The 144,179-nt window shown below is 44.6% G+C and overlaps 1 protein-coding gene across 1 annotated transcript; it reads left to right on the forward strand.

Moving 5' to 3' along the window:
- The first annotated feature begins 11,386 nt into the window (after positions 1-11,386).
- LOC140218564 (uncharacterized) lies at positions 11,387-107,528 on the forward strand. Its single transcript, XM_072288351.1, has 3 exons — positions 11,387-12,502; positions 12,590-12,787; positions 107,301-107,528. The coding sequence occupies exons 1-3, from the start codon at positions 11,387-11,389 to the stop codon at positions 107,526-107,528; spliced, it is 1,542 nt and encodes a 513-aa protein (XP_072144452.1).
- Positions 107,529-144,179: the final 36,651 nt, after the last annotated feature.

A 144,179-nucleotide genomic window follows, 5' to 3' on the forward strand; every position in this document is an offset into this window, starting at 1 on the left:
ATCGCTTTCATGGTTCTACCCTTGCATTCAGTAAATAATTCCTTCCTATAGCAAATGAAGAATGCTGTAGGATTTCCATAGCTGCCGTTTTCTAGAGTGATACAGTAAAATTTAGGAAGTTTTAACAGCAATGTCGGTTTGATTCTTGGGCAACGAAGCTTCTGTCCCTGTCAAGTTTTCTCTTTAGCTGTTGTATACTTATACATTTTAAATTACTCGATAAAATAGCGATCGCACTTTTTTATTGTTGTTCCTGTGGCGTCCATGTATGGACTGCACATGCGCAAGCTTTTTACCGTTTCTAATAGGCATCCCGAAGAAGTATTTGCCTGTGCCTATAATTTCCATCTGCGCCCTTTACGTTCCGATGGGCGCGTCTAGGCATTCTTGTGTTGATGTCCCACCACTCCCCGAAGCGCTCTCACTACTTCTTCCTTTATTTGCCATTAACCTCGTCGTTTACCGTTGCCACGTTACTCCTCTTGGCTTCCCAGACTCTCGGCAGGGGGTCTGTCGTTTATTTTCATTTCTACTTGCCCATTGTCTTTCCTGCTTGAGCTGGTCGGGCGCGCTTCGTTTATCCAACTGCACTTATCGCGGTTTCCGGATGGCGTTGCTGACCTTTTCTTGGCTGTGCCTCTGCGAAGTTTTTCCAACACAAAAAACCGCCTTTCCGTATCCTTTGAACTTGTGTGGCGTATCTTTTTTTCAGTGGAAGCATATATTGTGGATGTACTTGTGGTATTTGGAGGGGGAGAGGGTGAATTGTGCCAGTCACGTGGTAAACAAAGCGATTTTTAGTCTGCTAGGTCTTCTTGGTGCTATATCAGTAAACACACGTCTTTTGTTTGCGCTCCTTTCTTGCCTTTTGTCATGCCGTAATGTTGCCACCAAGTTAGGCAAGTTCTTAAAATTCACTACTCTGCTGTTTCGGGGGGCGTGTACTTATTGAGAAAAAGTAATTTTCATAAGCTAGGCTCGAATATAGACGAACCCCTTTTATAGTCGGACTACTTCCATTTTGTGTAGCTTGCCCTCGTATCAGTTTTTGAACAACACATGCGGCGAGGTATCTAGTGAGGAAAGTGTTTTCTCATTCCTGCTAAAAATTATGACGTCAACGTAACGTCTATCGTTACATTTCTTTTATTTCCGTTCTATTCGAAGGATGAAATGTTCTTGGTGAGAACAAAGCATGCTTAATTCCGGAAAGTCATTTGAAATATTTTATTCAGAAGCGTTTTTTTAATGTCACGCTTTAAAACTGAAACATCCTTACCATGGGAAAACCAGAAACAAACAGCGCCTGTTTGAACATCGTGACAAGTATAGTGTTAAAAAGGCCGCCATGCATAGATTGTAGTCTCGTCGTGCCCCTGTTCATCCAAAAGCCTTTTACCATTTTGGTTTCTGCAGTGGAACGTAGTGAAACCTGCAATAAGTATGCTTTCTTGCTTGGTACACACGCATTCTGCTAACGCATCTATTCTTTCAACCTTGATCCAGACTTTCTGCTCCCCATAACTTTCGCAACATCATATTAATTAACGTTTCTCTTGAGCCCTCCATTTGCATTATTTGCTGCTTTCAAAAATGCGTTCCGTATCGTTTCTGAAACCAACTACTTTAATTTAAACAACGCAGTCATTTGAATAAATATTGTGTGTTGGGCTGTCTTACACTGCGATGTAAAAATAGCGATTTGATGTGCAATCGAAGATATGTTGAAGTATCTCATATTAGTTTTAGGATTTAGGTAAGATGAATTACTGAAATAGTAAGCATAAGAAGGAGCAACCTTTATTGATTCTATTGTTGCAGAGAGCGTCAAAAAATGCTCGATGCACTTTTCTCCAGGAAGTTACTTTTTGTCGGATATTCGTTCTTTATTCTCACTCCCACAATTAAAAAAATAGCGATTTTTTTTACGATGCGGCAAGGCGCTTTTGTGTTTAAATTGTTACGTCCAGAAAGTCAACTGTATATCTAATAACACGCAATGAGAAGCAAAATTGGACATATAAGTGGTCGACATCACTGCATTCTTTCCCACACTGATGCTTATTCCTTAATATTACACTGCAATGAATCTTGAATGAACCAATTTACACATATCATCCAAAGAATATTTCCTTAGAATTACTCCGTCAAGAACTGAAGCCGTATTAAGAGGTGAGATAAATAAATTATTTATGTTTGTAAATAATTTTTATTTCTGCGACAAGAAAAAATGAGTTTGTAATGAGCCCAATGCTTTTGGGCGGCACGTTGTTGTGACATTTGATCTGGGATAGCCACGATAATGAAATACGTAAAAAGCTGTATGAGAATACATATGTAGTTTGTCACTGCAGATCAGCACTTCCATTGAAACCAAAACTCAAAAGAGACTTTGCTCTGTTTAACTCGCAGCTCAATTCTTGTTCGCTAGTCTGGGGCACTAGAAGTAAAGCAAATATTTCCATATTGTTAGTGTCCAAAGGGCAATCATTCGTCATATTGCAAATGTTCGGCGCATGTTCACTATGACAGGTACATTGCGACGGGTACATTACGAGAATACGACGACGAAAGACGACCTGACGATGTCACATACCAGCCACAGGTCAACGCGACACAGCCGTGATCCGACGCCAAGACCGAACTGTAATGCGAGAGAAAAAACTACCAACCTCGACGTGCTTCTCGACGGACACGCAGCCACCGCCTTAGTCGACACAGGGACCGATTACTCCGTCAAGAGTGGATACATCGCCGCCCAGTTGAGGAAAGCTAAGACTACATGGGAAGGCCCTCAAATTCGAACCGCTGGAGGACACCTCATAACGCCGACTGGAATGTGCACGGCAAGAATTACTATTCACGACCGGACTTACCCCGCACCTCCACCAGATGTCACGTGGTGGTGACGGTGAAGAAGGCAGCAAAACTTCGATTTAAGAAACTAGCGTTTTATTCGGCGAACTTGTGCCCTCAAAAGCAGGGTACAATCAAAGAACGATAACGGAGAATACATTCGGTGATCGTCGAAAATCTGATGAGTGGGTCAAGCGCATCGGCTTTTATACATCAGTCGTCGAATGTTCCAGAGTAATCGCTGGGACCCGCGTGCCTTCCACAAAGTTCTACATTATTCGCGTCGCGCACACATGCAATCATATTACACAAGGTTCGCTCGCAGTCAGCGGATGGAACCATCGATAACATTCCAGAAACTTCCGATACATACAGGCGCGTCCTGCGCTGTGCGATAACATTTGTTAGGCGGTGAAACGTGTCGCCCGATAAAGACAAGTACACGTGTCACTATTTAGCGTATCTCCTTATGTAAAAATGTGAGTTGTTAGTTATTTCTTTATTGCACTTCTTTATTTCTTAGAGCTGCATTTTGTTAATAGCTTGCTCATTTGAGTTGGTTTTTAAATCTTAAAAATAGGAGCCTCAAACAGTTCGCTACAGGACGCAGCTACCTTGATGGTGTTTTGTGTACGTAACTGTGTGTTTTTGCACATACGTTTATTTCTGTTGTAAGAATTTCTATATCATACGTTACGTTGCCATATGCTCTTATGTCAACAAATCTGCCGAGGGCTGCTGTATAAATGAGTATGTAGAAATTTCCTTGTTATTTTTCGTCCGAATGACGCTGTTCTAACATCAGTGTTTACCTGCGAGTGCTGCGTCCACAGTTACGAGCAAGTTGTCAGATAAATGCAGCGCGGTAACAATAGCCATCGCGCATGACAACCCCATCAATGCGTATATTCAAGTCGACGCTTTAAGGATGCATATTAGACACTTCGCCCGACTTCCATCGCATCATCTCGCCTCCCTTCCCGCCGCCCGACCTCTTTCAGCGCGTAGCAGGAGTATTGCCGCCAACCGTGAAACTCTGCCATCAAACTTCACGCTTGCAGCACGGCCATTTTTACCGCTATGGTGCCTGCCTCCACTCCAGGCCTTACTTGTCGTTCCCAGCATCAAAAAGAAAACGAAGATGTCATCTTTCGCCCTCAAACAAACCGTGCTTTTATTCCTGCATGACAAGCACAAAGATCGCATCCACGTTTACCTGGGCGGTTCTGTTTCCTTCAAAGGTTCAACTGGAGCAGTGGCGATTCCCGTAAAATATGTCACCATCAAATTCACGACGTATCACATTACATCATCGACCACTGCAGAACTCGCAGCTATCCGTGCTGTTCTGTAGTTTATTGGTCAGAACTCATCACAGTCATGGTGCATCTTTTGTGACTCGAAGGCAGCTTTCCAGTGTCAGCTGTCCCCTTTGAATAATGTACCTAACGTGCAATGACTCGCAAACATCCGACTACTCCACCACCACGCAATCGACAAGGGGCAGATCCTCATACCAGTGGATACCGGGTCACGGCGGAATTTCGGGAAATCACAGTGCGGACTACGCTGCCTCATCGGCCCCCGATAGTGCCCATAATATTCCAATACCACTGTCAAAAACAGATACAGCCACAAGTCGTCGCTTCCTCGCACACGAGCTTACGCAGACTCTGTGGAACACCAGTGAATTCACGAACGCACGTCTCCACCAGATTCAATCCACGTCTGCAACTCCGTATTCCACCAGGGTTACCCCGAGCGGAAGCAACACTTCTTTGCCGCCTGTGGCTCGGCGTGGCATGCACGGACTCCTATTCCTTCCGCATTGGAATGGGCGACAGCCATACTTGCGACACCTGCGGCTGCGAGTAGACAATCGAGCAACTGCTCTGTGATTGTCCCCGTTACAATGTGCCAAGAAACGTCGTCGTGACCACGCTCGAAAAACAGGACACTCGCGCCTTCACAGAAGAAAAAGTTCTACGACACTGGACCAAGCGGGTTTCGGCAATCAAAGCCTTAATCGCTTTGCTGATGTATTTAAGCGATTGTGATTGTGCGACTGGCTTTGAATCTTGTGATATTGGCAGAAGCTTCCGTGGTCCTTGCCGACATATAGCTTAATTGCTGCCACCAGCGTCCTTATCTGTCATGCATCAAGGTAGAAATGGCTGCCTGGCATGTATGCATTAGACAGCGAGGGGACGCGCTTTCCCTTCCTTGTAAGCTATAGCTGGACTTCGCACTTTGAAGACGTGCTAGAGAGTATTTTGGCGGTCTGTGAAGGCGCACAAATGTATTAAAAGATCCACTTCCTATATTTTACAAGTATATTTAATGATTTTGAGTGCGCCGCAAGGTTTGAACAAATATTTGCTGTTGTTTTTCATAAACTTTAGTCGCCAGCTTTTACTCTCCCAGCTTTCATTGTTTATCTTTTAATTATCGCTGACCTTCACAAAACAAGAAATGAAATTCAGATTCTTGTCAGATTACGAAGCGCGACAGCGATACCCTTTTAAGTTCTGCAGAGCACCACTGTGAATTTACCGCGTTAATTTACTAGTTAAAATTTCCACATGAAGAGGGCTCAAAATGCGAACTCACAGAGACTGTAGCGTATAGCATAAAACTCTCAAGCATGAAGGCTAATTATTGCGCGTACAGTCAGCATGTTGAATATCATGTTCTTAGGGGTGGGCAGCGCAACCCGGACGAAAGACAAAAGGAAGTACACGATACGAGCGTAGTATCGTGTACTTCCTTTTGTCTTTCTTTCAGGTTGCGCTGCCCACCCCTAGGAACATGTTCAATCACCAACTAGCCCAGCTTGCCGTTTTAATTGAGTTTATGTTCAACAATTTAGAGAGATTGCCCAAGCGGGACACTGTTAATGATGATTAGTGGTTATTGCACGCATTTCACACACAAACGGGTATTTGTGGCGCACATCTCATGCGCAACTTAGGCTTCAAAAGAATTTGGTGAGATATATTCATCTTACATTTCAAATGCGCCTGAAAATCAGCTTGCTCTCCAGAAGAGGTAGCTTACCAACACAAGGTGTAATTATGTACACTGCGATGAGCTAAATGTGGCATGAGAGACATCGACGAAAATGGCGACGCCTTTCGAACAAGTGAAAGCGAACCAGAAACCTTTAAAGTTAGTATTGTGAAGCAAGTAGTCACCATAACAGTGTGGCGTCTAAGTCTTCCCGTGTTAGTACGCCTTTCCTTTTGCAAGCTAGTACTAACAGCAATTAAATATAGTATGATCTTAACAGTTAGCCGTGCCACTCAGCAGACTAGGACTTTCCGCTAGTGTTTCACGGTTAATGGCATTCACGGGAGGTGTACAAATGTGTTGTTACCCGAGGCATAAGAGGAATGCGGGCAGGCCTGCAACACACCTGTTTCCCTTGCCAGTACTTCATTTTTTCCCTTTCAGCTGCCTGCCAACGAGAGTCGATGATCACTTTGGCGGCGCCATCGCGCATAACATCAGTCCTCCTTTCCTCGCGCCCACACCAAGCCTGAGGCACGAAAGCCCCCTGCATTCAAAATAGGCTCAGTGGCACCAAGTGTGCCTGATGGATCGGCTCATAATTTTTATGCATAATCTGATGAGCTTCAAGGTGAATGCTCTTGCTCGGTAGCGGCCCCGTTCGCCGAGGCGGAGAAGGACTTTGCAGCAGGTCAAAAGAATCGAATGTTTTATTTATTGATTTGTTTGTTTATTTATTTACTTAACACCCTCAGCACCTCATGGCACCATGGGGTAGTAGAGAAACGTGCAGGGTTATAGCAATAATGACATAACAAATAATGACATAACAAATGCACGAAAAAACAGTTATATAATGAAACGCTCATAAAAAAAAGACCAAGATTAGCGAATTCACTGAGCAGTTTGAATATGTAAATGAAGGGGAGTATACGCAAGAATGGACAAATTTGCCGTAAATTCGACATATTCAATAAAAAGCGCATCTTCAACACCAGGTCGCTAACATAAAGGAGTTGCAAACTTAAAATACAATACCTATGAAAAAAAACTGATAGAATGAACCTTCTAAATATGTATATGCAACAAAGAATTTCTAGCTGAACCAAAAAAGATGTCATTAAGACATATGCCTTTGACAGTATATGACCCGATTGCTCCACTTCCCGGATTGTTCTACAAAAACAAAGGACACTCGGAAAGAATCTCTTTTGCAAGCGAATCATAATATATATTTGTGATCTGTTCTGTGAGAATAGTAATGCGTTTTTTTATTTAATTGTGCATTTCAATGCGAAGTTTCCCACGATATATATTAAAAAAAATTTTTAACCGCAACCTTATTTGACGAAACTCTAGTGTGTCTGCGCGCAGTTGCTCATTCATGCAATCCTGACTGAAATTTTTGTCATAACGTCTGGAAGCAAAGCGAGAGCATAAATTTTTCGCCCTGTCAAGTTTTATCGCGCCACACACTGTAGGGAGATGCCAAAGCACACAAGAGATATTGAGGATAGGTCTAACGTATGCTTTATACGGCAATTCTACAGTAGTCATAATAAATTTCCTTGTGTTACCGCCAAGGAACGCTTATGTCTGTCAAGCTTTACTTGTTATACTCGTATAATCTACATGTCATTGCCAAATTAAGTTACACAAAAAGTAAATTCCTAAATATTTATGTTCTCTAACCTTGGTTATGGCGACGATGCTAATCGTAAAAGAGCTTTTAAAAGGTAGTTATGTTTTCGAGTGAATTCCACATAAAGTACCCTATTTAAGTTCAATTGTGTGTGCCTTCATGTGTACCAATCGTTAATTTCATAGTTTGTACCAGCGACATTGCTCGAAGTGCAGTTATCTGCATAGAGTCACATGTGAGATACAATATGTTCAGTTATATCATTGATATATAGAAAAAATAAAAGTGGTCTAGCACACAGCCTTGAAGAAGGCACGACGCTACCTCTGCTGAACAGGACCCGGCTGCTGAACAGGACCCGGAACAGTTGAGAACAACGAACTGCCGGCGCAATGCCCAATAATCAGCTCCCCATGAAATGACGGTAGGATTCAGTCCAGAAGCGGTAAGCTTTTTGAGAAGTAAACAGTGTCTTCCCTTGTCGAATGCCTGCTTAAACTCTAAAAAGATGCATTATACTGATATTTATTTTTATCTAACACCTATGCTTTATTGCGAGTAAATTCGGTTAATCGAGTAGGAATGAACAGGCTTTGCGAAACACATGCTGTTGTTACTTATAGGTAATGAATGCTTAGTAATGTTATCTGCTATACTTATCTGCTAATAGCATTTCTTGAGCAGGACTTCCTGAGGCGAGTAACCTTTGATGCCTTCATTCCAATTATTATTTCGTAAATTCTAATTCCCTCCAATAACCTTGAAACCCAATTGCACTGACTCGATGGTGCAGAGTATGATGCAGAGAGGAAGAGTACGTGTAGAAGGAATGACAAATGCGAAGTTAACCGCCTTGGTGCCGCGAATCTGTGAACAAAAGGAGAAAAGAGCGGGAAGGAGTGCTCAGGGAAAGCAAAATAAAGTAAGCAAACGTTGGAGCGATATAGCGGATGAACAAGCAACAGAAACACGCCAAAAAGGGCACAGAAAGGAAAACATCAAATGTGGTCTTCACCACCGCTGTCATAAATCAAAGACCCGTTAATATCCACGGTTCCTTGTTGTCTTATTTAGACTGGTTTGTAGGTGAACAGTGATCGTGTGTTCAATTTGTGCTCATGACTCGTTCGCGCACGTGACCCGCTGCGTCGCTGGCTGCATCTACTTTTCTTCTTTCTTTTTTACTCCGAAAGCATTGTTCGGCATCCGTAGGTCGTCGTCATCACTCTTTTTCGGGGGCATGGGATAGATGGATGGAGGTGCTTCTGCATCTAGTGCTCCCATCTTTGAGGCAACGCGACATGTTTCCGGGTTTATTCCTTAGTGTGTCCGCCCTACGACATGGTCGTTCCTCCGTACATGTGTCGTAATATGTTCTTTTCTGATCATTCTTCGTCCCCCTAAATTCTTTTTTTCTCCTTAATTCTCTCTTTTTTAACTTTTTTATTCCATAATGTGTCATTTCTGTTAATAATGGCTCTAGCTGATAATGTGTGTACAAGTGCGTGCAACACAGGCGTGTGTGTGCGAGTTTACTCGTTTCGTCAAGGCTAGATGTTTCTCAGATTTCTCGCTTTTGTTTCCATGGGTCGGCCTTTTCCCCGTTTGTGCGCTTGATTAATCGCGAAGGAAAAAAAGTATCCGTCTCAAGGTAAAACACGGAGAATGCGGACGAGGATTAAAACGAGAAGAAGATCACAGTAGGACCTGAAGTTTTGACAAATGGACTTGTCTTTTTAAAGGCTCCTTTTTCTTGAAAGACGAATGGACTTGTCGAAACATCGGCTCCTGCTTTCAGCTTGTTCTAGATTTGCTCACAATACCTAGGTAGTGTTTTGATTAGAGATTCACAGTTCTTTTGCTCCTTTTGCTCCGTGAAGTTTCTCTGTTTTGTTAGTGGATGGCGAGTCATAGGAACAAACTGGAGATAGCGGAAGTAAGCAGAGGAAAGGTGGTTTAAAAAAGGTTATAACAGAAAAATAGTTTATAATTAGTTACTCCCCGGCCACACTAGCACCCATTATTACTTAATAACGGATGTTATATACATAGCGCTAATGTACGAGAGGTTAAAAGAATACAGTGCCCGAACGCCTCTACAACTAACGCCTCTAGAGTGAAATTACCTGTGTAAGAATGAGCTGATTCCGTCTTGCTCGAATTCTTACCTTTTATATCCATTGTGAACGCCTGTACAATGACGACCAGTATGACAAATTTTCCTGTCCAACAAACCAATTTAGGAATCTCGGATGACTGCCTTGTTGTTTTACAGCCAGCGCCATATAGCAGTGCCGCCGCTGCCCGCCGAAGACGTCATGATGGTTGACTGTGCGCTAGTGTTAGTGGCCGCGTACTTGAAGAGGAGGCCGACATCGCTAGGCCTGCTGCACTCCTCCATGAATCGCTCAACGCGTACGCTACTTGTTGTAAGGCATCAGCGGGTGCGATGGCTGGCCAATACGTCGCAGTTAATGACGACACGGGGATGTAACGGCAACTAAGTACCGATGACGTTTTGAATGCCGTCTAAGGTGGAAAGGAGGCGAATCTCAACGAACTCGAGAATGATGAATAACCTGTAAGCGAACCGACAACCTTAATATCGACAGAGGGGATAGCGACACGGAGTGATCTGCAACATTTCTTTACGTAGCTCCTACTTGTTGTTGGAGGGCATGCTGGGAACCTAGATGCAGTAATGTTAGCTGCAGTCACACATTCTTTCCTAGAAATAGTGCACAGAAGAGTTAGAGACCCATTTCATTAACTCTTCTTGAATTCATGCCTAATAAAGCTTTCCTTTTGTTGAACGTGCTTATCCTGCTCTATAGGGAGCGGCATGGTGTCCGAAGTTTACAAGGAATTGACTTGTATAACGAAGCATTTCGTAGTTGCCGAGAACTTTGCTATTACAGCCTTCGACTGTACATCATACTAATTCCGGTGCAGAATGGAGCTCTCTTAGTGAAGGCAGAAATACTGATTCACCCAGGAATGGCACCGCGCATTCAGTAGCGTGACATGCACATCTAACCGACCACGAACAACACGCTCCCTATAACTCAAATGCATTTTATTTTACGCACATATATGCCCGTTACAGTAGAAGTACATGGTTCAACGAAACTAATAAGACTTCCCATATATTTTATATATTGATCTCCTCGCTGAATTCGGTAACTCGAATAGATTACCAGGCATCACGAATCACTTATTCACCGTCTGTCTCTTAGCATCACCTACACGAAGAATTTGTTATATCATTTATTTCTGAAAGCGCCCAAGCTCGACGCCCTAGTATTGTTGCGCTTGTGCTACACATTGAACAGACAATAGTTCGTATATTGCATTGGCCATGCAAGAAACCTCCACGGCGAACGGCGAATGTGGCAGCGCATATGAGGATGGGGAACATTTTATTTTAGAATGCTGTGAGACTTTTGAACCAATAATTAAACGTGTCCAAATTATGAAACTTGACCGCAAAACAGTGAGTCCAAAGAAGCTGTGGGTACATGGCCAAGAGATCCTTTTCAGCTCGTAGACTTGCTGCTCCTAAAAAGTTTGAAACTGGACGACCCTGATGTAATTGCCCTACAGGAAACCAATACCCGCAACGTCCGACTTCAAGGATACACCGCTCATGCACAAACTCAACGCACAGCCATCCTTACCAAGAAAACTCTCACAACGCAGGAACACGAAATAGAAGGCATCCCCATCGAGCACACCCTAGTGGAGATTATACCAGACAGAAAAACGCAGCAAAGTCTCTTTATCGCCAGCATATACAGCCCTCCTCGTGATCAACTTCCGGAATTCGACCACTTTGTCCGTGAACTCAGGAAACGCACGAAAGGCCATCAAGTTGTCATAATGGGAGATTTCAACGCCCCACATACAGCGTGGGCTTATCCAAACACCACCAAGAAGGGAGCGCGAGTGCACGACACTGCTCAACAACACAGGCTGACACTCTGGAACGACCCACTGCAGGCCACGAGAGTCGGGAACAGTGTCTCCAGGGATACCAACCCGGACCTTACGTTCACAGCTAACGTCCACTGGGCCGAGTGGAGTCGACTCTCGGAGACGCTCGGAAGCGACCACCACATTATCCAACTTGACATCGCGCATAACCGGAAACCAACCAAGACTGGAGTTGCTCGACTAACAGACTGGAAGTCCTTCAGAGACAACCTCAGCGGCAACACAACAATCGACGACATCGACCATTGGCTCAAGGGCCTTCTCATCACTGCAGAAAACCACACCAAGAACATCCAGCTAAGCACCAACACACCCGCAGTCGACCCGCATCTCCTTCATCACTGGGAGGCCAAAAGAAGTCTCCTGAAGAGGTGGAAGAGACAAAAGCTCAATCGAAAACTCAAGCAACGAATCGCCCTTCTCACCATACAGGACCAAGATTACGCGGAGCAATTTACCAGGCAAAATTGGCGCACATTTTGTGACCGCATACAAGGGACACTCAGCACCAAGAAAACCTGGCATCTCCTACGCGCTCTCTTAGCGACCGATCGCACCAAAACTCAACAGAGGCAAGATCTGCGCAGACTGATCCACAATCATGCTGGATCGGAGCACGATCTCCTTCGTGAGCTTCAGCAAAAACTTAGCAGCAACAAGCCCACTTCATCAGCGAGCGGAAAGACGTACGACGGTGCACCAAACCCAGATCTCGACCGACCATTCACCCAGGCAGAGCTCCACGCAGCATTAGCCAAACTCACTAGAAACACCAGTCCCGGCAAGGACAGAATAACTAATAAGCTCCTACGCAACCTCCCACAATATGCCACTACAGCACTGCTACAGTATTACAACGACTGCTGGGAAAAGGGGGACCTACCAGCAGCCTGGAAGCATTCGGAGGTCACCATGATCCCCAAACCCAACAAACCCCTTCTCATCGAAAATCTACGTCCAATTTCCCTCACATCTTGCGTGGGCAAACTCCTCGAGCACATGGTGCACGACCGGTTAACAACATACCTCGAGGACAACGGACACTTGCCGCACACCATGTTCGGATTCCGACAGCATCTGTCCACGCAGGACGTACTCCTGCTCCTCAAAGAAGACTTACTTGATTACCTCGATCACAGACGCAAGTCATCAATCTTGGCAATCGACGTAAAGGGCGCATTCGACAACGTGAGCCACGAAGCCATTCTCCGCAACCTCGAAGATACAGGCTGCGGAACCCGGATCTATAACTACATCAGCAGCTTTTTGACACACCGAACAGCAACAGTAGGCGTCTGCAACCTCCGCAGTGATGAATTTCGGCTACCCAACAAAGGAACCCCACAAGGATCAGTTATTTCACCCCTCCTTTTCAATATCGCAATGATGAAGCTACCAACACAACTGAACGCCATCCCAAACCTATGCCATGCCCTTTACGCCGACGACGTCACGCTCTGGACCAAAGCACCTACTACTGGACAGCAAGAACGCAATCTACAAGAAGCCGTCGATACTATCGAAAGATATCTCCGACACTGCGGTCTGCAATGCGCACCCGAAAAGTCGGAGCTTCTCGTCCTGAGAGTACGGACACGAGGAAGACCACCTAACTATATCGAACCCGATCCTAGCGTCTCGCTCAACGGAACCAAGATCCCTGTAGTAGACTCTCTTCGCGTACTCGGACTTCACATCCACAAGGACGGATCAGGGGCGGCCACTCTCCCGCGTGTCCAACGCACACTGTCACAAGTTACGCACCTCGTCAAGAGGATCACAAACCAAAGAAGCGGACTTAAGGAGCACGACACACTAAACATAATTCAAGCTCTCCTAACTAGCCGTATCACCTACGGAACTCCCTACTTGACGCTCAAGCCGGCAGAAATCAAGAAACTCAATGTTGTCATTCGAAAGGCAATCAAAGTAGCCTTGACCCTCCCACCCATGGCATCAACGGAGAAACTCCTCAAGCTCGGCGTCCACAATACGTGGGAAGAGCTTGTCGAGGCTCATAAGATCAGCCAACTAAAGCGGCTCAAGCTCACACCCACCGGACGTGCAGTTTTGCGTTACCTCAACTACAGTGAAAGTTTCATTGCAGACACAGACCAGAAAGCAAGAATCCCACCTGCAGTCCTTGACTGTATCAGCGTTGCAAGTATACCGCGCAATATGCATCCAACTTATCATAAGGAGCGGCGGCAAAGCAGAATCCGCGCACTCAGCAAGAAATACGGGAGAGACCCTGATACAAGGTACACCGATGCTGCCCGGAATATTAAACGAAACGCCTTTGCCCTAAGCGTCACGGATCACCAAGGCAAAGAACTTGCAGCTGTCACCATCCGAGCAAGAGCCCCCGAGACTGCAGAGGAAGCGGCCATAGCTCTGGCAATGACAACATGCCCTGAAGTAGCAGTAATACTAACTGACTCCCACGCAGCAGCGCGCAACTATCAAAAAGGACGCGTATCAGAAATCGCGCTCAAGATACTAAGAAATCACATCGCACGCGCCCCGCTCCCCGACACCCACATCAACTGGGTCCCAGGCCATCAGGGCATGACAGGAAATGAGGCGGCACACGCCGCTGCCCGCGAGCATACCAGCCGGGCTTTCCTGCCATCCCACACTAGGCCGGCCACCAACGTTGATGACATCCCCCTGAAGTACTCGGAGCTTCTGCAACACCACCGACTCAGCAGAAGAACATACGCTTCACCACACAAGAATCTGAGCAAAGAGGAAGAAGTCATCCTGCGCCGCCTACAGACCAACACCTACGAGCACGGAATAATCATGCACAGACTACGTGCTACACGTGCCCCCATTGCGACGTTCCAGACACCCTGCAACATATGGTCCAGGATTGCCCACTGCGTGACAAAGCCGCAGACCCTACCTCACAAGCTCCACAAGACGACTTCAAAGAAAGCCGCCCCATAGAAGCAATAAATGAGCGCCCCAACTCACCGCAGATCCATACGATAACTGAAACGTGGGAGGCCAAGCTTTCCTCCGATGACCTGGACGACCAACGCAGTCTCGTCGCCCGGGCCAAGGAGGCATCCCAAGCCAGAGGGTTCTTGGAATAAGGAATCCTCCCACCTAGGGTGAACCGGGTTCTGACTCGGTTTACCGTTTCGGAAAATAAAAGTTTAGTTCTCTCTCTCTCTGCTATATTGTCCATAAATATAAGGATAAACGTTTATGTAGAATTTTTTCGCTGAAAATGCTATTGTATGTATGTATGTATGTATGTATGTATGTATGTATGTATGTATGTATGTATGTGTATGTATGTATGTATGTATGTATGTATGTATGTATGTATGTATGTATGTATGTATGTATGTATGTATGTATGTATCATGCTGCTGCAACATTGATTTGTGCGGCTTTTTCAGTCTTTACGTATAGTGCATCTATAGCGTATCTGTAGCGTTTGCAACGTGTTAGGCTGTATTCTTGTGGGAACATTTTGTACTTCGAATATATTTATGTTTATGTGATAATATAGCGTACTTCTTTTCTTTCGTGATGAGTGACTCGTAAAGTATTCGTATGTTTCGCAAAACAAAGAAATTAGCGGGCGCCACCACTTAGCTAAAGTTATTTTTCCTTTTCTGCTCAATTAGGGAGAAGAAAAAGGAATGAGAAGGGGAGAAAGGAGAGTGAGAGAGTGCTTGGCGCACACGGCCACACTTTACGCTCGTTATCATTTTTGTGGTCGCAGCCATCATAGTCTTAGGCAACATTGTGAATATAATGTTATTTTTTATTGATACTGCGGTCCCGCTTTCTGGATTTTGGCAGGAGGGTACAAATGTTGAAAACATCACAAAAAGGCAACCAACAAATACGTATATACATAAGAGTAAATAAACTATTATGTAAACTAAACTAGAAGGCATACGGTAAGTACTAAGTTAAACCCGATGTAAACAAGGTGTGTGAAGGCTGTTGACCTTGGTGGTTAGTAAGCTGGTTCCATTCAGTTATTGTCCGCAAAAAGAAAGAGTATTTAAAGGAGTTGTTACGTGTGCGAAACGGAGCAATTGTTAATAGGTGTCTTTGTCTAGTGACATACCCGGATGAAAAGGTTATTACGTGATATGTCTCTAATTTACAGTGCCCCCTCACAATTTGATACATAAATTTTAGCCTAGATGACCGGTTTTTTTGGGGTTATTTGTGGCAAGTTGGCTCTGGTTAAAAGGGTAGAAACAGAAGAACGTCCAAAGCTCTCATATATGAATCGCACACCCATTTTCTCTAAGCTTTCAATCGTGTTAACATTGGTCCGAGTGAAGGGGTCCCAGATTATGGCTGCATAATCTAATGATTGGAGAATAAGCGCTTTATATGCGGTCATGCGGACATCAGGAGCAGTAAATTTTAAAGCTCTTCGTAAAAAGAACAACTTACAGTTTGCATTTCTTACGGCACAATCAATGACTTTAGTCCAGTCTAAGTAATTTGTTATCCAGAGGCCCAGGTATTTGTAGTGAGGTACTTCGTGAAGAAGACTGCTGTTGATAGAATAGACAAAAGTTAATGGACTTTTTTTGTGAGTAACTCTCATGAACACTTTTTTCATAGTTAATAGACATTTTCCACATATCACACCACTAAACAATTTTATTGAGTGTATGATTTAAAAGAATTTGGTCAGCTCTACTGTTCACTTCCGTGTAAATCACACAGTCAACGGCATACAATTGTATTTTGTCAGGAATGTTGCAGACAATATCATTAATAAATAAAAGAAGAAGAAGGGGTCCATGTACCGACTCCTGGGGAACGCCCGAGTCCACACCAACAACTTCTGAAGTTTCTCCATTAAAGGGAACACACTGTTTTTGATTGTTAATATATGCGGCAATCCAGTTTAAAAGTTGGTGGTTATTTATTATTTCCCCAATTTGTGCAATATCTTCTTATGAGAGACATTATCAAACGCTTTTTTACAGTCAATAAAAATTACATCGGTTTGTTTTCCGTTGTTAATTGAAAGTACAAAGTCATGTATAGTTTCTGCTAGCTGGGTTCACGTAGAATAATCTTGTCGAAATCTATGTTGATACTTGGTTAAAATATTATGTTGCTCAAGAAACTGCGTTGTGTGGTTATGTATGCTTTGTTCTAAATGTTTACATGCAGTAGAGGTTAAAGAAATTTGGACGTCAGTTCTTTATACAGTCTTTCCTCAAATTGTTATGGATAGGTTTTACTGTGACGATTCCCCAGTCGTCCGGAACTTGCCCCTCAGATAGTCATCTATAGAGCAGAACGCACAAGTATTTTGAGACCCATTCTGCGTATCTCTTAAAAATGCGTTTGGCATGTCATCTGGCCTTGGGGACTTCTTTACATCGAGTTTTAAGAGCATATTCAAAAGTCCATCTTCACTAATTAGAACATCAGGTATGGGTGGGAAATTTGCGTCGAAGTCTGGTAATACATCGTTTTCAACAGTGAAAATTCTCTTAAATTGGTCATTGAAGGCATTTGACTTTTTTTGCGTAATCTACTTGTACACCTTCGATGTCAAATACATCACAATCGCTAGAAGTCGGGCGTATGTGCCACCCGAATCTCTCGGGGGAAGTGCGTATAAAATTTGGTACGGACTCTCCGAAATACCGTTGTTTGTCAGTTCTTACTTGTGGTTCTAGCTGTTATGCAATATCCGCTATTTTCTGCGCAGTACAGAAAGAGTTTGCAGATTTTTGTTTTTTCTTTAGTATCTTGAATTGTCTGCGTAACCGCAGTGAGTCCCGACTGATGCCGGCGTTTTTGCACTTCGACTTCTTCAAAATCCGGGGAACATATTTATCGATGCATTCTTTTACAATTATTTTGAATTGTAATGAATAGAATCGATAGGCTCTTTTAGCGAGTAATCTGCAGTGGAACGCACTGCGGACAAGTGATCAAGTATATTCTTCTGAGCAAAACGACGCTCACTGGGCTATATATTTTCACCAGCTAGAGGCTCTATTGACGGACGACTGGTCTAAGTCGACTAATTAAACCTGCAGCTGGGTGCTACACTGCCAAATAAAGTGTTTTACAGTTGACGTATGTGATGATTGGGCTTTATAAAAAGCCCTCCAAATCAGTGTTATAGGTGATGAGAACAGCAAATGAAAATTTTCTTTTAACGTGAAGCTTTCTTTGTCTCTTTTTGTTATCTTATGGGCGCTCGTTTCTTGACGAGTAGACAATAACACGGGCATTCTTTATTTGCCACTGAACATGTGACCGAATAGACAACTTGCTACAGGCTGTGTATTTCTGAGCATGCAGGTTACTGATTTTGAAAAAAAAAAAGCCACGCAGAACCCGCGAATTGTTCCATTCTAGTTGACTTGAAGCTTGTTTGCGTCAGCAAGGCCGCAGCTGCAGCGGATGGCACAAGCATAGATAGCCTAGTAGCCTGCAGCTGTTAGCTATCTGCCTCACGCGGACGAAGGCGATGTGTGATACTTGTCGAGGAAAGATTGTTCATGAGAAAATTATGCCACTTTTGTCAAAGTGGCGCATCTATTCTGGGCGACTGTCCATCAATGGGTACATACCGAAGTGCACAAATCCAGTTGTACGTATACCCAGCGCCAAAGTTGTCTAATCCCAATCACCTAGTCACCCAAGTAGTCTATATGCCGAACGTTTGGCAAAGAATGGGTACATGCCCCAGGGAGACATAATAACTTGTACATATACCCAGTGCCAAAATTTTCTAATCAGGCACGTGTCCAGCTGTCCAAGTTGTCTATATACCGACTGTTTCACGCAACATGAGGGAAAAATTTAAAAAAAGGTGATAAAGCACAGGTGGGTTAAAGCAACGACATATTGTTGGCCGTCATGTTGCGCACCGCAGAGTATATTTATATACCGCCTAAATAGGTAATCAACCAAGATGGATACTGAAAGAAAAATTATATTCATTTTATCGGCAAGGGTGCTTCGTTACGTTGTAGAGAGGATTCAGAACCTACCTATCCGGTTTATCGTGGTAACGTACCTCTTTAGTTGGGTTTCTCGTGTCATTTAAAGAGAAGCCAAGAAATATATTAAAGAAACACACAAAAACAGCACATAACCACGCTCATGCGCTGTCTGACTGCAGCGCTCTCAACCATGTTTCTAACGAGCTAATCGCGCGATGGCCTGGCTATCGCTTAACAAAGACGGAGGCACTTTCTTTCTTGACAACCACATAGAGGTTTGTGTCACTACGTAGGTCTTCACGTCAACCCAAGTTGATGTGAAATAAGTTCATTGAAGAATGAAATTGGTACACACCTAGTAGCCACTGGGGCACATATCCTGCGGCACATACTTAAGTCGGCCTCCGACAGGTCCATTGAAAAGTGAAACATAACCAAGGGCACATACCTACGGCAATGGACCGCATTTTAAGAATGCGCCACCTTGGGTATTGGCGCACTTACTTAGACTGCGTCATCTTCTTGATCCGCCCACGAAAACGGCCAAATACCTATCAGAAAAAAACTAAACTAGCCTCGTAAAGAATGCTTCGCACTAAGAAAGATTGCTCACTCGCACTCGCAAATCTTCACTAACTCAAATGCAGCATGAAACAGTCTGAGGCTTACTGCGCGTGATATTTCAGCCCCGTAGCGTCACTGGGTGATGCGTTATGGGTGAAACTGTAAAGTCTTTGTCATTGCAACTCATCGCGAGAAGATGCTTAGGCGTCAGCACTATCAAAGAAATTAGCAATAATCTCATTCGCTGCGATATATGCAGATAATGATGCGATATCGATAACAGCTAAAATCGAGCACTGAAAGCAAAACAAGGTCCCTTTTGGTAATAGGCTTTTTGCATGTTCCGAGTCGACAAGCGCTGTACTCTAGCGGCCAGCGCCGAAAATGTTTCGAACAGCTTCGGTGTATCGTGCAGCAAAAGGCCCACGCGTACCCAAGAGCGCGGGCAGTATATACAGTTACAACGAATATAAAAAAAAAATGTTGCTGAATCTTCTGAAGGTGCTTGCTAAAGCTTTCAGACTTTATAAGTGGGAAAACGTCCTTTCACTTGTTCTGTTTACGAATGAAATTAAGAGGTATTGTGTTCAACTGACATTCCGTGAAGCTTGTCTTAGTTTTTTCACAGCGAGAATTTCCTAATTTTCGGCACAATTAATGTTTCACGGAGCTTCTTAGAACAGCCGACATGAGACAAATTTCATAATTCCGTTCGTTTCTTACAGTGTTCTCTCGTTTGGTTGTTTGCTTGTTTTTTTTTTTTTTCTTCTCTCTCTGTTAGCAATGCCGGCTACAGATGCGTCGGCTCAAAAAGTTCCTTGATTGTTCTTTTTTTGGCCCAGTCATTTGTCCTTGTTCCGCGGAGGAACCCACAGTGCCACGTGCTCCCTTCTACCTGTTGTTTGTTCTCGTTGGTTCTTTCCTGGCTAAAATAAGGACCAGAAACGTTGAGGTGCCAATATTCGAGAGCCTGAAACTCAAGAAAACGACATTATTGCGCTTTCGCGTTTGAAACCACACAAATATAAAAACAGATGTTTTTCAGTTGCAAAAGATCACAGATTTAATGCCCATAGCTCGGTCACTAGTTAAATATATTTAGGGGCCGGCTGTTCAAAATTCCTCTTTGTGTTGAAAAAAGGAAGAACAAGAGAACAGAATGTCATTTCGAACCTGCCAGACGGCAACGGCAGTAAAAGCGAAGATATTGACACCCCTGAAGCAATGTTGGCGGCAGATATAGTCGCGAACATCGCGATTATTTCACTATGCAGTCCCTAAAAAGAAAACACATGCCTTGAAATGACAGTATTTCCATCTAAATGGCTGAATTTCACAAACAGAAGGTTCAAACTACGGTCTCCCTCCCGAAAATATTCAGTCAGACACGTTTGTACACCTGCACACAGAAATTGCCCCATTTTGTATACCTGGCAGGACGTTGTGCAAAGTGCTCGCTAACGTGCGTTTATTAAAAACCCGCCGGGGCAGAAATGATTGCTCCAGTCGGCAAAGGGGAACAACAAAACGAGACCCTCCTTGTGGAGAAAAACGATGTGGTGTAAAAGCAAAAATTAAAAGCAAAAGTAAAGTGTAAAAGCCACGGAAAGTACTCGAAACGCACTTGGTAGCAAACAGTTATAGTATGGCCAGGTGGGGGCACTGCGAATTGTTGCGTAAACGCGTGCTCGCAGCCATACTAAACTTAATATTTAACTAGCACACATATACCTCAGTGTAAGGGTCAAATTAAGAATCGAAGCTACAAAAATTAAAGTTCTTGCATAAGGCTAAAAGAATTGAATTATTCAGCGCAGTATATCTCTACAGATCTGTCCCTGTAACATATTGTGTGCTGCGTCGTACGAATCTCACCGATGATGAAAAAGGAATGCACGACTCCAACGCAAAATATCGATTTGTGTTCTTATTGAAGGAACTCTAATTTAAGCACCTCTTAAAGTCATTACCTGGTAGCGACACCTACGCCCCAATGAACAAGAAATTGTCGTCGAAGTCACAACAGGCTGTAAGCGGCTTTTAGTTAGAACAACAGCAGGAGACCACAAATTACGAGATAGCAGGTAGATGTTCTTCTCCCATGTGTGTTCGTTGCTTGTGCTCTTCCTCTGTTTGTCACCTGACTGTATCACAATGTTAGAAGTTTGATATCAATTAACAACTCGCCCAAGGCCACACCCTGTTACTAGGCTAACCACGCCTTTACCGGCTATTTGAAGGACAGCCTTTTGCAATGCTCCAGTGCTCGCTGGCGACTGAACGAACCACACCTGAGATTTCGACAGCGGAGGAAGGCGAGTAAGAGCAGTAAGCAATGACGAAACGCCGTGACAAGTTTGCAGAACACCGCGCACTTATCAAGTATCGCTCTCTACAAGCACGTGAGCACTGCGGACTCCTGTCACTTGCTTTATTTTTGTTACTTTTTTCGTGAACTGCTCCTTTGGACTCGTGGGAGACGACCCATAAACATACACCTCATGGAGAAGGTATAGCAGCAAGTAACAGACGGCATATAGGCAAATTACGAGGAGAAGGAAAGAAAGGGATTTGAAGGAGGCTTTGCTTGAAAAGTTATGGAGGACAGATTTGATTCATGCATGCTCTCTTGAAAATCGTGCTCCTCTCGGAGCGGTCTTGCGCACTGTATGCGTAGGACCGGACTCTTCCCCAAATATCGCGTGCGGCTGACGCACCTTATCGTAGCCAGTGGCGTGCTTTGCGTGCATATAGAAAAGGTGGGATGGATACCTTTATTGAAGCGAAATGTCAGCTACCACCATCGCTGCAGTATATTGCTCATTTTTCGCAGGGTGTTCCCGAAGGATGGCGCGTACTCGATGCAGGATACGGGACCATCCGGCCAGCTCGGTTATAAGGATACAATTTTGGGAGAGGGCATGTTGTTTGTTTGCGTCTCTACCTCCATGGAGCCTATTGCATATTCTGTCCACACAAGACTGTACCTGTCTGGCGATGCCGCTTTGTTCTATAGGCTCATCAGAACGTGGAACTGTTGTTTGTGAGAAAGCTCAAGAGCGGAGAAAATGAGGAAGGTAAGAGAAAACGATGGGTGGCGGAGAATTATGCTGACATTCCGATTTTGTAAAAAAATTGACGACAAGCTTGGGATCGCCATGTAACACGTGGCTGCTTCCTTTATTTTAGTATGACGTATCCACTCGCTGAGTACCATTGCACTAAGCAATTTTGAACGTATTTTCGAATTTCTACTCGTATAAACGAGCCCTTTGTTTTTCTTCTTAGTCGCAATTACTATGTTGCTTTGCCCGGAGTGCTATTTTTCTTTGGCTTCCTCATCCTACCTGAGCTGTGGTACTGTGTGTAATTTCTTAACTTACTACGCTTTTTTCCCCACTTCAACTTGATTTTTTAAAATTATACCCGCCTTCCTCTTCCCCCTTATTGGGTACAGTAGTATCAAAGTAGTGCTGGAGTTACAAATAACCTGCATATATGAAATTAAATTTTTTATTGTTATATTCACTCACGAAATTATGCTACTACATCTTATAACCTTCAAGCATTTCGAACAGGAGCATGTCCCTCACAAAATTCAACATATATTGCAGACGTCATGGTGTCAGAGAGGCCAGAGTATTGAGGCTCACCATATGTAAAGCCTACTTGCATGATGTAGCAGACGATGAAGATGAATTGGCAAGTGGTTTATTATCAGTGCATGGTTAGCACATTTTGTGGCAAGCATGCTATTAGCAGGCGCGCAAACAACGAAATCAAGAGTGTATAGGAAACGAATGGGGTCTTTGCCAGTGCATTCAAAGTCGATGTTATTTATTGCCGGCAGTTACTCCTGGCGGGCGGTGGTACGGGCTGTTAATGTTCAGATCCGCTGTGCTATCTGTATGGGTTCTTAGGATTTCTGTATATGTCTTAAGGGTGACATTCGCAATTAATTGCTGGCCAGCTGAAAATCATATGGCTCTTATGAGCTCTTAACCTGCGGATTAAGCGTGTTGAAATCTGCTGCTATCCGTGCATGTCCGCGCATAATCTGAACTGCGCTCCTCCACAGCTTTCATTCCCTGTTCACCCCAGCGCAAGGCTGCCAATTGAATCCAGCTTGGTTAATTTGTCCGGCCTTTCCCTTAACACTTGTATCTCTTTTTTTATTTATCTTTATTTTTTACACGCTGCCGCCATTTCTGTGCACAATAGCCAAGCTTGCTTCATTATGGCTAATAGCCTTATATTTCCCTTATCTATCTTCTTTCATTTTCCGAGCAAACCCCAATATTTCTTTTTCCACAATAACATCCATTGAAAGAAAGGTGCATGGAGAACGGGGCTGTTTGTGCTATTTTAGTACTTAGTGGTTATCCTTTTCATTTCAGCGGCAAATCATGAATGCAGGTATAAGCAGGTATCATTCCTTCAAAGACATGTGCGCCTTCGGGAGGGTGAGCAGTCATTGTGATGTCATCACCCTCCGCTGATAATTCAGGAGACGAACGTTAAACACTGAGTGCAGTAATCCTACGAAAAGAGAAGGGAGAAGGGACAGCAGAAGGGAAAAAAAGTAAGGTTTTCATTATAACGCCTTAAAGTGAGGGAACAAATAATATTTAACTAGGCCTGGCATCATGTAGGCTAAAGATTTATACAGCCCACAGAATTCTTAGTTTGGCTCACAATTTCTGCGCTGAACAACCACAATAGTTGTGTTCAAACAAATAGAGCCTTATGCCGCCATGTGTAGGCCTATATAATTCCTGGATCAACTGTAATGTAATAACGATAAAGCATAGCTCCAATTAATCTTTTTTTTTTTTGCTTCTATAAAGAACGCCTAAAGCAGCTATTACATGATGTTTATTAGCATGTCGTTATGGATTTACTGCCGCTATTTTATTCAAATACAAAAGAAAGGCATACGTGAAATCTGTCGCATTACGCAAATATTATACACGCCTTTATTTCACAATTTATTCCGCGTATTCTTTTTAAAGCCGAAACAAGTCTTGAAAGAACTCCTTCTCTCTCCTATACAAGAATTTCAAGAAACATTTAGACGACCGCAACGGCCTTCTAATTCGCGTTACGTTAGTCCTAGCGCCACGTTTGTCACGTCCGATTTGTTTTCAATGTTGACTGATATGGTAGCGCACTCGACAAGTGGTAAAACAGAGGCACAGCATCAAAATTCCCATCATGAGCGCTCTGTTTGAGTTCACGTAAATTGACAGGAAGACTCTATTGCATGCTTTTTTTATGGGGGGGAGGGGTAGCGTTTATAAGACCAAATCAAGAAACAAGAAAGCTTCTGCAGCTTTTCCGTCGCCAGTTCCCAAGGCTTTGGAGTCACATGTTCTTCACGTTGGTCGCTTGCTCAACTACCCGTTGTAGGGGCTCAGTGGCAACTGAATTCTGGTTCTGGGCTCAACGGTGCGCATCATTGATTCCTGGCTCAAGCAGCTGCATTTCGATGACCAAGTGAGTGAGTGACTAAAAACTGTATTTGAAAACAAGGTATTGACGGATGACCTTGTTGTTAGGCAGCCACGAGACCCTGGGCCCGGGCGGCTTCTACAGCTTTTTTTATGACCTTAAAATTTCAAGAATACTCACTCACCATTCTTCGGTGTACAGTAAGAGAGATAAAAGAAAGGCTGGGGCGTTAACCAGTCAATAGTCCGGTTGGCTGCGCTAGGCAGAGTGAAGAGAAAAGATGTATAAAAAGAGAGAGAGAAAGGAATGCAGTGAATCTGAGCACGCGCACGGACAGCACTACGCAGTAGATGGCGCTCGCACAAGCCAGTCATTAAGTAAATCTAGGGGAAACTAAAGCTAAAACTTGACTAAAACTAAAACTAGGGAAACTATGGAGCATGTTTTATTAGAATGTGAAGACGTCTATGAAGCGGTCAATTTAGGCACCACTGACCTCCTTGAAGCCCTTGAGTTCATCGGGAGCAATGGTAAAGTAAACATGTCCGCAATAGGCATTAGGAAGAGGCAATTGGAGGATTGGTGAAAGAAAATAGGGAAACGACAGAAGACCGAGACGTACAAAAGCACAGTTCGTAATAAGGGATCAGAAAATTTGGGTGTGGTAGTTAATAGCGTTTTTTTATTGTTTAACCTAGGTAGGACATTAGACAGTATATTAGCAAGAGCTTGGTGGCGCAACCCGCCACCCCTTTCCAAATGGGACCCTCATAACGTCCGTCCGTCCGTCCGTCCGTCCGTCCATCCATCCATCCATCCATCCATCCATCCATCCATCCATCCATCCATCCATCCATCCATCCATCCATCCATCCATCCATCCATCCATTCTCAGAAAGCACAAAAGTGCCTTCCCTGCCCTTTGAGACGATGATTGGCGCGGACGTTGTTCTAGTAATGCTCACTCAGTTGACATACTCTACTCTCCCACTTGTGTTTCGCATTTACGGTTCTTGTGTTTAAAATTGAGAACAGTGGTACAATGGGTGGTCAGTGTTCTCCTCGCAGCCCAAGGCATCACGTGTGCGATTGTCAGCAATTCCACTTATTGCTGAATTACCTTTAGTGAAGGCGACACCTAACCACAACCAACACAGAAGAGACACTTCGCGTCGATGCAGTCCGGCTGGAGGGCTGTGCGGCTGGTGCGCCTTGTACGTGCGGCGTTCCGCTCAGCTAAAGAGAGCGTGCGTGCTAAAAGGAGAAGTTGTCTCGTAGCGTCGGTCCTTGAGAGATGAATGGGGGCCCAGTGGCCTTCGTGGTTTGATGTCCGAGGTGCCTTATCTGTGTCAATATTTCCTCTGATACCTCAATGGCCTAATATCTATTAAAAAGTGTTATCGTGGCCTTTTTCTCTCAAGTGGCGGCTGAGTTCCATGATTTCGCAGATCAGTTGATCGTGAATTCCATGTCGGAGAAATGACTGTATATATTGCATGGCGAGCCTTGAATTGCAGAAGACGGCCCATTTTTAGGACTCTCTGTGTTGATGACATCAAGCGCACCGCAGAGCGTCGCGAGCTCTGTAGCTGTAGACGTAGTGATATGGCAAATCTTGAACCGTTGCGTTATTCTCTTTGTTGGTATAACTACAAGGCCACCAGAACTGGCTGATGTAGTTGAGCCATCAGTGTAGGTTTGAGTGGAGACGCTGTATTTCTCATACAAGAGGAGTAGACGAAGTTGCTTGAGTGCTGATGACAGTAAATCCACCTTTCCCTTAAGTGCTGGGATTGTAAGGTTTACTCGAGAATGGCTGATACACCAAAGATGAATAGACGGCCTTGCCATAGGTGTGTACCATGACGTGATATAGGCGCGGCGCGCGAAGACAATAGCACTGCATGTCCTTCAAGGTCTTTCGAATGGGAGACTGGTGACGTGGTGTGTAGGGGTCCAGGCGGACTCTGGTGTGCACGCACATTGTTTCAATGGTAAGGTGCGTTCTGATTCTACAATATTGAACGATTACAATAGCTTCTATCATAGACGCGCTCCACGTTAGACGAAGGCATATCCTGAGGACTTGTGTTGAATACATTGGATTGTCTTCAGGTTTGTTCTGCAGGTGTTAGAGATGCCTGATAGGCAGTATATTTAGGAATTCAATAAAGAGGACCCCGCGCAGTTGCAGCACAAAGTGTATAGACACTCTCCAGGTCTCTCCAGCTGGGAACCTAAGCATATGGCGAATTCACGTAAGACGTTTCTTTTTTTTTCAAAAGACCAAATGAGTGCTCCAGGAGAGGTATCTGTCAATACCCACCCCAAAAATCTGTGCGTTGTGCTGTATTAGATCAGCTGCCCGTCGACGAATATCATGTTTAATACATCGATTTTCAGACTCGCCGTCATTGATTAGTGCTATGCTGTCGGGCTGCTAAGCATAACGTCGCGTGAATGAGTCCCGGCTACGGCGGCCGCATTTTGATGGGGGCGAAATGTGAAAACACCCATGTACATATATTTAGGTGCACGTTACTGAACTCCAGATGGTTGAAATTATTCCGGAGTTCTTCACTGTGGCCTGCCTTATAATCAGATCGTAGTTTTGGCGCCTAAAATCAAATATTTGTTGTTTGTGTACACTCTTGGACTCTTTTCACATGATACCTGAAGTCATTGTTCACAAAGATAGGGTAATGTTAAAGTGGCTGTTTTTTAAAGCTGTGCGCGAAGCTGAAATCGCGTCACATTCCACCTCCAAATACGAATGCCGCCAGCTAAATGCCGCCAGCTAAAAGGTTGTCGGCGAGTCCAATGAGAGTTGGATTGTAGAGCGTTTCGCTCAGTACTCCACCCTTAAGGACTCCACGGTAACTTTGATATAATATTTCAGCGCAAGTACGGTTACTGTTATGCGGGAAAGTTGAGCCATTCTCGGTAAATATCAAGAACGGTGGCATTTGTAGGTAACTACTTATTCAGAAATCGATCTTACAGCGAAACTCTACTGCTTCTAATATACTAAATATCACTTCGGGGGTGACGTTACCATAAACCCTTTGACATTCAGAAAGAGGGCAGCACATAATCATTTGCTGGACTTCTAGGACTCTACGTACGTCAGCAAATCGACAACGTTGTCTATAGAACGGCCACACCTGAATCTGGCCCTTGCTTATCAATATATCTCGCAGTTTTTAAGGTATCATTCGCATCATCCTAGAACTATCCTCTCCATTAGCTTTCCCACACTGCTCGGAAGTGCAATCGATCGGTATGATGCAATGTCTACAGGAGCCTTACCAGGGTCGAGTTGCGGAATCAGGCGATGTAGTCTTGTATTCCTAGGGAGCCAGATTGTCTGCCAGGAGCTGTTGAACAATAGCAGGATCACTTTCCGAGCCTCTTCGCCACGATTACATAGGGAGCGGTAGGTTATCCCGTCAGGTTCTGAGGATGATAAACGTTTACAGAAGAACATTCGATGTTGCGCAGAATAATGTGAGCAGCATTCATATAAGACCGCAAAATGTTGATGACCTGGGACTAACAGCCAATGTCGCTGCAACTATTGCTGCAGGCATCGAGTTCGGTGCGTTTCAAGGTAACTCAGCAACACATTGTAATATTGCTAGCTCAGGCTGTTCTTCAGGACGGGCAAGTCTTTCCACTATGTTTTCCTCGTATACGTCTTGGTGGTGGTGTTCGTTGATCCCGCAACTGCTCTGATGGAAGATAGCGTGTCGCTATCTGCAGCTCTAGTTTTTTGCGAACGTTTTCGTTGTGGATGCCACCGATGAACAGTGGCAGCCTGTCAATGCGTTGAATTGTCCCGCGCCCTATGTTTCACAATGGACAATTCTCTCCGCATCCGCAGACAATATTTTGATGTGGCCTTGCAAGCACCCATTCATTTAGGAAACTTCAGAAAATGCGTGAGGCAGGCGTGGGCACAAAACAATGCCCGCGACGCAGTGCATCGGGGCCACAAAACATTGTTCACACGACGTGGTTTACACAAACACCTTTTATGTGGGCAATATTGCAACACGTGAAACACTGGAGAGGCTTCGGTACTAAACGTCGTACTGGATGGCGGATATGTCCTACGTTAACGTGAGAAGGCAGGCGGTCTCCTTCAAACAAAACCTTCACACAGCTTGTGTTTCAAAGTGTAGAAATATTCATATTGAAAGTGTCATCTATTGTCCGTTTGATTAGCATGGGCAAGTCGTCATTCGTGATGGCAACGCTAGCATCATGAATGATGCCCCCAGGATCATCACCATGCGTAGCGATTATTGATCGTACTTTTACATTGTCGTACTCGGTAATATTACACAGGCCTTGTACGTCGCTACGGTGTAACATTTGAGCTGCTATGACATTCATCCGCGAGATTATTCTTACTTCTTTAATCTTAGTTGCTGTAATTTACTCAAGCAACAAAGAGGGGACTTGCCTATTTCAGAGCCTCAAGATGGTCATAACGTCCACGGGCAGAAACACTTCCCGACGATGACGACTGCAACAATCTTCTTTTTGAAGTTCTACTCATAACGAGCCTGAAGTCATGGATCGAGGCATGACAGCTTCCCAAGCATAACTCAGTGAACTCGTTGTCTGCATTGCTTCACACACTTACACGTTTTCTGGGCATATCCTACCTGACGGCTCCGCACCAGAAAGGTCGTAGGACGTCTCTTCATCCATTTCCTCAAGAAGGGAGCTGCAGCTCTCGGAATGACAGGGAAACAAAACAAAAAGGTACAGAGAAAGGTATAAGTGTTCTAATAAAGAATCACTTCGTTTTTCTGTCTATATGATGATTTGGTTGTTGTCAAAGAACCTTAGGTGGCGGAAATCAATCCCGGGTTCCCAGTGTAGCATGTCTCATCGCCAGTGTGTCGCTTTTTAAAGATAAACTCAACGAATACCATGTTAAACTGCAATTTGTCAAGTCTCGCACTGCGTACTTTCGCATTTCCGTTAACTTAGCCCTAACACCAAAGACGCAGCGAAATGAGCGACAGAGTGCTACACTGTATCTGCACTGAAAGGACAGGCCTTCAGAAAAAATGTCTGGATGATGTCTACAACAATATATCTCTGGGGAGGCACTCCAGTTTACAGCCCGGTCCCGTTGCAGCATGATTCCTTCTGCCCTCCGAGGTAACGCTGTGTGGGGTTCCCAGCGATGATACCAACATGTTCCTTTCTCGTTCCCTCTTTCCTTCCCAGGCACTTTCGTCCTGCCTTCACTCGACGGCTCAACCGTTTTACGAGGGCGCTCGCTGCAAGCGGAAAGGACGATAAAGGCACCGTAGCGTGGCATCACCCACGACAAGCCTCTCCTCTCCATTTTAATCGACTTTAGTGGCGGCAACAGTGTTCTCTTACGTAATTTTTGTTTTTTATTCATAAGAGAGGAGCTCGCACGAAAATGACGACATTGTTTTACGATGCTGTAAAGAGGTCTTATATGACGTAATCCTCTTACCGGACGAGTTTGCCACCTCACCCGTTGCGTAAGTGTGGTGCTGTGAATCTATCAAATTTTCGAATTGACGGTTTTACCAGTCTGCGCAAAGTCTGCCTATTGTCCTGCCACCTCACTCCCACCACGCAACGAGTACCTTATTTGTCCCAGCATGTCCACTATTCCGTTTATGTAAGAAGGTTGGATAATATGACTGGGTGGCTGCTAAAAGGAGATTGCAGAAAGCATATCGCTTAAACATGAAAGCGGACATGCCTTTCGGCAAAAGGCAACGAAAACCTGGAAAGAGGGTTTATGGTGCCTGTCCTATTCTTAATGTCGGAATAGTCACGCCGTTGTCGCATTTATAGTGTCTTTTTGTCGTCACCATACCGTCATCGCCATCTAGTAACCTATCCCATCTAAAGCACCACACTTGTTATACGATATAACAAAAAAGAACTAAACATTGTCGACACCACCATCATTATCATCACTCAGGATTGAACTCATAGCCAGGAGGCAAAGTGCAAAAGTGAGCTAGGCACTCTGGCCACTGAGCAAGCAGTTGTGCTTGACAATGCACAGTTGAGTGCCGGATGCGCAACCACCGAGTTATTGCACAGATATTAACGCCTGGTAATGTGTGCTGCGTTTTTCGAGCAACGGTGACTTTGCGAGCATTGGCGTTCTCGCGTATATTATGCTGAGTACAGCGTGTAGTGGTGTTCAGAAGGCAAATAACCTGCGCATAACAAAAAAATTTGGCTTTCAAAAGATAGTGCCAACACTTGAGGAGCCAGAATGCAAGATTGCAGTGTATGGCTGTGACAGCCTGCTGCTGTCGAATATGACAAGTTCACAGCACCAACCCGTTGAGGTCCCATACGTCGCCATTTGCAGTTTTAGTGCATACCGAGATGGTTCACAAAGCCCTTCAGGGACAAAATACTAATTACTTGAAATGCAACGTAATCTTTAAACAAGGTCTGCTTATAGACAAGCCCAATCTCACACCCATCGCACGCCCATAAAATCAATCTGTTTTTACACTTTAGTTAAAACTTTCAGCAGCTTTTTAACTTCAGGAAACTTAATGAATGGTACACTGTTGAAGGCGATATGCCAATCAAATGCATTTGAACCCAGGTCATGTTTTCTATAGCTCGTCTGCTGCATATGGAACTGCATATTTGAGAACAAGTATGGCAGGTGCTATTAATTTGGCTGCAGGTGTGACACAATACGCTTCCCGCTTTCGCAACCAGAAAAGTCTAGGGACTTCTGTTGACAGGGGTTCGATGTCTGCTTTTGTGGTTTCAGCGCCTATGTGCGTGATGGTTTATTGCGCCGGCTTTGTTTAAAGAAGAATTCGCGCCTAAATGTTTCCGCAACATTTTTTTCATCTGTAATTGTTTCCTTGCGAGGCCATGGTTGCTTAGTGTCTATTGTGTTGGCCTTCTGAGCGCGAGGTCGCGGGATGAAATACCGGCCATGGCGACCGCATTTCGATGGGGTGACGTGAAAACACCCGTGTACTTAGATTAAGGCGCCCGTTAAAAACCCTAGGTAGTCCAAATTATTCCGGAGCTCTCCAGTACAGCGTGCCTGATAATCGAATCATCGTTTTGTACGTAAAACACCATGTTTTCTTTAAAGAAAGATATCTGCATAGGTACATATTGCAGTTTGGTACCTAATTCCCCTAATTGGGGAAGACGACGAAGTGTCTTCTTGGCAGAACACTTGTTTCTGTGCTCGGTGAATTTTTGGTAAAATCTTCGGCTTTCGAGGTGCCTCGCCTCCCCGTCTTGCAGCCATGGACGCGGAGCATGCTAGAGGCCCGCCTGGCCAGACGTCATCACAGCCGTCAACCGCAAGGAAGCGAGTTGGCTCCCCCAGTGACACCGAAGACACCGAGCTGTACTCCATGTCGGACGACTCATCCGACGACGGCTTCATACCCGTCCGGAGTAAGAGGGCGAGAAGAAAAATCGTCAACACAGCGCCGTCAACTCCTGCGAGCACAACGACTATGAAGTCAAGGCCTGCGCGCTGGCCACACGTCATCATCTATATGCCGGAAGAGCCATCAAGCAACCTACGATTGCTGAACAGGCAAGCCCTATCCATTTTTCTGGAACGTGCGGTGCCGGATCAAATTAAAGATATAAGAATAAATCCACGCAAGAATATACTCGCCATAGATGTGTTCAACGCGACTGCGCTTGGAAAACTTCAAGCGATCACGGAGCTAGGCGGAATCAAAATGCGCCCCTTTATCCCGATCGACGACACATCCATAGCCGGTGTGATTTACGACATCGACATAGCCATTCCTAATGATGACTTACCTAGCCTCATCAAGCCGGCATACGAAGGCACGATCATTACGCAAGTGCGCCGCCTTGGGAATACGCGCTGCGTAAAAGTAATATTCAAGGGGGATTGTATCCCATCCCACGTTAAAGTCGGACATTTTCGACATCCGGTTCGACCATTCATCCAGAAGCCGCTTCAATGCCATCAGTGTTTCAGGCTAGGACACGTTAAGGGCGTGTGTCCCAACTCGCTACTGTGTCCCCGTTGCGCTGAACCTCATGCAGAACAGACCTGCGGTGCCACGGTCCTGAAGTGTGCCAACTGTAGCGGCCCTCACGCGGCCTCGTCGAAAGACTGTCCCCGCATCAAGAGGGAACGCGCGGTTCTCAAGCAAATGGCCAGAGACAATTCGGCCCACAGGGAGGCAGCCAAGGTAGTCCGGCGTCGGCGTCGACGTCGGCACCATCGTACGTCTTCGAAGAAGACGCATGCGCGAAGTGACAGTACCCACTCCTCTGCGGTGCCAGTTAGCCGCGCCGCGAAAGGGCCCACCACTTCCACGAAGGAAGCAGAAAAGACTCTATCTTTAGAGGAATGGCCTACGCTACCGAGCCGCTCCCTTGCGAAAGAACCTCAGAAGGTCGGGGCCCCACCTGATCCTTCTCCGGCCATGGATGATTCACCCAAAACAAACCGTCAAGTCATCTCGGTGCTACGTTCTCTCATGGAGGCCATTCGAGCGCTTTTAGTGGACATGAGGACACCATCTGCTCGAAGCGCACTTAAAGTGTTGGACGCCTTAAGCCCAGTGCTTGCATCCCTCAACTAGAAAGATGGCTACTCATACCCCATCCTTCCGGAAAGAAGTCAAAGCAGCGTCCGTCATCCAGTGGAACGCCAGAGGGCTAAAATCACGAATTTCAGATTTTCGTCAGTTTGTCTACACCAATGGGTTTCCACTCATCGTCATTTGTGAGCCCAACTTGTCGAAACCAATAAGACTGTCAGGATACGAGTTTATCATGTCATCAACAAACGGTGCATGCAGCAAAATCGTCGTTTTTGTTCGTCGTGAACTCACCTATGTTTTGCAACCAATTGCGCCCCACGACGACAATCAATATATATGCATCACAGTTAAAAAGAACAAACTCTTGTTTACTCTCATAGGCGTGTATATATCGCCTTCCAGCAATTTCAATACCAAAAGATTTGAGGATATCTTGAGTGTTTGTCCCGCCCCATGGGTCATCATAGGAGATTTCAATGCGCACCATCCAGCATGGGGAAGTACAAGGACAAATGCAAGAGGACGAAGATTGGCAAGTATCGCCCACAACTATGGCCTTACTCTCCTGAACGATGGTAGCCCCACCTTTCTTCGAGGCGTGACATACGGCAGCTGCCTCGACCTTGCTTTCGTCTCCAACTCTCTCGCCAGATGTGTGAAGTGGTTTCCAGACATTGAGACACATGGGAGTGACCACATTCCCACCTATCTGAACATCAAAGGCTTGTCGTCTACATCAGGCTCACGAAATACCATTCGGACGATTCAATGGGCCAACTTCAAATCTGAGATGGAAGATGCCTGCCGCGAGGGCCTACCCTCTGGGTTAGAGCAAACGATTAAAATGACGATGCAAAACGCCACTCGCATGATGACGATCTCTTCCACGCGAAATGACTTCGACATAGAATTAGAGCGACTTCGAGCGCTTCGTCGCCGGGCGGAACGTCGATATCGACGTACAAAATCAATCCATGACCTTAGGGCAGCCAGGAGGATGCAAAAGAAGATTCAGCGTCGTATGGATAGATTAGCGTCGGAACGGTGGGCAACGTTTTGCCAGACACTCGACCCTCGCAAGCCACTGTCTCACATTTGGAAAACGGTGCAAGGTCTGCGTTGCCTTCCGGAACGGCGTTTTCCATTCAAGGCGCTAGCGCTTTTCCAAGGGCGGCAAGACATCGATGTCGCAGAAGACTTTTGTGCGCGGATCGCAGACCAAGCGACTCGTCCAGATCCTCCAGCCCGAGCTGACGTCCCCCATTCCCGTGATTGCCGCATGGACCTTCCTTTTACAATGGAGGAGCTCGAAGCGGCACTAGCTCTCTGCAGGCGCTCATCATCTCCGGGTCCAGATGGTATATCATACCGGGCCTTGTGCTATCTCGGAGAGTCCGCACGGATAGAATTGTTGAGCCTTTACAACTCCTCATGGCAGGAGGGAAATGTTCCTGACGAATGGAAAGTAAGCCGCCTGGTGCCACTCTTAAAGCAGGGCAAATCCCCATTAGAACTCACCTCTTACCGCCCAATAGCACTGGCCAGCTGTGTAGGAAAGATAATGGAACGGATGATCCTTGGCCGCCTGGAATGGTACCTTGAATTTTACAAGATTTATCCGCTTTCCATGGCTGGTTTCCGACGTGACCGCTCTTCCATCGACAGTGTGGTTGATCTCGTTTCATATGTCCAGCACGAAAGGTCCCGTAAGCGTTTATCTGCAGCTTTATTCTTAGATGTGAAAGGGGCATATGATAACGTATTACATGAGGCCATTCTCGACGCTCTTGCGACGGTTGGCCTAGGTGGTCGAGTTTTCTTGTGGATTGCAAGTTACCTGTCTGCAAGATCATTCTATGTGTTAACTGACGATGGCCCAACTACGCGACGCTATACCAGCAGGGGCGTTCCTCAAGGCGGTGCTCTCAGCCCGACGCTATTCAACCTCGCTCTTGTTGGACTTGCTGAATGCTTGCCAACTACCATCAAGATTTCAACATACGCTGACGACATCTGTGTCTGGACTTCGGCAGTCACACGTCCTCAGATACGTGCGCGACTTCAAAGAGCGGCCACTTTGACAGCGAACTACTTGTGTAAACAGGGTCTCAGCATTTCACCTGAAAAATGCGCACTAGTCGCATTTACTCGGAAACCGATGACGCCTTATGTCATCTCAATCAATGGGCGGACCATTTCCTATGTCCGAAACCACAGATTCCTTGGCGTCATTATTGACCGAGACCTCTGTTGGAGCCCACACGTGGCCTACATGAAACGGCGCCTGACAGCTACTTCCCAGTTGTTCAAATACTTGACAGGGAAGACGTGGGGGATGTCAGTAGACGCAATGCTTAAACTCTACAGAGCTCTCTTTCTCGGTTTTTTAAGATACAGTCTACCTGTACTGAACAACACCTGCAAGACAAATATTCGTGTACTGCAGGCAGTACAAGCTCAAGCACTCAGAGTCTGCCTTGGTTTGCCCAGATGTACGTCAACAGAGGCGACTCTTGCGATTGCTCGGGACCATCCAATGCGAACTCACATTACGGTGGAAGCCCTGAGAACGCACATCAGACATTTTGCACGTGCCCCCTATCACCACCTTGCAGCACTACCTTCAGACAGGCACCAATCATCATTCTCTAAAACTATCAACAAGTACAACGACAAACTTCCCTCGGGCTTCACCGCTGCATCTAAACCATCGATACCCCCTTGGTGTCTTATCAGCCCCACAGTACATCTCAGTGTACCAGGAATCGGAAAAAAGTCTGAACTGTCGTCGCCTGTCCTCAAACAACTGTCTCTGCTTCTTCTGCACGAGAGGTACGCGGACAGTGAACACATTTACACTGATGGTTCCACAAACACCCAGTGTTCGTCCGGTGCTGTGGTTGTCCCAGCAAAAGCTATTACCATCAGCTTCAGGACTGACCACCCGACAACGTCGACATCTGCTGAACTAGCTGCTCTTCGCGCTGCACTCCGTTTCGTAAGTCGGGAGCCACCTCGACAATGGTCCATCTTCAGCGACTCAAAGGCAGCCCTACAATCTATACTATCAGCTCTGCGTCGCGGGCCATTCGAACAGCTCGTATTCGATATTAGATGCCTACTCCATACATCACAGGAGAAAGGACACCACGTGACGTTTCAGTGGCTGCCAAGTCACTGCGGCGTCATTGGAAACGAAGACGCCGATAATGCCGCTCGGGCAGCTCTTGAAGACGCACAAGAAGAGGCCATACCGCTTTCACGATCCGACGCAGCTAGCAGACTTCGAGTGCTTGCACAGGAGATGACGCTCTCTTCATGGTGCACACCAAACAGCCAGACCAACCAGAGCAACCGTCAATACCACCTGCCCTCTTTGATGCATCTCTATATGCCAACTGGACTCCGCCGAAGCGAGGCGACTCTGCTTTATCGCTTATGGTTAGGGGTGGCTTTCACGAAATCTTACTCATTCCGCATTGGAATGGCCGACAACGCTCTCTGCAATGCCTGTCTTTGCGAGGAGACGCTGCAACACATTCTGTGCGACTGTCCTGAATATAATGTTCAGCGACAGTCCCTAGCATCCGTTCTCGCGCACCTTGACACTAGACCATTGTCCCTCGACACGATTTTCACATGCCGCCGACAGAAGACATCGCAGGTGAAGGCGACGAAGGGACTACTTCAGTTTTTGAAAGAGACGGGATTGGACAAGCGGCTCTGACAGTGTTATCACGTACAATGCCAGATTGATGGACTCTACCGGACGATGTTTGTGTGTTGTGCTATGTGCTCTCTCTCTCTCTCTCCCCCTTCCCCATCTTTCATCGCCCCCATCCCTCTCCCATGTGTAGGGTAGCAAGCCGGTTACGCTAAACTGGTTAACCTCCCTGCCTTTCCTTCTCTACTTTTTCCTTCCTTTCCTTGGTACCTAATTCAACTATATTAATCTTTTGAGATTGTAACTCGTTTTGATGAAACTAAATGGCCGTTTCTCAATGTCTCAGTCCTCGCTTTGAGAGAATAGCAATAGGGGCCACGGTATTGTCATTTTTTTTTTCTTTGCGAAGCCTTGGCTTTCGGGAAGAGTGAAGCGAGCCGTTCCACTGAGTATACAAGCATCTCGCGTATCTTCAATCCGACGCTGACACCTCATCGAACTACCTCTGGCGTCTCGGTCTCGTCGAGCTGGTAGAAGTATCGGAAAACACAATTTTACGTCGCATGAAATGACCAACACTGGCGTACCACTGCGTTTTGTAAAATCGTCGCTGAAATACTCGTCCCAACCCCGTAAGGCGCGCGCTCAGTCTCTTAGCTTGCTCGGCTAAGGAACGGCTCGCCTACTCCACATCCTTTTTGGTGGAGAAAGATCGCGGAGGTCAGAAAATTGAATAGCCCGAGCAAAGTTAATCGCAAATTCGCGTGCTATCTGTAGACCGAGCAGAACATTCTCGGCATCGGCCATCAATGTCCCAATCGATGCAAAGTCTCTGAAAGAGCTATTCTCGTCATCCAGGCAGTACAGAATACGCCGCCAGTTTTTGTTGCTTCTGCATTGAGAAGGAAATGCGTCCAATGTACCCATACCTTCCCATAGCATAGACAGCTCGCTCTTTTTGTTGACTTAAGATGACCTTATCTCTTTTTTTTTGCTAGAGCGCCAAATCACCCATTGAGCTAAATATCCGGCGTATGTCGTCTGTAGCAGCGACATAACACCTAAACTCACATTGCCATTGGCTACGGCGCCATGTCAGGAGTGCGCCTTGACGGAGTTCTGATTGGTTTGAATGCCACGTCACGAGCTGTGTCTCGACGAAGTATAGAGGGTGAAATGGAACACCTGCTGCCTCGTTAGTGCGTCAGGGATTGCGTGAGGGAAGAGGGCATCGCCCCCACGCCACGTTACCTTCTCTCTCGCTTTCGGCAAGAGCGCTCCTTAACGTAGCAGAGCCAAAGCTCTCTAGATAGCAGGCCTGTGCATTCCGCCTTATGGCTTCACGCTACTTGGACCGAAAGTTCCACTGTCCAGCCCGCGGGACGAAAGCGGCCACGTCAAAATCACCGCGGCCAATTCGAGAGCATTCCCATTAGATTCAATGCAAGCCGGATAAGGTAGCATGATGTCATGGATCGAAATGCACAGGTCTTGTGCTGTATCTAGGAGATTTTGACCGAGCAAGTGAAAGGGCACGCCTGCTGCGTCGTTAGCGCGACATTGTGGAGGGACAGGAGAGCACATCCCGGCAACGCGTCGCCCGATGGGCATCGCCTATTACTAAAGCGACCCAGTTGAACCTGCACACTCACATTATCTAATAGATTTCACAATTTCTTACTAAGCGTTCTCAGTTCGCCTCTATCAAAAATAACCAGTCTAGCTCCCTCTCAGTAACATTGGGGGTACCCCAAGGGTCTGTCCTCGCACCCATTCACTTCCTAAAAACCAGAATCTGTTCCTAATCTAGAATCTCGACGTCACATGCCCATACTGTCTTTTTCACAAACTATATCATTCGCCACTTCAAATTTCAGCTATATTACCAGCTCATCGCCAGTCCAGCCGCATTAACTACAGAAAAACCGTGTATGCACCCCCTGCGCAGACTACCTCCCATCTACGCTCATTTTGTTTTTTTTTTTTTTGTTTTTTGTGAAAACCACAAGGAACTGGAGCAGTCTGCCTGCCAAAGCCACGCACCACTCCGACGCACATCAATTCAAGGCTGTTCTGGAATCAGTGTTTTGTTAAACTCAGCCCATTCCTCATTTAATACCCCATCTCTGGGCCCTTCTAGGTATAACAAATAAATAGATTAATAAATAAATAAATAAATAAATAAATAAATAAATAAATAAATAAATAAATAAATAATATATAATAACGACCTACCCAACTATGTATGTTCTCATATGCGTTTGTTTGGCGGCGGTTGCGTCATCTATCGTACAATTACGAACCTTTCTGATCAAAATGTGCTCCAAAATGACCTTAACCGGATACAGGAATGGTGCGATCGTTGACGAACGAAGCTCAATCCCACTATATGTAAACTCCTTTCATTTCAACGCCAGCGCAATCCTTTGCTTTTTTTCTTACCTAATCTGTAACTCTACTGTTGAACAAGTTCACTCCGATATGTACCTTGGCGTCACCCTATCCTACGATCGTTCCTGGCGTACACATGCGACGCAGGTCATATCATCAGCGAACACATCTCTCGGTGTTTTAAAGCGTCATCTGCGTCCCGCCCTACAGGTCATAAATCTTCTCGCTTATAAATCTCTAATCAGATCTAAACTAGAATAAGCGGCGCCCATCTGGTGTCCGCACCAAGTATACTTAATCAACGAATTATAATCCATGCAAAATCGTGCCACTATATAGGTTCATTCATTCTTCATGCTCATATGACATAAGCATATCATCCCTCATACGCGAAACTGGTCTTCCAAACCTTCCTGCGCGTCACCACATCGCCAGCATATGTTTCCTTCGCAAGTTTTTCCACAGCTTCCTCAATCGTGCGACATCATCCCACCGTCGCGCATTTCCCACAGCACCACCCGTCCGTATAAGATTGCACGCTCACGTGCTCGCACTACCCCTTTCGCTGCCTCATTTTTACTTCGCATAGCAGTGGACTGGAATGGTCTTCCCCGAGACATTGCAGCCATCACACGTCCATCAATTTTCGCAGAAAACGTGACAGCACACTGTTCTGCATAAAGACATTTATTTGCAACCTTCATTTGTGAGCCCGTCCCTTATGTAATACCCTTTAAACAGGGGTTTTTAAAGCAATAAAGTGATGTGATGATGTTACCGCCACGTCGGTGACAGGTGGTGTTGGCACCGCAGGCAGCTGCTGCTGCTTGCTAGCTCGAGCAGCACGTGTAGCTATGGTACATTACTCGCAGCACAAAACTTGAAGGATCTCTCGGTGCTATTCAAATGGACATTAATGATTTCGCATTCATAACTCATAAGAAGTGCTTAGGTGCCCTAGTATTTTTTTTTCTCCGTGTAACACAACATCGATAGGCTACACTCTTGTTAACCCCCTTGTCTAATGATGGCCGCATAACAATGCCAGAAGGTTCTAATGACTCGAAAACACACTGACATTCTAATGACTTTGTTTTGTTGTGAAAGAGCTAGAACTTGTATTTGAGAGAGAAAGAGTTACCTTTTTTTAGTATGTGTGTGTCTTGATTCAATATCATCCAGAGGCATGACTCCGAGCAGAAAAAAGTAAATATCAATGAATACATGAATAAAAGTCATACTACTGCACTCAATATGAGAAAGAAAGAAGTTATCCTTCGGTTCTTTTAAGAAACCACAAAAGCAGATGAACCACCATACAAACTCATCAGTATACGCACCGGTGATTAAAACTTTCAGTGAGGTAAGCAAGCTCCTACATCATGGCCAAACATTAATTTACCTTTACAATCTTGTTGAGTGCTGTCGTGCAAATAAACTATCCTGAAAACTCGAAATACGTCCTCTATATTATGAACAGTTCCATTATACAAGTTTGTTTTCGGATTAAAAGATTACTGAATCTCGTTACCGGTTGTACCTATATGAATTTATATTCGTTTGTGTTAAAAAAAAAACAATTTTCTGCCGTCTGATTAATGTATGGTGCCTTCCGTGGGAAAAGGCTAATAAACTTGAAAGCAATCTGTTTCCCGAGTACGCTGCTAACGCTGTTAAAAAGTGGGACGCCACGCTAGCTGTGATAATTGGAATTTCTTTTTTGGTGAGTGCGGAAGGAAACAAGAAAGGAAGCGGTTTCCTCTTCGTCCTAGTTCTTCCGCTTCGTTAATGCGAAAACATACGGAATCCATGGGATGGAGCAGCGTTAGAGTATTCCGTACATCCTATTCATTTGGTTCTTACAGAACAAACTGTCCTTTGAAACTGGGTCACGACACCTCGAAGAAAGTCGTTGCTTTGTTTACAGAAAAGAGAGAACACCCTTTCATTTTTCCCCCACGAAATCTCCATGCTCAAACTCAATGACACCTTCTTCAAAGGTCTCACATGTTAATGTGCTTTAAAAGAAAGGAATATGGTAGTAAGGCAAACATGCAAGGACATCTGTGTGAAGGCTGGAAAATCTTTCGCGGAGAAGAACGGCTCATTCTAATGTAGATTCTTTTCTGTTCGCCTTCAAACTAACATAGCAATGATCAATTCGCTGAAAGTATTCTACGATATAGTAATTCATTTGGCCTCAGCGGCTTAACTTCCTTTAGCGTATCAGTGACGACAGTTCCGGACTGGAAGTCATATGCCCATTACAATGGGCTATTGCGCGGGTTCTGAAAGGACGTGCGTTGCTTACAAGTGAGTAAGTGCCATGAAAAATACATATTCTAGAGTATACCCTGCCGCCCTTGCATGTTGCTTTTGTTTAGTTCCGTTGGGGAACATCAGCGGTAGGCCCTTATCGGATAACCATCTGCTGCGCATTCGCTTGCTTTGATTCTCACTCCCTCTTAACCAAATTTATGCGATTGCACTTTTCTTAACTATTCAACGAGAATTGACCGTACTAAAACTCTTCAAAGGGTTGAATTTCTCTTTTTCTTAACAAATGGCCCCAAAAAAAAAAACTAATTGCAGGAAACGATTGTCGCATACTTTATTCGCTTTCTTTTTTCATCTTCTTGCTCGAGCACCATCTTTATTTTTTCGTTGTTGGCAATAAATTCTCTTGCATTTTTCACCCTTCTCACACCATAGCAAGTATGTGCAAAGCTACCACCATCACTACGAACGCGCGTATGATAGGTTTTGTTTTTGGGAGCGCGTGCGTAAGCTTATAACACCAACGTGCCCAGAAGACGCTCACAAGCCGCGCTTTATCACTAATGCAATTTAGTTAGGTTAAAAAAAAATTGTTCTACCCATGTTTAAATAATTTATTTTTCAGTGCTGCTCATAGCTCGTCTAGTGTTCTTTTGTTCTTTGTTTTGTGGAGCGCATAAAATTGGGTAAAGGAGACAGAGAGTTGCACTATGTAGAGATCGTAAGGTGACACTTCAGGCAACGATACTTTGTATTAAAGGGAAGCTGAAGAGTCTGTCGAATTCAATAAGACGCTCATATACGGATGCGGGAACCTTATAAACCATGTAGGTAAAATTTGGGGGTTTTTTTTCAATTAGGAGCGACGTAATCCTCGGTTGAAATTGCGCTGTAGCTCCGCCCCCCTTTGAGTGAGCGAGCGGGGCGGAGACCGGAAACCGCGGTGTTGTGACGTCAACTCTTCTTCGTTCCTTCGCAGCGTCCGCGACCGTGCCTGACCGCGCTTGTTTCTAGAAGCGTGCGTGCCATCGTAATCTGCTTCGATCGACCCTGCATTCCTTTGTTGGTGCGTCTGCGTGTATGTAGAGTGGTAGTCAACGTGCGTGGTAGTCAACGTGAGTGGTAATCAACGTGAGTGGTAGTCAACGTGAGTGGTAGTCAACGTGAGTGGTAGTCAACAGATGAAGGTCACTACACGTACTGCATGAACCGGGAAGCTTTTCACGCGTTTAAACCGTCTTTGTAGTTTGCCGACAGCTTTGGACAGCGCACAAATGCCGACGATCGCATCCCCGCTTACACTACAGTTGTTTGACCGGAAACTAGCTCACTTGATCGGCGAAAGATCGGCGAGATCACTAGATCGCTTTGCAAAAAACATACTCACCAAAGAGCATTTCCAACACGAGGAGATCCCAAGACTTTGCTTTCGTTCGCGTCGAAAGCACTTCTCGCACCAGCATCGTTTGCTTCTTCGAGAGGCCGGCTCTTCGCAATCGGCTCGTACATGTAGGGAGTAACGCCGAACTCCTCAGAAAAACGCAGTCTCTCTCAATTTTCCATTACCGTCTCATAAAAACAGCACCAAATTACCTGGCATCGCGCTTCATGTGTAGCGGCAGCGGTCGGCAGCGGCAGAGTTGACGTCATGAGGCGCACCGACCAATCACAGGCGGAAACGAGACGCGCGAGCTGGGCGTGTCCGCTGCTGCACTTTTCGTCGAAATAAAATATATTTGCGCTTTCTTTTGCTCAATTTCGATACGATATTCGAATTCGGAGGGTTGAAAACCATTATGTACAGATGTTCACTCATTTTTTCTGGAAAACCTTTCAGCTTCCCTTTAAGTTGATTCGCCAGTAGCTCTCATTCCATGCTGTTCATGCGAATTCATCGTAATTAATCTGCCCTGTGCGACTGGAGTTCTTTTTCTGCTGTTTTCAATGGCGTTAAACACAAACTTAACTCGTTTCTTGTTTTTACATTTGTTGGGTGCCTTTATTGTTACGTTCTGAAGTTATGTATGTATACGACACTTCATACTTAAATGTATGTATACTATGGCTCTAACAAGACTAGCCAATGTATTATTACCAATTTTTTTAACACCACTCTTTTTTATTTATGTGTACTCTATTTGGGAAGAAATCAGAGCATCCAGTCACACGCTGAGCAAATAGAACGTTGTCGGACCCTGAGTCACATAATTGAAAGTTACTGAGGCAGTCTCGAAACAACGCGGATAGCTCTACTGCTTTAAACTGCAGAGTCTGTTTATATTTGTGATTTTTTGTTGTCGCATGTACGTATACTGCAGTCTGCCTGAGCAGCACTTCTACTCGCTCACACAACCAAGATAATCTTGGAGCTAATGTGATAGGTCTGCATAATGAATAAAGTTATCTGTATAATTGTGATATTGCGAGAAAGCATCGCTTATTATGTGTATCGCGCCCAACTTGCAGGATAGAAATTTCCCACACTCCAGAATCAGCGAAAAGGTAGCAATTTGGTCGCAGCTTCACTTGGGTGACACAACGCGCGATCGCGTGCAATATCAGCTGCAACACTGTGCCTGTGTACAAAAGGGGTGTTAGACTGCAAGGCGGTGGCGCCGACATACGAGCAATTGGAGCACTAAACACTGCTACAATTACTATTACTCATTACACAATTTTGAATTCTGGGCGCTGCCGCGTAGTCTTGCGGCCTTTCTTGACACGTGTGCAATGTTGCAATTCATATTGCACGCTAACATAACAATCCGTAACCCACACTAAGGCAGATGATACGGCCTAAAACATTTCTTATGTGGTTTTATGCATCGGGTCATTCACGGCATGCTTGCTCGATATCTTGAGGTTCGTCTGCTCGCATCCCAGTCGCTATTTAGGAATATCATTCCTTCAAATTCACAACACGGCAATTTGAGTCATAATCTCCAGGTGATATCATTATAAGTTGGGTAATACGATTAATACAGTAAAGTGGTTGAAACAATAAAGTTTGTTAATACAATCTTGATTCTGTACGTAAGGTGCATAAAGCGCTCAAATTACACACTTGGCATTGTACTAACAGACAAATTGGAAGGACAGATGATATTTTCTATAAATATAGCTGATGAACTGTAAACGATATTCATAAAAGATCAATGTCGCTAAGTAATCCAAATAGTCGTGATATCGTGCAATAAAACAAAGACTTAGGTAGCATTGTCCTAGTGAGGGGCGGTGATTCACAGCGCTTCTTCAGTGCAGCAGTCATTCCAAGCATTCATCTCGGACAGAGGGCTTCTTTCTCTTAAATCACACAAAAAATGATATTCCTCATGGCGATGTTGTAATCATCGTCATAATAATGCTGTCGTAACCTTTCTGATCACTCTCCAATTGTTGTCATAACACCGTTGTCATTGAAACCTCGTCATCAGGTCGCCGTAGTTGCCATTGTTGTTACCACTGCCCAGCCATTGTAGTACTCATGTTTCCACTTTTGTCGTTGTCATCGCGTCGTTGTTGGCCTAGCTTCAGCTGCTCTTTCAATGTGAATGTTTTAGTTATTCTTCAGTGACCTACGTTTTTCCTCACGTGGTACCAAAATAAGTCGGGAATATTCTTTGGTGGGTGGATCAATGATGTCCTTCCGACTCTAACTACGCAAGCTTATTTGCATTTCCGTCTTTAGACAGGGCCTATGCGGCTAATAATTGAACAGCGAACTCCTCGTAACGTGCAGATCGTCATAGCTCCAGTCGCACAGCAGCGGGGCCCCTCCCTTCTGAGCAGAGATGAACGACCCGTTGGTCTTGTTTATGGACGCTCCGACGCGTCGCGTTGCTGGGCCAACACGGCTCGCAGAGTTCCTCCTATCGGCTGGACCCATCGGTCCGAGCCACGCAGGGTGCTCTGCGCATATCTTCACTGACGTTGTTACGGTAGGCTCCGTGCAGTGAGGCCCGCTGTCTTTGCGCCAGCTACGCTGAAATAGCGGCCCTGGTATTATTACTGCACGCTGTTAGGCGCCATAGCTATCCATCAGCGTAATTGCGCAGTTTTTTTATGGCTGTCCAGTAATGGATCGCCGTGGGATCCGAACGAGTGGGTTTCGGGTAAGGGCTTTCGCTCCCAACGCAAACACAACCGCAGTGAGACGGCTGTACTGCACGTGGAGCGAGAATACTATATATAGCTTTCTGATTATTTCATTGCTGGAGGTTATATAATGAAGAAAGAAGAAACAAGGATGCGACAGTCAGAGGACGTGAGCAATTTTAGAAAAGAACGAACACTCAGGTCGTGTTGCAGTCAGAGATGAGCTGGTTTGCTGGGCAGATCGATCACAGGTTCGTGTGCTTGGTGCCACTCCTGTACTTTTGAAAGACAAGACAACGAAAAGAACCAGCAGCAATAGGAGCGTCTTACATGTTGAGTGCCCTTATTACCACTTGTAAATGAGGAAATCAGGAATGAGAACCCTGTGAGTTGAAGAAAGAATATATTAGATACCTCGTGCGCACAAATTACAACAAATAAAACCTTTTTACGTTGTGAAGGCTTTTAAAATGGTCCTGGACATATGAAACGTTTTAGATTTGTTATTGCTTGTAAGGAACGTATTTAATCCTCCCGCAACTGCTGTTAACGTTTTTTGTATGAGGTCGACATATTTGAATGCGTAAATGCAGGCCATATATTATTGGAATGTTGACGCTTATTTTCGGACATGTGGAAACGGCGACACGCCAGTGCCAGCAAGTTATCCGTAGCCATAGTCAATGACAGGGGAGAACTCCTCTCGGCAGCCTCGCTGACGACCTCCTCGCTCGATGTGGCGGATCAGGCTGCCATAGCTCTCGCATTACTGGACTTAAAACGCACTACGGTGTACACGGACGCCCGAGCATCCGTTAGAGCATTCGCATCGGGATTAACAGCGAAAAAAGCAGCCACGATTCTGAACGGCAAACACCCTCTGACATTGTTCACCACATAGCCTGGTTCCCAGCTCACATGGGACCAGACGTATTATCGGGTCACCTGAACCCCAATGAGATAGCCCACGACCGTGCGCGAGGTTTCATATGCCGCGACGGGATGGTGTCTCGGGTGAGTTCGGGAGAGCTCGAGCAAAGTGATCCTCTAGTTACTTTTCATGAAGTCACATCTCATTACAGAGGGAATAGGCAGAGTTTTCCTTTCCCCCATCATAAGCTCAACAGGCCACAAGCTAGCACGCTCCGCATGCTCTAGACTGGGTCCTGCCCCTCTAGGGCCTTTCTGAACATACTCGACCCGGTCATTGATCCACTCTGCCCAGATTGTGGCACTGAATTTAGCTCATTAAGTCACATGCTTTGGCAGTGCCCTGCGTTACAGAATTTTAACGGAGAAGAAGGCTGGACGAAGCAACGTTACTAGACTAGCTTCAGTTGTAAAACTCCCCGCCCGCGCACTTACAGCCGCTGTCGCCACTTCTGTGACAGCCGCCAGATGGCAGCGCTGTTCCATCGGGCTCCACTGCAGACGCCTCGTCACAGCCTTGAGCTCGTGCGGACGGGCAGTTTGCGCGTGTTTCACGCTCGCTGGCGTTCTCCCTTGTCCGAATTAGTGGTACCACGAGAAAGCGGTATCCACCTACAGCAATAAGATTTATCGCGCGAGTTCGTTAATACCGAAAAAATGGTAAACTGCACGAAAGGAAGAAACGCATACAGCGAAGCGCAGGAGCTGCGTTTCTAGATGTGTTTCTTCCTGTCGTCTTAACGTTTCGCGCAGTTGAGGCTCACGAGCCTGAATATCTGGCCAAAGTGCGTGATTGTAGGATGATCTTCATCCCCACCGAAGCTTCTCACCACGCCAAAGAAGCTCTACAAAAAGAAAGATGAGGTCGGTCTTTGTACACACAAGCCACAAAAAAAAAAAAAAAAAGTCGGATTTTTAATTCCGTGAAGATGGTAAATCAGCGAAGCTGAAACGTGCGGCCCCTGTGTTTATCACTGGGTTAATCCTGCGGGTTCATTAAAGTATTTCTCAGTTATGAGGTTACACACACAATCGGCTGCGACGGAGAGAACGACGTCACTGACGGCATGCCTGCATTCCGCAGTTGTCGCTTGCGTTCGATGTCTCGAGTTTGCTCGGCGGCGTGGTTAGCAGCCTTCGCCTGCGATTTGCCGCTTGTACATTCTTCGAAATTAAATTTCTACAAAATTAAATTATCTGTCAAGAAGACTCCTACCTTCGCCGCACTCCTCGCTGTGCAGGGCCCAGGCAGTCACTCTCAGACTTCTGCAAAGAAGCACTTACCCGAGCCCCGCGGCGCTGCACACAATGTACCCCGAACGGTTCCCAAGCCCGGACTGCCCTCTGTGTGGCGATTATGCGGACTTCGAACACGTCCTGTGGGGCTGCGCCTCTGCCGGTCCCCCTTTCACTCAAGAGGAAATGATGAAGCTAATTAGGGCCCAGGATCAGACCTCTCAAATCCTGGCAGTCCAGAGGGCTCGCGAGAGGGCCGTCAGGTTTCACCTGATGGTCCCCGAGTGGGCCTAGCCTGGTGACGTGGAGTTTCCTTACGTCTATAGTGGACCAAATAAAGTTGTGTCACTCACTCACTCACTCACTCAAAATTAAATCTTTCCGTTACGTAAGACCATGAGTGGCTCATACTCCCTTAAGCAATGGCTCATACCCCCGTAAACGCGGCCTCCCCATTACGACGACAGAAGTGAAATTCTACGCTGGAAAGATGAACGGCCATGCAGCCAGCTGTGGAAGACGAGGACGAACGCGGGAGCAGTGGCAGGAGCGCGTGCCGTTGATTTCGCAGAGAGTTGCCGGTCGGCACGAGGAAAGCGTCGCATTGCTGGGATCACAGAAAAAGTGCGCCGAACTGTCGACATCGTTCCGATAGCGGCCTCTGCAGCCAGGTACGCAGCATGTCGGCCTCGTCTGCTGATATTAAGAAACTCGGCGAAGGCTACAGTTCCACGGATGACATGCTTGCTGAAATTCGCCGTCAACAACGAACCACAGAAAACACCAACGATGCACCGCGTGCTTAGTCCGGCCCACCCACGTAGCCGGCCAGTGAGGAAGTGAAGCCGGGCGCGACTGCAGCGCCACGAAGGCGCGGGCGGGTGGCGGTTCCGCGCAATGGCGCCGAGTTTTAAAACTGAAGCTAGTCTAGTAAAGTTGGGACGAAGGCCATCACAGACCCCATACAAAACGTCCAGCTCCTGGCTGTCCAGAGGGCCCGTGAACGAGCAAAGATGCGTGACCTCTCTCAGGATCCTTAGTACCCCAATAAAGTCGTTTACTACTACTACTACCTACAGCAAGTATGAATATTCAGACAATATTATTGCTTTTTATTTATTTATTTGCTTAAGGCTGTGGACATTTCAATACGTCCTCTGAGACGCAATATTGTTTTGTTCTGACCTATTCGCAAACAGAACATGTTCTTCGTGTATACTCATGCAGTTTCGTGTTTTGTGTGCATGGCAACGTATATTTTGTCATGTTTGATTTTACCTACGTGAGCACCTTCTGTATACGCACCCCTGCAATGTCTGCCACTGAGACAGCAGTAAAGATAAATAAAATAAATAAAATGATCCTTTTTTATACCACCTCATTCTTAGTTAACAGTTTCGTGCATAAATGCGCCTTTCTAATACTCATTTACCTTCTACTGGTTCCCATCCACGTATCATAGAAACTGAAGGGACCCTTTCTTTCTTCGTTAACTTATATCACTGTTTGTAATCTAGTAAAATGTGGAACAGGATGTAAATGTGCATGCCATTTCGCACAAAAGTTTTCGAAGAGAAACTTTGAGTGCTTTGAATGTCACTTCAAAGTATACTCGCTCGTCTACCAAGTCAGCACTATCAACGCTGCACTATTTAAAGACTCTCTCATGACGTCAGCGCAAAAAAGAAAAAGGAAAAGAAGGAGGCACGTCGCATTAAAACTAATGACTGCAAATGAAGCATTGCGCTCTCAAGACGTAATTAGGCGTCATGAAAAAACACGTGTCCCAAAACGAGAATGCCTCAAGGCGGTCAGGCCTATTTAGGGCAATAACTAGGTCAGCTCTGTACTATATAAGGCGGGTTTATTCGTCATCCCTGAAGGACTTTCAAAGCATGTATGTTAGGCTCTACAGCTTGTCAAACTGCCACGTAACAAAAATTCTTTTTAACTGCCTTTAAGAAAACATTAGATAATAATAATAATAATATTAATAATAATAATAATAATAATAATAATAATAATAATAATAATAATAATAATAATGTTTATTTTGCCTAAGGTGTGCAGATCTTTCATGTTAGCGCTCATCAAAGACACGTTATTAAAATGCGTCGTTTGAGACAGTCGCGCTCCTCTTGAAATGCAGAATGCCTCAGTACTTTCTGTTTCAACGACAGCGCAGAATACTGTTTTCAAAGCCAACTTTCATTGTTGAACGATACAGATGAGCGCTGTTGGCTGCGTGATGATTCGCAACACCCACAGAAAGACTACCTTAATGCAAGAATGAGCAAGGCAGGCACTCCTTTTGTGAAACACTAAGAAATTAGGCCTAACGAGGGGAAAAAATTATTTCCTCATACAATTCCTTTAAAAATTAGCTTCCCACAAATGACACTAAACTTTGGCTGAATGAAGTTTGCAGTTTTTTAAAAGTAAAATGTGACCGTTTGAGGTAAAATTACTCGCGCTGCCTGGAACTTTCGTGTAGTACGCAGATTGTCGCAGATGTTTTTGATAACATAGGTTATAAAAATGGGCCCCCCCAATAGCTTACTCTTCTGCGAAAAAAGTTTCTTCTTTCTTCTTTGAGGCAGTAAACTAGCTCAACTTGATAACGTTGGGGACACTGAGAATATACTAACCCCACACATTAAGGGCCCTTAGGTGATCTTAGGCTCGAAAATTTGTATTATAACAACAAGTGTCTACCATTCCACGGTGAACATACACACGCAAGAATTTCGCGGAATAAGGTCCTAATTGAAAAGTTACAGGCGTTCAGTGAAGAAATATGCGGCCGTCGAGGTTTGTTGCTTGCCTTCCCTTCACTTCGCACGGTCGAGTCCTCCTCTTCGCCACTTACTGCAGCGACACAACTGCGTGGAAAAGCTACGGATCGCATTAGTGTGCAAACTGAAAACTGAATGTAAGCTTCACGACAAGATAGGTTGGGGACAATGCGATTCTCTGTAGAGCTTCCTACAATTACTATAGGGAACTCTGGCGCTGCAACCGCTGCCACCATGACAATGATGGGTAGTAGATGAATTTGGCTGATCATCGTGCTTTGGGATTTATATCTTTTGGGGGCTTCACTTATTACGTTTTATGTGGGCCAGTATTCCCAAGCAATCTGTGATTTTTCTAATGCAGAAGGTAATACGTACGATTCTGCAATCACGCATAATTCCTGATAATTGCAGTGGTTTCGCTTGTCAATGCGTCCGTGGCGTATTTGTTTCAATATTGGGCTTCTGTGCGATAGGGCCTGTGTACAAATCCTGCCGTCAGACAATTGTAATAATGTTTATTTAATTTTTTATAACGCAGTACCTTCTTAAGAATGATCAGTTCGGAAATTCACATAGCCATTTAAACTCCTAAGGACGAAGTTTAGGAAAATCCATGTAATACCCACCATTTCTATGCCGGCTGAACTGCAGTGCTTGCAGATCCCGTAGACACTAGAGCCGCAGTTCCCTCTAGTAAATGTATGAAACTCTATGCCCTTCTCAGAACACGCAGAACTCGTCCTGTTATCGCTTTTGTCCCGCGATAATCAACGAATCGACGGCTTATATTCTGCTGACGTCATGGCTATTAACCTACTGGCGTCACGATGTGTGAACAAGATAGCTTAAAGTCTGGAAGAGAAGTAATACACTGTTTATCTTTCATTTGTGGCTTCACCGTGGCGAGTAGCGCTGCCCTGTTCGCAAAAGATGATCGTCATGAAGTATTCTGTGGGCAATATGGACTTTAAAAAAAACACCATCATGGAGAATTTATTTAGATTGAAGGAGAATAGGTTAGGGTGTTTTGTGATCCCACTGCGGCAGGCCAGGAAACTACAGTACAAGGACAGTTACAGAAAACCCGCTACGCTTTCTCCTGGTCAAACATGCTTCTCCTCCTCTTCTCGCATCTCACACTGGCTAATAAGGCTTTGAGGTAAAATGAGCTGAAACGTTCACATAAATCGATTAGACAGTTAGTTCGGGTGACAAAATTATAATAAATCTTTTAGGTCAGTATAAAGCTCATGAAAAAAAAAATGCGTGGAACCCCATTCGACCGCACTCAGGGCTATCTTTAAAGCTGGCTCTACCTCTGAAAGCGGAGCGCTGTGACGAAGCTGACAACCTGCCATCTGGGTGCACGTGCAAGGGAATGCCGCCGGAAGTAACGGCAGCTCGGCTGTCGGAGCAGAAGGCTTCAGCAACAGTGGCTTCTGGACTTCAAACTCAATAAATCAATTATTCCCTTTATATACATACAGAAACCTATAGGCGGAATATATTCAATAAAGTAAAGCAATAGAGAGTGAAGAACAGTAGCATTAGTTGGTCATTACCTAAGATGTCAAACATTCGTGCACTGTTGAAGTCAGTCATCATTTTCATTTTGGCACCAGTCCAAGAAACTAATGATCATCCGTTATACTGGTTAGTGCGAGCTATATTTTAACCACAAGATTTACATAGTCACCTTTAGTTTCTTTTCTCATCAAGCTCGTTTGTCGTACAAGGCGTCAACAATCATCAAAATTACACAAATATGCGAGAAACTTTATAAGGCTACGTCGTTAGTGGTTGCCGAGATGGTACATAACAATATTGGGACAAGCCAGAAATTCGCGTTCATAAAAAAAAAAGAAGAGAGAGGAGAGCGGCCAGGTGTGTAATAGAAAAACGCTGGCGGAAAACTTACCCTTGGTCAGACAAAGATAACTAAAAGAAGAAAGAAGCTCAATATAGAAGAATACTACGTTATTTCATGCTATCCCATCACATCCAGTTGAACAGCGGATTCATTATGCACTTCTGGCTCTTTGCAACAGGAGTTTTTGGTGCCATGTCTGCTAGCTGCTCCGCTCACTCAAGTAGTTTATTTGCCAAAGAACAGTAAATACTATGCCATATTTGAGGAAACCATTCTTCAAACACATCTTAAGGACCTCAGAGTGAATAATCCAATGTAACGAGAAACCATCATGATGTAAAACCATCAGCGCAACAAACTGCCTCATTTTGAACAAGTTCTACGCCGTGAGAGATAATTGACGGGTCCTAACCAAAGTGTGCTTTTAACTACGCTTTCGGTGCATAAAATGCTGACAGGGGCACTGCAAGAAAAAAATGAGCCTCCTTGAGGGGCGTTCATAAGCCGTATACTAGGCTACACGCAACAGCATATAAAAAAGAACGCATTCAGAGCAAATGAGTTATCTTGTTTCCTTCTGTGCACGAATTAGTACAGATGATGGTTCATTCTGGCTTATGTTCAAGTTGTTGTATCTCTGCAAGCAACTGTCCGTACGAAAGAGTACAGCAATTTGTCGAAAGAGGGCCGTAATTTTGTTTGCAAAGTTGTAACACCGATCCAAAATTCGCATGAAAGAGAAATGAAATACGTCCAACATTTGATTACATTGCGATTTTTATTTTCAGTGAATCTCCTATATTTGCGGGTTTCCTAGGGCCCTACTACTAGGAAGCTGATTACGGGACCGAAGCGTAAAGTTTAATTAGGCTTCCCTTTTATTCGCCGCTCCACTTCTATTCGTACTTCTATGTCTCCACTCTACCTTCCTGCATTAAAGAGCCGCCGTTCGTTAAAATAAATTTCAACAACTCACTTCGCAGTCTTTGTCACAAAGGAAGCGTCCTTGCTGATTGAAGATCGTGACATTGTTGCGTTTCTTATTGAATGTTCTTCTTCCTGGACTGCCATGACAGGGAGTTCTACGAACTTTCTGTGCGAACTCGGACAGAGAGCGAAAAAAAACGCTATAATTGGCTCGCCTCCGGCTTGCGTGCGTAGAACTTGGCGCCACAGTCGTTATAAAAATTAACCCCAGCACAAAAACAGAAGCTTCCTTCAGAAAACTTGTTTGGCAATATGAACCCTGAATTCAAATGAACTATACGTCGAAATAGTTTCGAGCGCTGAACAAATCACAATCTTGTCAAGAGGAAGAAACTGAGAAAGAAAAGGAAAGTAGGAGAGGTCAACAAGGTTGTACTTTGTTTGCTACCCTACGTTGCGGCATGGGAAAGCCGGAAGAAAAGAAAAAGCAAGTATTTCCCGGGGCGTGTATAGTGATGAGATACACGGATGAATACTTTCGAGTTCTTGAGAGCTCTCTTGTGACTCGCGTTCCGTTAAGCCGGTAGATATAGAGTGCTCAAAACAGATTCGAGTGTTTATTCGGAGTGCCAGCTAAGACGGCTAGGAAGCGTTCTCAACATCACGGCGAGAACGCGATCTAGATCTTCAACGTTGCAGTCAGGAGGCTGCTGCAATGTCCGTTGTCCGCTGGTACGGCCTTTTTGACTGCCGTTTTGTCTGTGCATGTCTTGCACGTCCACCATCGCCATACTTGTTTATAATAGAAACAGCGCTGCTCGAATTCCGCTTTTGACCTCTGTTATATCCGACAAGCATCCGAACGTTCGGCTCGAGCAGGCTCATGTCTCCAACCGTATCGCTGCAATCGGAGTACGATCGCGTAAAATTTACCATCTGCATGTACCGAAAGGCTCCGCAGCAGAAAACTTAGTCAGTGGTGTCGAAAATGCTGAAATTATTGCGAGACATAAAACTACGCAGTTGGGCAAGAGCAATCGTGTTGGACCGATAGACAGGCAATTTAGGTTTTGTGTACTCTCCGATCGATTGACTGATTCATTTTTTTATCTTTCAAATGAGATCCATGGCTGTAAACTACTTCATGGTAGAATACTTCGGGTGAATTTAAATAACACTCATTGGACTAAGCTCGACAAAATCTCAATACAATAGTGCCTTGGGGGCTGTTTCTGTAGCTACACGGAAAACAATTCTGGGACCTTATGCGCTGCACCATTATTTGGTGATGAGGATCGGAATAATTTCGATCACCTGGAGTTCTTTAACGCGCTCTCAATTTATCGTACATGAGTGTTTCCCCATTCCGCTCAGTTGCAAGAAGGCTCAACAGATGGCACCACCATAGTTCACGCACAGTGTTACGCAATGGTCACGCGCCCCTCCTGAAGCCTCCGCTCCTTACGTCGCGGGTGCCCTCCTCTTTTGTGAACATGGAGCAGACAACGTATCAAGTTGCGTCTGGCCCTCCTGTTGCTCTCCTTTTCGGCTGCCGAGTATAGTGTCTCTAAACACTATACTCTGTGTACCTCCATATAACCATACCTATACCTGTGTACCCCATGCCTATAAACACAGTTACTTGCCGTTAAGGGAAGGCCAGTGTTCTATCACCCACTCTAGGATGATAGGACATAGTTCTAGGACACTGGTTTAGACGGGTTTCGGCACTCAAGGCCTTAAGGGCCTTGCTCAAGTCCTTAAGGACATGTGAATTGTGCGAACGACTTTGACTATTGTTGCGCGTACCATCGCGTTACTGTGTGCATTTTTCTTGTTTTTTTTTTCTTCTCTCTTCCTTCTCCTTTTATTCCCTTTACCCCTTTCTCCAGCACAGGGTAGCCAGCCGGTATTTACACTGGCTAACCTCCCTGTCTTTCCTTCCCTTTTGTGTATCTCTCTACGAGGCATAGAGAAACATGCTCAAATTGGAATGCAGCCGTCGCAATTTCGAACTCCGCAGCGCAAAGGGCTGCAGAAAAGACGTGACTGCTCATGGAAATTGTGATTTATTTCTTAGCAGAAAAATGCCATGATCTCCAAACATTCGCTTTGCTTTCTCTTCAGTCAAGACGAAAGCTTTTCATTCCACCTAATGGTGGAATGGAAATCATCATTCATCAATCGGTGCATTTCATGATGCGACACATGTTGTTCGACTCGTAAATAATCAGGTAAGTACAACGCGTGGCGCCTAGTTTTTCTTTGCGGATAACATGACTGAGAAGAGAGCGAAAGAGCAAGAGGTAAACGAAGAAATATCCCAACACTTTAGAAGTTAGATCGGCACCTATTTAAATTGTAATATCATATTATCCTCAATGTTAAACTATTGCCACGATTAATAAAGAGTGCCTACACAGCTGCCTAACGCGGCACCTCGACATACATTGGAATTCAGGCTAACAGATTGTCGCACTTCATCAGCTATCGCTGTGGGATATAGCACACACTAATCAGTATATGTTCAGAACTTCCAACAACAAATGTGGCTAATTATGCGACCGTTTAAATGACAGTGTAACCAACGGTACCTAAACTGGTTTGAGCGAAAGCTTGAACCAACGTGAACAGAATTTCCTGCGACTATGAGAAAAAAATGAATTCTACTAAGTGTGGGCAGCAGAATTTCGATTTGATGGTTCGTAGGTTTTAGTAAAAGTGGTGATGCACTTTAACTTAAAAAAAAATGTAGCCCATTGTTTAGCGACCCATCGCGATCAGGAAAACACATCAATCGCGGATATATCAAGAAGTTGTTAGGCACGTAAGATTTACGAAATGGGTTGCAGAAATCTTCGAAACGCGCTGTCGATATGTGCTTACTGAGATGCCCCCCTTTATGTGTAATCCTGTAGATCACGATCATATATCCACAACTGCTAAATTGCGTGTATTGCTGATTCGGCCGCAAACGGGACGTCAATACGCTTCCCGCGCGAAGTGTACAAACATTGTCTAATTGATCGCAGGTATAATCTCCCGTGGTAGCTTAAAGGAGGCGTTGTGTAAGCAATTTCCAACCATAGAGCAAGGCCGCTTCTAAGGTCGCCTATTTTACGCGTGGCTCAGCATTATTGTTTGTCGGCCCGCCTCGCCACTGAGAATTTGCCTTTGAGCGAAAGTCTCAGCCGATGCACCCTCCTCACATCAGACGTCTCAGCCCTGCGCGGCGCATCAGTACCAGTGCTGTCTCGTTCAGAAAGATTTCTCCGATGTATGAGACAGACAGCCGAGACTGTGAGCTGTTATATGTACCTCCCTCTATTTTACAAAGACCTGTTATATACTGTTATATGTTATATACTGTTATATGCACCTGCCTGCATTTCTACAAAGACGGATTGCCTAACGGCCATCCCACCACCTCGGGCTTCCTGATCGGTCACTACTTCGCTTCCCTCTCTACGACCCTCTACCTTTCTTCCTCCTACCCTCTCTCTCTTTTAACCCCATCCCCTCCACCCTGCTGGCACTGAGCCGTGCTCCCGCATGGGTTGCAGAAAATAGCGCTAGCCTTTTCTCCTTCCCCACAAGAACCACTTCTCTCTCTCCCTCCAGGCGCGAATAGTGAATTCGCGGTAAGCGCTGAATGTCTTAATTTTCTAATTTTCCTTTTTGTTCATACTACTTCTAAGTGCTGTTCAATTCCGCCGCAAATATATCGTGTGTCTAGCCGCGTTCATGGCCGCTTGCGTACGGGAGCCTATGAAAAGACGATGTTAGAACCATTGAGAAATACTATGCCGTGCCACCTGCCGCTATCATCAAAACTCGTATACCACGGATAATTCAAGCATGTTTTCAGGCATTTCAGATATACTAAATGGACTTAAACTGACTCTACCGTCATGGCGCGCGCTGACTTTCTAATGAGAGCCGCCGCCCCCCACCCTCCCCCAAAAAGGAAAAAGAAATTGCAACGCTAAATGAAGCGAAAAAGTGATGAGAAGGTTTGCAGTATAACGCAAACAATAAGAAATAAATAACGTAACGTCAGCAGTTGCAAAGTTCATACACATATTTTCCTTTAAAAAAAAGCGCAAGAAAGTTATTTGCGTTCACTTATTTCTTCAACATTTGCACTTATATTCGTTTTCGTTGATTTCCGTTTGCACTGCTGTAGATGATGAACATGTATTCGCAACTGTGAATGGTCGTCGGTACGCCTGTAGGGTTTGCGTAGCCGAGCTCACGGCCGTGTCTGCACGTGTGATTCCGGAACTACGAGGCCAGAACCGTTTAGAAATTGTTTTGTACTGAATCAAAGAAGTATTTAGGCATGTAGGGAACTCTGAGCTGTAATTGTCACCGATAAGGTAGTTTCGCCGCCTATGGCATTATCGGACTGAGCTATGTCGAATGCTCGGTTGGCATAGTCAGAAGTTCGAATACCTCTACAAGATTTTTTTTTCTATTTTTTTCTTACGATGAAGAGTTTCAGATTCACCTCTTCCCGTGCACAACACCTGCAGGCTTGGAGCGACGCCTCTCACCAGTAAAAGATGCCGAGAGCTAGCGGGGCTCTACTAATCCAGGTACAACCAAATTAGGAAGGGCCACTAAGCTTCAACAAGACACTCCCTCACCAGAACAGAAATTGGCCGCCCTGGTGCAGTATTCGGCCACTCCCTCCCAAACGAATCACTCAGTTACCCAATGGCCCTCAGTCCCCAGCAGCTATGGAGCAACTGGCCAAGGCGGCGGTCAGACCTGTAACGAAGCAAAGGGTGCTGAGAATCTCTGGGTCCGGACAGGCCGCCAATGGAAACTGACCCTTTAAACGTTTAACACCCGAATCCTCTCGAGTGAAGCTAGCCTAACAATACTCTTTGAAGAACAATCAGGTATTGTTTGGGTTATCATTGGCCTTAGTGAGGTTAGAAGAACTGATGAGGCTTATACAGTGCTGACAAATGACCACGTCCTCTGCTATAAAGGATTACCAGATAAAAAGCAGTTCGGAGTAGGATTCCTAATCCATAAGGGCATAGCGGGCAACATTAACGAGTTCTACAGCATAATTAATAGTATAGCAGTTTTCAAAATAAAGCTGAATAGGAGGTATAGAATAAAGGCAGTACAAACCTTCATACCAACCTGCAGTCAGGACAATGAAGAAATAGAACAGTTTTATGAAGATGTTAATTAGCAATGAGAGAAGTGCAAATTCAGTATACTGTAGTAATGGGTGACTTCAATGCAAAATTATGGGAAAAGCAGGCTGGTGAACAAGCAATTGGCAACTACGGCGTCCATTCTAGGAACGCTAGAGGAGATGCTGGTAGAATACGCAGAAAGGAATGCGCTTCGAATTAACACGTCCCATTGATCCCAGCATAGTGCAGAATGTAGAAGTGATAGGTAGGGCAAAGTGCAGTGATCGTATGTTAGGGAGGGCTAGGATTCACCTCGATTTGAAGAGAGAAAGAGTAAAATTGGTCAAGAAGAAACAGGTCAACCTAGAGGCAGTAAGGGTAAACGCAGACAAATTCAGGCTGGTACTTTCAAACAAATATGCAGCCTTAGAATTGAGAGATGATGGTCACATAGAGCTAATAAATAAAAGTGTACTAGGCTGGCTTCAGAGGCAGCGATTGAAGTGGGAGGTAAGGCACCAAGGCAACCTTGTAGGCAAGCTCTCCCAAATAAAAAGGACTTAATAAAGAAACGACAAAGAATGAAAGTGTCCAACTAAAGAGATAAGATAGAATTCGCAGAACTGTCAAAACTGATCAACAAGGCGAAAATAAGTGATATACGAAATAATAACATGAGAAAGATTGAAGAAGACAAAAAAAATGGACGCAGCCTGAAATCAGCGAGGTAAGAAACTTGGTATAGGACAAACCAAGATATATGCGCTGAAAGATAAGCAGGGTAATATCATCAGCAATCTTAAAGATATATTAAAGGAAGCGGAAGAATTCTATAGTAACCTGTACAATATGCAGAGAAGTCAGGATACCTCAATTAGAAACAGTAATAAACAGAATAGAGAAATTCCTCCTATAGCTAGTGATGAGGTCAGAAAAGCCTTGCAAGACATGAAACGAGGAAGAGCGGCTAGAGAAAAAGAAATAACGGTCAATTTAATCAAAGATGGAGGAGGCATACTTCTTAGAAAACTGGCGGCTCTTTATGCGAAGTGTCTATCGACTGCAAGGTTCCCAGAAAACTGGAAGAATGCAAACATTACACTAACTCAGAAAAAGCAAGACGTTAAGGAATTGAAAAATTATTAGCCCATTATCTTATTCCTGGTATTATATCAAATATTTACCAAAAACCTCCAATAGAATAAGGGCAACACTGGACTTTAGTCAATCAAGAGAACAGGCTGGCTTCAGGAAGGGATACTGTACGATGCATCACATCCATCTCATTAATCAGGTTATCGAGAAATCCGCAGAGTTCAATCAGCCTCTCTATATGACTTTCATAGATAACGAAACAGCATTTGATTCAGTAGAGATACCAGCGGTCATAGAAGCATTACGTAATCAAGGAGTACAGAACGCTTACGTAAATACCTTCGAAATTATCTATAGCGGTTCTACAGCTGCATTAATTCTACACAAGAAAACCAGGAAGATACCTATAAAGAAAGGGGTCAGACAGGGAAACACAATCTCTCGAATGCTTTCACTGCGTGTATGGAAGAGGTATTCAAGCTGTTAAACTGGGAAGGGTTGAGGGTAAGGATCGACAGCGAATATCTCAACAACCTTCGGTTTGCCGATGGCATTGTTCTATTCAGCAACAATGCAGACGAGTTACAACAAATGATTGAGGACCTTAACAGAGAGAGTGTAAAAGTGAGGTTGAAGATTATTCAATTATTCACAGGGAAACCTGGTCATGAGAAGGAAATTCATAGAGAATAAAGATTGGTTGGATAGTATACGGCAGACATTGTCAGCTGCTGACTGGAAGCTTACCATAATCATTGAAAAGGAAAGTGTACAATCAGTGCATTTTACCAGTGCTGAAATATGGGGCAGAGTCTTGGAGACTGATAAAGAAGTTTGAGAACAAGTTAAGGACAGCGCAAAGGGCGATGGAACGAAGATTGCTAGGCATAATGTTAAGAGACAGAAAGAGAACGGTTTGAATCAGACAGCAAACGGGTATAGACGATATTCTAATTGACGTCAAGAGAAAAAAAATGGAGCTGGTCAGGTCATGTAATGCGCCGGTTAGATATCCGTTGGACCATTAGGGTTACAGAATGGACATCAAGAGAAGGAAAACGCAGTCGAGGACGGCAGAAGACTAGGTGGAGCAAGGAAATTAGGAAATTCGCAGACGCTAGTTGGAATCGGTTGGCGAAGGACAGGGGTAATTGGAGATCGCAGGGAGAGGCCTTCGTCCTGCAGTGGACAAATAAAAGGATTATTATTATTATTATTATTAATATTATTATTATTAGAAATCTTCAACTCGGTACTAAAAGCAACTATGGCAATAGTGTAAACCGCACCTGTTAGAGCACCTGAAGTGGACAAACTTCACGTATAAGGTTGTAGATGAAATTGTTAGAATGTCTACGCAGCTTATGCAATAGTCATACTTATAAATTATTAGTAAAATTAAGAACGGTATATCGTAAACAAATATTCTTTATTTACAATCGAAATACTTGCAGTTTACTGAATTGTGATGCCAGAGTAAACATTCTTTATTAAAAAAAGCTGATGGATGGCTAAAATAAATATTTGCTTCGTGCGGATCATAGTTTATAACTATTTTAAATGGAACAAACCTCATCAAATTCAGCACCGTGGAGGCCGACCAACAATTCCTTCATCGCCATATATTTATATAGGAGCCATTGAGGCATGGCCTCACCTTAACACCATATACACTGGCATTTAAAAATGCTAGTGTGATAGCATTTGTAAAGATAAGGCTACAGTGTGATTTCACGACAATGACCACGCCGCGCGATTCAGACAATGGCAGGATGAAACCGCACAAATAAAGGCAATAAATTTATATTTCCTTCAAATATAAAAATACCGAAATTTACCTCCCGAAAGCACTTGAATGCACAGAATATAATGTCTTCCTAAGCTCGTCGGGGTACATTACCACTGCGTTTACCTGATATACAATTAGTGTAATAAAGAGCGATCATGGCCAGAACTTTTTAGTACTAAAGATGAACAAAGTCCCAGCTTCCGTACAAAAAGAGAAATGAGCCTATGCGAGAGAGAAAGAGAGGGGGGCGGAATAGAGCAAGTGCTGCATTTCGATTTTTTTATTTAAGATTGATATGTGTCATTTTAAATGTTTTGCTGACCAATGCGCTCGCTATTTTGGAACCGGTAGCACCCCTACTGGCGAGTTGCCACTTTTCAGATTTAGACGCAGTCATCACAGCGAAACCTTAACGCCCCGTTGTCATCACTGCAGCTGCTGTCAACGCATAATTCCTGCCTTCCTTTGCGCAGTAACGCCACCACCCGTGTACTTTCCTTGTTAACACGTTCTTCCTTCCAGTCCCAGACGAGTTTGAGTGGAGGGTCCTTTGCCTTGGGGAAATTTGCTCCCCAATCTTCTGCTTGAAAGAACAAACCAATTCGATGCCCCAGCAGCAATCAACGCGACTCTGCTTTCCCAAGATTGCACAATACTGCTCTTGCTACTACTGCTGAAAGCCCCCATCCACTCCAGAAGTCGCAGCCACAGTCGCGAAGCATTTTACTTGCGTATTTTCACCCACGTCACTAAGTAGACTTTCATTACTTTTTTGCCTGTTTGGGTCCCCTTGATTATAGAAGGCAGGCTATTTTGAGTTAGCCGACATCGGTGTTGCTTGGCAGCTACCGTCACCGCGTCCGGCTATTTTGATCCAAGTCGTAATGCAAACAAAATAATGATTTTATCGATCTTTAACAGAAAGAATTGCGAAAATAGATGACACGTGGAGCTAACCTTTCCCTGTTGTGTACGAAACGTGCTGACATGGAGCTATTTTAGGTCGTGTTTCCCTACGCATATTTTGGTAGGTTCCTAAGTACAGGGAAAGAAGGATTACGCATTCCGGAAATAGGTCAGTAAACTTTGACATTTTTCGCATCACTCTCACCATTAAGCTCACAAAGATGACATCAAAGTCGTGCAGTTTCCAAGCCCCGTACTAAATATAGCTAGAAGGCCCCCTCTCCAACGTAATCTTTTCAATTTCTTTTTGAAGAAAATGAGTCATATTAACGTCACAGAATAAACTGGCGATTTCGCGCTTTCGAATAAGCTTTATTTTTCCGATCTTCTTCTATTTTTTCTTCTTACGCTTTTCCGATACTCTGACATAATACCATCTCCAATATGAAGATACAAGTAATCTCAAAAATAAAATAAACAGGTGCTCAGACAACTTCTCAATTTATTTTTCACTTTGTCTTAATTTTATTACTCGGCATACGCAAAGTGTATCAACACAAAAATCTTAGTGTGTCCGCTATCGTGATTGTAGTTCTTGGATGCAGGGCAACATGGATCCGTGCTGTTTACCTTCGTGAAAAAGAAACGTTTCAATCCTGAAGCGTACTGCCATATGTCAATAATTTTTGTGCGCATTTGTAGTTCTTAACTCATCACATAAGAGGCGGCGGGATTTTCATTCGCGCAGATAAACACTTTGAATATCCAAATAAATAATATATTGTGTGCCATGCTTAGGAAATTGCATGAGGATATATGGCAGGGCTCTGTTTTCGTTAGTTATTACTTAAGTTCATCAGCACTCTATCTCAAAATAACATGATGTCCAGCGTGAAAAAAAAAAATCTCAATGCCCTTTGAAACTGTGCATGTGGGCCCCTTAATAGGAAACTGCACCTCCGCCGTGGGTCGGCCCGGCATTGCACTATCTTGGGAATCGGCCCACGTAGGGGAGTGCTTAACGCCTACTTCACCTTCGCCGCGGGTCGGCTCGGCATTGCACTATCTTCGGGATAAGTCCACGTATGGTGATTGTTTGACGCCGGCTTCCCCTCCCCCACGGGTCGGGTTGGTATTGCACTATCTCCGGAATCGGCCCACGTAGGGGGAGTTTCTTGCTTACGACACGAAAATTTCCTTAGACGGTAGAGGTATACAGCGTTGCTGTAAAAAATTCTGAGCTCAGCACGTGTTGTGATAAGGCTCCATTTCTTCCCGCTATTTTACAGCAAAGCTGTCTATGGATAGGATCCGGCGGATAGGATGCGCGCGTAGACCAGCAATTTTTCATAGGTGGCCCGATCCCGAAGATTGTGCAATCTCGGGCCGATCCGCGGCGGAGTTGAAAGCTTTAAGCACTCCCTATTTGCGGGTCAATACTGAAGATAGCGCCACACCGTGCCGAGCCGAGGCGGAGGTTCAGTTCGCCATTAAGGGCGCCACGTACATAGCTACGCTGGTCATTCTTGTTCACACAGTGGAAGGACGCTGAGTTTTCTTCAGTTAAGTGCGGTTTCCGTATGACTTGAAGGATATGATGTACTCTAGAGCGTTAAACTAAAAACTATTTCGAAAACAATTGGATTTGAAATATAAATATACACTTTATTTTCCATTGACTAATGGAATGTAGAGAGTACCGGCAAATAGCGATGTCTCAAAGCACTTAGACAAAGTTCTGTAGTGCCGAAAGGAGGATCATCTTAGCGAAAATGCTTGTGTGCGCTTGATTTTCCTAGGTGCCGTGTTCGCACTTACAGAAAGACTGAGGCGTGGATAGCACTGCCTCTGTATCACGAACAACAAAGACGGCAACAAATGTGCACTATATATGCATCCATTACTCCTTTGTTTTCTGGACAGCTGCCTGTGGCAAATGGTGGTACAAAGAGCAAATGAATATTTAGATGTCACTGAAAGTATTGCAGAAAATGTTACGGAATAAACTTTGTTCGCTTGGGTGTGCAATACAGTAACGAGAACATACAGCAATATGATTGTTTGGACAGGAGATAAAGACATTGGGCTTGCATAACTAGACATGAACGGAGCGCTAGTAATTAAGGAAGGAAGGATCTTTTTGCCTAATGCACTGATGATCTGAACGGTCATGTTTGATCCGCAATAAAATAACCACTAATATGAAGTACTTCGGCTGGTCAAAGTCCCACAGGAACCCTAAATTTACTACGGTGTTCTGGTTTCCCCAGGTCTTCCTTTTGAACGCTAAATACTCATGTATTAAGATTTCTATATGATATATTGAAGGATCACAGAAGAAAATATAGTGGAAACGGCCGAAACCTTTCAACGCTTAGGAAGCATACCGACACACAGGTGAAAAACGCTTTCATCGTACATGGTCGCTCGCTTCGCTTCGTGTGAGCTGGCCGCACGGCTAACCCGGTGGTGCATGTAGGCAATAAATGGAAATGGTGCATTTCACAGCACCATTGTTTGCCAATCGCGCCCTGAGGCAAAAAAGTAGCTTGTAAATCAGGAGGCTGGCGACGTTTAAACTTGAGCCATAAAAGGTACTGCCGACACACCACGATGTTGGAGCTAACACGTTATGCACTGCCAGGACTTGCCCACATTGAATAATGCACTTCATAGAGATATGCCACGAATCTTTCTTCTTGCCTTGTGATTCTTTATTTAACTATCTAGTGGTAGTCTTACAGCCGGAATACCCTTGCGGCACAACAACATGTTAGTTTCTGCATGTTAGAGTAAGGCCATCCGCTTGCCCTGTACGATGAGTTGCCTCACGCTGAGGCGTGGTAACTGCGCTCTCTCGCACGTTTTACTGGGCTGCTTAATGGTGCCCAAGAGGTACCATATTGAGATTAGTTTCTTCGCGCAAAAAAGCAAGGAAACAAAACAAATGATGAATCGGGTCATGTTGTGCTGGAAAAACACGCACACTCAGCTAACATGTTTGTAATGTTTGTATTTGTTGTTCCTAAATTTTAATAACGTAGAGGCGTAATGGATTACACAAATTGGAGTCTCTTCATGGCCTTTTGCGCTCATACCTAACCACCACTGAATAACCAACGAAGCGCACAGCGTCAGTAGTTAAAGGTTATGAATAATAGGACAGTAGAGGCATGTAAGTACTTTTCAATGAACCAGCTGTCTCGCAGAATTGTGCGTAGCTGCACAAAAAGCGTGCCATGTAATTCAGAACAAGAATAAAGGAACGGTGGAAGAGCCTACGCTAGTAATCGGAAAGCGAATGGCACGGCAAAATACTGCGCAGCTCGCTTTGTCTGGCGTTGAAGAATTAGACCATTCATTGAGCATCCTAAATAATACGAACGGTAGAGTACAAGTCGTCTCGTGGTATCGATTTTATTGCTACGTCAGTTATGTCAATACTTCAGGTTAACTGATGTTCCATATAAAGTTCCAATGCGATAAGATGAAGCCCAGTGCGTGGTATGCTGGGTGCGAAAGAAAGCGAGCGAGGTTGAGCAGAGAAGGACGGTGGCTTGATGGGCGCCCTCTTCCAGCGCATCCAATGATGCAGTTCACGTAATCAAATGTATTTAAAAAAAAAAGGGCGGGGGGGGGGGGGGGGGGGGGAGAGCGATTGAGCTGGCGTCTCGTCCTCTACCGCGGCTGTGGCTACGCAAAGTTCGGCTGAGCGCACACGTGGCCTGTGCGTCCTATCTTGGGGGTAATGTACGGTGGTTGCAAAACTTGGCGAGCCAAGATCGCTGGTGCCTTCATGTGTGCTCTATTTCCGCGCGTCTGATTTTGGAGGTTACGTAATCCTTAATTCCGGAGTCGCGTTGATGCGAGAGGCCACTCGACGCATTCGCTTCACCTTAGAACTGCCGCCGAGCTCAGTGAACAACTGAATATTGTCACGTGGGCCGGAGGAGTCGCCCCCAACAGGGGCCACCCTGAGATCGCGCCACGATTTTCAATGAATGTGTTGTAACGACCACCACCGGGTCGGCGCTCTTCGTCACGCCAGATTTGCGGCAGCGAATGTGCGCCTTCATTGAGTGAGATCTGTTCGTGTATGCCTCTGCGCGTGTGACACCATGCGTGATGATTTAATTCGTATGCAAACGTTTACTACAGTTTACATGGGCAATAAAACTATGAAAATTATTTCGTGCAGGAAGGTTCCAATGATCGATGATCGTCGGTGGCGGCGTTCAGACTTTTGCTGCCGATACGAAGAGTGCGTGCTCACGCACAACTGACTTGCAGTGCGGGTTCGTCGCGGAACGCCCAACAGCAAATACATCAGATTTAAAAACCTGCAAAGCGAACGCAGTGCTCAAACATTTTGAGTTATAGATAGAAAATTTACGATGGCAAAATCGATATTTAATAAATTTTTATTGGACATTGAGGGTCACTGCGAATTCTGTGAGTATTAGGAATGGGCGAAAATTCCAAAGTAGAAGTTGGCTCCTTTAAAGGCATATTTGCCTGTCAGAGCTCTTCGTGCAGGCGAAAGGTGAAGTCTTTCCGACACGTGCTGTCATGCTCACTACTTCCGCGCTCGCTTGGGCATCCCTTCTCTCGGTTGGTGGAAACGACTGCACCGTTCTCTAATGTGGCATACGTTCAGTTCGCTCCCATGCAATCTACCTTCAACCTGACGCTGTTCGACTCACTTTCCTCCTTCGCTATGCAGTGTCACTGGTGGCTTGGTTTTAGAAGGTTCATTGCGGAAGAACTAATAGTAGGCGCAATAACTGTCAGGGTTGTATGAGTAAGCGATATGTCGTTTCGTTACCTATCCCTGCCTAAATCAGCGCAGAGGTCGTGCACGGTTACAGTTCTTCCAGGCGTGTACTAAAAGAAATGTTTCATATGCGGAAAGCGCCGACGCACTGAATTTGTTACGGCCTTGTTAAAATCGCGTGAACTAATGCCTCTGGAGGAATGCAGACGTAAACATAGGCTAACGCTTCTTTTCAAAATCATTAGTGGGCGAACAAAAACAAACAAGGATTTCTGTCTGCAACCTCCAGGAAGAAGACGCGATTGTCTAAACAATAGCAGAGCTATGCAACCTTATTTAACAGGTACTGATGCTTTTCGTTTCTCCTTTTTTCCTGACACAATCGAAATGTGGAACAGAATGCCTGAGGCAGTTGTGAGCAAGAAGGGGTCTGCTGATATTGAAAATGTGTTAGATACTTTTTTTTTGCGAATATGTATACTGCATTTTGCTACGAGCATTTATTTATTTGTTGACTTTTCTTCGTATAGCCACCCTGTTTGTTCCTTGTTTCTTTTGTTGTTAGCCACCAATAGCGGAAGTGAATTTGTATGTTACATAGAATGAAAATTCTGTACCATGGATTCTTGACACATCACCCTTCCTGTAATAACCCCAAGAACGGGGTTCACAGTATCAGATAAAAAATAAAAAAAAAAAAAAATAAATAAATAAATAAAAGCCGAAAATATGAGCATATCCCAAACTAGAGATCATAATATAGTGAGTACAACCTTACCTCCCGTTCTCCTTTCAGCGACGGATTGACTGCACCCACTTGTCGCGTTGTGTTAGGCGCACTGCGCAGACACATCGCTCATCGAAATCCGGCCATCCGTCTTGAAGTAGTCCTCCCGGATGACAGAGGAACTGCAAGAAGGCTCATTTAGGCTTACAACTTTTCAGCCCCCCCCCCCCCCCCCTTTCTTTTTGTCCGGAGTAAGGTGCAAAAAACTCAACCTTGTAAATTCGGTTTATTATTTCCAATTCTCCTCGTCCAGGTACCTATTCACTCGATCATCATTATAGAGACGCGTACACGTTCACCAAGGACGCAGGCTCTTGCGCAGGAGGAAATCAGGGTCAGTATTTAGAAAACTTCTCTTCCGTAAGTGTGATCATCAATTGGCCCACGCCTTAGTCTGTCGCGCGTTGTCGCATTGATTAACATTTTATTGGGTGCAGCTTGTGTGCTGGTTATCCACGGAGCGCTTCTACACTAAAAGTAGTTACACTAAGAGTAGTTTTGTGAGTAAAGGTACATGTCTCTTATATTGTGCAATCAGCGCACCCCTTGAACTAACGCTCTCCATTTGCGTTTTTTTCACCTGCAGTGATTTCGGGAACACAGGCACCATCTCTGCCGAGGACAACGTGAGTTCCCGACGTCGCGCGCTGCACGCGACCACATATTTTTCTTCGGGAAGGGGTGAACGAAGAAAAAGAAAGACGGCTACAACAATCAATAACCTGTCCCGCCGTTAGGACTTCCTCTATAAACGGATACAAGACAATGGCAAAGATTGATCTACTGGTATAGCTGTACTGGCGTGCACTCATCTCGAACGCCGTTCATCAACCGGTGATTAAGATGAAGCACACCCTTTTGCGTGAGCCGCCGATTTTTCTTTTAACTTCGTTTGACAGTGATTCTCCTTTTCAGGCATTCTATATTTGTCACCGCAGCCTTTTCTTCTTCCTCTTCGTGGCTTAATTTGCTGTGCTTCTATAGACTATGAAATGTGCTTTATCGGCGGCATTTATTGCGGAGTTTGTCCAGTGACAGTGTCTTCTCCTCCCAGTCTTCTTCTTTGTCAATACACTCTTTCGCTGGGGGTCTATCGCATCGTTAACCATCGGCTGTGCTCATAATTTAGATCAATTTTTCTATGAGTGTGCTTTCGTGCTTGCGTGAGTAGATGCGCCCATGCGTGCCTCTGGGATGGGTGTGCGTGTGCGTGCACATAATGCACAATACGCACCATCAGAAAGTAAGAGCAGTGCGTTAACATAGGCGGAATAACGCCACAGGCTAAACAGAGGTAGATGTGGAGAAGAGCGCGATATATTAGAAAGGGCATTGTCGTGGGCATAGACACAGAGAAGTGAGAAAAATAGATAATTCAGAAGCCGAAGAACGAAGGAGGAAATTTAACTTTGAGTGCTTTAGAGATTCGACACTGCCTTCTCCGCCCACGCCATCAAACTTCCTCCATCACAGCTATCAATCTAGAGCGGGCATGCATCGGAACGGACACATCTACTAAATGAAGAATCGAAGTGAGACATGCTGCACTGTGGGTAAAAGCAAAGCTGGCAGGCGTCTTGCATGTGGAATCAGGAAAGAAAAGACTGTTCGGTGGGCACGTCAGCTACCATGACATTGCACCTTGGTAAACTTATAGCAGAAGGCCGTGTGTTTATTTGTGTTCCTTTGTGTTCTCGTATGAGCTGATGTCTGTGGCTGTAACTTTCGTAATGTGCGATTATTTGTTTTAAAAATAGGCGCATATTATTCCTGTGCGCGCGTACATTTTTGCAGACTCGAGTTTCTGCGCATATGTAAGAGATAATTTTTGTTGCGTGTTTGGGGTGAGCGGGTGTGTGCGTGTTCACCTGTGTGCGGTGGTATTTGCAAAAAGATTCGCAAACGAAACAGGCAAAGCCGGATAAAGCGGCCGACCTAATTAGCTTCTGAGCGCCTGCCGTACTGCCCCAAGTCAGTTGTCTTCGGAATAAAACATCTCGTCTTCACTGCAGTACTTGCTCCAGTGCGAAATACTTTCCTAAGACTGGTCGCTACATCATGTTCCGATGCCTTCGTCTATTCGGCGTTGAATCCGTGAGCGCAGGAAATTGTGTGTAAGCTGGGAAGCAGCCTTCTTGCCTTGTTCATTCTCCGTCGGTCGATCAGTCAGTCGGCTTACCTACAAACTCTGTTTTTACACCTGTTTGTTGTTCCGATTGCGAGGATAACACGGTGGCTGGTGCATGCAGCACCAAAGGGCGAAACAGCGAACGCAAAACGACAGCTACAAAAATAGAGCGTGTTGCGCATCAGGCTCTCCAGGGTGCAGCGAGCGTATACGCATCCACTTCTTCCTGCGCTCGAACAGTCCTTGAAGACGGATTTCTCTGCGCTGGCCAAAACGGGCACAACGGTTTTGTTTAAAAACTCGCCGCTGATGGACCCGCACCATGTTTACTCACTTTCTCTTTCTTTTCTAATTGTGTTGACTTTGACTAAAGCAGCCGTGGTGCCTTAGTGGCTATTGCGTTCTACTTCTAATCACGAGGTCGCGAGATCAAATCACGGTCCCACCGGCCACGTGGAATGCTGGGCAGGCGAAATAAAACAAAACAAAAAAAAAAAGAAAAAAGCGACCGTATACCATGGGTAAAAATATCATATGGGGATCAAATTAACCCAGAATCTGTCACTACGACGTGAATCATAATTAAATCGTGGTTCTGGTGCGTAAAACCACATGAGTACTTTAATTATTCTCCCTCAATTTAGACCCCTTATGTTTTGAATTTCCCGGGTGTGCTTGTGTGTGCTTGTGTGTGTGCACGTATGTGCGTGCGTGTGTATGTGTGTGTGTGTGTGTGTGGGTCTGTATTTCCAGTGTTTGCTGAATCCAGCGCCGACTGGGTAAACTGATAGCCATCACCGTCATCAGGCGCCACCTTCTACGTATATAAGTAGATAGCCATGAACAATGATTTTCCTGTGCGCACAATAGGCCGTTTTGATATTGTACAAACATTAGTAGTGTTCAAAATATAAAGATCTAGCGCACATATCTCCTAGAAGCCCTGTGAGAACAAGACTTCCCTGTGTGAAGGTAGCTGCAAATAGGAAACTTGCTCAGCTGCCTTCGTGTCTGCAACAGTAAAGTTTTTAAATTGGCTCCTGCATTCCTTTCATTCCGTAACACACCAAACTTGTTTCTTGCGTACTGATTGTGCTTACCACTCAATAGTCTTAGACCCGTATTTCACATAAGAGCGCCATGGGCCCTTAGGGAAACATGCACTGTTCAAAATCGAATCAGAACTTCCTTTTCAGCAATGAAAGTGAAGCACTCGTGGGAAAAAGCAGTTAATGTAAACAAGCGGCACTCCTTTACGAGTATTTGAGAAGGAGAAGCAGAGAACAAAAGGGAGGAATATATACACGGATACATAAATGGTCTTGCCAACAATATTTCGGTTGGTCGAAACAACAACAATAACAACAACAAAACGTTATAACGTTTTGTTGTATCACTGCAACGTATCCTTCAGCTGTTATTTTATTTACGCTTCTTTCGTCTGCTATCAAGCCTGTCATTGACTCTTACAGAGAAACGTCTGTAAAGAACGCTACTGTGCTGTGAATCTTAAGGACATCACAGAGCACACAATAGGTGCTCTGTTTCACGTTCTTTTTTTGTATGAAAGCAATTAACCCACAAAGAAGGAAGGGACAGGCCAAGTAACACCAGCGTTGTTAGCGCTTGTGCAGGAGCAAAGCAAATGATGGCAATACGAAGGGGCAACGAAGGGGCACACTTACGAACGTTGCATGTTTAATGGTTTAATATTTCGGCCGTGCCCCGACCGAAACGTTACACTATTAAACGTGCAATTTTCGTCAGAGTGTGCCACTTCGCTTCTTCAACTACCTATGTACAAGACCTACAGAACTCTTCCATATATATATATATATATATATATATATATATATATATATATATATATATATATATATATATATAAGTAGATTAAAAATATTTATAGCATAGGTAGAAACCCTATAGACAAGTATGAATCTTACAAGGCGTCGCCTTCCGCCCTAGAGTTGAGGAGACGCATTTAGGACAATGTTTTCTCTCTTGCATTATATAGGAGCGTTCAGCGTGTCGAGTGCATCAGGAAGTCCAATACGCTGAGATTGCATATACTAAGGCAAGCTGTGTCGCAGTGACTGGACAATATCGAGAAGGCCCAGCACTAGCAAAAGGGTGATGAGGCTTAAGGCATCAGAATGCAAGTTTTTTGCATGTAGTAGTTTCGGACATTACATATTTGTTTGAGGCTCATGCGGTACTGTTCTGTCAGAGCTACCCGAGCCTGTGTGAACAGTTTCCTAAGGCGTTCTCTGCCGCCGTTCCTTTATTTCTGTGCTACAGATGAGATTTGCAGTTGTTTGCGTGAGGTCTTTTTCAAGCACCACATCCCTCTGTGTTTTCCAATTACTTTTGAATAGAGTATGATAAAAGTCAAATTCAGCATAGCAAAAACACACGTGCTAAAACCACGAAGGCGCGTGAGACCTCAGTATAACGTTTCAAGAAAAAAAAAGTTGTGAATTTCATTGTCTTCTTTCGCTATATGGCGACTGTTCGGTGGATCACGAGAAATTGTTTAGACGAGGACGACGACGGAATGACGAGGGCATGACGACGACAGCGTCGCGATAAAGACGTACAGACACAGATATTCATAATGCGACATCTTAATCGGTGTCAGAGTGCGAAAAAAAAAGAAAGGTCGCAGTTCATTCCGAAAGGCGAAGCATCAGTTGCGATACCAAATTTGTAGACAGCTATACGAAGTAAGGATCGTAGTTTCATTGACCCTATAAACTTGTAAACATTCGCTTACTGACTAAATTAACAAGAGTGGTATCATGCACGCACAAGCAGACATGAACACGTCTCACTCGATGACCGCGGATAGTTGCTGTCAAAACGCTGGAGTGAGGAAGCGCGGCAGAAGCAGTGAGCGAATTTATCTCTCGCTTCAACTCGAACTAAGTGGTGAAAACATAGCCCACACGAAGCTATCGGCCATCGGCGCACCTAGACTCTGTACTCATCGCATACCGCTTTCAATATAGGGCACGTGGGGCTGCGCGCTGTCGCACAATACGCAGCAGCTGCCGGAGTAGAATGCCTCAGAGAGTGCGGTAGCATTACAAACAGCGTACAGAATGTAGTATACATTATACATACTACTTAAAAAGGGCACGCATAAATGATATGTTGTAGTATGCCATTTCAGTCTGCTGCATAGTTTAGGACCTGCGGGATTAAGTAGTGTTTCATTTCGCACGCATTGTTAGTTTGAGTAGGGTGAGTCTCCCAAACCAATTTGCTACGTGTTGTTTATGTACATGTGTACTAAAATCGTTCTCTTCGTTTTTGTAAGAAAGAATCATCACCTTTAGGCAGTCGCGATAACGATTCATTAATACAGGATGATAGGTGGCAGGTAATGGCTTTAGATTTAAAACCCCGAAAGTAAGTTTGGCGCTTGAGTAAAGTGCAAGGTGTTCACACAGGTTCCTTCCGCGTGTCCATACGTATTGCATACTTGCGCTAGACTCTGTCGCTTGACCTCTCGTCCTTGTATGTTTTGCGCGTTTTACTCTTCCTAAGTATTGTATACTACATCTGTTCAGGTTTGTTGTTCTCTCCCCACCAGAGACAACACTATGTTATTGCGGATAAAAGATATCAGCATATACCGGTAGCTTTATACCTAGTTGCAAGACATACCACAGGTGCCATAAAGCACCAATGGTACGAGAGGTTTCCCTCTTAATGTGTTCTGGTATTCCAAAGCATGTTCTTCTGTGAAATAACACACAAGTGTGTTACTACAGGTATATAATAAATGGTAGATAGACCAGAGGTGAGACTATTTTTAACGTATTGTGCTGAGTGCATGGATGAATTATTGTGGTGGTTTTGCATACTTTCAATTCGTAGACGTATGGAACCGGCAGCTTGTACGTAATAATTTACATGTGAATAATTTTTTGGAATCAGTTACATTTCTTGGTAATTTTGTAAGCTCACGATTATTATTTTTCTTTTGCCCTCTAAAGGTCAGCGTCATTAAATTGCATTTTAATGACACTTCAGGCGACTTTGCGCCGTCGTCACGGCATCGCCGGGAGGTCCCGTACAAAGTCCAAGTGCAAGAAGATCGTAGCACAGCGCCGCATGCTGCAGGTGCTTGGGAAAGCATGCGAGGGTGAGCCGAGGAGGATGGTGGCTTGGCGCGGCGGCGTCTTCTCGCGCGTGCGAGGGAGGAAAGCGGGGAGATGCGCGTGCCAGGAGGGAGAGGGGAAGGAGGGCAGGGTAGCGCATGTCTCCGCTTGTACTCCGGCCGCGGCTACGCATGGCGAGGCTGATTGCAGTCGTGCTCTTCCTATCTTGGAAGTAAGCTGCTCTGTGTTCGAAGGCTAGAAGAACAAAGATACCTGGTGGCTTCGTGTGGGCTGGGCTCTCGCGCGCCTAGTTGACGCTCAAGCCAGAGGCAACGCGGGGAATTTGCTCGCCGCTGCAGCCGCTCTTAATCACGCCAGCGTCCTTACAGCGAGTGTCCGCGGTCATCGAGTGAGATGTGCTCAGGTTTGCCGGTGTGCGCGTTAAACAGACCTTGATAATTTAGTTAGTAAGCTAGTAGGTAAGTTAGTAAGGTTCAGGCAAGCCAACCCGAATTTGCACGTCTTTCTTGGAGGCGCTTTGAAGCGGCATCAGTCCTTGGTAAGAGTGGCGACTCAATTCTTAGCTTAGCGCAGTCTATGGTTTCTCTTAAATAGCGACGTTTTCGGTCTTTCGAGGCACATGTACCTGTATGCCTGTATGGTACGGGACTCAAGTGCATCTATGATCTGAGGGTAACTAAATGATAAATGAAGGCTAAATGATAAACTGATATATATTTATGTAACATTAGACATTCAAGAAGAAAGGGGGTTAACCGAGGGGCCTGATTTTTATTACTCCTATTATAAGAAGCCAACAAACACTGACACCAAGGACAACATAGGGGAAATTACTTGTGCTCAATAAATGAAATAAAGAACCGATAAATTAATGGAAATTAAAGTGGATGAAAAAAACAACTTGCCGCAGGTGGGAACCGAACCCACATTTTCAGTCAGTTTACAATTTTTCGGTCTAAGTCTAAATGGCCATCAAGTGAAGGGGCCGGCAAAATCTCCACCAGATGTTGGCCGACAAATTTAACCGGCATTGCTATGACACCACACCGACGGCCAGTTGGGAAGTTGTCGACGGAAAATCCCCTACGAACGATTTTTTTTGCTTTCCCTTACCAGGAGCATCTTCTCGGAGTTCCACCAAGAACGAAACGACACGCTTCCTAGAGGATTCAGACGCGAGCACTGCGGCATTGTGAAATCGTGATCTCGTGCGCAAGCTGTCAATACGCTACAGCGCCACCATTCCTTCTAGCGCGCACATCGAGGGAGCGTTTCGTGTCACTGCTGATGTACCCTTGGAAGAAAAAGAGGTTAGGAGGAGCGATAAAACTTTGGAAAACAACTTTTAGCGAAGCGGGCATCACGTGTGAAGGACTGCAACGACGCATTGAAAGAGCAAGTCCGGGGTCGTTCTATATATTTACTGCATTTGAGCGATAATAAGAAACGTTGTAGAGAAACTAACATAAAAATAATTGATCACTTTTTAGCTATAGCGCAGTTACTTTTACGGGGCACTGATTGGTAACGGTACCCAATTATATTTTTGATGGAAGTAATGGTCATTGTAATCAGTTACATTTTTTCTGTAACGTGTGCAAGTCTGAGGGTGATATGGGTGATACATGCGATTGATATATTCTACGTTTTCTGGCAAAAATTTTGTGGCACATGCAAAGTTATCGCGTTTTAAGACCACATGAATAAACACAGACGTAGTACGGTCCTTTGTTCAAATGCACTTATCATCCCTCCCATTTAGATGTTCTTGCCACATTACAGTTCTTTTTCCTAAATATAACATTTTGAAATATACACTTCGTGCTAGTTTTTTATACTGATCTAAAGCGGAAGGCCACATTCTGCATCAAAGCAAATCAGGCAGGAAAAGAGAGTGAAAGAAAGAAATCATGAATGAGCAGTTGCAATGGGACGAATTTTAAAAAGCAATATTTGGCTTCCCTAAGCTGTCACTCAAGAGCAGCGCCGACCTCTTTTTAGGAGATTTCCCGTTTGCATTCTCATAGGATCAACCTGCTCGCTTGAGCTCCGCGGCAGTGGCAGAAATGCCGAAAACGTTATTGCTACGTATGTGAGAGCAAACAAGGGGAAAGTTCAATTCTTCATGGTATGTTCATTTTGTGTCTTACTCTCAGCAGTCCCACGCCGTTCCGCACGGAATCGAGACTCCACGGAGGTTTACCCCTGAGAGGTGGGTCTATGCGCAATTCGCTGCGGCATTTGGCGCCGAAAACTGTCAGTGAAAGATAAGAGCTGAGCGAGAGTCTGTGTTGGTCCAATAAGCGCAGCAGGGCTTCTGACACTTTATCCCGAGCAGCCCATGCTGACTAAAACCTATGGCTATGAGTCACACGCCACTCAGCGCTGAAATATAGGCGAAATTTCCTAAAAAAAAAGGAACTCAGCGAATCGCTTGTACTCAATATTTCTCCCTGTTGCTTCTTTGTCACCCACCGTTATGCAAGAGACGAAAGGCAGTATTCTTACCGTTAGTAATTATAACTGGAGTGGATGAAATATATATATATCACTTCACACGTCTTCTTAGGTACTGGTTTCAAATCTTGAAGAACTGGATGCATGAAACGTATTTTATTATTGCAATGTTTCGGCTGGGGCATGGCCTTCATCAGAAAAGCGCACCTCGTTTCCCAGCTGAGATTAGTCAACTTGTCCAACGAAGAAAAGATTGAATAATCATGGTAGAAGATATAATTATAAGATCTACACTATTCGGTCACCAGAGGTCTGGCGACCGAACAGGGTAGATCTTAAAATCTTCTCTAACACCATGTTTTTTAAAATCTTGTTTTCATTGAGCAGCTTGGCTAACGTTAGCTGGGACACCCTGTGCCTGCATATATACAAGCGGTTTTGTTCTTTACCACACCAAATTTTTAATCATTGCGTGTTACGCGTAACCGAATTAGAAACCTTGATGTAATTTAGTCGATGAGGTGGTCATGTCTACTGCGCAATAAAAATGCTGAATTTAATAATTCCATAATTACGCTAATGCACTTCTAAATTAATCGATTTACGTCCCATATTTCAATTTGCGAATTGTACCTAGTGAGTATGCAAGGCATATCGACTTAGAAAGAATTTTCAGCACTGCAGCAGTTTCAACATATTAATCTTCAGAGCTCCAGTTACTTTTCTGCTTCAATGCGTAAACAGCGTTTCGTTAGAAACGTAAGCGGGGCAGCAGTGCATTTTGAGCGCAGGTTTGAAGGCGCATACCTCAAAACCAGTGCTATTCTCAGAATTCGTCACAGGTAGATATGCCTTGCAATAGGTAAGTTGAAGTATGTTTCGTGAATTACTTAAGAAATATAAACGCAATTATGGTAATTATTCAAGAAAGCATTTTCATTGCTAGTAATGCAATGGCCACTTCGTCTAGTAATTTCCTGCGTCATTTTAAATACTTCAGGGTAATTATGCGAATAATGTCATCAGTTGTACAAAGAGACAACTATTTCACTGAGTGCAGTATATGACATTAATTAGGTCCTCAGCTGCCTCCGTTACTCCCTGCAGAAGGGTTCCATCAAAATTGGAGCACGCACGTTATTAAGTACGTGTTCTCTATTCCTTTACTATTCATTTCTTGCCTGTCTTTATCATTTAAGCAACGGCGTCATCATTGTGATTGACAAGGTATTTTGCTTTTCTACGGTTGGTGCATATCAACAAGTTTAGCCAGCATAACGTTACAAGTAGGCGACAAAATGTAAAATATAACACAACTTACATCTGAATTTTATTGGTGGGATGCAGGAACTTCTACGGCGAAGCAAAAATAAATAAGTACCGGAAGCCTAGTAAAGAAGAAAAATAGGCTTTCCCACCAAACTCCTCTTTCTAACCTATACGTGTGCACTCTGGAGAAATAAAAAAAAAAAAACAATTTCGTTTTTTGATAAGACCACTGACGGAATGACTGAAGCAAGCGCTGGTTTTCTGTGTATCGTCACGGGCTTCATTATGACACTCGCGTGTCTGTCATTCTTATTGAGTGCACGTGTGTGTTCCAAATTAACACTTTCACCATAGCTACAAAACTGTGCCCCCGGTAAGCCGGTCGCAGCACAGGCATTCAGTGTTCATGTGCGTTCTTAACATATCATTGCTATGCACCCGCCAGTTTGAAGTATGTGACAAGCACCACATGGGAGGAATGAGCTCTACACAACATCTTACTGAGACTGAGCGTATTTTTTTCTCTAGTTTACATAGCACTGCCGAAGAACAAGTTCGTTACTAACACGGGGAGAATGTTTGTTGTTGAAGAACATTTAGATCCGGAATGTCATTTTTTTTTTCTGTTAGCTGGAATTGACTTTTTTTTAGTTGGCTATATAACTTTCTGTATCCCTTCAGTACCATTCAGTTTATCAGCAGTGTTCTAGTTTTCTTTCTATCGTTTCTGTGGACATTACGCTGGACGTTCGCATTGTAAAAGTCTAACGTGTTCCTTCGCTTGATTCCCCGCAAAGAGTGAGTTCTTTTGTCGTCAATTACTGAGCGTTCAGTATCTCTCAATGCTCAAAATGACACGATGTATCTACTTTCCTTATTTTAATTTTGCTACTAACATTCGGTTGAAAAACTTCGTCACTCTAATTTATTCTCCTCTTTCGTATTACTACCATAATCAAGCACACCCACGAAGGGCTAGTTATCAAGTGAGCAATGTTTTTCTCCTCAATTTGTGCACAGCCTTAACGGAACGGTGGTTTAAGAAAGTCAATCTGCGCGCACTTCCAAATACTTCGTCATAATTGTTTCCGCAGATAGATGGGACTGGTTCTAAGCTAAATCTTTGCTACCCGAAAACGCTACATAAAAGATATGCACTAGCGTAAGCAAGATGACCAAGAACAATGACTGCTATAATTCAACTGCTTCCAAAACAACTGCGTGCACACAAATCGATAAGTGTTCCGCTCCTAAATGTTCATGCGTTGTCCTTTGTTTCTTTGTTTACATTCTACGTAGTATATTCCAAGATGGCTTTATCACAATTACCCGCATACTGATCAATAGTCATGTTTCGTGTGAATTTGCTCAACGTTTAAGCATCATGGCGCTAGTGTTCTTGAACTGCTGGATCAGCTGGTCGTGTTGTGCTGTCGCGTGTGCAATGTATTCAGGCGAGAATATGAACGAGCCAGTGCGTTGTTCTCATCTATTTATACTCTGCGTTAGCTGTGAAAAGGAGAGCAAAAGTCACTATTGCGTTATTTTGTGTGCATGCCCTGATGGATGTTCTATTTACGCGGTCATACGCAGCCGGTAGAGTTGTAGCAACACTTTCCCTATAATTGTTTCTAGATTTATGAGAATGCGTTGTCTATTTTCTATGTCCATGACAGAAAGAAAACGAATGTGCTGAAGCACGAAAGCTAAAAAAAAAAAAATGGTGCTGTCCGTCTTTTATACAGATGTGCTTGATTCCTTGCTAAGGAAGCGCGATCTGTTTCCTAGTGTGTGCGTATACTGTAGTTGTTCTAAATAGAATCGATCGTTATTATCAGTTCTGTTAGCGCTTCGCATAAATATCAGCGCTTTAATCGGCATATGCTGTATCAACAAGCCATGCTTTCCCTACTTTACGTTTCTTCAATATTCTGCATTTTGCACATTGCTTACGAGGACATGTTTTATCTATAGGAAGTGTTCAATATAGAATTCCTTTTTGTTCCAAGCATTTGTATTTACTTCGGAGTTAAAACACAGTGATTTTTACTCTACAAGAATTCATTTCATACGAGCTCTTGTATTACACTGAAGTGAAAGAAAATAAATGATATCTGACTAATCAAGACTAGGAATTATAGTTTTAAAATAATGCACACTACAATCCGTCTTTGCTGAATATCCATCATAATATGACAGGGACAAATTTTTGATTAGCCTATTCCTCTTTGCCCAGTATTTGCCCACCCATTTCCTAGTTGCATGTCATTAACAGCTCCCAGGTTTGGTCGTTGACAAAACAAAATATATATTTTTAATTTATCAAAGCACGAATTGCCTTGTTGGCCTCACGGGGGCCTCGATATCTTTTATTCATGTACTATCGCGCTCAATTAAGAAAGGAAAGAAAACGTGCGAACGGCGATTAAAGAATCGTGCTGTGGTGAGATTAACCTATGTCTGTCATTTTTTCTCTTTCTCTCTTTCGTGCACCCTTCACCATAAATTGCGCTTTTAGCTGCATGTCAAGCTTTTTCGAGATTCACCTCCTGCCGCCCCCTCCCCCCCTGAAACATTTACTATATATTTCTCTCTCTCTCTCTTCCATTTGTTCTCTTTCAATAGCGCGTTGTATGCAGTTTCGTATTGTTCAGTCTAATAGCCTCATTAGGTTAATTACTCAAATTACTCATCAGCTTTTACGCCAAGGCCGTTGCAAAAAAAGACTGCTCAATACCTGCTGTTTGCCAAGGGTTTTCAACAAAATCTTCCGAAGTGAAAACTGTGGCGTTCCACATTGATGAGAACATGGCAACCACGGCCTAGATTAAAGTTCGCGTTGTTGTCAGCCGCAGAGCCACCTAACCGCCGAGGCAAATCACCTTCAAGTATGCCACCGAAACTGAGTATCATGTGCTCGGTGAGTAGTGCATGGCGCAACCACGCTATAACGCTCACCACCTCCCCTTTATCTGAGCGCAAGTTTCTTGCAGAGTAGTTTAAGTATACATTGCATTTAGTAGTCGTTCATTATCAAGAATTTTGCCCAGCAGAGCTAACTGTTACATTTTTATGCTTATGCTGCGAAAGTATAAGTTCGCTCCGCTGTAAAGCTTAGGTACAAAGCACTGCCCTCAAAAAACTCGCAGAAGAGCGCCTTCTGCCTTAACCTACGGACATTTTATCTAGACGTAGAAACTCATGCACGTGCCCGTAAAATTGCACGCATCTCCGCACAGCACCACTTTGAGCACTCGACTGTGCCAGTTCGACAAATAACCGGATCCGGTGCACCTGCGCAGTCGCTAATTTCGCGGGTGATTAAGTCTTCTGGCATAATGAGTCTGCTGCTCGCTGCCTACCGTTGTAGAAAACGCCACACCGTGTTGGTGGCATTCATTAGGCTTAAAATTTTAACGAGTCTAGCATAGTGGCGCCCCTTCCTGGAGCAATCGCAAATTTGTGGAAAAAGATGCTGTGCTTTGAATTTGAAAACGAAGCAACGTGCTGCTGATGCAGTACTTAGACTGGCATAGGTCGTGACTATATTAGCATGCGTAAGGCTTTCTCTTATGCTAAGAAACTGGAGCAAAAATGGTCTACTTTATCACTAACGAAAACCGCCATGGATGATTTGAATTCATAGGCTTGTTTCACCAAGATGTAACAGATGAATAGTAACCACGAAAATGCATGAGAGCATCTCTTCGTGTTCTCACTGACAGTGTTTAGCGTAGTTAAATGTCGATAATATTATTTAATTACCGATTTCAACCGTGCGCACTTTTTACGTAAGATATTCTATCCGTACTACCTGCAGATTTGGAGGAATGGTGAACCACATGAGTGCACCGGTTTGGACGTGGCAGCACCTACAACCATTAACCAAATTCCCCCATTAGCGACGCTGGCATACGAAAACCTATTAGTACCTTGTCGTTTTAGACTTATTTCCAATTTTCCTTTACATATTTTTTTTCATCTTCCACAGGGAATTTTCACATCAGCAAGGTTAGAGTACCCGCCTTCTTGGTATAAAAACTTCACCTGTGCTTATCCTGCCTCCTGTCCTTGCCTTAAGATTCTTTGCGCTCAAGGTACCCAGTTAACCATGCCAAAGTTAACCATTTTCTTTTAACCTGTATGTTTCAATTCGGAGACTAATTAACCAAATAGGCGAAGGGCTCAGGAGGGCACTGCTCGTACCTCCTTAGTATACATTTCATGGGCGTGACAAACCTCTGTAATGCAAATGGACGCTATGCAAGGCTGTTTCTTGCGCCATAAAAGTTCTTTCTCGACATGCGAACTGGCTAGTTCGCCAGTCCTGCGTGATCAATGGGACAGAGAGTTTGGCGAAGTGGCATAAAGAGCACAACGCACCCTGAGGCTGCGTTCTAAGTGTCGTCTAATGGCTGTATGACGTCATTTCTTGCCATCCTTCACAAAAAACATGCGGCCCGCGAGGTCTCCTCCAAGGCGCCTGACGTCGAGTGTCCTGTCTGGATAAGAATTTCTTTTCCTGCATTTTCTGCATGGTTTTCTTTTACGCTCGCCCTCTTTTGGGACACCATTTACAGATGCCTATTCCCCGCTGTCTTCTTTCGTCCCTGAGGCGTGCTCGCTGCTGCGTCTGAGGCGTAATACCGAGACAGAAGAAAAGAAGCAACGTCCGAAAGCTGCTCCCACTGCTGCATTTATTCGCGGCTATCCTCATCGTTTCCGCTTCCACTTAACGCGCCCTGGCCTCTGAGATTTGGCACAGCTATGTAGTTTGTATTCTTGTTGCCTTATTTTCGCCTTCTCTGCTCGAGTTGGGGGCGCGGAGTTTAGTTTATCCATGTACACATATCGCACTTTCCGGGGATGTGTCGCTGTTCTTTTTCATGCTCGGTTGCCCAAGGCAGCGTTTCGGAAGGGGCAATATTGTTTATACCTGTGCTAGCGTGGATTCGTGCGTCACTTGCACTTTCTTGAGCTGAGCCAGACAGGACAAGAAAAAAAGAAGGCGAGCACTTGTGGTTTCCTAGGATCAGCAGAATTTGCTGTCATGCATTTTTTTATGTCTCCTTGGACCTTCTATGTAGAAATGCTTATAGAGTGCACATGTCCCTAACGCTTCATTTTATTCTTTGATATTTTCCCAGAACTCCCTTCCTCCGCAGGAAAAGCTACTTGAACAAACAGGAGATTTCGAGGTGATCTCGTTTAACAATGAGCCGACATATTGGCATAGTTAATACATGCCCAGGCTGCTTTTTGCTTGCTACTGCAGCAGTTCTCCATCCCAAGTGTAACTTGCAAATAAGCGAGTACAATTATAAGCGGAGATAATCAAGCAACAAAAGTTAAGAGTTATAATGAGATATTTATATGTTCTCCTCTTTGGCCTCTAATGACAGGAATGTTGTGCTACTAATTGTCGCTTATGTTTTCAATGTAAATATTTTATAGCTTTATTACAGCCTTTGGCATTTAGTCTTCTAAAGGGTGGTGTCAATACTAAAGAGACAAACTGTGGGTAGTGCACGCAGACGTGTAGAGGGCGTAATTACAGCATATTTTTAAAGCCGGATAATCCCTTTTCTTGGCGTGTGCAGGACGTGCCACGCGGTAACAATTGATGGTTCCTGGGTTATTCGTAAGTCTACATTGCCAATCCACGCTTCTACCGATGTGCCAAATTATAGTGATGCCGTTGACCCGGAAAGTGAGAGTGTAATACAAACGTACTCGTAACTGTCTCGCACACTACTTCCCGCTTCCTCTGTGTGCTATCGCATACAGCTTATCTCTTCGCCCAACCGCGACACACATCTGTCAATCATTATTGCTTGTCATTAAAGTGACGCAAAAAGAACCAAGTTCCTTTGCTGCCAAAACAATGGCACAAGTGCCAACGTTCCTTGTTTATTTTCTCATAATTTACGAAATTTGCACAGCTGCGCAGTAAGCGCTTTAAGTGCTAACCTACTTTGAGTTCTGGATAAATTTGGAAAACCGTAAGTAATCCACGTAGATGTATGATATGACTTAGGGATTGCGGACTGATACAGTACCGAATGATACCACAAAAAATATAAAAGATAGAAGGAACATCTAGATAGAGAAACGATAATAGATAGAGAAAACTTATTTATTATATAGTAGCAAAATTACAGAAATTAGCAGTAAATAGAGAACACAATCTTTCGGGCAGGTCGAATAACATTAGGAGCAAGAGAAAACGGAGCAAGGAATTACAGCCGCAAATGAAATCAGGCATAAAATGTGTCTATCTCCTCTGTGTTCTTTATTCGGTCAGCTATCTACGGTGAGCGTACTAGCTATACAAGGATGAGGACTTGACGGCGAGGGTGTAGGCTCAAGTGCTGCCTGTCGAGGTGACTCTCTGTTGCTTTTTTTTCCCTTTAGGAATGACAGTCAAGATCATGGGGTCTCCAGCGCTGTTGCAGCCGGCAAGAGGGAGATGGATTGAGGTTTTTCTGCCTGCGTCTTCGATGCGTGACGTGACCCGCTGTGCTTGATCTTGTTTCTTTGCTTGTTTGCGCCCCGGTTGCTTGCAACTTTCGCTTTCTCACGTTCGTTCTTTCTCCCTGTTACTACGTTGGTTCTTTCAAGGCCTAGGCATCTTTCCCCCTTGCTTTTCGTGTGGTAAGCCTCTTCCCGTTTTGTGTTTTCTTCAAGGAACATGTGTTTAGACAGGCTAGGACGTTTCTGCTTGTTTTACACTGGGTACGTCTTTCGTATTGTTGTTTTTATTGCATCATGAATCTTTCTTCGCTTTACTTCGTTTTTCGTTTTATATTTATGTCAGTTTTAACGGGTTGCCAAGTTTTCTTCTCCCCTTCAGTGTTCTTGTTTGTTCGCGACACAAAACTATAGATAAGTATAGGCAACTTTGCACTTCGCGAAGCGAGATTGTTTTGTTAGTTTTGCTTTTCGGGCTGTTTGCTTGCGGAAGACCTTTGAAATAGAGGGAAAAGTATAAATTCCTTAGCTGTGTAGTCGGAGGGGTCCTCATAGGGATGTTCTTGGCTGTTTTGTTCTGACAACGCGCACTGCTGCCGAGCGGAGCTGAGAAACATTGATGTGATAATTGAGAGGAAAGTACTAATGCGGTTTCTCGACAATTCTTGGAAGGCTCTATTGCGAAATTATGGCACTATTGTAGACGCTTTACTGCGATTTCTCATGCACAATACTAGCTAAGCGAGCGTGATCTAAACTATTGTGGTTAATATGAAGAGAAATTAGACGCGCGGGGGTGGGGGAAGGTCGGAATAAGAGTTGATTGTTCTTGTGAGCCGTGTAGAGGTAAATGAAGTGTAATGATCGACGAAGTAAAATGCCTAAATAATATTAGTGTAAACTTGTTCTGTATATTACGTAGCTGCGGGTGGCACATGTTGAAAGGATCGAATAAATCAAATTTTAACCACACTTCTAAATACGTTGTACAAAATCGTATGTTCTTGTTACATCTGCAGCATTATCGGCTTTCTTTTTACCCACTGCATTGATGCGGACTTAGCTGCCTTACAATACTGTTTAAACTTTGTATGTTTCTTTTTTCATCCATACCTAAAATTTGACTAAATATCCTTCTTTTCTTTTTGTGTTAGTATACTAATACACAAGCAGCAATATTTTCAGTGTATTTCCGTTTTTTCTAAGAAGAGCAGTAGTGACACGGGAAAGTTGGGCAATAACAGGCATATACCCACAGGACAGACACAAATAGCGCCACCTTCAATTTTTTTATTAGCCTTTGAAGGTCAATTATACATCGTTTACGAATGTCAGATGTATATGTAGACCCGTAAAACTAAAATACAGCAACAAAAAAAAAAAATTAACCTCGTGCCAGAACATATTTTCATGCGCTTTACAGAAACTAAGTCGATATAAAATCGACACTGTTTTTTCATACGTTTGTTCCTTATCCTTCATAAGTCAGGAATCTAAAGTATTTCTCGGTAGCTTTCTTTATTGATATGATATAAGGAGATGTGTATGCGCAATTTAAGGCGCCGGCTACTCATTAGCTTTTGAATGGGTCTAGCCTATGACATGCAGGGTTCAAGATTAGATATCAAATAACCTATTCTTACAAACACCAGAACTTGTAAAGCAACGCTTTCACAGTAACACTACGACGTAAGATATACAAGGTACGTACAATATACAAGTTAAGTAACTTCACAGTTCTCTAAAAGAAAGTCTCAGAAATGCAAATGATACTGTCGCCTAATTATAGTCACTAGTCAACGGGTGGCACATAAATCGCACAAATGCATGTTCTCATATAGTCACAACAGTCAACATAACATAATTCACAAACACATGCATACATACACGGATATTGAAATGAATGGAACATTAAAAGCGTCAATAGCTGCCAACAATGCCACTGTCTTCTAGAACAGTATTTATTCCTTTTAAAGCACTATTCTGTAAGGCCGTTGTTGGGTAAGGGCCCGAAATTTTCTTTAAACTGAAAGTCTAATGTATTTAGGGTTGATTTAAGTCAGTGTCCTGGTGTGCCGTGATGTGGGCAATCTAGAAGGAGAGGATGTATACCTTCATCGACAAATCCACAATCACATTCGGTGGCTTCCGCATGGCTAATTCTATGTAAGAAATGTTTTGTGTAGGCAGTGGTTAGCCTTAATCGATGAATAAGGGTTTCCATATTTCTGTCTAATAGCAATGGAAATTTGATTTCCATAAACGGATCTATATGAAACAAATCCGAGCTCCTAGGATTCTGGACAAACCAAGTATTTCTAAACATCTTCAAAGACGCGTTGTCCTGATAATCCAACATAATTCACTCTTTGAAATTGGGAGCAGAACCACAATATCTGAGGTGTGCTTGGCGTGCTGCTTCATCTGCTGCTGTGTTGCCGGGAATGTTACAATGCCCTGGTATCCACTGAAATGCTATTTTACGCTTTGCTTGGCTTACCTTTGTGATGTCTTTAAGTGTTTGATATATTATATCATCACTGACTGTTTTTCCTTTTGTGCTGTAGAGTGATATTAGAGCCGCCTGTGAATCGCTGAAAATTTCCCATTTTTGCGCATCTCCTACTGACATTATAATTTTATCGCACATAGGATTGCAAAGAGTTCAACCGTTGTGGACGATGTCGCACGAAATAAGTTAAATTATTCTTCTTTATTGAGGTGCCCTATTATGAATGCTGAACTTGACGAGGTTGCTGTAGTGGAGCCATCTGTATAGACGTGGCTGTATTCTGAATACCGCATATATATCTGGTAAAGTGCTAGTTGTTGAGCCGCTTCGATGAACATGTTTCTTTTTCTGAATATTCAGTCTACTTACGATTCAATTTTTGGAAGTGTAAGTAGCCATGGAGGATATTCGACGTCTGAGTTCCAAAATTAATTTCTTGGCAATATATGAAGATTTCCTCGAATTTCTTTATCAACATAAATTATTCTCGTTCCATTAGGCCTAGACCCAATGGGTGGCTTTTATCCTGTGTTTGAAGACATAAATAATGTCGGCATATTTCTGTAGTTCTCATAACCGGAAGCTGTGATTGGCGAGCCTCAACTAGTACAAGACAGCCAGAAGTCGCTCGCGGAACTCCTAGACATATGCGCAGTCCTCTACCTAAATGTCTTTGAAGTCGCTCTTCTGACGTTTGGGAAAGTCCATGCAAGATAGGCTGTTCTTGCTTATCACGAAAACACCTAATCGTTGAGAAGCACGGCTCATATTTGCAGGTATTGTTACGGTTCACCTTGTGCGGCCAGGAATAGAACGGGTGCTAAATGCCCGATACACAACATGCCTAATCGTCACGCTCGTCAACATGAAAAGACTAGCCCTTCAGGTTTGTGCGACGGGATTGTGCACCAGCACATATCCCACTCTCCTCTATCCTCCGTTCACCACGTCTACGCCAGGAAGTGGTTTGTCTCCGAATTCAGCTGTGTGAGCTGACCCGACATGGCCCATGCTCACCACCCCCATGCCAGGGAGTGGTTTCTCTCCGTATTGCTCTGTGGGTTGACCAGTGCGCTAACAAGGCCCTCTACCAGGGAACAAGAGAGAATGAGGGTTCCCGGATGGTGTAGCGTATAGGAGGGCCCGCGAGACGCCACGGACACATTTTTTCTGCCCTTGGGTGCAGGAGCATGAACGCCGAACGTTCATGTACTTTTTGTCTTGAGGCGCACCGTTCACCCCCAATGATGTATTAAAATTCTGTTGTTTGTTTTTACATTACCTCGTCTTCGATGCCGAACCTCCCTCCCATGGTAAACTTGGTTCGAGCTCCAAGCAGGCGCTGTTGATGGTCGCCGAAGCCCCGTCCCTGCACCAACTAATGGCCGCCTTAGCAGTACGAAAAGGCGCGGGAAACTGTATCTTTTTTTTTTTTTTTTTAGTCTACATATGCGCGTCTAATTTGTATAATTTTATTATTCGTGTTTTGTTCAAGGCTCGCTCGCGTGCCCTTATATCGACGGTGGCTCACTCTCGCTTGATTATGTGCTGCTAATTTACATGTAAGATGCTACGTGAAACGTAAAAAAAAAAAGAGGTCACCAGACTCCAGCTGTTTGTATGTTTGATTCATTTATGTGGTGAGCCAAATCGCCACGCACACGCTTTTTTTTTTCTTTTTTCGCCCACTTCACTCGCTCACTGCTTCTGCACGGGCTTTATCTTCATACAGCCTTCAATCGCACTGCTAAACAAATTTCGCATCATTATTTTTTGGTATTCTAAACCTTACCTCTGTATAAGATAAATCGCCCACAACCCCTAACCGAAGTTGACGTGATTAGCACGACGTTAACTGAAGTACGTTACTTACCGACAAACCTAGTTTCCTTATACTTAAAAGTCCATTTTTGTGCTGTTCACTTCGACCAAATGACGCTTCTTGCGTGAATGCATCAATGATAATTTTCTTTTTCTATCTCTCTCTCTCTCTCATCTTTCTATGCCACTACCCATTTCCCCTGCTTGCGATAGCGAAACGGATGCGTTTCTGGTTAACATCACTACTTTTGTGTTTTTATGTTTTCTCTGTCGCAGTCCCTATCGACCGCTGAAAATCATACAGAAGGCAACAGTATAGGGAAAGCTGATATTTGAAGGTTACATTTGCTGAAAACGAAACATCAACTTGTCTAAGGAAGGCTAGAAGTTTAGAAAATGGTAAAGTGCAGAGGAAGCAAGTCGAACGAAAACTCGGTCGAGTTTCCCTAGGTGTGATATCAAAGTGGAGGTAAATGGCATAATCTATTCGCTTCTAAGATACGATTGTTTTCATTTTGGTTTCTTAAGGATCGATATTCTTATTCTTTTTTTAGGCGCTTTCAATAATGCCACGCTCACAATTTTCACAATATCTCTGGAATTGGTGGCCCGTACCTCGATGCAGGGTAACCACAGGAGACCGAAAATTGTAATGTTGTCATAAGAAAAAAATAGCTCTCGTTGGTCATCATTCTTTCTCGCTGTTTCGTGCATGCGCTCATTTGTAGCATTCGTTTTCCTCTATACTTTCGTGCCTTGTGAGAAGTTGGGCAGCCAACCACATTGCTTTTCCATGAGTACTTGTCCTCCATTAATTGTGATCTATCTAACATGTCTGTGATGAGAAGAGAGGAAATGGGCAGAAAAGGGATAAAGATGTTGGAGCGGAGGACCGCGGTTTACAAGCGCATATTTCTTGTGATTCAAGGCGATTCATCCATCTCTGTCAACCATTATTTTGCACCTCGTCCATTCTATTTTTCCACTGCTTCCGCCTTTTGCCGCTCAAATTTATTTTCTTGCCTAACCACAAGTGTCCCGCATACTCATATTAGAAGCCTGTTGTTAAAGTATCCCCTCAACATCTTTAGTGGAACGCATCCATTTGACGCAACCACTTTCTTCTTGTTTCGTTCATAAAAGAAAAAAAAATATCTGTTGGAATAGCCAAACGTACTATGTGTCCCTCGTAACTTGTGCCAAAATTCTAAAATAGGCAAGTTCCGCGTAGATGAACAGAACCAAGGTAATGTTGCTTGCCGTCCCTTGGATTAAGTCAGCCATTTTCTCGTATTTCGCATAAGTACATAATTAGTAAATATAAATTGATCAACTTCTCGAACACAATACTCAGAGCCAAAGTATCAATGAGAACATTGTTGCGCCGCACTGTGTCGAGTTTCGCGGTCTTTCTTTCAAGCTTGGACCAAGCTTTTATGTCGCGCCTATTATGCAGCAGAAAGCTGTACTGGAAATTATTCAGGATGGTCTATCATTTTTTTTTCATTAAAAAATAATATAGCTAGGAGGGAGCATGACGCCAAGCAGCAGGCCCAAACGAGCCAGCCTCCTCTGACGCCGCGGCACTACTTTCTATCTGGGGTCCAGGCGGCACGATTACTGTTGGGGTCTAGGTCCTGCACGGTTGCCGGGCCTTTTAAAGATATTATTGGGCTCACGGTAGGCTCTTACTGGCGCTTTCGTCACAATCGACCCTCGTCACGCACTCGCCGGTCTAATCCCTCGCGTGCGGTCCTAGCGCTCAGCGGCTAGAAAATACCGCTTGCGCTTCGCGTGGTGAGGGCCTATTTCGCGTGAGCGTTACTTTCATAATTTTACGACTATGCTTCAAGATAGTCACGTGGTGCTCCCTCGTAATCCTTTTCTTTCCTGCGCGTTTGGTGCTTGCGTTCAGTGCGATTGACAGTAAATATAGATGTCAGCAGTGTGACTGTTGGAACTGTGCATCTGCACTTACACGTCACGTAGTGTCATAGAAAAAAAACAACAGTTTATTTTGTGGACCGATAAGGGCTAAGAAAATTGTCAGCGCCTGGCGCCATTTGCGACAACTCAAAGGAAAACAGCGAGCCGGGCTGCCTGCGGTGCCGTCGTGAATCGTAATTAAGAAGCGGCACTACATGAAGTCAAGTTTTTCTTCTTTTTTTTGTGCAAAGTTTATCAGCTTCTACTTTTGTTTACGAAGCAGGCATTCATGACGCATAGCGACAGAAAGAAAGAACCGAGTTATAGCCTGAACTGTCAAAAACACTCGCCCATGTCGCATGCTCACGCGCACGCATGGGTGCACAAACACACAAATAAGAATTTTCATATTTTTGAAAGATAACTTTAGAACATTTAGTTTATGCTTAGGGGAAGTACCCCCAGCACTGCCGTCATGTCGTGTCATCTATATTTGTTTCTGGCAGGACATTGCTATGCACAGATAATAAGTAGCTTTATGAAAACAAGTCTGCGATGGCTGGTGTGAATAACACCAACGCGTCATCCACGCGCTGCTTCTCGTGATCTCCCGATTAGCGAGGCAGTCGCGCCACATTTCGCTCCGTTTCTAGCGGGCCACACGAGACAGATTGTCAGCGTAAGCCAATATACCACGATTGGAAACAAGTATAGAGCTGCGCTCAAAGTTCTCATTAGGGAGCATCGTAGCCGTCGGTGAATTTTTTACGAGTGTGCGGTGTCATAGAGTAAGATGTGTTCATGTTTGCGTTTGTGCGCGTGAGACCCTGCTTGTTAATTTTGTTAGTAAGAAAACTTTTGCAAGCTTATGCGGCCAATAAAATTACTGTCCTTACTTCGTATTGCTGTCTAATAATTGGCTATCGCAACCCTATGATGAAATGTTTGTGATGCTCAGGCGGAGCAATTACTAGCTAATTCGAGGCTAAGCCTGCCTGTCGCTACAACACCACCCCCATCTTGTGCATACCTTTCTCTAAATATTTAGCCTTTGTAGTCTCTCTCCGTGTGCAATATATTAGACTAGTAAGATGCTCTGTCAAGCTACTGATGAGTTCAATTCACAAAAAAGCCATAGCTTGTGAGTCAGTAGGCCAGACTGTCCTGATTCTAATTCTGCTGAATGAGTAAAAGTAAGCCCAGCTGAGTACAATTTTGATGAGTGAGTCCGAGGGAGCCCGAATCAGTAGAATTACAGGGTGGATGAGTCCGAAGGAGCGCTACAGAGTAGAACCTTGATGAATCTGAGTCCGGTTCAGCCCTAAGCAAGAAATATAATTTGTGAGTGAGCCTGAGTGATTTGCGTTCATTTTGCCGATTTATGTTTTTGACTTCTTTGTAAAGAATGTGGAAACTAGTAATGGATGTGCAAGTTACGAAGACTTTGCGCCGTTAGAGGAATTCACACTAATGACCTCTGCCTTTAAATGGTAAATAAGAATTCCCCCGTATCTCTGTACTTCATCCGTAAGTTCCTTCCTCCTATGGATAAAACTTGCGCATGCGGACAATTCGATAGTAATATGTGGCATATTACCATTGGGCAGGACAAAACTGACTGCGCCGAACAGGTTCGCGAACCGTTATAAATTTTATTGCGCGAAGGCAATTATATGGACATTCCAGACGAATTTCCACCGTCAGCTTCACCGTGATGTTCCTATCAGTCGAAGTGCGATAACATCGTTGCTGCGCGCCGTATGCTGTAGGTGCGAGTGAACGAAAGCGTGCGAAGTTGAGCTGAGGATGGTGTATCGATCTCGCACGCGCAAGGAAGGAAAGCGGGAAGAAAGCGCGCCGTCTGCCATTGCGCGCTAGTCAAGTTACAGGGGGACGAAGGGTGTGCCGGGGTGGGGTATGGAGGGTTGTTCTATTCTGGCGGCCGCTGGCATGGCGCGGCTGGGCGCGGGCGTGCGGGCTCTATTTTGAAAACGATCAGCGACTGAGGCGGAGTCTAGGTGCGCCGTGGGAGATAGCTTCGTGTGCGCTCTGTTCTCGCCGCTTAGTTCACGTTGAAGCGAGAGGCTGCACGAAGGTAAATTCGCTCGCTGCTGCTGACGCGCTTGTTAGCACCAGCGTTTTAGAGGGCCGCTCCTAGACGCCCGTTCCTGCGACGAGCGTCGGCATCGGCATTGTCCCTCGAAACCGAACGAACGAGCACTGCGTAATATGAAAGCGAAATCGAAGCGCAGCGGTAAATGAAAGACGGCGATAGCGAAGAGAGGGCGAGGAGGAAAGCGGAGGACGAGAGTGCAGCGGTACCATAAGGCAGAAAGCGGAGGAGAAGGGTATAGTGAAAGCATGAAAACAAAAAGCATAATGCCGCGCAAGACGGGCTTGCGGCGACGATGGCTACGAAACGGCTCCTGAGTAGCGCGCGTCGTCTTTATGGAAACAAGTCTGCGATGGCTGGTGTGAATAAAACCAACGCGTCATCCACGCGCTGCTTCTCGTGATCTCCCGATTAGCGAGGCAGTCGCGCCACATTTCGCTCCGTTTCTAACGTGCCGCACGAGACAGATTGTCAGCATAAGCCAATACACCAGGATTGGAAACAAGTATAGAGCTGCGCTCAAAGTTCTCATTAGGGAGCATCGTAGTCGTCGGTGAATTTTTTACGAGTGTACGGGGTCATAGAGTAAGATGTGTTCATGTTTGCGTTTGTGAGTGTGAGACCCTGCTTGTTAATTTAGTTAGTAAGCAAATTTTTGCAAGCTCATGCGGCCAAAAAAATTACTGTCCTTACTTCGCATTGTTGTCTAATAATTGGCTGTCGCAACCGATGCTTCGATTTTGGGGTGAAACTGTGACCTTTTTTTTTTATTTCTTCCAACTGGTATGAAATGGGAGCGCGTTGAACCGGAACCCGATCCGAACAGGTAATTTATTCGATTCGACACTCTGCTTAGTTGTACTCAGTTAATTAAAAGATTAACATGCCGTGTCGGCGCTGTTATTTCGATGCATTACCGACGCATTACATCACCGTGTCTACAAAGTAATAAGTCAAGTATCTTACTAAGGCAACCTTATTCTTTTTCTCCTTGTTATGCTAAAACCAAGGACGCGAATTTCGAAACAAGTTCATCAGGTCACGAGGCTGCGAATGGGTGTGAACGGTGTGACTGTAGTACAAGCACAGAGAACTTGTTGATGTAACAGTGCGCTTTTGTAGACACATTGGATACAGGCAAAATGAGCGAGCTTTGCTGAGTGCTCACAACTTCTTTGAAGAACGAAATAGAAAAGAGCGAAAAATTCTACCGCCATTAGAACAATTTTGTAGAACATGCACATGTATACCATTTGGTGGCGTGATCTAGTTTACTGCTGAAAATGTTTTCTTGTTTATTTCTTTTTGTTTAATCGTCTAACGCAGTGTATAAAACAAACGCGTCGATTTTATTTTGTAACGTGATATATAAATGGCATTACAATCTGTCACAGCAAAGTTACCCTTATTAAAAGGAAAGACATCCTTCTGCCCTACTAAATGAAATGGGGGACGTCTGCGAAAGTAGATTTGTCCCCATATACTTAAAAAACTTGATTAGCAATGATAATATAAGTTATAGGTTGTGTTAAAACCATACTAGCTAATTTTTACTATTCTTGCTTTATTTCAGCGCTGATGACTGCTTTCACGCTCGCACACTGACTGTCATTACGGGGTTCTTTTTTTATTTCTCCGGCAACATTTCTCAATGCACTCTTAAAATACTTAGGAAATAGTATACTGTGCTAGTTCCTCTGACTTGTGTGTCTACCAAACATTCTGCAGAAAACTGCTCATAAAATGTAAGTATATTTATCAAGGACATAAAATGGTTCTTCCTCACTGTAAGCATGATCGCGTACCAGGAAGCCTGGTACTCTTGCCTTCAATACAAAGAAGGAAGAAAATGCGAAACTAAAGAGTAAAATTAAAAGAAACGGCCAGAGGAAGAAGATATGGACCGTGGTCTGAAAGATCAATTGCATGAACTCTTTTTAGCTATCATCCCCGCAGGCTATGTGTCTCAAAGCCCGTTTCAGCAAATGTGCACTAGTACAATGCTCCCGTACTATCTCGAGTACGGTGATCCAGACGAGACTTAAGCTTGGAGAATAGAGGATATAGGCAATTCAGTAGGCAAAACCTTTTTCTGAACCAAAAGAAAAACAAATAAAGTAATACGATGACACAGAAGAGTGGCTCTGTGTTCCTAGTAAGATGACTTTCCTGAAAACGCCGCATGGCCGGCGGGCATTTTGTTTCTCAGGATGCCTGCTCAGATACGTTCCTTCACGCAGGCGGCGCTGCCATCCAATGGTTCTCCAGCTCCCGTGCTCCTCCCTCAATTGTTCGCACTCGGAAGACTAAAAGAAAAGAAGCAACAGCCATATCTGACAGTATCAATGCTCTGCCGACATCACTGTTCCACAGTGTCTGGAGAAATTTTCTTGACCTGTCGCCCTCGCAATCCCGCAAGGCCATGATTATTCACTAAGCCCGGCAAGGACGCTTTCCCTCATGCACCCTCCTCTCACTTGTGCTCCCGTGCAACGTGAATAACGCTGGTATTTAGGGCATGTTCTATCACGGAAGCGCGTGAACGGGCGTTCTTGAACGTTAGCCTTCTGTAGAGTCTGAAAGCCCAAATCAACAAAACATTCTCGGTAGAAGGTAGGGGTGCACACATCTATGAGCAGGAACACAAAAGTAGCCTAAGAATCCTCTAACATTGTATGCATGGCTAACAGACTCACAGGTATCAGAGAATGAATGCGGTCATATTCTTTTTACATCTTTCAGTCATTCTCACCACCTCCTTTAATTTCTCTGAATGGTACATTGTGCACGCTAAAATTTTCAGCGCACAATAAGGTTGGCTTGTAATCAAGTGGAAGCAATTTGATAATTTTGTAATACAGGCCTGAAAGCGCCACCGACTATAAAGCCGCATGCCGCTTCTCTAGCAAATATTCAGTCCACATAGAACACAAATAGAGCGTCATGTTTCCCTATAGCGCTCTCACTGAACCTACGTCACTGTGTGTCAGCACGTTAGAAGCGCTGCAGTCAAGTCGCCATCCGAGCCCCATCGCCGCATTCGCTCGCCAGACACAAGCGCTGAACGGCTACAGTAGAGACGGCTGCCTCTGTTGTGCTTATGACTGGAGCCCTGTTCGGTGCTTAATTAATCGTGACGGCAGCTTCCTCTCAAAGCCTGCCACTGTTTTCCCCTTCACACTCTCTTCATACCTCGGACCCGGTGAAGGCGGCTGGGTGCGACCGGCTGCCCGTGCGCTAGCCGACATATAGCGCAAGCTTCAGATGCCTATCCCTTTGGCTCCGCTCTCTATTTATGCGCAGAAGCCTCCTTTCCTTCGCATGCCTCGCTTCCTGCTTCCTTCTTTCTCTTTGTGCTGCCTTTCCCCAATTAGCCCTTTGGAACGAACAGGCCCGTATAAGCGGCCTGCCTGGGGGGACGTCCCGTCTCCTACCTCCGTCAGCCACGCCGGCATGGCGTCTGGAAAGTTGTGGCCAGCTAACGGAGTATGACGGCTAGCGCGCTGTTTACCTCGCGAGGAAGCGTCTTTTAGCGCAACGCTCGACGAAGTGTTTGCGCTGCGCTGCCGTGATCCAGATGCTCTGGAAAGAGGTGTCGGGGGGTAGATCGATTGTGCAAAAAGGCAGACTATCGACTCGTTACGAGTTACAGTTCAGAACAGCTTGACAGTGACGATGCTTCATTTCGTTCTTAGCAAACTGCCTCATTAGCAAAAGTAGTTGATGTGAATATTGGGGCTGGTGATGGAACTGTCGTTATGGTAACGCACACCCGTAGTTAAAGTATATGGGACAGGGGTTTTGCGAAGCAACGGAATTTCTTGGCAACTAATACTGCCAGCATGGAACGGTCAATATACGGTGATGATTGCAATGACAGGTCTGAACTGCAGTCATTGCATCCACGATACATGACAACGCGCGTGAAATCTTATTTGTTCGCGCAATCCCTCCTCCGCTTACATTTGATTACGGGTGTAAAAGACAGTTACTTGTCCTGAACACTCAATTTTGTTTGACGCTGTTTTCTGTTATGTGTTTTATGAACAGACATTATTAGGCGCAGCTTTTGCACAGTTTTCTCCGTGAGGCAGTGCGACAAAGCGGTAATAAAACACGTTCCTCATGCTTGGTCGCAATGTGCGATAATATTGATGATGTCAAACGACTGCTTATGCACACGCGTACAAGTAATGCAAAAGTAAAGTGTAGAGAACGGACAAGGTTACCAAATTAATATAGTAATTCCCTTTGCCCATGCGCACACAATATGTTACGTGCTAATGCGATAAGCTTTATCGTCATCAGACCAGTGTCATACGCACCAACATAAGGACATTCGAAGTGATGCCGTTCCAAGCCTATAATATGCTCATAGTAAATGTTTGGTTCTCTTTTTTTCCTCTCTCGACCAAATGGGCAGCACTTCCCCGCTTGGAATACTCTCCACTTGAACACCACTCAAGTGGGGATACTGCCACAAAAGTTAGCGACTATAGGTTCTCGTGTGTCTTCTGTTGAAAGGGAGCAGACGCTAATGAAGCTTAAAGAAAGACTTGTATTAGCACGAAATTTTTTTACATGATCTAGTTACATATAGACACAAAGTGGTATTCAAGCATCTACGATAACCGTATCGTGACAGCGCCAACTGTGCATACCCTCTCACGCCTGGTACAGAACGAGTGGTCGCTCCAACGGGGTCCTGTTTCGTAGCCCTTAATGCTTCGACCTAAATATTTCCAGTCCTGTGAGCACTTTCTAGTTTTGTAAATGGAGCCTTGGTACACTAATCATCAAATATGTACACAGTCCAAATACAAGTATTACAAATGTACAAATACAAATGTACAAATATGTCAGTCAATGCAGTTATCCGACTATTCAAACATTGAACATTGAGTTAGAGCATTGGGCGGCAGTTCTGAGCGAACCACGTTCGATACGTACCTGGATCACTGAGTACGTTGCAGTGGGTATGCGCCACTGTTCAATGAACCCCTTCCACTCTGATTTAGGTCACGGGGTATTCGGCACTATGTAGGTACCGCTCTTCAATGAACCCCTTGAACGCCAGGTACGGTCAATCGGTATGTGCCAGCCAGTATGTCCTGGTGTTGTCATTGCAACGAACCTTTGTCGGTTTTGCAAAAAGCCATCAAATTTTACCCGGGCCTGGGCAGAATCTGCAGCAGCGTCATGTATATTTAGACACACGCACGCGCGGCAATTTCTAAGGTCCCGCAAGTTGGCGCAGCGTCTCCCGAGCGATGCGCGAGCGAGGGGCCCGACTGCATACATGTCTCATACATGACGCGTTTGGACGGTGTCGGTACGGCGTGTCACTATATTGCTTGAATACTAACTGAGCTAAGGTCGACATTGATCGTGAGATGAGTTCTTCCGCAATTATTTTTGACCACAGTTAAATGGAATCCTCTCCCTTAATAAAACATAAGATATGATAATGAAGAGGGCTACAAACTCATATCAGTCGTACGTCCCACAGAAATAAATACAAACACAGGATAAAGCAATACAGCCAAAACACACTGAAGGTAATAAAAGACTAACAAGCGAAAATCACTCGTAAAATATAGCGGAAATTCAGCGCTGTGACATTTGAACGCTGTCCATCTATTACCGAACGCTGGCAGTAAGGATCCTCGGAACACACGCTCATCTTGCCTTTGAATGGCGAGTGAACACTTCCTGACCCGGTGAAAATGCATTTAATTCATTAGACATACGAGCAGTCATAGAAGCATCATTTAATCAAGGAGTACAGGAGGCATATGTGAATATATTGGAAAATATCTACAAAGACTCCGCAGCTACCTTGGTTCTCTAAAATAAAAGTAGAAAGATACGTATAAAGAAATGGGTTGGGCAAGTAGAAAGAATCTCTTCAAATGGTATTCACTGCATCCTTCGAAGTATTCAAGCTATTAAACTTGGATTAAACTGGGATTAAACTGGGAGGCGAATATGTCAGAAACCACCGGTTTGCAGATGACGTTGTCCTGTTCGGCAACATTGAGGATAAAGTGCAACAAACGATTGAGGTTCTTAGCAGAGAAATTTTAAGAGTTGTGTTAAAGATTAACATGCCGAAGTCATAGGTAATGCTCAATAGCCTGACGAGGGAACAAAAGTTCAAGATCGCCAGTCAGCCTTAGAGTGTTTGAAGGAGTACGTTCATCAAAGTCAATTACTTACAGGGGACTCTGACCACGGAAAGGAAATTTACAGAAGAATAAAAATGGGTTTCAGTGCATACGGCAGACACTACCAGACCCGCCGTGGTTGCTTAGTGGCTATGGTGTTGGGATGCTAAGCACGAGGTCACGGAATCGAATCCCGGCCACTGCGGCCGCATTTAGTTGGGGGCAAAAGGCGAAATTTAAGCACCCGTATACTTACATTTAGGTGCACGTTAAAGAACTCCAGGTGGTACAAATTTCCGGAGTCCTCCACTACTGCTTGCTTCTTAATCAGATCGTGGCTTTGGCAAGTAATACCCATAAAAAAAAGGCATTGCCAGATCATGTGTGGAAGTTTACCACTATCATTGAAAACAAAAGTGTATACAATCAATGCATTTTACCGGTGCCAACGTATGAGGGCGAAACTTGGATGTTGACAAAGAAACTTGAAAACAAGCTAAGGACCGCGCAAAGAGCGACGGAACGAAAAATTGTAGGCGTAACGTTAAGAGACAGGAAGAGAGTGATGTGAATCAGAGAGCAGACGGGGATAGCCGGTATTCTAATTGACATGAAGAGAAAAAAATGTAGATAGGCAAGCCATGTAATGCGTAGGATAGATAACCGTTGGACCATTAGATTTACAGAATGGGTACCAAGAGAAGGGAAGTGTAGTGGAGGACGGCAGAATACCAGGTAGGGTGATGAAATTACGAAATTTCCAGGCGCAAGTTGGAATCAGTTGACGCAGGACATGGATAATGGAGATCACAGGGACACTCCTTTGTCCTGCACTGCACATGAAATAGGCTGATGATGATGTTGACTTCCCGACCTAAATCCTCTCTGTGCCGAAACCGTCGGTGTTCCTTACACTACAATGGATTCCCACGCCGGTCAAGGTGGCTCACGTGAGTGCGCACAAGACACATTGTCAGTGTAGGAATCCAGGGCAGGCGTAACCTCCCTAACTCTCCCTGTAAAAGCAACCACACATAAAACACATCGGTACGGCGCCAATTGTTACACGTCTTGATGATAGCTTCGTTCACTAACTGGCACAGCAGTGCGCCCTAGAGCTATTCGCGCCTCCGCGTGGGTCCCACGTATACGTGGAGCAAGGCAGTCCGCCAGCATATCCGTTGGCCAGTCGCGTTCGCCCAGGCAACCTTCCATAAAAGAGCGTCGCTTGCAAATGTTTGCAACCTTGCGTCGCAGTCGCATAAGGTAGTAAACGTGGCGCTGGTTGCCTAATCTGCTCCCCGCTCTCTGTGGTGTGTACAGGATGGGCCAGTATTGGGAAGCGCGTGCGTGCTATCTGTGAGCAATGGGCTGTGGCATGTGTATGCCGTCAAAATTCATTACCTCGGCGCCATGAGTTTGTATTACGGTTCCCATACGTTTACTTTCTTTTATTTTTTTTACAGCTATTCAGAACAATGCGCCCGCCGGGAGGAGAAAAATATAAAACGTGTAGCTCAAGCTTAACAAGCCTCGCATAAAACCAATTTTACGCACCTTTATTACAGCAGGATTTCACTCCCATAATGTCTAATCCATCGAATACAATTAGGCACACCTGTTGTGACAGTATGATGTCCGTGCCATACTCTCTGTTTATACCTAGATCAGCAGCGCTTTTTTGGAAATAAAGCCATTTCTTTGCCTTCTATCAGCGTAGAGTTTCAATGGACGCCACTACAAGTGGCGACGAGGTTAGGACTCAAAGGTTAGGCCGAGATCACGTAGTAATAAGCAGAATGACAAAGCTTTTGGATTTTGCTTCTTACGCCGACGGCGGCAAAGAAGATTTCATGTGTTATGTTGAAAGATTCGGAGTCTACTGCAGGAAGGTCACACAAAACAAGGATGACCACCTGAAAAAATCTGCCTCTATAACAGTTATTGGTAAACGCACCTACAAGACGCTAAAGGACCTGCTGCTACTTGCGAAGCCATAAGTCATTCATCATCATTTCATCGAAGTCATTCTATGAAATGGTCGAAGTTCTGTAAGAACACAGCAATGCGGAAATCAAAGTTTCACTGTAATTTTTAAGTTTATTAACTGCTACCAGATGGAAGAGGAGACAGCGTCCGCATTTGCGGTATAACTACGCTCTATGACAGCAATATTCGACTTTGGCACGATCATGGACGATGCTCTTCGAGACAGGTTCGTGAATGGCTACAGCGAGGCTTCATTTCAAGCCACCATGCTGAAGAAAAATGAGGTAACGCTTCAGACCACGTGCGACCTAGTAAGAAGCGCGGAACTGGCTGAGAAAGAATCGAAAGGCCCGACCTCTGACAGGACTCTGCTCAAGGAAGGTGTCCACGTAATTCAGAAGGGTCAACATAAACAAAAGGGAAGGACCTCGGTTTTGCAGCTGGCAAGTCTCGTTACCGATGTGCGGAACAACACGATGGCGTGGAATGTCTGTATAGAAATGAAATGCGTCATTATTGCAAAATTACCTGTTATCTGACTCGGGCGTACACCGGTTAATGTGCAGGTAGACACAAGAGTCGTTGCCTCAGTCATTAGCGAGGACGTATTTTAGTCGCTACCACTTGCTTTGCATCCACCAATCAAAACAGGACTGCAACGTAGAACGCACGGAGGTGCGCCACTAGAGATTGTTGGGCAAGCGGAAATGTCTGTAGTCTACCAAGGACAGCATAAAACGTTGCTTGTCATGGTTGTACCTGGAGGGCAGCCGCTTGTACATAGCCGTGACTGGCTTGCACAACTGAAGCTTGGCTGGTAAAGCGTGTTCACTGTACAGGCAGACGGAAGGGTTGGAAGAGCTGCTGCGCAAGTATAGTGACATCTTTTCGACAGAGTTAGGGCTAAAAAAGCAACATAAATCATAGCTGGTCCTTGGGGAAGATGTCAGACAATGTCAGTGTTTTGCAAGGCTTGACGAGTTGCCTTCTCTCTGCGAGAAGCAGTCAAATAAGAAATTTGAAAGCTTGAATGCAATGGTGCCCTGGTTCCTGTCGTCCGAGGCGACTACGCTACACCAATGGTCGTCTTATTTGTTTTAAAATTATGGGGTTTTACGCGCCAAAACCACGATTTCTTTATGAGGCATGCTTTATGGGGGGGGGGGGGGGGGGGGGGGGGGGGTGCTCCGGATGTTTAGACCAGCTGGAGACGTTATGGTGCACCTAAATCTAGGTGCACGGGTGTTTTCGCATCACGCCTTCATTGAAATGCGGCCGCTGTTGCCAGGATTTGATGTCGCGACTTCGTTCTTAGTAGTAGCCCATAACCACTTCGCAAGCAGGGCAAGTCCCATCGTCGTTGTCTCTAAGGCAGTCAATTAGGTGATTGACGCTTTGTGGACACTTCAAAATCGCCTTAAATCCTTGCATAATGACGGCGCATTATCCGTTACCTTTAGTAAAATACATATTTGCACTAATTGCGGAAGGCAAGGTCTTCCCTGTATTGGGCTTGACCACTCCGTACCAACACGTAGAAATGCACCCAGACTCTCGGAAGCTGTTAACGCGTAGCGCACACATCAGCTTATTTCAGTGCCTTCGCATGCCATACGGCATTTGCACCGCCCGAGTCATATTTCAGTCGGTGATGGATCAAGTATCGAAAATCCTGAAAGGCGTTGCCTGCTATCTCGATGATATCTTGATCCCCAGAGCGTCCTAAAAGGAGTGCTTCGAGCATGTTGAAGCAGCCGTGATTCGATTTTGGGAGCTCAGCGTTCGCCTAAATCAGGAAAAATTTAAGTTTTTCAAAGACTATGTCGCATATCCAAGTAATATTTTAGGACCAGTGGAATTTGGAAGTGCACTGAAAACTTTACCTCTTCGGAATGCCCCGACTGCAAGAAATGAATCCGAACTATAAGCGTACTTTTACATGCTCTTTTTACCGTAACATAATACAGCTGAGGCCACTATATCTATTGCTTAAGGGAAATAAGCAGTGGCAGTGCGCTAAAGACACTGAAGGGTGCTTACAGAAGTGGAAGCGTTGGTTGACAAGCAGCACCGTCCTGCCTTTAGTGGTGGAGAATATGCATGCAGCGCTGGATCTTGCTGCTAGCGGCTTACCGAAATAAATTGGTACGTAGAAAAGAAAAAGCTCTAGATATTAGAGACGCCTTATCAAAGCTTTCGCTAAAGAACGAAGCTGACGTCAGTGACTACATGCAATTTTTGCTCTTCAACGCATGAACAGCCGCTATCAACTGAATGCATTCGCAAAGCAACAAAGAAGGGCCCTGTCCTGTCGAAGGTCCACTTCTTCACTGTAAATGGATAACCATCAAAAGTGGTCGATAATTATTTAGCACCATATTTTACTAAACGCTACGAAATATCTACAGAGGACGAACGTGTGACATGACGTAATCGTGTCATTCTACCACATGCACCTCTTTCTCGCGTTTTAATGTTGCAAGACAGACATTCAGGCGTGACTAGAATGAAAATGCTTGCTAGGAGCCATGTGTGGCGGCTTCAGCAAGCTTTCGACATAGCAAAAACTGGCCAGAGCAGTACGGCTTGCCATTTTGCGAAAGATACGCCGCCCCTAGTAGCTTTTATACCATGGGCCGGCGCAAGGAAACGATGAGGAAGAATGCACTGGGAGTCTGTTTTTGCAAACTCATGTTGATTGCTAGTCGTGATGTATATCCCAGTTGAAAAACACAACAGGAAATTTCAGTCTGTCGTATTTTGGGATGTTGTTTCTGTAGTTCTGTTGTCTGTAGTGTGACGTCCTGTAGTAGAGAGTTCTGTAGTTCTTGATCAATACTTAATTGAATATTGACAGAGACCTCCTTAAGGCTATGTAAATTTGTTAGTACAAAAAAGAAAAATATAAAACTAAGAAAAAAAATTTAAAAAAAAACGCCCCTGCCGAGGATTCGAACTTGCAACCTCACGATTCCGAACCCGGCATCTTACCACTGCACCACTCCTTTTTTTTTTTTTTTTTTTTCTTTATTGCCGACTTCAACACGTCAGTTTACAAAATCAGTCCGCGCGAAGAACACAACACGTATGCTAAAAATACGTCACCCTCACTTGGGGTTACGTGATGAGATTAAAATTCACGCATGTGTAGCAAAGCTTCCATTCTTGGAAGCCACTCAGGCACTGGGTCTTGTATCTTGTATCCTTCAATAGCTCTGCTAACAGATTCACAAAAATACTGTCTTATCGGCCTGGCATCAATGTCTGCGTGGCTGACCGCCATCCTGGATCGCCAAATACTGTACAGGCCCAATATCATAATCATGTCAAAAGGAACCCCGTCTTCACTCTCGACGGGTAGAAATCTAATTCCGAAAGCATCAACCGGTAAGTCTTTTTTAATCGTGCGTTGGAGAATGTCCCAAAAGAAAAGGGCTTCCCAACAATCTAAGAAAACATGTTCGATAGTTTCCGGCTTCCGGCATATGAAACAATGATTTCCCCAAGGCACAAAGAAACCCTTCGCTTCCAAATACGTCTTGACTTCAAGAGTGTTCGTATGGAGCTTAAAGAAGAAACTTTTAACTCCGCCTGGCACAGTCATTCTTTTCACACGTTTTAGAACTGACTGCCATGGACCTGCACAGTACAACGACCTGTACAACGGTACCGGAAGAAAGACCTCACACAGGTCCTTATAAAGTTTCTTTCGCGACACCACTGACAAATATTCAAACGAAAATCGCACTTGCAAGACGCGACATGCCATGTACACCTCTTTAAGGAAGCCAAAAATGCTCCCTTGCATACTCTCCGAACTAACAACCAAATTTGGCAAAACCCTGCCCAACCTAACCTGACACACAGTTCGCAAAAAGGGGTCATTCGTGTCACGAAAAAACATAAATCGGTTAACGGCGACTGGCCCTTAACCCCAACGAATTTCGCAAACATGACTTGGACAGCAACCCCAGTAAAATATTTAGGAGTGCCGCTGGAGAATTATCGCGACAGTGAGCCATATTGGAAATGCCAAGTTGCTGAAATGCGTGAGAAGGCCGACAGGCTCAAAGGCTTCAGCTGGTCTATTTTCGCGCGTGCCACAATTTGTAACCTTTTTTTTGTAACCAAGCTGTGGTATGTCTTGCAAGCAATTCATTGTTCTCGCGTTAATGTGCAGAAGCTGCACCGTGTATTTGCGGTTTTTGTGTGGGGAAGCACTTGGGAGCGGACACGACGCACCAATCTGTTTCACCGCGTCCGCTCTGGAGGACTAGGTTTGGCCCATCTATATCTGCGCCAGTTGGTTAACTGCACCACTCCTAACGTGTCTTTCGAGTGTACATTTTGGCCGTGTCAATAGTACGATGCGCTGATGTTTACATTTGCATTTTAAGAGCAAAGTTCCGCTATCACTCCACCGCGTCAAATGCCGCATCTCTAGAAGAGAAAAAGCGTTGCCATCGACAGGTACATCGTGGAGTGCTAGAACATCAATTTTGATGTACGATATCCATATTAAATAAGAAATTCAGAAATAGACAACGGTGGCTGTTAGGGTTGTTACTGCTAATTTCGACAGTTGTCGCTCGTTCTTTACACTTTCGAGCACGCATATAATTCGTGTGTTCAATGCAAAATAGCTACATGAACATTCGTGGATGAGTGTTCTTTCTGACAGCATACTGGCTTCTCACGGCAGCGCTGTACCAGAATAATGAGACCAGAGCGAGACAGCTTTTCACGCAACTTTAAGGAACAACCCAATACTTCCTTTTCGCTTCGCAAAAGCTTATGCAATATTTCTGGGAAATTAACTAAGGTGTCAGTGTAACGGCACATGTAAGTCTACAGGCCTGTGTGCCACATCTTACCAAATAAAGTAAAACGGATACGCAGCCATTCCCGCAGATGGTATAATTTTGATGAGGCCGGTATGGCGTTTCTAGTGCCTCGTCGTAAGGCACAATTATAACAATTGGCCACGTCGACTTTAATACCGGTGTCGGTGCTATCTGCATTGCCGGCTTCAGAGAAGCACGATTGAATACAGTGCAAGAGAAAAGTACAGTGTACACCACCTATGCGAAACTGACATACAATTTCAAAGCGTCGCTACGGAAAGCGCTTCTGTCGAGGCGTCAGAACTTATGTCGCTGCGACAGAAAGTAGCACATTTTTGTGTAGTCCCGACAGAGAGTTCCTGTTGCGACGTCACAATCGCTGTTAGGATAAAAAGTTGTTGCGACTTCATACGCTCTTGTGGTCGCGACAGAACATTTCTGTCGCGACTACAGAACTCTTGGCCGTCGCAACCGAGTGTTTCTGTTGCGACGTCGGAATTGCTGTCGTAACGTCAAAGTCGCTGTCACGATAGAAAGCTGTTGTGACTACAGAATTCTTGTCACAACAGAACGCTTATGTTGCGACTTCAGAACTCTTTGTCGTCGCGACAGAATCTTTCGGTTGCGACGATAGAATTTCTGTCGTAACGTCAGAATCGCTGTCACGATAGAAAGCTGTTGTGACTACAGAACTCTTGTTGTCGTGACCGAAAGTTTCTGTTGCGACTTCAGAACTCTTCGTCGTCGCGACAGAATCTTTCTGTTGCGACGACAGAATTTCTGTCGTAACGTCAGAATCGCTGTCACGATAGAAAGCTGTTGTAACGACTTCAGAACTCTTGTTGACGCGACAGAACGTTTCTGTTGCGACTTCAGAACTCTTGGTCTTCGCGACAGAATGTTTCTGTTGCGACATCCGAATTTCTGTCGTAACGTCAGAAATGTCTGTCGCAACTACAGGAACATCAGGAACTTCTGTCGTACAACAGAAATTTCTGTAGTTGCGACAAGAATTCTTGTTGTCTTTTTCAACTTTTTGGAATACGTATACGTATTCCAAATGGGCAGAATTCTTGTGCATGAAGACAACTGCAACGGAACCAACTATGCAAAAGCTGCAAATCATAATTGCCAGTTTCGGACCACAGCTGCTATTGCAGACAATAGTCCGCAGTCCACTTATGCTCAGTTATGGACATTCAATGCCTCGTATGGCACGCGCCACCTCACTTTTCCACCTTATCATCCGGCTTAAAATGGGGTGGCGAAATATCTTGCGGAAACCATCAAGAAAAGTCTGATGAAGTAAATCGGGGGCCAGAGGAATCATTGCAAGTCGATGTAGCTCTGCGTCAATCAGTTATTGTTCTCGTAGGCAAGACAAGCATTGTGCATTGACAGGAGTCCAGCCAGCTCAGTTGTTTGTGATGTAGATCCCGAGAATACGTATCAGCCTACTGTACCCGGAGCAGAGTAGCGAAATGAACTTGAACACAGAATCGTGCCAGCTTACCTTCACCCGCTCAAGGTCACAGTGGTTTGAGTTCGTAGCAGGCGACTTTGTGCGCGGAAAAGGCACTCGTCAGGGCGATCGTCGTAGCGGGCATCGCCACGCGCCGTGTCACGGCCGTCGCATATATGGTGCAAGTGAATAAAGAATAGCGTCTTGTGCATGCTGACCAACTTGTTTCACCTCAGTGCCCAGATACCCAGCAAACCAGAAGGGCGCATCCATTGCTAATGATCCCAGGACGGCTTGATGAGCCCAATCCCATGGCTGATACTGCACTGGAGATTTGCGACGCTTACCAGGTGGCCCGAAAAATTGCAGCTGTTCCCGACCGCCAACAGGAGGACGACCAGAAACTGGAAGACCATCTTGACGTGAGCCACCAGGATGGCGGTACATTAAACATAACCGGGTGATATTCTACCCCGAAAGCTCGGACATGGTCCATTGCAGTCAACTCGCGAAACGTTAAGACCTAGTTATACGAATATTCAAGAAACCAGACAGGAGGAGTACAGTTCAAAAAAACCTGGTTAAGCGAATATTCAAGAAACCAGACAGGACGAGTAGAGTTCAAAACAGCTAAAGCTGGCAAAAGTGTTGTAACCGTATCAAGTCCATGCTACCCCCTGTTCATACCTAGATAAGCAGCGCGTGTTTTGGGAAATAAAGTCATTCCAATTTTTGCTATCAGCATAGCGATTTAGTGCATGCTTAACGTACACAGATAATAATATGCCTCATAATAATAATGAACAAACAGCATAATATTCATAAAGAAATTAGAGAACATGTAAGCTTCGCCTTTCAGAGTGGAACGCGATAGCATTCAAAGATCCCTGACTGCTTATCACGCTTCCCGGCAACTGGAGCGCATGTAACCTTAATCTTTACTGGGAAACGCTAGCCGCGAACCCTATGCACGAAGGCGAGCTTTGTGGTAGAAGCACGGCCTCTTGCGGGGGCCGCATTGCGGCGGAGGCGAGCACCAGCTAGAGGTATTGCAAGGAACCGGTCGCGCCGTTCCGTGGCCCCCAAGATGCCCATCGCGCCGGCGCATGCAAAATAGCGGACGCCGCGGCAAGTCTGTGAACGCCGCGGCCGGTTTTTGTGTGTGAAGGCTTTTGTTTTAGTTTTCGCGTAACAGAATTAGGTTTTCTCGTATAGTCAAATTACAATCCGAAAGCTATCATGTCTGCAGGTTGTGTGTAAGTCGTAGTTTTAAATTTTTCTGCGTATTTTAGATTGAGAAATTCAATTATTTCAGTTAATTCCTTGCGTTACATGGAAGGCCTGGGTATACGTGGCCCGAAAATCTTTTTGCAGAAACGACGTTTGACGCCGGATTTTCTGCGACACCGACTCCTTAAACTGTCCGCCCGGCGTCGACGGCGGCCTGCGGCTTGTGCTGCTCTCTGCAGAGTGGTCTGTTGAGCCCGACGTTGCCTGGTTGCAGCCGCGCGTGTAAGAGAGTCTAAGAGTCGCTTCTTCAGCAGCGGTTCGTACCTTGCGAGGAGGTTCCATAACGCGTTGCGAAGATGTAACGCAGGCAGCAAGAGTGTCACATCCCTTGATACATGTCATGATACGATGCAAGTGGAAACTTGAAGGTCCAAAGCACTCAGTCCGCAGTAAAATTTACCAGAACGGACTGTTTAATACCGCGTGCTAGTCACCTCTTCTTGTTCGACACGCTTCCTCTAAATGATGACATGTCTTCTTTTCGTCATTGTCCTTGCCGCACCACAGGTGCGGCATTTTCCTTCCTTTTAAAGGATGCGTCGCCCCAATGTGAAAATTAAGTAGGCGCATGCGTGACACATTCAAACGCGAATTGCTTCGATAAGTGTGGTTTTATACGCACTACAATATGTTACTGAAATGCAAAGTGAGCACTCACCGACGCTACGCGGCGCGCCTATGACATCGCGTGACTTCTCGTGCGCTATGCGATAGCTGCGACGGACACCGGACACCGGTGACGGCGGACAACATCGCCGACAGAAACGGGTATTGGATGGGCCCATAACAGCTTACGGTGTAAAAGTTCACGCAAATGTCCTCTGGGAGTTGTATAAATGAGCGTAGCGTTGTGCCACCAGCTCATTTCCTCGCAGTCCGGTGTCATTATCAATGTTATGAAACAGGCTCTAATCAATACAAACGACAGCGCTGCGGCGACAGGAACAGGTACGGACGGCGGCGTTAGGCACATTGATAACCCAAGCAAAGTACTGCAAGTAGCAGCGCCAGGTGTGCTAGTGGCGTTCCCATCATTATGCTCGTAAGCCGTTATCTCTCTGTTTTATTTCACTTATTTCATTTATTCAACCTTAAGGGCCCGAAGGCATTACATAAGGGGGGGGGGGGGGGGGTACATCAATGTTGCACAGCTTCATAAGAAAGTAACATAAGCATTGATTGTAATAGGTACAAAAAAAGAAAATTACAAAACAAAATGAAAAACAGCGCCTGATCTATCCGCGTTGAACAAGTATGAACCGTGATCAAACGTACTCTAGCGGCGGCGGCGTATGGCATGTCCTTCCGGACTGTATCTCGAAAGCGATCTGCCACGCGGACATAGATCGCCGGCTGCTGATAGCTCCGGGCGCTGTGTTTTCACCGCTTCGTGTTGAATAAATTTTTGGGGTTTTACGTGCCAGAACCAAGATCTGATTATGAGGCTCGCCGTAGTGGAGGGACTCCGGAAATTTGGACCATGCACCTGGTGTTCTTTAATGAGCGCGTAAATTTAAATGGGCGGGTGTTTTGGTATTCCTCCCCCATTGAACTGCCACCTCCAAGGCCGGCATTTAACCCCTCGACCTCGTGCTTAGCAGCCCAACACCACAGTCACTTTCGATTTACGAAAGGGGCAGGGTTTGGTGTGTGCTGGGAGCTTCGTGAGCGCTGTGTTTTCGCCGCTTCGTTTGTGTTGAAGCGACAGGCAGCACGAAGGTAAAGACGCTCGCTGCCGCAGGCTCTATCCTGAAAGCGATCGTCTTAGGACGGGCGTTGGGATGAACGGACGGACGGTTTCCTCGTTGGGTAAGCATAGAAATGCTTAAGCATAAAAAAAATTTATTGAACATCCGTGCTTCAATTTCCTATTATATACACGGTTCTACTAGTGCCGTGAGCACTGTTATTAATGCTAGGATGAAAGAAAAGTTCACGAACAATTTAATTGCATATGAAACTGACCCGGATTCATCTTTAGCATAAAAACACGGCTGAGCAATATAAACATTTGCATTTACGTGCACAGAATTTCTTTCACAAGGGTACCTTGCTACGACGCAGTAATTATTACTGCACACCATGGTGTTGCCATAAGAATATGAGTTAGCAAGAATTTTATGTCTAGCTAGTATTACCGGCTATGCTTACCAAATTCAATACATGGACATAACTGGTCAAATTCACACATAATTCAGTTCATTTGGCGGTAGTAAGGCGCATATTTGCGTTATAGATTGAGTGTATATTTTGCAAATAGAAGGAGTCCTCTCCATTTGCCCCTACTAAAGGAAACAAAGCTGCTCAAAACCTCCCAGAACCCTTATTGTAATATGTGCGAGGCTTCAAGAGAATAACTTTGCACGATTTCATACTGTGCCAACTATCGACGTTCGTGTAATTTGGTTTCTTCCGTGCTCAAAACATGAAAAGCAACCCATCGCACTCGAAGCCAGCTCCTGTAAACGAGAGCTACATGCCTCGTTAGACTATTTCACAACTCGCAACTACGTATTCCATTCGCTATCGATACCACTGGAGCCAACGTGGCCCGTCGTGAATGATGCAATGGGGGCAAGCAATCGGCTTATAGTCAGCGATGATGAAATGCGCGGAAATCGATCGAATTAGACGGCCCCCCACCTCTTCTCACAGAAACTGTGGATGTGCTTCTCGATCATATTGTCGTTTTCAAACTCGTTTATATTTTGCCAAGGTCGAACGAGGTGAGATTCTCAAAGCCACCATAAAAGCACGGAGACGCAGCTTGTACCAAACCCTTTCCGACTACGAAAGGCGAGTAGATTTGGGAGTGCTCGATACGACTTCTCTGCCTCTGGCATGTCTCCGCCTTGTACTTAATGGTTTCTGTTGTCGGCATGAAGAAGCTCGTTCTTGGCGATACAAGAACGTACCACAAGGCTTCCAGGTGGAACTGAACCCACGTAACAGCAAAGCACTGACGGAGTAAGAGTACCAGTGAAATATATTAGTCGTAGGGCACACTGCAACAGAGAATCTAAAGTTGCACCGTGAAAAAATGCTATACGGGAGCTAAGTATGGACAGCTAGGCAAGTTGGTTGTGATAGGCATTATGAAAAATCGTTCCAGCGCACAATTGAACGCGGACGAGAAGAGAAGGACAACACAAACGCCGGACTTCAACTAAATTTTATTCACGGAAAACAGGGGGAGGGGGGGAAGGGTGAAGAGGCGGGAGGCGGTGCTAGTGCACTGGACCACCCAAAAATGTTTCCTTTGTGCAGGCGATAATCATCAGAGGCGTCGAAAACAAAGGAAAAAAATGAAAAGAATAAAAATATTAAAGTAAGAAGTGAAAAAGGTGACCAAAACCTTTTTTTTTCACACCACTCAAATACAACGAAACATGCATTCACTCCAAAAAAAAAAAAAGTAAGCTACACTACCCTCAAAATACTTTTATTAGAGGCTGAGCTAAATTACGTGTACGTATTGTACAGCTCGAAGACACACTGTGAACCAATGCCGAAAATACAAATTTCTGAACTCAAATTCACGTCTTCTTCGACAAATGTCCATGCGTATATGGCACGCATTCGAAGGCCCTTGCATAAAAAAAAATGAAAGAAACAAAAGAACGTCAATAAACATGGGAAGAGGCTTGCAAACAGCTTGACCCAGATACATGGGTGCCATACTGCGAATAAGGGGCCTAAACCTTGACATTATTTGGAAAATTACGTTGCGTGCGCATCAGCCGTCGTGCAAAGATCATTTACGAGAACGGGACCCAGATGCACAAATGCCATGATTAAAACTGCTCATTTCTGTGCCGAAAGTAATCGTGGGAATTGGACGGCGACTGAGCGGCGGGAAGCTTGTTCAAGAAGAAACATATGAATGTGTGATTACAAACGCGATCGTTCTCTTTCTTTGTATTCTCCTCATTACTTTTCTGGCTCCGGATCTATCCAATTTCCCTCTATATATCCAGCTTGTTTGGCCGAGGGAGACAGATTGCTTGTGGCAAATGCGCGTTAGTGTTTGTGGGCAGTGAAGTGCTTCTTTTTTATTCGTTTAGTGCTTATTTTGGCACAGTGCATTTTTTTTATAAATGAAAGGACGTAGCCGGGAGCATCATGCTTCGAACTGCTCCAGTTTGAGGATTAGATTACATGAGATATGCTCACGAGCAAGCATCACGAAATTACACCGCAAAAAAATGAATAGACAAAAGGAAATGAAAAGCCGAATCAAATGAGGAGAAGCAGTTTTATACCTCATGTTTTGAAATACGTTCAATTCTATCAGAAAAGAGAACAAAAATGCAAACTTGTAAATGTAACCTTTCCAGATGGAAATCGAACCGAAGGCAAACCGAAATAATCCAATAAATTGTTTATCTAAGTGTTCTTAGTGTCTGCGCAGTTCACGCCTTTAAGGCTTTCATTTCTAGTTGTAGGTTGTACGTTAGGAATGCGTCCGCACATCTATGTTAGTCTGGCGCTCTTGCAGTTAATTATTATGAAAACTATTATTATGATTATTTTTCTTATGTTGCATTGAGATACAAAACTACTGAAAACAGTGTAGCAGCCGCATCCTATGTAGTAGAAACTGCGCTTTATAACACAAAATTTTACGTCAAACTACAACGCTAGGACCCGCCGTGGTCGCGTAGTAGCTATGCCGTCACGATGTTATGCCGTTGCGATGCTATGCCGTTGCGATGCCACGGCGGCCGCATTTCGGCGGTAACCAAGTGATGAAACGCCCGTGGACGTTAAAGAACATTAGTTGGTCAAAGCTAACCCGGCGTCCACCACTATGGCGTGCCTAACAATCAAATCGTGGTTTGGGCACGTAGAACTCCCAAATTATTTCTTTACATCACCCGGAAGAAGAATAACGCAGTTTCTATGCGAACGCTGCATGGTTGATTGACAGCATTCTTTATGTGATTGTAGCGCACAGTTTTTAAGCTATTTTCACCATGTGACAGCTTGAATCAGCGGCAAATGCCCGCAATAACTATGCAGCTGTTCACTAATGCCAACATTTGAACACGTGTATTGAATAATTTTGAGCAATGACTGCAATGTCTTATTTTGTTCTTACATTCGTCGTCGTATTGTTGCTTATTACTTGTAGAATGCCGGTCCAGACAGCATGTCTATTAGCAAAGCTCTGAAATTCTTCCTCACAGCACGAAATGACTAATTATCTTGCTGAATCTTGGGAACCTAAGATCAAGTAAATTATGATGATTAAAATTATAACTTTAATTGGAACATTTTGGGAATTAGATCTGTGAGTTCGAGTGTTGTTTCCGTTTGTGCCGCAGCTTGGAGGACATTACAATAGCGGCAATAAAATCAACGAATAATGCCATGGTTACCCAAAGGATCTATGTATAAGCATGGAACTACGGAAAATTGTTTCGTTTTTATCCACTACATGCCAATATTTGTAAAAAAAGAAGCTTCATAGCATTTATGCCCTTTCAGATATTTTGGTGACACGTCTAGAATATGTAATTTAGAGTATGTGGAAGTATGGTTACTACGTACACTTTCATATTTCCTTCCTTTCTCTTTATCATGCTTTCTTTTTTATCTGAAACAAGGTAGCGAACCGGATTTAGGCACTTGTTTACCTACATGTGTCTTTTCTTTTATTCCTCTTCTGCCATTCAACTGTAGTGTTAGCACTAACATATGACAAAAAGTAAATCTATAATTCGTTTCATCCCACCTACAACCAGCCGACGCTAGAGAGCGTTGTTGCATGATAAAGCGCTGGTTGACATATCTATAATCCGTGAGCGTTACCTCTACAGGGTCATTTGCATATACTTAAGATGAACTAACTGTTTAGCTAGTTGGTATTTAATAGTTGATGAGCAAAAGTAGTGAAGAAAAAAGAAAATGCACGCAGGAAGGGGTGACGAATTATGGTCGAATGCTTGTATAGTCTGGCCTTCTTGTGTGTATCATTTTTTGCGCCAGTTCCCTGCATCAGCCATTTAAATGTTAAGTGTTCATTCATACGCCCCACGTTATTCTACAGCATAAGGATCATTTCGTATGCAAGCTATAAGCTTGGCCAATCCTGTAAGAGTCTAGTCTGGTAACAAACGCTCTTTGACGCCCTCTCTACATCTGCGGCGAGTGTAAGAATATGGAGCTCGGGGAAGCCTGCTTGTGAAACTTGTGCGTAGCGCTAATGGAGCGTCGTGCTACTAGATCCATTAGACAGGAGTAAGCTATATTACAGATTAGCCGCCACCTAGAACTATAATCTTCAACGCCTGGAAGCAACATCCAGTGGGTTATCGCAAAGTTGACATGTAAGTTTCAGGAGGCTGCGACGCAAAGTTAGTTATCATCTGCCAGCATGAGTTAGCGCTTCGAAAGTACACGCACTCTACGTCGGGTTGACGACGCAAATCTCCATGAAACGAGATTACGCCTTCGTTAACTTCTTTTGGTTTCCCATGCTCTCAGAGAGGCGACTCTGTCAGGCCCTAGCCTTTTAAGCACAGTGGTGCTGGTGGTAAACTCTTTATTTGGCCCAAGAAGAGAGGACCAGTCCGAGGATCGGTTGCGCTGGCTTAGAGGAGGTCGGTGGGAATCCCTTTGGATGCCATGGCGCGCTGGATGAGCCGGCGTTGGTCTGCTGGCTCGGAGGCACGTAGAAGGGACTCCCACGACTATGTGGTGTTGTGGTGTTTGCGTTGTCTGCGTTGTAATGCGTACGCTTCCACATCATGTGTATGAGAGCGGCCCGATCTGAGCAGTGGGTGCGCCTAGGTGTTATCTGTTGCGGGATGATTCATCTGTACAAGAGGGGGTGTGGTACACTGCGTTTATTTAGTTTGCCCCACTGGAAGGCCTCGCGTCTTGTTAGATCGCGGTATGCGGGAGGATATATGGATTTTCCGAGTCTATAGACTGGAGGATGTCTGTGTAAGTAGTGAGTAGAAAATTGTGCGAGATAATCGTGTCAGGGCAAGCGGGCCGGTGGGTCTTAAACTCGGCTCGGCAGCTAAGATCTTCGAGCAAGAGTGTGCACCTGGGCGTTTCCGCTAAGTGACTCATGGGCTGGAGCCCAAGGAGCAAGCAGGGGATGGAAGAGGGGGGAGTAGAAAGTAGAATCTTCGGTGCCTGGCGAGAGATATGGCCGGCATTGTAGTCGGGAATCCCCTCTCGAGAGCCACTGATGACGACTTTGGTATTAGGATCAGTTAGCCTCTGCTGCGGTTACTGTTTCTGCTCATGTTTTGATGTCGATAATGGCGCTGGGCCTGGCCTGTTCTTGCCTGTGCGTGAGAAAGGAGTGCCAGACAATCACCCGAGTCGGCCGCGTACGTTGTCTCGTGCACGATCTCAAGCATGAAGTGCTCGTTTCTAAAATTTTTGCGAATGTGACACCTGGTAGCTACGACTCTGAGACTCGTAAAGGCTAGATCCGGTGTTGTATCTCGGTGTAGGCCCGAACCGAGTCTAGTGTGGTAGGATATGTCCGTCATGAAAGTGAGCTGGTGCGTATGTCAGTCATTCCAGAGGCGTCTCTTTAGCCGAGTCATAGTAGTAGCCCCAAGAGCGGTGATGCGCGTTGAAGTCACCGATAATGAGAAGAGGCCGCCCTTGCGCTAGCTGCTGGGCTTTGGGGAAAAGGGGCACGAAAATGTCTTTATGTGCCTGGAGAGGGCTGTAAACATTAAGCACAAACAGTCTAGTACGACGTTTGCTCGAGGTTTGAGGTAATATTTCTAAAAATACGTGTTCAGGGAAAGTGGGCTCCAAATTCTGTTGGAGGACAGTGAGAACGTTTGACGAGAGTGGCCGCCTGAGGCTTTACTCGGTTCGATAGTTATGCACTGCAACCGGCAAGTTGAGTGTTCTTGCCACTTTATTGAAGGGCTATCAGCTCGGGGCGGTAACTCGTGGTGAGTAACTGTTGGAGGACCACACGCTTACATGCGAACCCACGACAGTTCCACTGTCGTGGGTTCGCACGTAATCGCTCGGTGGTGTTATCCGAGCTGATTGCCATGATAGGCTGGGAAAGTTCTAGAGTTGGAGGGAGTGCCGACGCGGAGGCCGCGAGTTAAGCGAACGCTCGGGGATTTCCCTGGGCTCCTATAGTTTTGCACAAGGTTTCAATTTGTTGGGCGACCTGCGATCCAATTTTGTGGAGTGAACGTTCAATGCGTAGTCCTAGAGCTCTGATGTGAGTGTGACTGAGCTCGTATTTTTGGTCGAGTCTGTCGAGACGTGCCTGCCAATCCTCCACCTGGGGGTAGCTGTCGGTTGGAGTTTGTGTGTGGATACGCCGAAAGGTATGACCTCCATAAGTACTGCCGTCAGTGTGACCTGCGGAGCAGGCGGAGACAGGGAGTGTGAAGCGGTTCGGTTTTAGAGAGCCTCTACACGGAGTGTGTAGATGCTCTGTGTGTCACTTTGTGCGTGTCTGGACTACTGGGAGTCCCATAGTAGTTCTGCGGAAACTCGCAAGGTGGAGAGAAGTAATGAATAAAGGGAAAATCAGACATCCACCCGTTTGTAGCAATTGCTACAAAGGAAACCCATACGGGTTCCTCGAAAGAAAAGCCTGGTTAGATCAGATGGTAGAGCGGCTGCCCCGGAAAGGCGGTGGTCCTGGGTTCGAGTCCCGGACCAGGACGAATATTTCTTCAACTATGAGGCTTTTCTTTCGAGGAACCCGTATGGGTTTCCTTTGTAGCAATTGCTGCGAACGGGTGGATGTCTGATTTTCCCTTTATTCATTCAGGGAGTCCCATCCTGCGTACTCACTGGTTGTTGATGTTATTGTTGGAGGGGCTGAGATGGCGGTGGCCCAGGTGGCTGCCGCAGAGGAGAGGAAGGGACTCGGGGCTTCTGGATGACTGCCGGTGGCCTGTAGCTGCGCCAGGAGGAAGTCCGAGACGGCCTCCAGTGAGTGGTGGACTCGAGTGATGGAAAGGAACTCGAGCGGTCCTGGGGCTGCCGCTGCAGGCTGCCGCAGTGTTGCCAGTCCCTTCGGCTGGTGTGCTGAAGCGTGACCTGCTTGGCGGGCTCTTCGTGCTTGGGTCTGTTCGCCGCGGCTTGTCGGTGATTCTCTCGCTGCTGGCGCTTGACCATGTAGGGGATCCTGTAGATTTCCTTGCATCGATTGTCACGTGTGAAATGTTCCGCACCGAATAGGCGACAGATTGGTTTGCATGTGTGGTCGTTTGGCGGATTTGATAACCATCGCTGGGCGATCGTTGAGTAACTTACGGTTTTCTGCCCGTGTAACTTAACCTGTTTCAGCAGCGTTTTAGGCCAGCTGCTTTCATAGCGGCACAATGTAAGCGATATCTCTGTCCTAGCCTGCGTTACTGTCATTAGTGGATTTCCACAGGATTAGGCAAAATACTGTGCGCTTGCAGTTCGCTTTGATGTGCTCAACTACCGGCATAACGCAAATCGTTGTCACTCGATTCTGGGGAAAAAGTCTCAGCGATAAGAGTTTCGCAAAAACGTAGAGTTTGCATAAAAACGCTTTTATGTCTTATGACGCTGTCATGTTGATTTGAATAGCCATAACACTTTCAATTGTTTATCTTAGTGAGAGAACTCGTTCAGTTCTGAATTAATAGAGCTAGAATTCCTGCGTGCGTGAAGTGCGAAATGTGTCTTAGCATAGCTTTCGCTGTTGATAGGGGTCCAGGCATAGTCAGTGAAGGGAAACTACTGGACAAAGCAAGGTTCCTAAACATTTCGAAAGAAGCACTGCCCAGTGAAAACACAACGTATTTTTTTTACACTAATCTTAGTACAGATAGGTGTCAGATTTCATTTCAGAATATTGCGTGAACTATCACACAGTTTTCACACACGCTATGTTTAGTAAGTATCTTTGATAACTCAGTTTGCTTGGGGATGTATAAAACACGGTATTTTATACTCTGCGCAGGCGACTAGGTTAAAATATAGCTTCCTACCCACCATACCTAATACTGGGAAATAGTGCGTAACTTACTATTATTATATAGACAAATCTTTCGGAAAAGGTAAGAGGTATTTTTTCATTTCATTAATGTGTAAAGAAACATAATGTAGAGCTGTAGACCTTTTACCACTCAATATGTGACCAATCACCAGTTTAAACAAGGTATATGGCACACCAGAAAGCGCTATAACTAAACAAAAATAAAATATAGACGTAGATTGCGCATGAGATCAGTTTCGTTCATGCGTCCGGCCATTTCCACGCTTATTCGTCGTGGTTACAGTGCCAGTTTCAAACCGTCCAGCAAATTGCATTCACTGTTTACGTTGTTTACATTGTTTACGTTGTTTTTTTATCAGGTACGTCTACAGACGCGCTCCCCCGCTCGGTTGTTCATGAGCCTGCGCCCCTGGGCCCTGTTTACGACACCGAACAGGTGCTCAGAACATGTTGTGGTGTTCGAGGAACAAAAAAATGAATAAATTTAAGGAACTCTTTTTCAAAGAGCACTATAGTTATGGTATATCATTTACGGCTTCTCATAGCTTTGTTCACATAATAATAAATCAAGTAGAATTTACTTGAGCTAGGGAAATGAAATTATTAATGAATTTGGGGAACTCTTTCTTGGCCGTGTGAGGAGACTCTGAGTCTCCTTGATGAGGGTCTGCAGTGAATAATTGATCTAGATAAGCATACTCCTGCACAGACTCTTGAAGCTTATTGGCGATTATGAATTTTTTATCCCTTGCCAGACTATTGAACATTACCCTTACATTCTGAATATTAATTTTCAACTGTTTTACGCTTTCTCTTATGCTTTCTCGGTTGAGGCTATCAATCATTAGTTATAGTTCACCTCCAGTGTAGCTGAACAAGACAATGTCATATGCAAACCAAAAGCTGCTGATATATTCGCCACTGGTCCTCTCCTAATCCTTCCTATTCTAACCAAGACAACAGGCTTGCTTCCGGAAGGGATATTCTGCAATGACTCACACTCATATCATCAACGAAGTAGTTGAGAAATCTGTAGATTACAATTAACCTCTCTATATTGCTTTCATAGGTTATGACAAGGCAATCTGATGCAATAGAGATAGCAGCAGTCATAGAGGCATCGCATTACCAAGGAGTACAGAAGTTGTACGTGAATATCTTGCGAAATATGTACAAATACCCCACCTACCATTGCTCTTCACAAGAAAAGGGGAAAATGACTACCAACAGAGGGGTCAGGCAAGGAGACACAATCTCTTGAATTCTTTTCACTGCATGCCTAGAAGTAGCTATGCTATTGGATATTATTATTCACGAGCAACTTACTCATTGTACTTCGTCCTACCAAATTGTTTAACGAGCTTCAAAGCAACTGAAATGTTGATTTGGAGAATATCCGCACTTAGTGGAATGACAACATGCTTTACATTAGCTCACCCAAAACCACATTCATAATATTACATTCTCCCACACTGATGTTGACTCTTACGTGCTACCTTGTGCTGCTGCCATCAGACAGCATGATGTACCTTGTTTGACTTGGGATCATTCCCTAAAATATAACCCTCACATTCAATTTCTCCTATAGAAAGTTTCCTTTGGCAAACATGTCATCATCAAAACTTGGAATTATTTTCAGCCACACGTATATAACGCCTACGTTGATAGCCATCTCTCATATTCTGTGTGGTTATGGGGAAATACTCTACTCACTTGAAAAATGTGCAGCACATTCGCACCTTCAAAATAGCGCTTTAAGGCTTGGCATATTAAGTCCCATACTCAATCATTTCATGTCACTTTGCCAGAACCTCAACATTCACCCACTTCGGGCGATTTTCAAGCGCGAATATTTCCTTTAGTATTCAAATTCATCCACCTTGAATAGATTTTTCCGCATACGCGAGTAACGGTATCACAAGCACTAACATGACTAGATTTTTTAAACGCGGCAATCTCCTTCTTCACAGTGCTAAAACTAAATATTGGAAGCTTACTTCATTGTTCTCTGGCATTTCTGTTTGTAATTCGGTACCTTATGATGTTAGGTCATCTTCATCAGATTACTAATTTTGCATGCGTTGCAGAAATATTTACTTGCTAAGCTAACATGACCCTTATTGCATTTTCATAAATATTTCGTCCTTATCTCACTTGAAAATTTCGGTTTTCGCAGGCACGCATTTCTGAACACTTGGCCGTACCACGTGATTTACCTGCTGTTACAATTTAATAATGTTAGCACCCGTTGTAGCGCCATTACAATGCATTTTGCGTTACTTTATGTGGACCGCATCGTTGACAAAGCCTCAGTTAAATAGATAATAGAGCACTTTCGAAAAAAAGATCCTGCGTCCATAGCCGATACATTCTTGCCTACATAAGGCCACAGAAACCCTTCTGCACTTCTTGAAGGCTGCTGGACTGTAAGAACGCTTGTTACAGCGGACATTCCTCTGAGAATGTGCTCACGATGGTTGACACTTTAATACTTTTTTTTTCTTCTTATCAATCCTTCCCGCTTTCCCCCTCCCCAAGCGTAGAGTAGCCAACCGGGCACCTCCTTGGTTAACCTTCCTACCTTTCGCTCTTCTTTTCTAGAACACTCTCTTTCATATGTTTCTTGCCTGTTCATTATAGTTTTTATGTGACGCACTTTTTGCATGTTAAGCTTACGTTTTCGGCCACTTGCCGGTGTTTCTCCCTTATTATCGCGCACATTGAGTGAGGAGATCCCACCGGATAGTTCTGGAACTTTGCGACTTCCGACTGCTATATTAATACGGTATTCTCTCTGTAATCAGTTACTGAATAAACTTGAACCACAATTTTTACGATGGTTCATAAAGCTGCCAGTGCCTTTTCTATGTTGTCTGCTGCATAACGGGGTGCTTGCGAGTTGCCGGTGAGAAAATTTAACATGTCCTTCAATTAGCATGTTACCTTTGACAATTGACTCTGCTGTGCTTCAAAGAATTTGCTTAGAAATACTTATATGCTTACCAACTTCAGTTAATAAAGGTAAAATGAGACATCCGCCCAATGTGAGCAATTGCTACAAACAAAATGCATACGGATTCCTCGAAAGGAAAACCTCACAGTTCAATAAAAATTCACCCTGGTCCGGGAATTCTGAGTGGGAAAAAAATTGCTTCTACGAGCATTTTTTTCTTTTTGTTTTATCGACAGAATAAGCTTGTGCGAACTAAGCCACAGCAACGGAACACTATCTTTCCACAGGCAAAACAGTCACTAGATGCCGCTAGCTGCATGGACAAATTAGCGGCATTGAAACGGAGCACCCTTTCCCACTACAACAACATGCAGCCACTTTCGAATTGATACTAAGGAGTCAGCGTTTTACTCAATGCTTATCGCACTTTTCACTACAGATGACAAGAAGCCCAAAAACACATGCGAAGTTGGGATCACGTTTAGCTAAGAGATCATAATTGGGAGTTTACTTCTAGTTCTCTTCATACCAGCAGACATCTCTGAATATGTACCAAGATTTTCCCTCCACTAGCTGCGATGATAGGGTGTTGGATGCTGCACCGCGAAACAATGTGACGTCATGTTCTCATTGACGAATCTTGCTAAGCTTGTCTCTGAAGGCATGTGCGCAGAGTTTTACAGCATTCAGAGGCGGCCTGAGTTAGCGCGTATACCCAAAGGGGAACTGCAACGAAGTCCAACAAAGAACAACTCAAAAAAAAAGAACAAGCATTTGCATGTGTCGTCACGGCGTCCTGGACACCTACTTAAATATATTTTCCATTTTGTTTCGTTTGGTTCAATCACCTTTTGTGATATTTTTGCCTTCATGATTAGTCACCGACTCACTAAAGACCAGCTACCATTTCATGCGTACGTTAACCTTAAAAAAAAGTAGTTAAACGTTCTGTGTGTGTATAACTGAGGCCGCATAATCAGTCACGTTTCTTGAAATTACGCAAAACTGATTTCATTGCTGGTTCCGCAGCATGTGGCTGGATTAATCTCACCTGACACCCGTTTTAGCACGGAGGTCTCTTTCGTTGGATTGGTATGCTGAGAGCTTCAGATATCACTGACACTGACGTAGACAAAAGTGGCCATAGCTTTACGTTGCCGCCGACTGACGTAGTAAGTTTGAAATGAAGGGCTCTGCTTGACCAGTACTTATCAATCTTAGTATTACCATTTAGATTCCATGCATCGTGAGGCTGATAGTGTCTTAATATCTTGCAAGCTGGCTTGTCGCAGCATACACTGACAGGTACGGCTCTTTTGATGCCAGCATGATTTGGGTAAGCATCTCTTCCTGTACACTAGTGAACAGCTGACTGTTCATTCAGTGGCGGCACCTATACTAACAGATCTCCTTACAAATTTCTTCAAATCTGCCTGATTGCTCGTAGATTGCTTGCGGATCCGAAAATGGCGCGAAAATTAGAGCACTTGCAAGAATGCGCCCTTATGAATTATAACTATAACACACAAAAATGTCCCCGCAGTTCTGTTGTCTCTGATCAATCATTCAGGAAAAGTACCAATTTAGGTTTCCGCTTTGTTTTATAATTCCGGAAGCCGAAAAAAGAACTGATATATAGTAGCAATTCAGTGGGCACGCTTATATAGCAAAAAAAAAAAGAATGAAATAAAGAGGTTCATAACTAATTACAATGCAAAAAAAGCTCGCGGGATTCTGCCGACTAGGCCTCACACCAGCAAATGCGTCCCAGGCACCACATCGTAATACAGTCGCAAGAAACGCGCCAGCTGTTCAATAAATTGCAGGATCAGGTTTCTTTATTACAAATGCGAGAACGGGTAATCGATATTTCCCTCGAGCTTTCGTAAAGTTTGAAAAATTGCTTCGCGCCTCAGCAAGAATGAAAACCGGGGACATTTGCGCTTCATCATAATTTTCCCATTTGGAGCAGCGCATACGTGCTTGCGAGAAAACGTCATTGCGGCTCCGTATGCCTCAACAAACAAACAAAAAACTATTCATTGAAGGACGCGACGGGAAGACATAGCGACAGGTAAAATTTTCATTCCTGCATCTTTATTCATGTGAGCCGTTCCCAGTTTATTACTAAAATGGGCATCGTTACCTTTCCATTAATTTTTTCAACGGGATATCAATAACCCTTACGATAAATAATTCGCGTGGGGGCTGACATGCACCTTTCCTTTAAACGTAGCAGTATTTTACCTTCCTACTTCAGGAGTCTTCTGCTTCATTCCGGCGCAAAATAGTGCTACCAATAGTTTGGTTTGTTCTCGGCTTAAAAATTTCGCTGATATGAAAGGATTGCCTTGCTAAATATGACTTCGGTCGCATTTTTTATTCACTTTAGTCAGGATATTTTTTTCCCTCTAATGCATGCATTGCTTTGATGGTTAACTATTGAACTATTTTACACCCTAATGACCATAATATAGAAACCAAGGAGCGTTACTCATTAGTTTTAACCTAGTCCAACTATTTGACTCGGCATTGCATGCAGGAAGCGTAGTTGAAGGTCACACTCCGTTGTCGTTTCAGCAATGGTTGTGATGTACCCGTACTTTGGACCATGTTTTCGTTTGGGATGGAGGCAATCTATTCACCTAGCAAATTTATGAAAGCCTGATTATTAAGCACAATCTTCCTGCAGCGTCTGCTATAATAAGAAAGTGACGGCGTTTCAAGAGCGCTCCTGGGCGAATAGAGTGCTGCGTTGTCTATCAGCGTCTACGAAAAGGAACTAAGTACAGAGGTATTTATTTAGAAACTCTTTTCTACAATTATGACTGCGAATAATTATTGAACACGAATCACTGCTTTAATTGAAAGGTGGCGTCATGCCACATACGCGCTTTTGGACTTGTTGAAACTAGGGCTGGTTGCTTCGCGATAAAAAGTGGCACGGAAAAAAAGGGAAGAGTTGCTCCATTCATGCTCCCGTCTGTCAGCACTTTTATTTTAATAAGTGGTGCATCAACTTGCCCGACGAAACGTTTTTGGTACACTTGTTACATACATATTCAATTCTTGACCCTACTGATACCCTACTCTTGACCCTACTACTTGATCTACTATTAGGGTAGGGTACCAACAAATAAATTATCCAAACAGAAGGATAAAGAAAATGAAAGGCAGGAAGCTTAACTAAACTTGATTCAGCTTAGTCTCCTTATATGAGTGGAAGTGGACGGGCGAGTGAAATAGAAAAAGAGGATAGAGATCACTCAGAAACTCTAAACACGTACATTAGGGGGGGGGGGGGGGGGGCAACTGTCAGGCACTTAGTTACTTGTCATCAGGTAAAGTACAAAAGCTCGTTGGCTTCAGTCCAGAAAGTACAACCACGAAAAGGTGGCTGAGAGTTCAGCATAGGATTAACGTATTCAGATATGTTCAGTACAATAGCTCCTACACGGAACCTGGTCAGCGCAGTCCCACGTGACTTTGCCTGCTACCGAGCAATTGTCATGGATTATGTGGTAAGAAGGCAAAAATTACTTAGTGCAGTCGCGCGCACAAGCTGGACGATAACCTCCTGAAATACACTGACCAGCCAGCAATGAATATACGATGTTATCGTGTGTTCTTGCTACACAGCGTACCGGCCTGCCGTGATTCCCTTTCCTCCAATCCAGGGTAAGCTACCGTGCTCAGTCCCACTTAACCTTTCATTTACCCTCCTCTGTCCCGACCCAAATAAACAAGTCTCTCTCACATCTTCATTAGCGTCATTCCCATCTCATTCACCAGCGCTGACAAGGACGCCTGGGCGTTGAACTAAAGACATCGCCTAGTGATTGCAGGGAGTATGCCAATCAATAACGAAGTGTTTGTACTCGCTAGGTGAGTAGAAAAGGCGGCGCCTTCCATACAACTTTAATTCTTCATCGCTGTCCAGCATCTGCACTTTCGCGTAACCCAGCCATGCTTAGCTCACAGCCAATTTCAGAGCACGTATTTCTGTTCTCTACTGTCTGCGGCCATCCTTGAGGGGCGCTGCTTTACATTACCATCGAGACGACAAACCTGCTGCTAGTAGTTACTTCCTGTTACAGGAAGACTACAGCAGATCACAAAGCTGGGCCTAGCGTGGACATCCACTGTTATTGAAATCACGCGGAATACCATGTGAGTAATGTCGACTGCAATGTGTAAAGGCAATGTGTGTGAGTCATGAGAGTGGCAAGTGCCAAATAAGTATTTTAATGGTTAAAATTAAAACAAATGCAAGTTGCAAGAGTATCTACTAGTACTTCCGAGCCGATACCATTTAAACGAGCTTTAAGCCATTCTTTTTTGTTACTGTTGCCCTGCAGAACACCACACCTTTAGTGTTCCGTTATAGTGCATCATACACTTGGCAGGATATAAGACCTTTCCTATTTAACTGCGCTTCAGTGTTCCCTCTTTTCTTATTGTCAGTGTCATTCACGGCTTTCTCATGTACATATAAATCCAGGCTGCTTCGTCATAAGCATCGAGAGACAAGATAGTATAGTAGCAGCGATAGTAGCAACATTTACAGTAGACAGCAGTAGCAGATTCCAAGACGTCACGAAACGAAGTGATTTTGCATAAAATTTTCCTATTTTCTTTTCTCCTATTCACTTCTCCTATTCTTTCACCTTTCCCCGATTTCCATAAATTACAGTGCAAAGGAACCCACTGTCGGCATACTTTAGGCGTTCTGTCACCCGGTTACGGGGTGGGCACTTCACGTTTCACCAAGACCAGTCGCCGTCTCGGCCCAAAATTCACTTCTTAGGGTTAACGCTCAATACAGAGATACGCCGTAGCAAGAGTTGCGCCAGTGATAACAGCATAGCTTTGCCACAGCGTGCAGAAGCAGCTTAGTAGTCAGGAAAATACTCTTTATCTTGCATAAAATTTTACAGCCACATTGAAATCGACAAAGAGACAATGCAGCTCACGTAAGGTTTACAATATCTGTTTTGTACGAATATTACATCATTGAATATCTACATTATATCGTCATATAAAGAGTAATATTTGTGTGAAAAAGAATTATCAGTAACTTGAAACTGAAACTGTAGTACAGCGTATGGCATGCAGACTCCTGAAGGGGCTCCTACGCACATACTTATTTCACTACAGGGTAGAAAAGAAACCCAACACACGCATATATCTGTGAAGATTGTGATTTCATGTCGGCCTCTTCTGCTTTATCCTGTCGCATTATTTAGCACCTCGCTTCGAAATAAAGTTAGACAGAATGATAACTCCAGCCGGCGACGACGGACTGGGTTCAAATGGTGTGCGTGCTTCCTTCTTCCACATATGGCCAACGCGCTGCGTTAGATCTTAGACGGCCTTTGCCTTTTTCCTTGCTCCAGCAATAGTAGTTCACTGCGTAGCGAGTTTTCTGCGTGCGTCACACGGACGGTTGAAGAAGGCGCTGAAAAAAAAAAAGAAAGCTGCCGCGGCACTCATTCAAGCTCACCTGATCAGACAGCTTCACGTCTATCTCACACGCACAAACACACACATACCCGAATCAAAGATTACTGGGTCTCATTGAGCTGCTTTGCTCCTCGTTATTCTTTGTATACATTAATCCCCTTTTATAACACGGGTTGATGGCCTTTACTGTGCACGCATCACGACATGAAGATATGTCTGCGATGCCATTAGGCGCGCTGAATATAGCATACGCTGGCACCAATGCAGTGCCAGATGTGCCGGTAAAGCCGCGGTGGCTATTTTTGCCGCATGCAACATTCACTGAAAATTTGCCTTTGTGGCAACCGCCGCGCACGCTACGGTTTTTCTTGACAAGATAAATAAAAGTAATTACTTGTGCCGTTAAGGTTGTTTCGACAACGCTGTTTTTAGCAAGAATATTGACTGTCTTAGCATAATGCAGGAAGAATTGCGAAGAAATGCGTTGAGAAGTGTAAGCGGCTTTAGAAAATAAAAACAAGGAACTTTAGGCATACGCAATGCACGTTGTTACAATCTACGTACAGCGAAGATTCATAGAAAGAAATAAAAAGTGGTGAAACATGTGTTTGTCTCTGTGCCATGCGAATGTCATGATGATGATGATCATGAATATAGTGTTTTGTGACGCAAGGGCCAAGTGTAACCAAAGAGCGCTAGGCCAGTGATAATTAGTTCAAAGTGAAGCTATAAATTACGAGCAAAGGATGTGACAAGGCTCTAACGGGGTCTAAAAGACGGTCGCTGTAAAGTGCGTAAAAGCTACATGTAAAAAAACTACGGCAATGACTATGAAGCGTGCCAAGGACACGAAAGATACATTGGTAAATAATTACAACGTACTAAAATTGGTCACAGACAAAAAGATTCCAAAAAAGCACTACTTCCTTAGCAGAGCCTTTGAAGCACAAGGACCTGAAGGCGTGTGCTATACAAGAACTACTATCGCAGCGACATCCTCTGGTGAGAGGATGCGCTACGAAACTATTGGGCTATTAACATGCAAGACCACGTCGTTCAAGAAACGTAGGACAGGTTAACGGTAAAAAGCGGTTCTTTATCAAGAAACATAGCTGGATGGAAAGGGACATGATAGCGGTATGCTAGAGGAAAGTGTTTCCTTCTCTCTCTTTCGGCTTCCCAACACTCCACGAGCACGTGGAGGACGGTGAGCCTCTCACCACATCTACCACAGGTTGGAGGTTCATTACTAGCCAATAGAAAATTGTGAGTACCATATATGTGCCCTTGTCTGAGACGACAGAAGAGAACATCAGTTCGTCGTGTTTTTGTAACGGAGGGCAAAGAACCCTCATTTTGCCTTAATCAACTGGAGCTTATTCTTTGTTTCAACGTCCCACAAACGTTGCCAGTGGCTTCGAAGTTCCGTTCGCAAAAAAGGCTTGAAATCTGTGACAGGAATAGCCGCGGTAGGATTACTAGATTGTGACGTAATTGATGTGGCCATTTGATCTGCTAGCACATTACGCTCGATGCGTCTATGGCCAGGAACACAGCATATTTTCTCCGTGAATCCATAAATGTTATTGCTTTATCTAGTTTTAATTTTTTTATGTGTTTAACCAAATACAATACTGCATAGGCTTCTGCAGTAAACATAGTTGTATGGGGGTTCAATACACCTAATTCAGAGGAAGAGGGCCATACAGCCGCGTAAGAAACGCCTGTATGCGACTTTGATGCATCAGAGTAGAATTCAGAACAAGAGTTACTTCCATTAGAGTTGATGTAAATGCATCCGAATGTTGAGCTCTGGTGCGTATTTCGTATCTCTTGCAAAGGTATATCACATTTTATCACCTGCCACTCCCTAGGCGGTAGCTGCATGGCTAGCAGCATTAAGCGATGTTCGAAGAGTGGGACACACATTTCCACGCTGAGCTCCCTCACACGAAGTGTGAAAGGCTGTCTCACAGAGGGTCCATTATGGAAAAGTGCAGTGCACGTCCAATCGTTCCCACTTTTAGAACACGGATGTTAAAGGTTAGAGTGCACTTTGAGGAAATATGTGAAGCTGATGTATGATCTCCTCTCCAGATGGAGTAACCACAGTAGATTGTGGTCACTGTATATATGTAGACTCATTCGATTCGACATATAAGCTTTCAACGGGGCTTATTGTGAAGGTGTCTGTCGCCAGGTGGAGACCCAGGTGGTGGACGGGATCCAGCATCTTTAGTGCGCCCGGGGAGGCAAAGTTGTATATTACGGCACCAAAGTCTAACTGTGATCTAATGAGGCATGATACATACAAAGATACATGAAACACTTCCTGTCGCTACCCGAGGGTGTGTTAGATAGCATTTTCAGTAAGTTCATTGTTTTGAGACATTTCACTTTGAGATATTTTGTGTGTGCAATTAAAGTAAGCTTAGATTCAAGTATTATATATAGAAATGTGTGCTCTTTGTTGACTGGTATTTCTTATCCACACAGTTACAGTCAAGGATCTGGAACCATGCCAGCCTCTCTAGTAAAAAGAACACAAGAACTTTTGTGGGGGTTGACTTTAAGTTCATATTTGTCTGCCCATTTATACACCTTGTTCAAGCCCTGCTGTACTTGTCTCTCGCACACTGTGACGTTACAGAATTTGAAGCCTATTTGAATGTCGTCCACGTAGACGGAATAAGAAATGGCTTGTGGCAACGAAGCACGAAGTGTGGTCATCTTAAATATAGAGCGTGTGCACCTGAGTACACCTGCCTGGAGTACACCAGTCTCCTCTTTAAATGGACGAACAATACATGGCCGATTTTTACGCGGAATGTAGGATTGGACAAATGGCTTTCTATTAGGTTTAGCATATTGCCACGAATGCTCCTTAGCGCCACGTTGTGTCGTGCGCCTCCTCCATATTGAGGAATATGGATTAAAAAAACGTTTTGTGTAGAAATCTCTCGCGGATGTTTTCTTTAACGCGTACAAGATGATCGGTTGTGGACCGCTCTTCTCTGAAGCCACACTGATAGGGATCAACCACTTTGTTTAGTTCAACGAAATGCGTGAGTCGCCGATTAATCATATTTTCAAACAACTTACAAAGACGATTCGCGAGAAATATTGGGCGGTAGCTCGCTGCCGACGAAGTATCTTTTCCTTGCTTCAAAATGGGAACCACAATCGTTTCTTTCCATGCGTGTGGAAGATATCCGTCAGGCCAAATACTGTAAAAAACTGCAAGTAGTGGGAGTTCTCTATCATGTCAATGTCAGTTGAAGGTCGAACCAAAGACACGAACCACATCATTGACCTTGCAAACTGCCTAAACGCAGCACCTTTGCATCTCCCTGGGTACACACGCGTGCACTGTCGCGCACCCATGCTACGCAATGTAATACACGCGTCGATAGTGTCAGATTTAGTTGCCGTTGTCACAACAGAAGCTTTTGTGCGAGCGTCGCCTAACGGCAATAAAAAAAGAAGATTAGGGACGGAACTCCCCACTGGAGACTTGTCATATAGTGCGTAGTATTCTTTGGTTTCATTCCTTATGAAGCTTATACTCTACCCTTGAAATCTAGACTGCCGTAGTTTAAGAAACAAGCAACTCAAAAAAAAGGAAATACCGCACACACTATAAATATCTCCCCAATAAACTCGTTTTCACCACCGACCTTTTGTTTGGTAAGTGAAAGAAATGCGCTTTTTCTGTCACATAATTTGCCCACCAACGCGCTCGCCTGCGTTCCAAGACGACCTCTTCAAAAGCTTCTCTCTGCTGCTGCAGATGCAGTCCTTTCGTTCCGTGCGTTTTCCGCACGTATGAGCTTGGCCCGCGCAAGCTCTCGCCGGCGTTCCAACTGCCCATCGGTAAGGCCAAATCGAAATGCGCCAAGTGTCTCGACGCGCTCACTTGCCCGCGAGAAAGTTAGGAGGGTGTTCTATGCCACTTCTCGATTCATGCACTCGCGGCCTTATGGTCTGAATATCAAACTTCTGTAGTATGGTCGGTGAAAACATAAAAATTACAAAAAGTTTCACTCAAAAAACATAGTGCGCCTGCTCTTCACGTTGTAACGAGAGCTAAACCAGCTAGAGTCCGCTCCCAGCTTAATGATTTTAGTCGGTTGATGTAAATGGAATCAGGAAATGGCTAATCAGGAAAGAGAAGCTGGTTGTTCCAAGCTAAAATATAACCTTTGGCTGAGTGGTGACGTTATTGACTTTAGTTACTGCTTCTTTACGGGCTGCGCCATTACCGTCGAACTCTTATGCAGCCATGTACGGACAATTTGCTTCCGACACAAGACAGAAATACAAAGTGGCGTATGGCAACAGTTTCAAGGCTTTGTGAAGTGTTGTGTGAGACAGCTGTATACTCCAGGGAAGGCTGCTCAGCAAACATGCACAGCCATGCTTTCACCTGATTTGCCCTCTTAAGTTAAGGATTTTCATTGGCAATATCAGTGGGATATTTTACCTACGAGAAACAGGATTTAGCGCTGGGATATGATAGCGAATGATAAATGCGTACATTGGGCACAAACAGACACACACTCATGTAGTAAACAGTGCGTAGAGGCGCGCACCTTATGAAAGCTGGTTGCAAGAATGTTTGTAATATCCATCGTTCGGGCACCACGGCGGCGAGATTGGTTTGCGAGTCTCGTATACTACAGCGCTAGCTACGTTTAGTGGTGCTTCCGCAACATTGTAGAACAATCTCGACATTCAAATAAAGCAATGTACCCCAGAGTGCACAAACCACGGGCAATAGTATGGGATCCTCTTGTAAAACAGCTGCTCAAACTCGGTGATGCCGAGTTCCTTCGCCGCTGGTCTACGCGGTATCCAACCGTCTCTCGAGGCAAAGTCTTCCTACAGGCAGAATAATGCCCGGATTCTGTTTGCCTGAGTAGAGACTCTGTACTTGTATGTGCCCCGAGTATCATTTATGAATTCGAGGCTGACAATGATGCTTTTGCATGTACACTGTAATAGTGTTTTTCGATGTGTGGCAAAGCCAGTAAGGAGCAGACACGATTTACTATTTTGTTTGCTCATCTGTTTTGTTTATATGCATGTGCGATGCGCTATATTGGACTCTACGTTCATACAGCAGTTGTACGCGTGCCAACAGGAGAATAGAATTTCTTGTAATCTATGGAAATATTGTTTTAGTTGAACAGCGTAGATATAACCTTGCAGCTCTTAAGTTGTCACCGACTACAGACGTCCTGTGTTCGAACCCTGCCATCCCACAGTTTTACTAGTTTATTTTTCTTTTTGTATAACCGTGCTTTGTTTAATGTGATGAGTTTACATAGTTATCAAGCCGTTCAAAGCTCGAAGAACGAAATTTAGGGAAATGCATGTGCTTACCATAATTACGATGCTAGCTGAACCACTCCGCTTGCAGATCCCGCAGACACTCGTACCAAATTTCCCCGTAGTAATTATTGTATAAAAGTCAATGGTTTGGACTTTGGACTTATGTGTGCCGTCACATGGCGGTTTGTGACAAAATACCGCGGCACAGGTTTGTGCGGCCCACAACTAGGTGACGGTAAGCGTACAAAACTTTCTGTATTGACGAAAATTTCCCTATTCAAGCCTAGATGGCGCTACGGATATTTCGGGACATGAAACGGAAGGACCAACCGAACCTAGCAATAAGTCACCCAGGGCACCTAGCCAAAGAATGCTACGGATTAAAAATGTGGCCTAATGGCTACCACATCGGGCTGTGGGGCTAATGCACCAAGGTTTTTTATTTTAATTTTTAGGTCTGAGTTATCCGGAAAGACAGCAGAAGTGCCATGGAGTCACGGCAAGGAAAGTCTGGAAGGGTGCGCGAACAGCGCTTCGCGTTAAAAAAAAAAAAAAACAAGGCGAAACAAAGTCCGCCAGAACCAACTTTTAGTTGACACACTTGTGATAGCTGCGCATTATGACAAGAGACCCGCTAAAGATTTCAGTGACGAACGCGTCCTTCTGTCACCGTGGTGGGACCTTGCAGAGAAAACGGTGGGCGCTTTTATTCTGCATTAAAATAAGAGAAATCACAAAATGTGGTTCATCTTGGTGAAACGCAGCACAGCGCCTCAGTGCGATCAGATTTACGGAGCAAATTTTGTGGACGAACGCGCCCCTCAACATCTTTCAATTTCAGGAAGTAGTGACGCGCGTTCAATTTTTATAAGTAAATTGTTGCCGTGCGATGCGCATAATGAGCCAAATGTCTCAGGCCCTCGCTCGAGCAAAAGAAAATCTTAAAGGTCTTTTGTTCTCCTTTCAGGCGTGCGTCCGTGTTTTAATGGATCGAGCAGCGGAGATCTTTTTGGAAACCAACTATCGGACATTTAATATACGCACGCTTATATATATATATATATATATATATATATATATATATATATATATATATATATATATATATATATATATATATATATATACACACATGCGTGCGTGCGTGCAGGGTGTCGCACGCACCGTCAGCGAAAATGTCAAAATATGTGATTGCCACGTAGCAGGACAGAACCAATGTAATGTGGTTTGCCGTCGCTTGGAGCGGGTCAGACTGTTCTCTCTTATATTTGCTAATTACGTAATTATGATTACATAGTGATGATTAACAATATTGCTCCTAATTACGATAAGCTTCGTTAAAAGATAATCAGAGCAATATTGTTGATCATAACATTGAAGGTTATCAGAAAAAATTCCCGATCTATCTTTGTGTTGCTCAATATGTGCGACATAGGAGTTTTTTTTTTATTCCAAGCGTTAAAGCAAGCCCGCAAAACACGCGAAAATTATGCTGAGTAGTCGAGCGGCTCTTTAGGCGTGTTTTTATGTAAGTATGTACGTGCATTGTGTAAGAACGTAAGTACATTCTGTAAGAACGTAAGTACATACGCTCAATAGAAAGACAAGCAAAGCAATACGCGCACGCGAAAGGGAATTATTAAAGTAAGTCTCTCATTCAACGAATTTCCCATAGCATTAGAAACAGCGTATCGCAAAGTACAGCCGGCTGCGAGCAGGAAAGCCCGCTTTAGTGTGGTGTTGTACCAGGGCTCAACCCCCCGTTCTTGGCAAAGGGCCATAACTGCAATCACGTCCGGCGAGAATGCGAGGCCCAGATTTATATTTCCTGTTTTGAGACCTCTAAGCCTTAGCCGAAACCTGTCGGCACGCGAATTACGCGGCCTGCGCTGTATCCTGGCGCAACACGTATACGCGGCCCGTAAACGTGGACTAGCATGTTTGTTCTCTTGGGGAGCCATCGTATGCCAACAACTTTCTTGTTCCACTCTTCATTCGTGTTTTTCTTCTCTTTGCCTGCAACCGGGAAGCATGCTTGCAGCCGGAAAAGGTGATCCCCGAGTGCAGAATGGTAGAACAACTATTTTAGGGTCAACGCCCCCCTGGCGTTACTCTCGTTGTGGACACCCGGGTTATGCCATAGTGCAAAAGCATTCGCTATGTTTGCATAGCCCAAGCTTTGTTTCGAGCTTTAGTTGCCAAGAGGGGTGGTGTCATGCCAGAATTACGAAACAATTAATGTCCCCTCGCGCTATACTTCTATATTGCATTCAGATGTGATCCCACTGTAAACTTTGACATAGCGGTAGGTGCGCGCTATTTATAAGCCTGACAGAAGTAATGTACCCACATCCAAAGTGCAAGGGCAAAAACAAAAAGAAGCTGTTGCTGAAGTTTCTTTATCCGAATACATGCGCTTCGGGTCAGATAACTTTCTGTAGCTCAATTTCCAGCGCCAGATTATTAATCATATTATAATACACAAATAAATGAACTCAAAGCTAGAAAGGGCGATGTAGTGCGTTGTGAGGCACGTGCTTTTAAATTTAGGTTTAATGTACTCATCGAGACTCTTACGTAAGTGCTCTCTAAACAAGTTCTCCCGCTCTAAAAGGGATTTGTGTTGTATAAGCGGGTATAAAATATTAAAGAAAAAACGCCGCCGTTTGCAAAAGAGTAAATGCGGGGATTTGTGAGGCAGCCTTAATGCCTCGCTTCCAACCCGCACCACTGATGTCCGTGCTCTTGCCTGCTCTTGCTTTAGAAAGTATTTGTACCGTTCTTTTAAAGCGCGTCTCGCACCAGCGCTTTGCTTATTTACGTACAGGTGAGACACGCTTTAAATGAATGGTACAAACACTTTCTAAAATTGTGCAGGTACGCAACGACTAATCCTAATAACGCGTTTACTATCAAAAGAAAATCTCGCGAACACATCCGCAAAGTAAACTGATACTCAAATGCGCCGTTTCAGGCTTCTAACATGCAACCTTTACTTGACATTAAATCACATGTCACACAAAAAGGAAGGTTATCTGTTTAAAAAAGAACGATGTATCTTGAAAATAAAGCTTGAAAATTTTATGTTTGCCCTAACCATACCTCCCAGAACACGAGCGATGCTTCTAAAACAAACAATCTTAACAAAACTTTAAACTTGCTTATTTAAACTGTCTGCAGTCTCGGAGATCTGAAAACTTCTAACCAAGCATTAAACATTTATTTGAAAGTTCTCAGGCCTATGACCTTTTTTTTCTCATGCCAGGAATAGCTGCGACGGACACCGGCGGCGGCGGCGTAAAACGTCGCCAACAGAAATGGCTATTGGAATGAGTCCATAACAGCTCACGCTGCAATAAAACGAGTGGGCAAAGAGAAAATACCCAGTTGATGCCTCCTCTGCTTTCTTTTTACAGTTAATCTGCGGGAATTTCGTTGTAAAATATCAGCATTGATAAGGTATGCGCTTTCCTTCTCAATTTCCAAAAACATTGGCGTTTTATTAACTCTAAATTTAGCTCTTAATCACCACATACTGCACAATCTGTAAGCTCACCTGCAAGCAGTGCAATAATTTAGTTGAGTACTAGAAGTCGCCACGGAATCACTCAAGCAGATTAATGTACCAAGATCTGTAGTGATATATTTGTAAACGTCTACTCATACATATACTCGTATAAGTCATAAAATTAGTAGCTAGTCGCACCTAGATTAAGTAGATAAAGTTTTGAATAGCTATATGGGAGCAAGAGTTGGTGCTCCTAGACACGCATACCTCAAGTAGCAGTAATATCTGAACCGCAATTGGCTGCGCCATTAAGACGCTGTACTTAAAGCAGAGCTAGCTTTCGATAGGTTGCTTTGATTATCGGCAGCCACCTACTCCCACGGGCACAGATTTCGCATCATTTCCATAGGATATAAAGCACTCCGCTCCTCTCGAGCTAGAAGCTGTGCTGGTGCTACTTGAGAAAGACAACGACTATTGAGTCCACTCCGTAACATGGCACAAACCACTTGTGCGGCATCCTTTTACGGCGACAGTCTATGCATGCCGACACCGGTTTAAAAGCGAAGCATACTTTGCCCCGTTCCAGGCACTTCAAGGTAGGCAAGTCGGCAGGGTGGTAGGTTGGCCGAGCGATGAGTAGGAGGTTAGGTGGGTAGTTCCATGCCTCGAATGGTTCCGATCTTCTCGAATAAGAAGATGGTTACAAATTGAACGCGCACTTGGACTTCATGTATAACATCAGGCGATTATTTAAATGCTTGGCAACTAAAAGCGATGTGTATAATTGTGCTTACATGCAATATGTTATGTCGCGCAATGTTTATGTTTATCCACTGCAAAGGCCGCAACGTTGGTGCAAATGCCTCACAGTTTACCGGTGAGACCTGGAAAAACAAATACAAGCCTCACATAACGTTTAGGGATTGCTATAAAACGAGTATTGCGTAATTATTTGAAAAGCGCATATTTACCCTAAACACTTGAAAACTACGGTACAAGTCGCCTATAACATGACCTCAATTTCCTCTATATATAACATTGCTGCCGGTTTTTGTCCTGATAAGGCAATGGGGTAACTTTCTGAGTGATTCACATGACATATCGAAGCACGCTTAAAAGGACAGTTCAGTAGTTTTCGTATAGCCACCAATTACTCACACACTTTAAAGTTGTTCCGCAAGTTACCCCTAATATTTTGCATATTTACTCACATATAAAATTCGTGAGTGATTAGGTCAATCGTGATAACAGGCATATAATGTTTATGTGCGCTTCTAGTCTATCAGCGTCGTTGAAAAGCAATAATAAAAGGTAAACAATTAGGAAAGTAATGAAAATAACTTGAGGAAGCAAAAAATATTTTAAAGGCTGCGAAAACACTCTTTATTGAAACAATAAAAACTGTCTAATATAATAGTTCCAGAATAATAGAATAATTTCCTCAAGACTCCACTAACGCCAGCGTCAACCAAGAATGTCTTGCTTTCTTTAGGTTTGAATAGGGGGGGGGGGGGTGGAGTGGAGGGGGAGGCATACGTATGGCAAACGGAAATGGTCAGAGGCACGCTATCTGTTATTTAGTTGTTGGACTTGTTTTGCAATATTTGTACTTAACGTTTCCACCATCCGTGGCCAAAACCACTTTCAAAGGCATTTTTTCACAAAAGACTCATAAGTCTGCACGTGTAGAAACATCATTTCAACGTGTTACAACTTAAGGATTAGCGTTCTTACGTTTAACAGATGTGGTAATGAAGCCATCGGTTTCTGCACCGCATTCCCTTCGGTTTCATACATTATATTTTTTCTTCCAAATTAGGAAAGAACACAAAAGCAATAGCGACCGCCAGAGGGCATACCGCAAGACACGAGAGAACAGCCTAAGCCAGATTTAACTTAAAGTGCACTTTCGTGTAACGTATGAGTTATTCCAATTTTATTTAAGATAAACCCACGGCTCCTCCGCATAACACGGCTCCGCTGAGCACGCTGATCAGTTGTAGGACTAGCTGTACTCGGGTGACGTAACTTTATTATCGTTGGCCAGTGGGAGCTGTTTCTTCCGTACGACCTCCATACTTGCGTGCATTATTTCCCAAGCTGAAACAAGACATAGCAGCAGGGTTGCCATATCGTAACGGAGACTCCGCGATGTTTATGACGGTGCATAGCCTTGACACAGACAAATTAGCCATATAGGGTATCCAACTTTTACCTTCGACATATTTATAGCACGATGTCATAACGGCCGTCAGTAGCTATGACCTGAAAAGAAGGCCATTTATTTTCACTGCAGCTTGTTGGCAAACAGGCAAGTGTCCTGTTTTCGCTTTTCTGGGCTCAGAATGTGGTCAAATATGCTTATCTATGCGAAATGGTAAACAAGCTATTGCGACGCCTTCCCAGATGGATACTACTGGTGTTATTTTTAAACCATAGTGCAAGAAAGTGAGCGAAAAAAAAATGTTACGCATGTTAGATTCTTCATATCTGATACACCAATAGTATAAAAACTAAGAGAACCGCAATGTGCCACTTTGCTGACGGGCAGAAAATTTCCCTGACGCTCTAAGTGGTGGTTCAGACACCGCGACTCTGGGCAAGCTAATTTTCTGCTTCCTCTGAATGCAGTCGCAATGAGCACGCTGAGTGAAAACGTTCATGTCTGCCATACCTTGCAACTTTTCGCACAGAGCAGTTGTTATTGTAGTCTAGGTCGGCAATCTCTTTTGGCTACCCTAAAGCGCACAAATGCAGCCTCATCTGTCTCTCTTCCACTTCTCTGTTTCGCTTATTTCTGCCAACAAGCATAGACGAACTAAAGAAAAAACGCTCCCCCCCCCCCTCGCTCACCCCATCACGCATCTTGAAACACGCGCGCACTGAGACAGCTGCTGCTCAAGAAATACCGTTCTGGAAGCCATTTTCTAAAAGTAGAGGTACGAGGTCCCTTTGCTTGAGTTTCTTAGAAAGAGAACTTTTAAACTCCATTGAGCTGGCAATCCCGTGATTACAGTCTTACAACTATCTCACAAAGTTTTGTGTAGAACGCAATAAACGTTGCACCACTTGGAAGTGCCACGATTGCGAAACCCAAATTGCCGGCGTGTATGTCTAGTTTCTCCCAAGTAGAGGAACGCGCCAGAAGAATGAAGCAAAGACAAATACGGCTATATTTTCTTGCGCGCTCATTCCTCAGATTGCTTAGCTTGCACAGCTTGCACGCCATCCGACAGCGTGGAGTTGACGACACAGCTCTAGACTAAGTGCAGCGGGTTTCGTGCTGCCATCTTGCTGCCAGCATTACAGTACTCAGTATTTATCTCAAGTAAGAAGAATCTTGAATAGCGGAAACTTATGCATGTACGGTGATTTCGTGTTTCAACTTCCTCAGCGCCAAAACGCTCCCCAAAAATGTTTTTTTTTTATGTGAAAGAGCTCTTCATGCCGAAGGAAACACTGGCACACTTTCTGCTCGTCACCACCTGTTTCCAGGCTACAATATCGCCTAACTCTAGTAGCAGTCGCGCCACCAACCTAAATTTAATTTATACCAAATAGACATTATTTCTCGAACCCACTAGCTGCTTTTCCAAATGTATCAGCGCAGGTGCACGGTCGATAGATGTTTCTGCATTGCTCCAGTTTCTTAGTGTTGCGGGCCTAAAGGATGGACTTTGAAAACACTGCGAGCTATACTCCTAAATTATGTACAGGTTTAATCTCTCAACACATCTCTTCCTTCTATTTCTTTTTCAGTTACGTTAACCTACGTGTATGGTTGCCAATCAAAGCTCCACCTGGTTAAGTGCCCTGCATATGACTGCGCTTGTTCCGTTCATGTTTTTCCTCGATTGCTGTATTTCCCCCCTTCCTTTGTACTTTGCATGTGTGGTCGTAGGGCTTATGAGCATTTAAGCTCACAGTGCCAATTAAAGGCGAGGGCGGTCGCCGAAGGCTACATACTTTGATTGAATAGAGCAATATGATGACGACGAAAGTTCACTTTATAAGCGTGTATTTGATTTTTACCAAATAACCAATGCACGGAGAACGCTGTTTTCACAGTGTTGATAGGGCGTGTGCATCTCACCACAAGGCTTTGCGTGGCTTCGTGTCTTCTCCAACAGTCTTCGTGTGCTCACAACACATATAATTTCTTTGTCGGCCCATAGAGCAATGATATTCAGTAGCCGTGTGCTAACTTTCCGAGCTGCCTTATAGCACATGAAGCTTCAGCAGCTTAGCTCTCCAATGTACTTTTGCAAAGCATAAGCAGGATAAGGCCCCTTGGGAGAGAGAGAGAGCAAATGATAAAGGAAAGGTAGGGAGGTTAACCAGGACTGAGCCCGGTTGGCTACCCTACACTGGGGAAAGGGAAAAGGGGACGGAAAGATTAAAAGAAGAAGAGAAAGTCTACTGGGTATATCGTTCGGTCACTCAGTTCGGATCACAAACGCTGACTCAAACCAGTTGCCTTCAAATATCGCAGCAGAGCTTTTGTGGCCTTTTGTAGCTGCGATATGCGAGGCCATGGTCCCAAGATCTTCTTCAAGGTGAACGGTGTTCTATCTAGCTGATTGAGAGCTGTGCAGAGGTCATGTCTTTCGTTTTGAAAAGATGGGCAGTAGCACAGTAGATGTTCTATAGTTTACTCGGCACCGCAGGCATTACAGTTGGCGCTATCAGTCATTCCAATCAAAACCGTATATGCATTGGTGAATGCGACGCCCAAGCGTAAGCGGCACAGCATTGTTTCTTCATTTCGCAGAAGCCCTGGTAACAGCCGCAGTTGCATAGAGGGGTCGAGGGAATGCAATCGTTCTTGGGTGAATTCAGGTGTGTGCCACTTCTCTAATGTCATACGGTGTGCTACCTTGCTTAGGTGTTGGGCTGCGTCGGTGCGCGATAAAGGTACAGAAACAAGGGTTGCTCCTTCGTGTGCTTTCCTAGCAGCTTCGTCAGCGAGGTCGGTGCCGGAGATACCGCAGTGGCCAGGCAGCCACTGAAACACGACGTCGTGTCCTTTCGCTATCATACGATGGTGCATTTCTCGTATCTCCGACACTAGTTGTTCACACGACCCGCGACGAAGAGATGACAGAAGACATTGTAAGGCCGCCTTCGAATCGCAGAATATTGCCCACCGATTAGCGGGTTGGTTGTTAATGTAATCAACGGCACCTCGGAGGGCAACAAGCTCCGATGCGGTCGATGTTGTCATATGAGAAATCTTGTATCGGACGCTAATTTATCGTGATGGTATAACCACTGCGCCGGTGGAGCTGGTCTGAGTGGAAGAGCCATCCGTATATATGTGGACTCGGTCAAAGTAGAAAGTGTTCAAACAATCCAGAGCTGCTTGCTTCAGGGCCAAGGTAGGCAGGTCGGTCTTCTTCCTTATCCCTGGAACCGTGAGACGCACTTGAGGTTGTTCTAAACACCACAAAGCTGAGGTTGAACGTGCGGAGGGTGTGAAGCCCGATGGTAGACAGGCACGATGGATGCTGACCTCGTTGGAGAAGGACGCCTGTGGTCGTCGTTCTGGCAGGCAGGCAAGAGAGCTTGATTGCATGCGTGAAACATGACGAACATGGGCCCTAAGCGTGTCGATGCTAATGTAAGTCGCGATCGGATGGTCTCGAGCCATTATAATGGTTCCTGCTGTTGAGGCGCTCCGCGGAAGTCCTAGGCAAACACGTAGTGCCTGTGCTTGCACGCTCTGTAGTTCTCGAAGATTTGACTTGCATGTTTTAGCAAGCACGGGAGAACTGTAACGTAGCAATCCGATGAAAAGTGCTCGATATAACTGTAGCATGGAGCCCACTGAGGCTCCCCATGTTTTCCCAGCGATAAACTTGAAGACATGAACAATAGATGTGAGCTTCTTCTTCAAGTGGGCAACATGAGGGCTCCAAGAGAGGTCCCGGTCCACAATGACACCCAAAAACCGATGATTTTTCTTGTAGGAGGTAGGCTGGCCATTAATGCACACTGGATAATGAGACATTGGTTTTCGTGTGAAAGCGACTAACGCACATTTTTCTGTAGAGATGGTAAGGCCTTGTGTGTGAAGATAGTGAGATGCCTGTGTTGCTGCTTTCTGTAGCCTTGCGCGAACCTGCAGACGAGTGACCGCTGATGACCAGATGCAGATGTCATCGGCGTAGATTGAGACACTCACTGTTTCCGGTAGGGATTCGGCCAGCCCAAGAAGCGCGAGGTTGAAAAGAATAGGGCTTAGAACCCCACCTTGGGGAACTCCTCGGCATGTGTAGTGGTCGGTAGTGGGACCATCTTCCGTACGTACGAACATGGACCTTTGTGTCAAGTAGTTTCTGATCCATCGATATACTCGCCCTCCTAGTTCAATTGTCAAAAGTGCGTCTAGAATGGGTTGATGGGAAACGTTGTCGTAAGCGCCTTTCACGTCCAGAAAGAGCGCTACTGATAATCGTTTCCAAGATTTTTGCTGTTCTACAGATGACACTAAATCGATGACGCTGTCAATCGATGAACGGCCTCGTCGAAATCCCGCCATAGAATCAGGGTAAATCTTGTGGTGTTCTAGGTACCATTCGAGACGCATGAGGATCATGCGTTCCATGAGTTTCCCGACGCAGCTTGCAAGTGCTATAGGCCGATACGATGCCAGTTCGAGCGGCGACTTTCCTGCTTTTAGTAGCGGTACCAGGCGGCTGCGTTTCCACTCCTGTGGGACGACACCATCTTGCCATGAACTATTAAAAAGGCTGAGGAGTTCTCTTCGTGCTTCTCGGCCTAGGTGGCGCAAAGCAGTATATGTTATGCCATCGGGCCCTGGTGAAGACGAACACCTACAGAGCGCCATAGCAGCTTCTAATTCTTCCATAGAGAATGGAGCCTCCATGCTGGTATCTCGTGGACCGGGGATGTCGCTTAAAGCCATGTCAGGGACTAAAACTGTGCCGCCGGCGATTTGCGCGCAAAATTCCTCTGCAACGTCTATCTCGCGGCGGTTTTGATAGGGAGCGAGGGCGTTAAAAGGGTGTCGTTGCTGGGGTCTTGAGCAAAGACCCCGTAGGGTACGCCACACACGGGACAATGGCTTGCGGGGGTCCAGTGACTCGCAAAAGCATTTCCATCTTTGATCTGCTAGCTTATCCATTCGGCGTCTTATCTTCTTTTGCATGCGCCGAGCTTCTCTGAGGTCAAGAATTGACTTTGTGCGCCTGTACCTCCTTTCAGCACGGCGGCGTATTGTACGAAGCCTTTCCAATTCAATGTCATTCTCTGTACGCTTTTTCGAATGTGTGAAGCAACGCGTGCAATCTTGCATTGCGTCTGCAATTATGTCTTCTAATCTGCGTGCGATATGTTTCTTGCAGGTGTCTTCTACTCGATCTTGAAAGACTGTCCAATCGATTTGACGAGATACATCCGGTAATGCGGCGTCTAGACCATTGATTCTCACATAGGTCGGAATATGATCACTTCCATGGGTTTCAATATCAGTGAACCACTGCACGCTCGAAGTCAGGCAACGTGACACCAAAGTCAAGTCAAGGCAGCTACTGTACGTTGTTCCTCGCAGAAATGTCGGACTTCCGTCATTTAGAAGACACAGGTTGTGGCCTGATGCAAAGGATATTAGTGACCTGCCCCTCGAATTTATCCTGGAGCTTCCCCATATATGGTGGTGAGCGTTGAAGTCCCCTGTTATTATCCAAGGACCGGGAGTAGTAGCCATAATATCTTCTAGTCTTTTGCTGTCAAACTGACTTGTTGGGGATAGGTAGACGCCAATAATAGTAAAAGACAGCCTCTTCTTTTTCACACTAACACAGACGTATTGGTTACCGTCGTGTGGCGCTACGGGTTGCGAAAAATACGTTAGGTCCTTGCGAATATAAACCAGAACCTTACTACTACGGGCACACGTTGTTGAAACAAAAGGTTCATATCCCGATAGTCTTATGGAGGCTGATAAGTTCGGTTCACAGATCACCAGTATAGGAAAGTGGTAGTCAAACACGAACTGTCGAAAATCCGAAATACGTGACCTTAGGCCTCTCGCATTCCATTGGAATATGGAGGCACTTCTCACATCATCCCGGAACGATCGCTGTTGCTGTCGATGAGCCATGGTTCTGCTGTAGAAGTTCTCAAGCACTGGACTTCTGAAGGCTCGCTAGAACCGGATTGATGGCATCCAGCACTTGCAACGCACTTCGAGCTGTTGGTGTCTGTATCTTGTCCAGAAGAACACGAATGGCACTCACCAGAGAGCTGATCATGACAACAATTTGTTGATCTTGGTCCGTCAGTTTTTCAGGAACAGTCGAAGTGTCCCTTGCTGTAGACGTCTGATTTCGTTCAGTAGGAGCATGTAGCCTCGGGAGTGCAGGCCACGCGTCAGCAGCAGGGCTGTTCGTTGCATCTTTGTCCTTTGAGCTGACTGCGTTTGGCCTGGGCGGAAGAGTGGGTGGCAGTGTACGTGGTTCGCGCTCTGCAGAGGCTTTGGAGGTTCGTGATCGACGTCGGCGACGCGATCGTCGCCGCCTAATAGATGTTGCTGCTTCTCGGTGAGACGAGTGGTCTCT

The sequence above is a fragment of the Dermacentor andersoni genome, chromosome 5 (assembly GCF_023375885.2).
Source record: "Dermacentor andersoni chromosome 5, qqDerAnde1_hic_scaffold, whole genome shotgun sequence".
NCBI lineage: Eukaryota > Metazoa > Arthropoda > Arachnida > Ixodida > Ixodidae > Dermacentor > Dermacentor andersoni.

Coding starts and splice junctions, on each gene's coding strand:
- LOC140218564 (XM_072288351.1), top strand. CDS start 11,387: ATGGGAGATTTCAACGCCCCACATACAGCGTGGGCTTATCCAAACACC. Junction 12,503..12,589: donor GCAAACTCCTCGAGCACATG/GTGCACGACCGG, acceptor CTGTCCACGCAG/GACGTACTCCTGCTCCTCAA. Junction 12,788..107,300: donor TGACACACCGAACAGCAACA/GTAGGCGTCTGC, acceptor GTTTCACCTCAG/TGCCCAGATACCCAGCAAAC.